The sequence below is a fragment of the Phoxinus phoxinus genome, assembly GCF_949152265.1.
Source record: "Phoxinus phoxinus genome assembly, chromosome: 8".
NCBI lineage: Eukaryota > Metazoa > Chordata > Actinopteri > Cypriniformes > Leuciscidae > Phoxinus > Phoxinus phoxinus.
Window position 1 is genome coordinate 34,669,136 of NC_136883.1, and position 143,835 is coordinate 34,812,970.

The window sequence follows — 143,835 nt, forward strand, 5'->3', positions numbered from 1 at the left end:
CAGCCCTAATGGTGAATGCATTCATGATTATTTGCTCTTAGGAAGAACGGCATAAATATTGTTTGTGTCCCGATTAATATTTCATCTTGGCATGTGGCTGATTAACAACTGTTGTTTCACCAATTGGTCCCTCTTTAACAATAGCTAGGCTAAGTATTAATTTACCACTACAGCAGAGAATATTTTATTCATTCAAGAGAGAAACTGAACTGAGCCTAATGTGACAGACAAAGATCCTTAAGGTAAAGATGGTGATAATTAGTATTGGAAGTTACATACCCAGCATTTCAAACAACAAAGTGTTGTCCTTGTAGGGTTCACTGCACAGCAGTTGCACACAATAGTGAACTTGTCAGCTCCTGTTGCCTTGGAAACAAAACAAACACTGCAAGGACTAAATCTGTCTTGAGGAGGTTAACTCAGGATATATGAAGCGGGGAAAACATGAGCATGTAGATCTTGCACAACGGATTATATTTTACGGTACACATTTCTTTACAAATATTACCTGTTTACTGTGTTCCCCCGCTATTAGTCACTGTCCACGCGGCTCTTTTATAAATGGTCAGGGTTGCTATAATCAGTGAAGTGGTCTAGTCTTTCCCAGAGTTATAATTTGTTTTCAGTCATACGTAGTTAAACTCATGCACATGCTCGTTCTCACCCAGATATGGGCCATTAGTCACCGCCACATGTGTCTCCCCTCATTGGGCGCAATAAGGTCACTTCGCCCTCTCTGGTTTTGCCTCTTATGTCCGAGTGTTACAGTCAGAAGACGCTGAGAAAAGCAGCAAGGCCGAACATGAGCACGGACGAGAATCGGCACGGACAGCTTCACACCACTCAGACTCAAACACACCTCAGACACAGCGTGCTGATTACACAGGACGAGAAATATCACAGATATCCCTTCCGCAACACACACGGGAACGGCTAACGCTAGCACAAGGGTCGGAAACCTTAAAAAACGAGTGCCACTGTTGACACACAAAAGGGCAAACATGGGCACAAGAGGGGGAAAGTGAGACATAGTTGAATGTATTCAATATTGTTCAAAAGTTTGGGGTCAGAAAGTTATTCTTACACTTTTGGGTCAAATATGGACAAACCCAAACGTTGGGTTAAAAATGTAATTTAAAAATTTAACCCAACGGCTGGGTTTGTCCATATTTGACCCAACATTGGGTTGAAACAACCCAGCATTTTTTAGAGTGTAGTTTTTTGAAAGAAGACTCTAATATTCACCAAGGCTGCATTTATTCAAAACCATAATATTGTAAAAACTTACAATTTAATTTTAATATTACAAGTTAAAACTAGATGAGTAAAGTTTGTGAACAAACTTTGATGTTGGCTTGACAAAGCCTGGAAAGTTTAAATAACTTAAAAGCATAAATTGGCTTAAAGCTAAAAGCAAAAATTGCTAGCATAAATTAGCACATTGCTTGCCTGTTTCTAACATGATTTAGCATGTTGGCATATTTTAACATGTATGTTGCTTGCATGAATAACACATTGTTAACATGAATTAACATGTTTAAAAATCTTGTTTGCATGATTAGTACGTTGCTAGCATGATTTACAACAAAGCTACCGTGAATTAGCATGATTCTGACATGAGTTAATCTTGCTAGCATGATTCAACAAGTGCTAGCTTAATTGGCACAAATTTGATAGCATGTTGCTAGCATGAATTAGCACATTGCTAGCATGTGTCTAACATGATTTAGCATATTGCTAGCAAATCTGAAGAAAAACCTAAATTCAATCTGTTCATCACATAAAGTGATCGAGTCTCATCAGAAAATTTGGACTAGCCTAAACCACTCAATTCATATGGATTAGTTTTATGATCTCTTTATGAACTTTTTGAAGCATCAAAGTGGTAGTTGCGTAGCTGTCAATGGAGGGACAGAAAACTCTCAGACATGAGGGTGAGTAATTAATGACAGAATTGTAATATTTTAATATAATAATACTATCCCTTTAACTGGCGGGAGGGAGTATAAACTTATGAAGTGAGGTAGAGAGCTGTTCAACTGACGGGTCTGTATGAATTACAAGGAGCTCAGTCTTTGCATAAAACATTACATGGTTAAATTGATTTTTTAGAATGATAATTTGACCCTTAATGATATAAATCACATGAGTTATTCAAATTAAAATGCATCTGATGCTTTTTCTCCATGTGGCAACACATGTGTGTGGAATATTCCTCACTTCATAAGCCACCAAACCATAAATCTGGCAAAAACTGACCTGTGTTGCAATGGCTCGCGCCAGTTAATGGATCCGGTGACCTGTGGGTCATGCTGTGCGGTTCAGATGGGTAGCGCTAAAGCACTTTGGTCTCTTTTTTGTAGCTTTTTGCTCTCCAAATAACACTGTGTATAAATGATGGGATGCCACTTCACGTCAAAAAGGTCGCTGGCATCTGCACTGCTACAAAGAGAGCGTCTTTTCTTTTGGAATTAGCTATGATATGAACAATTACGGAGTCACAGTTTGTGTTGGGGTATGTGAGTGTAAATAATCCAATTGCACAACAACACTGAGCTCAGTGCTGCAGTGAAAACAACAGCAACAGAAAATGCCACTGAAAGGACGAATGACCTGCAGAGATAAACATGGTGGCAATTAGCTCTGTAAACCGATGTCATTCATTGTATGTAATAAAAATTAAGGGTCTTTGTTAATGATCATGTTCTATAATGTTACTTTGGCAGTATTTTTTCCATAAGATCCATCAAGTCCCATCGAAACAGCTTAGTGAAGAAAGGAAATGTTTAAAAGGACAAATATTTCATATTTAAGTCTCTCAGGATTGATTCAGTCTGAATAGCAGATTCCAGTTATTGCAATTAGTCTGCTGGGAGAACGTCTGCCTAGTGAACAGTAAAAGCTCCATGCAATATTTCGACAAAAAGGCCAGTTGTTTTCAGAGAGAAATGTGATTTATGCTCATACGCCCAGCCTCGGTCAAGAAGCTGTTCTATTTTTAGTGTTAACCATAGTAACTCATCAGTATAAACAATCTGGCATCTTTTAAAAGCCCATGAAATCAAAATTTAGTTTCAGTTTTTTAGCTTTTAGTATGAATATGTTAGGCTTAAGGTTATGAATTAGCTGGTGTGTTCCAAACCAATGACAAAATTTGCTTTTAGGAGATATAAGCATTCAAAACGTACAGTCCCTCACCTCCGCTAAGATGGATCACGGATGTTTATGACGTCACCGCGGACGTCACCGACGTCAGCTTCTCGTCACATCTTCTGTCAAATCAAATTGATTGATTGATTGATTTTATTTGACCCCTGTTATAAACACGATACAAACAAAACAAAGTCAGGATAACACAATAAAGCCCTAGGGCTTATTTCCAGAGGGGACAGAGCAAGAGGCAGCAGATCAAGCATCAATCATCACAAATATATATTAAATAGATCCATCAAAACAAAACTGAGATTGGCTAAGATTGGCGTCTGAGCCATTTATTTAGTGCCTGCTTAAAACCTCCTAAACTTCTGATCATCTTTAGATTTCCTGGCAACCTGTTCCACAAGCTTGCTACAAACAAAAAGGACTCTTTACCTAAATTACTCTTAACTCTATGAGGTACGAAATCAGCCCCTGGTGGAGTAGCTATGCACATCTCTCACTCTATTAAAATAATGGGCTTTATGCACAGCTGCACTACTTCCTGAACTTTAGCCAGCTCCTTTGTTTCCTGTCTGCCATTATTGGACAAACTGATTAATCCAGGTGTGCCTGACCAACAACAATAATCAGACACACCTGGATTAATCAGTTTGTCCAATAATGGCAGACAGGAAACAAAGGAGCTGCAAGTTCAGGAAGTAGTGCAGCTGTGCATAAAGCCCATTGATCAAATATTTGTGGACAGCCCCATCATGCAGGTGAATCTGAGAGACTCGATCTTCTATTATTAACCACCCAATAGTCTCAAAATGAGAATTATCAAGATGAGATCTCATGGGGAGGTTCAAAATAAGCCTTATAACCTTATTTTGAGCAGTCCGAAGCCTATGTTTCAGGTGCTTTAAGACACCATTGTACCAAGAGCAACATGCGTAGTCAAAATAAGGCTCTCTAGAATCTAAAGCGTCCCGTCCCCCATGCTATAAATACCACCAGGCCAAAGCCAGTCATGTCACGGAGCAATATGGGTTTTTTCCCAGGGTTGATACTCTCCTCGCCACTTTTCGAAACAACGCAAATAAATAAAACATCTCCAGTTAACTAGCAGGGCATTCATTTTATTTGTTTGTCAAATAAGAAGCATTCTAGCGCTCACTGTGTTGTTTTTTAAAACAAGCTGCTGTGCTTGTTGCCGCTGCTATCAGTGGCATGGATACATTCATTGTTCTCTTGTGGCTCTTGTGGTCTTCACACGGACGCACGCTTTAATCTATCGCCGTTGTGGAGAGTAGACTTTCTATTCGTTCCGGTGAAATCACAAAACAAAATGCACACAAACGTGTCCCTGCGTGATATACAACCACTGATAAACATATTCGGTTTTGATGAGGGGAGAAAAAAAATACGAGTGCGGATTAGAATCTAGAACCTCTGACACGTCGGCAAAAGTTCTACCACTAGACTATGAAAATACACAAGCCACTTTAGTGGCTATCGTGAAAATTCTCGGCACTAACTATATATATTAGAAGATCTCATTAAATTACTAATTAAACTCAATGTGCTATTGAAATTGATTTCTGGACATCGAAATGTTATTTTTTTTCCGAAAAGTGTTATTGTACAAATATATTGTGTATATATATCTTAGCATTGTATAGCAACCTCCTCCCCCAGTTTTAACTGTACGTTGGTTAAGAATGAAATGGCTAGAATTTATTCACACCTCTACTATTGAATCCAACGTATCAGATTCACTTCAAGTACGACTTGCAGTCTATTAGGTAAACGAAATGCTATTGGCTATTTGAAAAGGGGGAGGAGCTATTGAATATATCCCGCCTTAGCTTCCTGTTTCAGTGGAAATAACGCCAACGCATCATACAAAGGCATCAAGGCACTTCAGTGGGCCTTTAAAAACAAAGTATCTAGACACTCATTGGCCGTCGAAGTGATATCCATCCATGAGATCTTAGAGTTTTAAGAATAAAAGGAAACACATCTGGTAAAGACAAGCAGCAGATTACCCTATAATTGTTTACTTACAAGTGCAAAATGTGATCGTACAAGAATAGAGCTTATAAAAATACATCTGCAGTATACCTATCAGAGTTGTGAAGAGACAGGGGAAGCTTTTCCGACTACTGAATTGGTGGAACAGATTGTACAAGGCTAGTGCTTTTTTCTTATGATGTTGTCTATTTCCAGCATCATTGTGGAGGATGATCACGCCTGTATCCTCAGCAGCAGGAGTTATCAAGATATGAAAGTTATATTTATTTATAACATGGTCTGTCTGAATACTTGACTCTGATCGGCTGAAAGATGTGCAATAAAACACAGGTAGTTCAGTGAGTTTAATCACTGTTATATTACAAATGTGCCGCTTTCATTGAAGCGCACACACACGTACATCATTCGTACACGGTGATGGCGCTGCGCACACACAGAAACTTAACGTTGCCCCGTGACATTTATTAATATATTAACTTTGCTACTGAATTGCTACATTATTTTACTCAGCAAGGAGTTTGTAACATCGCTGTTTGTGAAGTATTAAACTCACCGCTTCACACCTACGCTATCTCACGACCAATTCGTACGAGTGAGTAAAAGGTGGCTAAAAGTTAAGGAAAACGAGTGAGGTCATGAATTCGTACGATTTGTCTAAACCCCATGATGGGCAGGTTTAGGGGCGGGGTCAGGGGTAGATCATTCATACGAATAGGAAAACTCATAAATATGTACAATATAGCAAAAAAAAATACGAATTCGTACAAGTGAGGTCATATGAATTCGTACGAATTAGCCACCTCGTAAAATACGTACGAATTGCCGTGAGATCGGGTTGTTCACACACACACATATACTCTATACTATCTCTCTCTCTCTCTCTCTCTCTCTCTCTCTCTCTCTCTCTCTCTCTCTCTCTCTCTCTCTTCAATATATAGACTAACTCAATCAAATGTAAGCTTACCACACTACTTTATCTCTGTGTCTGATATAAAATGGTCAGAATGCTAGAACTAACTAGTGGTTGCTGGCGAAAATAGCCATAATTTTAACCCTTACAGTCAAATTTAGTACTGCAAACATCAATGCTGGCAAATGACTATGCAGGATAATCCAGCTGTGCAATAAACTATTTGAATGCATGGCATGGAGGCAAATTACCCCGTGCATTCATTTCCGTCAGCTACCAATAATTAGATCTAGCATTCTACATTCTACATTATTAACAAACAAATCTGCTGATCAAATTCTACTGTATAGTTATGGGTTGATGGAACATGTTTTACCTTTAAAATAAATACATAAATGCCCGTATTAACAACAAGCATGGCCTAAGATTGCGAAATGCACAATCCAGCCAGATGATGCATTAGCACTCCTAAGAGGTTTTTCGTACAATTTACTGTATTAGGCCACATAAATGATTATGGTGATAATAAGCTGAGAGCAGGAATTATTTGAAGGACACAGGCATGAAATGAAGAGTCTGTTGTGGCATATTGTGAAACGCACAGTTACCAGAGGGGAGATCAACATCCGGCAGACAAAGACGCCCGACTGACCGATTGACTAAAATGGAGCGTTTAAGCGAAACAGAGAGACAGCATTTGTCATTCATATTACTGAAGCTCTAACGTGTTTTTTAAACCAGAAAAGGAAGAAAATGATAGTAGCTAAACAGTGCAGGAATACATTTTGATCAAAATTACTGTGTGAAATGTGATTTTGGTTCTCAATCACATTTTTTGTGTATATTTTGTTCAATAATCATATTGAAAAGGCTGGGGCTAGTTTTACCAAAACAGTTTTTTTTAAGTTGGTTTTTGTGTTTCATTATTGTGTTTATTGTTTACATTTTGCTGAAATGTCTATGATGAGTCTATTGTGACAACTACCATATACAGTCTAAAGGTGCTGTCATATTAAAGAAACTGCAAGCAAAAAAAATATTCATATTGTCTATAGTGTAGAGATGTTTTATATGAGGTCACAAAATGTTAACACGTGTTCAGATGTATCTTTTAATTCCTGGGCATTAAAGGTAAAATGGTCAACAGGTTTTTTGTAGCTAAAAGTTTAAGTTTAAGGTGATTTCCGTTCTCGATCACACTTTTAACAGCATACACTATGAAACTAATGAATTCCAACCGTTGTGGGGTTTTGTTGGGTCAGTGTGTTAACCTTTTTGGTTTTTGTAGGGGGGGGAGTGAATCAGCCTATATACAGTGTCATAAAAGAATGATTCAATCAATACCTTTTACCTTGCCTGTAGGGTTGCCACCTTCAGTGTGGCAAAATAAGGGACACCCATTCACCCCCCCCCCCCCCCCCCCCAATGCTCAACTTTGACAAAGTCATTTTGTTATAATTGTGATTTCATAATATGTAGATATGAATCCAACTAAAAGCTATTGAAAATATGTATTTTAGTCAAATAGCAAATGGTGTAGCTCTGCAGCCATCTACTAAAGTGATAATTTCTTTACTTTTAAAACAGCATTTTCCAAAAGATGGGCAAAAATCTTACACTAAACCATGTCAAATTATCTATATCCATGAACGTTAGAAATGTGGGTCTTTTATAAAGTGAATTTAACTTCTTTTTTTTTTAACTGTTTTTGTTTAAAAAACATTTATTTATATAGCCTAAAGTAAAAAAAATATAATAAATCCTCCTAAAACTATAAATCCTAAAAAAAAAAACTATTATGTTTCAAAATGACATTTTGTTGAAACAACACAAGTGTGACTTTTTCCCCCCACACTAACATAAAAAACAGATATTATTCAAATTTATTTAATTTTTTTTCTAGATGTAGAAAGTGTTGTCAACCGTGCAAAGTCTCACATCATTTGGACAAATATAATGTTTTATTTATTTCAGCAAACGTCATTTGGGGTCGAAAAGACCCGAACAGCGCGCTACAAGGGGTTAAAAAACGTGCAGGTTCACAGCGCATGTTCACGAGACTCAGTCGCTATAGAAACAAAGACGCTAAAATGCAATCACGCAATGAGCTTCTCTACTAAGAAATTGATTTCTTTATATTTGCTATTAGTATTATCCATACTGCAAAATCCTTATGTTTTTATTCAACTATATGTGGGCCTAATGTAAAATACGGGACAAATCGCGTCCCTTATTGATTTGATACGGGACGCATCATCTTACTTGTAAATACGGGACGATTCCGTATTTTAAGGGACGGGTGGCAACCCTACTTGCCTGTAAAATCAACTCTGCTGGCTTTACAAAAAGTGATTCAGAGCGACTAGTCATAAAAATCTTTACAAACCTTATAACCCTTGTGCATTTACCACATTCCTCAAGTTCACAAACTAAACTAGAACCTGGACAAATATGTAAGGCAGTTGCAAGTAGACAGGTGTACAATCCCCGTCCACTACACCTGTTCATCTGCTCATTAACACAACTATCTAATCAGCCAATCACATGGCAGCAACTCAATCCATTTAGGCTAGACATTGACTGTGTCCGAAATTGCCCCCTGTACCCTTAAATAAGGCACTATTTGACTGGACAGCCATTTGGTGTCAGAAACCATAGTGGATGTTATCGAGTGCACTCATCCAATCCCACAATGGCTACAGAATACCCATAATGCACCCATAATCCCATCAGAGCTCTTGCATCTATCGCATAACGTGGAAACCAGAAGGGTACATTTTATTGAGTTTAGATTTGGTATAGTGTAAGCTATCAAACTGTATAAGTTGTAATCAATAGAGCAGGTATGAATTCACTTCAGTCCTTCTTCCCATATCTCATTTGAGATTATTAATTCAAGTATATTTTCCCCATGCTACTTTGAGGTGATCTGAAGACACTGCAAAATGAGAAACAAACAAAGAAACAAACCGTGTCACTAAAAGTTCATACATTTAATGATCCTGAGGCAGATCCTGAAACTCAGTCAAATAATATTTTATGTAGTGGCGCACCTGTAGATATCGGAAAAAGTGGGAAAGACCAAATGTTTTATACAAGTGTTGGAAAGTGGTAGATTTTCTGAAGGCAAAAAGAGGTCCAAACTGGTACCATCACGGTGTACCTAATAAAGTATGAGTGTATGAGGCCTTCAGGTTCTGCCGAAATTATTCTGCTTCTCCAGGCTTCTTCAGTTGATGACTTTGTAATGCTAATAAATGAAAGCTTTCAAAGATCAGGCCATTACTCTCTGTACAAAATGCAGAAAGTTTTCCTCACGGCAATGTGAAGTTTTGAAACTTTGACCAATATCATCGAGGGAAATTGCAGTGGGAGACTCATTATTACACCTCATCAGATTATCATATGCTGAAGCCCAGAAGGCAAATCTACTTTCCGTGAAACAGTGTGTACCAACCATGCAGTTATTCACCTTAAGCATTTCTGTAATTGGCTAATTAAAAGATGAGGTTTTGTAATGGTATTGTCTTTAAGAACCCACAATCAGATTAGACTTTAAATAACAAACCTATAAAAGAAAATGTTAATCTGAAGATGGGAAAATAATTTCTGTGGAGCTTTGCATGAAATTTCATAATGATCATTCCTTTGAGTACTATTTTAAAGGGATAGATCATCATTTGCTTGTGTCATTCCAAAGTTGTGTGACTGTGGAACACACACACACACACACACAAAAGTTTGTTTTTGTAGTTGTTGTTTTGTGCATAGTATACAATCAAAGTTGATGGGGTCCAATGTTGTTGCTTTTTTATTATATGGACAAAAACAGTTCTTCAAAATACCTTCTTTTGTATTCCACAGAAGAAATTAAAGGGGTGGTAAAATGCCCTTTTCATGAGATGTAAAATAAATCTCTGATGTCCTCAGAGTGTGTGTGTGAAGTCTTAGCACATAATACCCCACAGATATTTTTATATAGCATGTTAAAGTTGTCACTTTTTGAGGGTTTGCAAAAACGCACCGTTTTGTGCCTGGCCCTTTAAATGCAAATGAGCTGCTGCAGAGGGCGGGGTTTCAAGAGCTTGTTTGTGTTAGCAGCTGCGATTACCTCACGCTGACACACTAAAATGACAGAAACTGTTCTGTCTTTAATGTTAAAACGGAGTCAGACAAAGATGGAGAGACTCGAGAAGAAGTGACAACATGTAGAAGCAACAGGACGTCTCTGATTGGTTAGTTGATGAATTTATGTTGCTGATGTGGAGTTAACTATCTTCAATTAGCATATTCTGTCATGATAATCTATAATTCGCTCGTATAGGAACTGTTGTGAGATGCACACAGAGTGACTTTCTATTGCATGTGAAAAGACGGATGCTAAAGTTTGAGCTGACTCACAAATGTGCTCGACTACAACAACTCTTCCTCTTCTCAACATGGACTGTGTTCCCGGGGGCGGGGCTTATGTACATTTTAGGGTTGGTGATGTCACTAACCCGGAGGAATGTCGTGTAGTCCCTACCAGCCGTTTGTTGTAGTCCTTTTCTTTAAAAGCAAATATCTTCCTTTGCTTTGAACTTTGAGCGTTTTAACTTTGCAGATGTTGTTTATGCTCAAACAGCAACATTACACACTAACTAAAGTTAGAAAAGTGAAATCATACTCAACCACACCTTTAAGTCATACAGGTTTGGAATAGCGTGAGGGTGAGTAAAGGCTGATTTATACTTCTGCGTCGGACCTACGCCGGAGCCACTACGCTTTAGGCAACGCGTTGGTTTTTATTTATACTTCTGCGTCGTTGTCCGCGTTGACGCGCAATTACACATGCAGAGGGAGCGTGTGAAACCCGAGGGAGGGGTTCTAGCAGGCCAATCACAGCGCTTGCGTCCGCGTAGAATTGACGCGTTGTTACATTTTTGGAGAGGTGCACGTCAGGGTACGCCGGAGGGTACGCGTGCGCTACACAGCCTACGGCGTAGCTACGGCGTCAGTTCGACGCAGAAGTATAAATCAGCCTTAAATTATGACAAAATTTGGGTGAACTATCCCTTTTAATGAGTGATGGCTTTACATTTTTATCCTTTTATACTATTTTTATAAAGTTACCATGAAATCAAAATGGACAGCTCTTATTTCTCAATGTAATATTGCATTATTTATTTTAAATAATTTTTCCATGCACATAATTTTTTATTCAAGTGCCATCATAATTTTTAATAAAAGTACTTTTTTTTTCATTCTTCTCTGATGTTTTTCAGTGTGAGGGCGGGGCAACCTGTCACTCACATGAGATCCACCAATAGCAAACCACAACCATCCAAAATCATGTCCCACCCTACATTATTTCTTGTTCTATACGCCATTTTACTCGGATATACATCACAACAGGGAAGAAAAGACTGTCACAGCTTCAATTTCATGGTGACTTTAACGTACTGTATGTGTCTATTGTGTTCACTAAGACACTAATTTTGTGTGTTACCTTTTGTGTTCCGTTATTGTTTTACTATTTAAATTTTGCTATTTCAAGTCTTTTATTGTGACAACTTACCTCATATAGTCTAACAAATGTTGTCACTAAAGGTCAACGTGTATCTTTTTTCTTTTCTTCCTGAGCAATAATTATCAAAAATAAAGGGAAAAGAATGACAACTAGCCCCAGTCTGTACTATTTTCTTCCTGATTATTCCTTCTCAAAACATGGGGACAAATGCATCCTTTAAAAACACAGTCCATTCGAAACCTTGTGTTTTACTGAACCAAGAGAGGGCCAATCAATCCTAGACGATGCAGTTTGCTAGACACTTTTTGTGACACGTCAGCCGCCAGTCTGGGAGAAATGATCACTCGTGTTACCCTGAGGGCCACAATAAAAGGGAGGAAAGCTGGCTTTCACTGTCAGACTCTCTGTGCTATTGAAGCACTTTCCTTCTCAGATGAGAGTTCGACACAATTGTACTAGCAAAATATATCTGACCCCCATCTCTCCAGACAGACTCTCTTTCCCACACATACACACACACATTTACCCACCCACGATTTAGAACAAAAAAAGGGACACCAGCGCCCTCTAGAGCAGAAACACACATCCGTTAAGTGGCATCAACGGTGCATTAACGTCTCCTGCTGGAGGAAATGACACTTGCATAGATAACCCTGCAGTTCAGTTTCAGTTCAGTCTCTTGAGATGAAAGAGGGCCGCAGTATCTCAAGGGGTTTTGCCCGTTTTTGTAATGCGTTAATGTGTGTTAATATCAGGATTGTATAAGAGCTTTAATCCCCATGCGGTGTGGAAGAGCACTTCTGTGGCCGCATACATTTCACACCCTCAGTGTTTCATTGTGACTGTAAATCCGGATCAGAGAGGATGTCTCACAGTAACTGGATTACAGAGATCTGGATTACATTTGTCCTCCACATGCTTAGCCTGGGTTTATTATTTGCTTAGTACAAACAGAGGTTCTAGAGGGAAATAGAAGCAACAAGAACCTGGGAGCCATTAATTCATTTCAGATCTCTTGTAAACACCAGCTTAACTGTGGCAGCAAAACATATGGCTTATAAAAGATTGCTAGTGTAAGATCAAATATTGATTTTTGTTTTACTCTTTTGTTCTACTCAAAACTAATTCATACTACTTTATTTGTATATAGACTTATAAATATGTCATAATCTAATGGTAGACTAATTGTATAAAACATCCCCATATACAGTACTGTAAAGTTTGATTCTAAGCACTTTTTCAATTGAACTCTATAGGGGGCAAAAATCAATGTATGAAAACATAAAACATACGTGTTGTTGTGGTTTAAGCTAAAATGTATAGTAGTAGAAAAGTCCTTTACAAAAGTAATATACTAAATGAGCGAAGAAGTACTTATAGATTTTCTAAAGTTATATATATAACATTTTAATTGATTGTATATTTCTGTTTATAAATTATTATAGCACATTGGACAATTAAACAAAAAGATTCATATAGAAATACTTGCAGATGTTTTCAGTATTTTCATTTCAGTGACTCCTCTTATATTTATAACATAATACTTTTTCTATTTATTAATTTTGTGTTTATGTAATGTTTTTTAATTATTCACTCACTCATACTTTTTCCCTCTACTGTTGTGTTTTTGCCTGTGTGATGTTGCATTTTCACTCACTTATCCTTTTTGGACGTGTGAAGAGTGAATTTACAGATGCCGATGTCTGGACACAGATAAATCTCAAGCGTACAAGGGTCACTCACAGAAGGACAGCCGTGTACAGTTCCTTGACAGCTAGAGAGGCCATGGTTCAAAAGAGGCTATGTCATGCTGGAAGAACCGTACCTGAACAGGTCGACAAGGCTTGTCAGCTGCTTACATTCACAGCCTAACATCTCTAACCCAGCAGTTTCGCTTCAATTCACACTCTGCCACGGGTGTGAGAGGCAGGATCAATCCTGGGTGGACCCGCGATTCACAACTTCAGTTAAGAGCAGTTAATGTGTGAAATGTCCTCAATTAGGCCTACAAAAAAATGACTCTGAATTGACACTGCGGGTAAACGGTTGGAAAACTTAAAGGGATAGTTCACCCCAAAAAACTCTGTCATTAATTACTCACCCTCATGTCATTCCACAAACGCAAGACTTTTGTCTTCAGAACACAAATGAAGATATTTTTTATGAAATCTGAGAGCTTTCTGTCCCCCCATTGACAGCTAGGCAACTACCACTTTGACGCTTCAAAAAGTTCATAAAGAGATTGTAAAACTAATCCATATGAATTGAGCGGTTTAGTCCAAATTTTCTGAAGAGACTCGATCGTTTTATATGATGAACAGATTAAATTTAGGTATTTATTCACAAATAAACATCAACTCACACATCAGTTGTGGTAAACAGAAGCTCAATCATGTTAGTTTGACGTGTGAGAACCAATGAGGTTCATTCTCGTGTTACGCACGTTTAAGCTTCTGCAAGAACCTATGACTAGCCTAAAGTAAATCTGTTCATCATATAAAGTGATTGTGTCTCTTCAGAAAATTTGGAACCACTTAATTCACATGGATTAGTTTTATGATCTAACTTTTTGAAGCATCAAAGTGGTAGTTGCGTATTTGTCAATGGAGGGACAGAAAGCTCTCAGATTTAATCAAAAAGATCTTCATTTGTGCTCTAAAGATGAACAAAAGTCTGAAAAGTTTGGAACGACATGAGAGTGAGGATTTAATGACAGAATTTTCATTTTTGGGTGAACTAACACAACACTTCTGGACCTAGTGATATCCCATTAGTGAACCAATTGTTCTTTTGAATTGGATCTTTTCAATAAATCAGTTGTACCTGTTCACAAAACCGATGTGCACGATTTGTTTGTGAATTGAATTGAATCAGCAAGAGCGGTTCTCCAGCCAACAACTGACTGACTCAATCAGCCAAGAATATTAACATTATTTATGTTAATTCAATGCATTTATGTTCTAAATAAAAATGTTTTTATTAGCTAAATGTCTGTAGAAAACTGAAGTAGGACACCAGAAAGTGCAATAAACACAAATATTAATACAAAAACACAAACTATAATAAACATTATAATGTGCGTTTACCTGTATTGACTCAACGGCTCTGATTTTAGCATCCCACGCAGAAATACCAAGGACCGCGCCATGGCGTAATTGCGTAACGACGCAAAGAATCGATTCGCGTAAATGAGTCGATTCCATTCGCATCCAGCAGGTGTCAGCAGTGTAGAGAGTGATGAACATCAGTCGCTTCTGATAGACGTGTCACGTGACCGCGCCTCCACCGTGAGTTTGTGTCAGTTGCCAAGGAAGCGCGTCGATGGTTACCAAATACCGACATGGCGTAACTGTTTCCAGCGGCAGCGAACGACGATAAAGTCTTACCTTCGCCTGCTTTAATTTAAAACAATGTCAAGATAGCATACACTCGGGTTTGGTCTAGATGAATCAAGTATCAAACTACAGGAAGTTATAAAGCCATAGGTTTTGCGCTTTCTGTCTGTGTTTAGCTGTCGCACTGGCTGGGCAGTTTTCATCTAACATTACTCTCATTCTTTAGAGCACCAATCTTTTTTTACCAAAGTAGATAAATTCTGCTTTTGCCAGCTATGTTTTTGTGCGGTCGTTCCGACGTCAATAGGATGCAGCTTCTGTTGTATGGATGAGAAGTGTGGTGTTGAGACCTGTCATCAGCGATGCCAGTCCTGGAAGACACATTTTACTACTCGTATCCTTTTCCTTGTCTGAATTACCAGCGTCAATGTAAGGTGATGGTTCTCAGTTTTACTTGTGGTGTATAAACTACAATACTTACACAACAGGCTTTATTTATTAATCTTGGCATATAGATACCATAGCTAAGTAGGAATCCTCTGTGATACAAACTGAACTTTCATAAGCCATAGTTACTCCAATCTTCAGTGTCACATGATCCTCATAAATCATTCTAATATGCTGATTTATTATCAATGTTGGTATCAGTTGTGCTGCTGCTTAATATTTTTTTTATTACCTGTGATGCTAATTTCAGGATTCTTGGATGACTAAAAAGTTTTAAAAGAACAGCATTTATTTAAAATAGAAATACCTATTTTGTAACAACATAGACTAAGTTACCTTTCAAAAGTTTGGGGTCAGTACATTTTTTGAAATAAATTAATACTTTTATTCAGCAAGGATGTGTTACATTTATTAACAAACGTTGATAGTAAATATTTCTATTGTTAAAAAAAGATTTCAATTTTGAATAAATTCTGTTTTGTTTTTTTTACTTGTTAGCCTATTCTTCAATTAATCCTGAAAAAAAGTATCACAGGCCCCCAGAAAAATATTAAGCAGCACAACTTGTTTCCAACATTGATAATAACTGAGTATCAAATCATCATATTAGAATGATTTCTAAAGGATCATGTGTCACTGAAGACTTGAGTAATGATTATGAAAATTCAGTTTTGCATCACATATATAAATTATATTTTAAAGTATATCCGAATAAAAAACATTATGTTAAATTGTAATAATATTTCACAATATTACAGTTTTTTCTGTATTTTTAAATAAACGGAGGCTTGATGAGCATATAAGAGACTTCTTTCAAAAACAGTAAAAATAGTAGTTTCCAAACTTTTGACTGGTACTGTATTATATTTATATATATATATATATATATATATATATATATATATATATATATATTATATAAGCATTATATTATATTCCATTATGTCATCTTTGTTTAGATATTAGCTTGTTATTCTATTCGTATGTTCTTTGTTGTTGTGTCATTGTGTTTTTTTTATTATGTGCTGTGCATATCATCAGATGATGTTTTATTCTATAATAATAATTACACCTTCCTTGACTTTGCATCACATTAGGCACATTAGATCAGATTTACATGGAGAGACTGAAAATGAAAGGGAAGTACTGGTAAAAGAACAGAGGTACTGTCGGGCTCGGGCTCGCAAGCTTTCCCTGGAAACAAATCGCAGACGAAAGTAAGTGTATCAAAAATAAATCAGATTGTGTTGAAAACCTTATAATGATTATACTTTGGAGGTCGACCAATTTACATAAATGTTTTTCAGCATTTGTATGCTTTGAGATACTGTAAAAAAAGAAAAGAAAAAAGTGTTCTTTACATGTGTTCTAAAAATTTATGTTCTGCCACATAAATTTTAACATACAAATGCATACAAAAAAATTGTTTTAGATTTATATTTACAGAACATTTCATACTGCTTAATACCACAGTAACGTTAATCAAATTTTGATACATTAGCTCATCCGTGAACAGGATTTCTGCCTAAATCCCGTCGGTTTGCTTTCCATCGGCTGTAGAGGTGAAGACGACAACTCTAGTGATTCCACGCTCAATCACAGCGTCATCAAGCTACGCCTTTGTTGTTGTTTTGAAAAAGCGACCTCTAGCTGCGAAACTTACATAATGTGCCTTTAAAATAATGAAAACGTCTTATTTCTTCCTGTTGAGAGCCTGAAATAAGCAGTTAAATTGGTTGAGAAAAAAAAAATACTTTTAGGGAAATATGTAAATTCATAACCCTTTAACACAAATTAAATAGATTATTTTATATCTATGGAAAAAAAAATGTGCTGCCCATTTATATGATAACTTTATAACTGTCAACTGCCCATTTTTTCCCTAAAACATTTAATACATTGCGACATGAATATCAAACTGCACGGCTCTAGCCTGTTGGTCTCAGGAGACTTGTTTTTAGATGAGGTGGGAAAAACAAGAAAAAACTAGCGTCAGCGTATTCACCAAGGAGGCAACTATGCTAAAAGACTGCAGGGTAAGAGTAGCAGAGATCAGAAGCAATGCACAGCTGCTGAATTTGGTGTTGACAGTGAGTGTCAGATATGCTAAGAACGGTCTCCATGCTGTTAATGACTCAGTCTGGCTGTTTGACCAGGTCAGTCCGTGTGCACACTGAAAGTGAAGCTACCCTACAGGCCACGGATACTGATATTTAATCCTTTATTTGTCAGCCAGGATTTACCAGCTTGAAATAGAAGCTCTAAGAGCAAAGTTACGTTACTTTATAGAAGGCAGTGATGGTGAGGCATGATGAGTGCGTTCAGAGAAGGCTGAGACACAAATCCCCAGCTATTTTTGTTGTGATTAAATCATTCCTGAAAGATATAGAGTACATTAAAGGATGTATGAGTATGTGAGTGTCAATTCAATTCAATTCAATTCAAATTTATTTGTATAGCGCTTTTCACAATACATATTGTTTCAAAGCAGCTTTACAGAAAATGCATTTCAGAAATGTACATACAAAAATACAGTTAGTTAATCATAAATTTAGGGCAGGCGTCCCGACAGGCGTCCCGAGATAACAACAAAAGAGGGCAGATGGGAAATAATTAGCGTAGCTGCTGTTCATAATATGAATGCATTTGATCTGATTTAACTGTAGTATAAAAGGTACGCTAAAAGGTCAATGACAGGACATTTATTATTGTCTGATATTTTTGGGGAACCTAAAGACAAAAAAAAAAAAGATTAAAAGAATGAAAGAATGAAAACTACAGAGTCAAGGCAAAACTTCTGTTTAGGTTTCCTTGTGTCTCGTCCCAACACACACACACACACACACACAATTTATTCAGAAATACATTTAAAAAACATGCAGTACATGTAAGTGTACATGCTGTAAAATAAAGTGCAACCATTAATTTTTATATTTTAAAGTAAAAAATATCAGGGTTATATAACTGTCCTTATATCATAATGAGGAAAAAAAGCCTCATTAAAAGTAGTTCGGCATAATCTTTTATTATAAATAATTTTCTTCTTTTTTTTTTAAACTTATATCATAGATATGACTCCTGCAGACCCTCAGGACTGTGTCAAGGTCAATAAGTCATAAAAAATATTATTTTTAAATATATTTTTTTTTAAATGAAATAATTTGACCTTTTTATGTTAGTTCAGGTTGTTTAATTATGATGGTTAAATTATTCAGCATAATTTTAGTTTCTGCAGCATGCACTGGTTTCTGTGCCATTAACAAATGAATTTCGCTGAAATGCATCTGTTAGCGAAGGCTCGGGTTTCTGTTGACCCTGGAAAGTAAACGTCTGAGATAACGACAGCACGCGCGATCAGCTGATATTGCCAATTAGATTAAATTCTCATTTTTATTTTAAATCAAGTCATGCATTTGATATGCTGCTCGCCGTTGTCAAAGTTCTCATCCATTCGTCTTAAAACAACCGAATAAAGTCTTAAAGAGGACACTGTGTGCACAAACAAAGCATTGTCAAACTGTCAGACGTCACGAAAACAGAAAACATATTTTCTTCCAGTCTGACTGTTTGTCTCGCGGTCTCTCCAGGGCTCTAGAGGAGAGAAGGAAACAGTGGGATGTTCAGGAGAAGAGATTGAGGGAGAATGTTCTTCAGCAGCGCCATCAGAAGGTCCAGGATGCCACAGAAAACTTCCAGAGAGCTCATCTCTCTCCATCCCAAAGGAAAAGACCAGGTAAGTTCAGTGAAACAGACTCTTCCGTTCTGAGCGACTTCCAAATGTGATTTTAAAACAGATACATATCCGATATCTGGACATCTGACCAACGTATAAATGCGCATATCAGATTCAGCTTGGAATACCAAGCTACCGCAAGGCGAAGAACATGTTTGCCCACAATAAATAGCTTTGTAAAGTCACATTATGAAGCAGACATGTCTGTATGCGCTCGCACTAAAACATTTTTTTTTAGGTGAAAACTGGTCACAGATTGAGAGCATAGAAACTTGTTTTCAACCTCTGCCCTGTGAATTGTATAAATGAAACATCTTCGCTACTGAAAGCTACATTATATTTCTCAGCAATGAGGTAATGACTTACACACTGTTTTTGTAATTAAACTCACAGCTTCACTATTACATAGAGACGCTGTACAGACATCACACACTCACAATCTCTCTCGTTAATTCATTTGAAATACTGTGTAATCTTACTGTGCTACTTTATTTCACTTCTAAACAACCCGTAGATAAAATAACAAACAAAAATGACTGTTATTTCCCGGTTTATGCAAACATGACAGTTTTTAACTTATCCATGCTTGCAAGTAATCATGGCACCACCAGCCGGTATATAAATCATCGCATAGTAAAGCAATCACCAACAGAATCATTTAATGTAAACTCAGGTATCAGATACCAGTCGTATCAAATGTGAATGTAAAATATCGGACTTGTTCAATAGATCAGATCTGTGCATGAAGCCTTGCAGTGTAAACGCAGCCTAATTCATGTGTCTACAAGCACTCTTTATCTCTTGAACTATTATTAGGTCAGTATGTGCTCACATCTCATCCATCATTTAAATAAAGTGATTTGTGTTCTGCAGCAGGCTTTAAGAGAAGAACACCCAACCTTGATGAAGCGCTACATCATATTCAAGGCAGTCCACTCTTATATACTCATCAATCTCAATTTTTGCCGAGTGCCTCCACTACTAGCAGGTACGACATTGCTGCCATGACAATATATCTTTACTGCTTGAAGATACATTTTGGTAATGTTATGTAACAGCTATCTTGAACATTATTTCAATTATTTAAAAAATAAAACAGATTCAAGTACACTGAGATATAAATATTTCTGGCCATATATAAATCAACATTTCGTGAAATTTCAAACTATTTAAATGCATTTTAATAGTGTAACAAAAAAATTTAACCAAAATGTATTTTACCAAAAAAATTAATAAAAAAAAAAAAACGTTTTGTATAGTTATTTAAAATATGAATAATTTTGGCTGCATTTAGAATGTTTTTTTTTATCATAGAGCTCTGTACAATTATAGATATTAGTGATGCCAGCTTGCTTAATATTTTTTAAAAGAAAGCTAAACATGTAAGAGCCTATATATATATATATAATGTTTTTCATAGTAAAGCTGCATTTCTTACTTGTTAGAAAGATGCTATAGAAATAAGTGCATGATCATTATAAGGCCTGCATTGAACCACTTGTTTGTTTCAGGAGCTGCACTTCCTCCCCAAAGCCTTCCGGGGGCGCCCGTCACCTGCGTGCCTTATCTGCAGCTGAGGCCTACACCAAACTCCTGCAGGACAGCAGCCTGACTCACTTCAGGAACAACCAGCTGTTCTTCCTCAATCAGCAGCAGGAGACACACACTGTTCCCACCGTAAAAGAGCAGGCTGTTCCTCAGGTTAATATACATACGCTGGCTTTTCTTTCTTTACATTGGCAAGATTGCAATTGTGATCAACTACTTCGTGATTGTGTATGTTAAAAGCATATTTGAGTGTTTGCTTAAGGAGTATAGGGAAGGTTTTAAGATCCGAATCCAACATTGTACTTTTAGCCCAGGGCTCTTCCTGCCACAACACGCTGCAGCATCTTCTGAACAAACTGAGGTGTTTTAAAGAGATGAGCTCATCCTGAGGCTTTAATCACACAAACGCATATTGAAACCACAGATACACATTCCCCTATCTCTATAACTCAAACAGACATTCTTTCCCTCTCAGACAGTCAGTTTTGTCTTCTTACACACACCAGCTGGAATGTTACCTGCACTGGCTTGCAGCCAACACATCATTTAATACACTGAACTGAACAGAGCAGGACACAGAAGGTAATGACCCTATTTATAGGATAGGTTTTAGGCTTAGGTATTCTTGGAAAAGTGTTCCATTCGGTGCACAAATTTATGCAGACTTATGAAATGCCCTTCATAGGAATGTCTGTGAATATCATGCCTTTAGTAAGCTATTATATTTTTTTCATTTTTAGAAGATTTTAATGTTTGTATCCAGACGATCCTTAAAACTTCAATACTCTTAAGAATACTCTTAAGTAATTATTAAAAGTAAAATATTAACTCCAGTGGCACCTACAGCAATACGGCCGTGCACGCACTGTGCATACCATGAGAGGGCGCTAATTAATGGCGTTTTTATTTTTACATAATTTTTTAATTGTTTATTAGTGTACACTCATGACATACTAAGAAAGCAATAGAGAATGAGAATAAATAAAAGTGTGCGTTTGTGTGTTTTAAAGTCATGTGTGTACAGTATGTGCGTGTGTGGGTGGGGGATGGGTGAAAAGAAATCTGATTGGCTAATTTAGTTTAATTGACGCTTTTTCAACACACGAAAAATAATACTATAGATAGTTAATTTAAAACCAGACTCAAAATGAGTAAACGCTCTCTAAAACAGCTGAACTTGATTGAAAAAAATGCCTAAAACTATTGGGTAGGGATTGAGAAATGAAGCCTCTTAAATCTTTGAAACTTTTCTCTGATTGTTTCAGGAAAAGATTTAAACGTCAAGAGTGTGGCATCAAAACCGTGGCATCATGTGGCAAGTCAAAAGTAATTGTTTTGCTAGTTCTGTGCGTACCCTGACATAAAATCCTGCAGGCGACCCTGATTTAAACTACCGTTAAATTATACTTTTATTCAGCAAGGATGCAATACATTTATCAAAAGTGACATTTTCAATGTTACAAAGACATTTTCAATGTTACAAAAATCCTTTTATTCATCAAAGAATCCTGAAAAACAGAAACAGTTTCCACAAAAATATTAAGCAGCTCAACAGTTTTCAAAATTGGTTATAATAAGAAATGTTTCTTCAGCATATTAGAATGATTTATATGATTTATTTTCCATCCCTCTGCAGAATGCATGCAACATGATCTCCAAAAAGCACTTTGCCAGTATCAGTGCATAAGTGCTCTAATGTTTTTATATTGATTTTCAGGAGTATCTTGATACCCCACATAGTGAGACAGAGAGTCTGTCTAGTCTGGACAGCTTAGAGAACGGAGAACCTCAAAAGAGCCTTGACACTGCACCGGTTTGTGGCTCCCAGCAGAGCCTCACCTGTGCCCAGTCTTTCTACCTCCCTGTGGATCCTTATAAGCTCCAAGACCCCAAAAGTCCTCAATCACCGTTGAGACAGTCCAACAACCCATGTTCGCCATCTCACCCCTCCTCTTCTATAGCCAAGAGTTTCCTGGAGGAGATCTTAAACCAGGGAAGCAAACTCAATCCCAGCTCACTCTCACCAAAGGATCATGAGTCAGCAGAGGAAATCAGGAATCTCCGGAATCACACGCAAGAAAGATTTGATCATTGCAAGGACCAATCGCAGAACTTCAACGCCCAGTCTACTCTTGGTTGCCAAGAAGAGTTGTTGCTACAGAACTTAGCACATATAATAACTCATGATAATGACGGAAACCCTCAAGGGAATATTTGGAAAGACAAAGGATCTGTGGTTGCCCACTGCAGAACGCAAGCCGTGCCAGAAAACACACCTCTGGAATTCTCAAATCTGACTAAAGACTTCAAGTCAGAATCCAAACAGCAGACAAGAACCCCGGAGGAGAAATATGATAAACATTTATCAGAAACACAGGCGGCTCTTCCAGCCAGCAGATACAGACACAGCAACAGTTCGTTCAAAGCCTTTTCAAGCTCAGCTGCCCATCTTTGCATAAATTATCGGACTGACCCGAGTTCCCTGAACATGCAACCAATAGAAGCACTGAGTTCTTCACAGTCGCATAAACACAATCCAGATGTAGATGATGCCACAGCGCTCAAGAGAGAATCCAAACCGCTGAGCATAGAGGAGAGTATACGCATACACCCTTCAGATCCTGAAAATGAAACAGATGTCACCAAATTGGCAAAGGCTAATATGTTGAAAAGCACAGAGGAACCAAACAGAACATCTGCAAATCCCGTGACCCACTCAGCCCTTAACAACAATGTCAGATTCCTGAAAGGGATTCTTAAAAACCATTTAAAATCCAAATCGGGGAATGTCAAATTCACTTACACCCCTGGCCATGTGCTTTTCACCAAAGAAGTGGCCATTTTAATCCGGGACAGCGTGGAGCTGGCCAGGACAAAACTCAATGAGCCAGAGCAGAATAGAACCATTAAGAAGAAACTGCGTTGGTTTGATGAGGTGGATGGAGGTGAGGGGGTGGACCGAGTGTTTCGAGCTAACTTGCCCCAACAAACCCAGAAACAGCTCTCCGCAGATCACTTGGACCATGTGAATTTACTCACAGGGGTATCAAAAAACATTTCCAATAAGACCTCTGCTGTCCCCGCTGCGACCCAATCCACTAGACAGGCCTGGACAGAGGTAGGGCCCCAAGAAATCCGTACACAGGAGCGTATCAGAGAGCCCACCTCTCAAAGACGAGCCCTTTGCATTGGGGGCTCACGGATTCCCCGGAGAGCAGGCTCAGCCAGAGTCGGCTCGTGTCCCGTTACCTCCCGGGCCAGGAAGGGCACTATCATCAGACCGCAATCTGCCAGGGAAGCGCAACATGTGGCCAAGACCCAGGGGAAGATTTTGGTGCCTCGGCCCCCTCCAAAACCTGAAGTTGTGGAGAGCGGCATGGCTGAGTGTCCCGTGTACATCTCCAAGGCGTCCTGCTGTGATGATGGTGTGCAAAGCAGAGCAGGTCTGCAGCATCCGGTCCTGTGCAAAGATATGCCAGATAGCCAGACAATAGTTCATCGGCCTGCCCTCAGAACAGATCCAGCTCCACCTTACTGTACCTACACCCACGAGACAAGCATCTGTTCCCTCTCCCCTCCAGACAATCCCAGGCGCAGGTGTGGAGAAAACGGGATCTGTTTGGACCGGACTCCAACAGATGAGGAGATCTCAATGCTGTGGCATGGAGTCCGGAGTGCTCTCGCCAGCAAAGACGGTAAAGAAAACCCCAAACTTAGTAGTTATCACCTAACATGTTTATTTTATTTTATTTCAACCGAGTGGGTTTAAAATCCCACTATACATTGGTGGATATTATGTTAACCCTACAAAGCCTGACATATCAAATAATGAAAATCAATCTTTTTTAAACTATTGAAACCTGTTAAACTATTATAATATAAAAAAACAATTATAACTTAATAAACTATTATAGCCTCAGCCCATTCAGAAATGCTGGTACTTGGGTAGAAACCTATACATAGGAGCCTGATAAAAAATTTAATATTAAACAAAAAATGTTGACAGACTTAGAGGCTTTTGCATCTGAATCTTCATATATACTGTATATATATATATTAGAAATTATCATTTAAATGTAATAAATGGAAGAAAGGGCATTGTTATTGGTGAAGTATATATTAATTTTAACTATAGTGGGCAAAATATTTGAAATGCATTGCAATGATAATTAAAATTTATATTCCTCAAATACATGCAGTATCATATTGGATACATTTCCAACACAGTTTTTCTGTAAGTAATGTATGAAAGTATGCATAGAAAGGTTTGTATTCATCATGTTAATGAATATGGTTTCCATAAAAATAGCCATAAATAATAAAATATTAATTATGTTGTGATTGGTTGTAATGTGTCACATTGCGCAGCATTTTTTCTGATGAATGACTTGTCTTGTCATGCTTGGTTAGAACATGATGTTGCACGTTCCAGCCTAACTATTTATTGCTTCCCTATTTCTGTATTTTCCCGTTCTGCATTTCATCTTTCCTTTTTAAATTTTTGGGAATGGTTATTTACCTGCTGTGGAAAAAAGACACATTTTCAGTAGGTGTCTTTCAAATGACAAGAAACATTCCGGCAACATATTACAAAATCATCAGCTTCTCATGAACTTTCACTGCACCTTGTCATATAGTCAAACGAGAGTCGATTGAAAGAACTGAGCTCCCTTTGTTTGTCGGCGAGTCCCTCAGCTTTGTTTGAGATTCTTGAGGGATGTTTTTCTAGAGTCATTGGTAAAGACTCTTTTTTTGGTGTTGGTCAGTTTTCTTTGGCCCTCTGCACAGCAATGCACCACTTGGGATTACTACTCTGTTGAAACGGATCCATTTAATGATGGACTGTTGTTCCTCAGGGCTCAATTATTTTTATAACATCAGGAAACCTCTACACTTTGAGGACAGAGACCTCAAGAACAGGAGAAGTGATGTTCATACTTTGAGACCTTTCAGTTGAACTATCTTCTTTGATCTTTTTTGTCTCTTTCTCTCGCTCGCTCTCTTTTTCTCTCTCTCTCTCTTTCTCTGAATTGACTTAGGTGACCCTCAAAGTTTTCTTGCTCACAATGGCCCGTTGTCTTCTTTGCCTCAAGTCAGTGCCAGCCTGTCCCATGTTACCATCAATGGTGATAGTCTGATCAGCGGTGTCAAAGGAGCCACAAGAATGGGTGGCTTTTTCTTGTCTTCCGGTAAAGAGGCTATAGGTTTGTCAAACAAGCTCTAATAATACATTTTATTACGTACAAATTACTTATAATAGGCTACATACAAAAACCAGAGCATTTGCCCCAGCTGGCAAAATATGAGTAATAAAATGAATAAAGACATGTTTCACTAGAGTTGTTTAGGCATTAAATACATTATTTTTTAGTGATTTACTGATAATTATCTTTGGTCACTGATCACTGAAATGTGCTGCTCGGATATGAATGTGCTTTTTAATCTGTAAACAGTGAAAAGTCCAGTAAGGAGACAGGCTATGGAGAGTAGCATGGTGAAGAACAGCAGGAATCAAACTGCAGGAACCACACAGAGAAAGCCCAGCTTTCCTCATCAGGTAGAAATGCACTTATTCTCATACTATACCAAAGTATATTCGGTCCTAGAAACCAAGAACATTTTAAAATATAAATGAATACAAAATAATGGAAGTTTTACACTGATCTAGTTTATAGTGTAAGGGCAAATGTAATGTTGACAATATACTTGCATACTTTTTTGTTTATATTAACCATGTTGCTGTTGGCTTTTTGACATTTTTGAATTAAGTGTTTTGTTTTTTCAATAACTGTTGTGGTTTAACAGGTCACGGTGCCAAAAACTCAACACCCAAATAAAACTGGTCATCCAGCAGACAGTGAAGGTAATTTATGTGTAAAGCAATATCTGATATCATATGTAGATTTATGGGACTTCTCTAGAGAGAGCTTTACCCATGGGACACAGAAGTCGTTTTAGCGCACAGACACATTTATGATGTTTTCATTCATTTATTTTTGGAGCTCGACAGCCCCTGGAATATGAACATGAGGGAAACCTTTGATTTTGAAATATTATTACAATTTAAAATAACTGTTTTCTATTGTAATAGCTATATTTTAAAACATAATTGATAAAGCTGAATTTTCAGCATCATTACTCCAGTCTTCAGGGTCACGTGTCCTTCAGGAATCATTGTAATATGCTGATTTGCTGCTCAAGAAACATTTTTTATTATTCTCAATGTTGAAAACGTTTTTTGTTGCTTAATATTTTCTGTGGAGACCGGGATACTTTTCTTTAGGATTCTTTGATGAAATTAATGTTAAAAAATAACAGCATTTATTTGAAAGAGAAATCTTTTGTAACATTATAAACGTCTTTACTGTCACTTTTGATCAATTAAATTAACCTTGCTGAATGAAAGTAGTCATTTCTTCTTTATGACCCCAAACTTTTGAACGGCAGGATTTCCAATCAAACTTCTATATAAAGACAGATTGTAACACCCTAAAAGCCTAAAGTATACTTAGTTTTTTTAATGTGTAAGCTAGTGCATACATACTGTCGAACGCGTAGACTTTCAAAGTTTTCTCCATTTGATAGCATGCATGAATGCAGGTGGTCGACAAGTTTCATCTTTGTCCGGTGTCTGTGCTATTTTTCTCCAGAAGTTATGTCCGATAATAATGTCTTATCTAAAGTTGCGGGTATCTCATAACCCCCTCACACAAGCCCTTGTCAATGTTGTTGTTGACAGTCTCCAGTATTTTGTTGTTGTTTCTTCTTTAGTTTCGTTTTCTGCTGTGAAACAACAGCCAGTGTTGCCTCCTTGTGGAACAACCGATTAGTGCAAAACATATTCAATGCGTAAGTGCGATTACAAAAAACAGGCGGTGCGCGTACTATTCTGGTGCCGAAATTTGCGTCATGCAAGGGTACATATATATATAGGGCACACGGACCCTAATGTACGCTTAAAACCCGAAGTATACTTTGACAGAACTGATGAGTTCAAGCATTAACACTCTTTCCCCGTTACAGGCCCAGAGGTGTCAGACGATCATGAAGTTGTGGACTGTGCTCAGACCCATAAGTCCTGCAACGGTCCAGTTGGTCCCCAGAGAATGCAGTCGCTCGGCATCAGCGCTCTGTCACTAGAGGAGCAGAGGATCCTGCACTCACTCGAGAGACTTAATCAACGGCTGCAATGTCAGTTTCATTTCAGATACATTTAACCCACACAGTCAAAGCTTATACGTTTATCAGATTTGAGGTGAACCCAAATAGCTTTTAATTCGACCCTATGAATGTTTCTTGTTTTAGACAGCTGTGTTTGTTGGCATGTGCATTAGCTCATACCTCCTGATTACTTGGTTTCGCAGATGTGCAGGATACAGCTGGTGGCGTCCCAGCAGTGAGGGGCATCTTTGCTGTGGGTCCTGCACTTGTGAGTACTGGCCATGTGTTGAGATGAAGTGATCCGTTCCCCTGATCTAACGTGACCCGCTCACTGCTCTGTCCCCTCTCACTTTCTTCTCATCCCTGCAGAACCAGACCGGTGAGACTGTGGGTGTCACCATGCGTAGGCGAGGAGCTTCTGCTGACAATCGCTCTCGAACGCAACAGCGTTACTGACTACACCTCCCATGATCCACCCCTCCCTCAACCACCTTCTCTGAACTGCACTTGGAAACCCTTTAAACCTTACACACGTGTGCTTCATATTGCTGAGACATCAGATGCTGTATTTGAGTGGCATTTCATTGTTTTCTAATCAGTTGTAATATCTGTGTGAAATGATTCTGGCAATACACAATGCTGTTGTGTAATAAAATGTTATTTTTAAGAAAAGTTATTTTATGCATTCATAATGCCTTCTGATTGGTTGATATTTATTTTATAAATATATTTTCATAAGCATTGTATGTTATTAATGTACTGTGTTTTTATTCTAAACAATCTTGACTCTTGGAGAAAAATAAATGAATTTAAGAAAAATAATTAGCTTTTGTTCCTGAGTGCCAAAACAGGATAAAGGGCTTTTTGTGCAACTTGACCTCAGTCAAGTGTCAGTTAAGCATAAATGGATACAGATTTACGTTGTATGTGTGGCATAATCATGACAGGTTTTTCTGGGTGTGTGTTTTACATTTGAGCGTGTGTGTGTGTGTGTGTGTGTGTGTCAATGACCTATGTTTTGTGTTTGTGTAATCAGTGTAGGCATGGGAAATCTTATCTAGGCGTGTGACAGTGACATTTGAGTGACTATTAATTACTCCAGTGTGTTGGAGACTCGACGCACAGGCTCTGCAGGATAGTCAAACCACGCTGTACTCTGTCCTGATGCTCTTGTACCATCACCACCCTATAACTGTTGTCATGTCATGTAACCCCTCTGTACAAAGCTGTAGGGCCGGTTCACGCAGAACGTGTTTTTGCTGTTAAAACACGATACCCTGGTCAATGGAACGGGAAAAAAGCGCTAAGTCTAGAGACGCGTTTTAAAATGTTTTTAAAATATTAAAATAGCTTTATTACATGGCTTCGTTAAATTCTAATGTAGAATGCGGTCTGTTATTTCTTGATGCTAAGTATAACACACCGTTGCCATGGACACGGTGTTCTTCAACGGAAGCACAATCGCTTTTAAATCAATAAACTCCTTTTTAAATCAATATTTTGTGTCAAATTATTGATTTATTTGGTAGGTAGCCATGTAATAAGCGGGATAATGTATAGCGAGGCGGTTGTTATAGCGAATGCAACCCTTCAGGCTCCGCTTCGCGTCGGGGTCCTAATCAGCCTATCGGGGTTGTATTCGCTATAACAACCGCCTCGCTATACATTATCCCTTACATATTACTTATTGAACAAAGGTGTTCACATACTTGGCATCATACATTTGCATGTTTAATTATTTACAATTTTTTTTATATTTCATATTCTCTTGACATTTTTATCATAACATTTCTAATTTTTAATCCTAATTATTTAAAACTTGAAATTAGATTTTCAATTTTTCAATTTAATTCAGATGATTTCAGATGTTTGTACAGTATATACACTACTCTACTGTCCAAAAGTTTGGGTTCGGTATTCTTTAAATCTTTTTGAAAGAAGTCTCCTATGCTTACCATAGCTGCATTTATTTTTTTGTGGAAACTATTAAGCATTCTTTGATGAAAAAATAAGTTTTTAAAAAGCTTTTATTTTATATAAAAATCTTTTGTAACACTAAACGTCTTTACTGTCTGATAAATGTAATGTTTTTATTTAAAATAATAAAATATATATAATGGCTGCCTCCAAAAACTTAAAAATGCTGCCTTCAGAGGATGCATTCCAAGGTAGGAAGGAATCAAGGCACGTACAATATTGGCTTCACTTGCTGACTCCTGAGATACATTCATCTCATCGATTTCTGAAGGCAGCATATGTATCCCGCACTGCCTTTGATATCCCACAATCCTGTGCTTTCCATTCTGTGACAGTTGAGCTACAAAATAAAGATGGCGTCTGAAAGCTGTGGTTGGTCGTCAGTTTGTGTGAAAAGTTTTTGACCAACGTTTTCCACTTCTGATGTCTAGAGATAAATTATTATTGTAGTAATACAATTTTCACTTAGTTTTCACCAAAGCTCTATTTTGCTGTAGATCATTAAACCGTTACGCTGCCTAAATAAAGTGAGATTACCGTAAATACATAAATTATATTTGTGCAGTTAATATTCTGAGTTTGCATTTCACAGTTCTCTTACGTAGAGTTCTCTCCTACTGCGTCGAATCGACGCTGCGGGAAAGATATTTCTTTGTCGAGATTGAAGCCCAAAAATTAATCCTTAATTTTGTAATATGTAAAACGCTTTTCTGTAGCATACAACCCTAGGCGGAGCAATACCGCTCGCCCATTGGCTGCTCCGCCAGAAAAGCACAGCCTATGCGAGGCCAGTGACGCTGACCAATGAGGGCGCTTCGCGCCCTTCTGCGTCATCTCCCGCCGAAACAGGCGTGGCCTAGGTCTATAAATACCAAGCATAGCTGCTTCCACTCCGATTTTCTTTACTTCACGAAGCTACACGCATCGTAGGACCGAATTCGAGCCACCACAGCCGTCTGATACAGCACCTCAGCAGGACGAGCCCTTACCTGAAGCCGCTGGTCATCGCCGCCTTCAGCCGCCATTCCCTGCTGCGCTTCTCCGGCGTGGAATATCCTTTACATTATGTGTGTGTGTTTTGTGTGTGTGTTCGCCGTCGCGTCACACAGTTTTTCCACACTAAAAGAGCCGAGCGTCTTTTTCAAGATGTCTCGCACCTCCTGTGGCTCGTGTTGAGCCCCACTCAGCGTCGGGGACCACGTGCTTGTGTTTCCTGCCTGTGAGTATCACGCAGCTTCAGCTCTCGTCGATGGCGGCTGCCATCACTGTGATTTGATGCCTACGGTGACTCTGCGGACTCGCCTGGCGTTCAATTACTGAAGCTGCATCTTTTCCGCCCGCTGTAGTGCCGCGCCGTGAAAAGCGCCGTGCTTAGTGGAGCCCGGAACCTCCCCCCACCACGAGGTGCTCGCCGCTGCTGCCGCCAGCTTCTCCGCCCGCTTCGCTGGACTCTCTGATCGACGGACAAGGGCCGCTGTGTGCCGCCGCGTCCGTCATGAACGAGGAAGGTGAAGCCGCGTCTGTGGAGGACGACTGCTTTTCTCTCCCGCTTCGGATGGGCGAGCTCCGAGGATCTCCCCTCCCCCGCCGCTCATGAGCGTCGACGGAGAAAGACCAGCATCGATGCGCTTACCGGCTGGATGGCTGTTTTTCTGCAGAGGAACGTACGTTACCGTCCTCACGACCCGCGCCCTTTTCTTCCTAAATTAACGAAGAAATCGCGGAGTCCCGGAAAGCCCCGTCTTCAGCCAGGATGCGCACATCTGCTTCGAGGGAAGCTACAGTGTTAAAATCCCGCCGCGGCCGGATTTCACTAAAATGTCTCGCTCGCACAGTCCCAACATACGCGACCGTGCCAGTGTATTTTGCAGTCACCAAATCGGCATCAATGCTCGTTTGCCTGCACACAAACGCCGTTTTCACGACGCCCCAGGTAAATCTGAAAATGTATTTTCTGGTGTCCCGGCCACGGCCGATGGTGTGATGTGTGTATCCGTAATGCCCACGACCCTGTGCCCATTCGTACACACAAGCACAGCCCTACACAATACACTACTACACCGTTTATTCACAAGCATAACGAGCCCTACGGGACTCGTCCCGCGCGCTCTCTCTCGACACAGAGAGCCGAGCGCGCGCGGGATGCATACTGTGTTAAGCATGCCCCCCGCCTCACACGCCACGGCGTCCATGTCACAGCACACGGTTGCTCTCGTGTCGCCGCCATTTCGCGACCAGGGCCCAGATTACATTCAACCCCTAGTCACACGTGCAGATGCATGGGAAAGACTTCCCGGGGTCTCAGAATGGGTGCTAGAGACTATAAAAAGAGGCTATTCGCTACAGTTTCATCGACGCCCTCCCCGTTTCACGGAGAAAGTCGAAACCACGGTGAAAACAGAAGTAGCACATCTACTTCGAGCCGAAATAGCGAAGCTATTGAGCAAAGGGGCCATAGAGCCTTTATCTCAAGCTCAGAGCGAAGGGGGTCTGTACAGCAGATATTTTCTGGTACCGAAAAAAAACGGGGGTCTCAGACCCATTTTAGATCTCAGGCATCTGAACAAAGCGCTGACAAAGCGAAAGTTCAGAATGCTCACGACCAGAGCTATCCTCGCGCAGATTCGCCGAGGAGACTGGTTTATGGCAATAGATCTGAAAGACGCGTATTTTCACATACAAATTGCGTCACGTCACAGGCGATTTTTGAGATTCGCCTTCGAGGGCCAGGCATATCAGTACACAGTCCTGCCATTCGGCCTGTCTCTAGCACCTCGTACATTTACAGTGTGCATGGACGCGGCGCTGGCACCCCTGAGACTCCGCGGCATTCGAATTCTGAATTATTTGGACGATTGGCTGATTCTAGCTCAATCACCTTCAGAACTCATCCGCCACAAGACCCTAATTCTCGATCACCTCGAGTGCTTAGGTCTGAGAGTCAATTGGGAGAAAAGTTCACTGTTTCCCAGTCAAAGGATCTCCTTTTTAGGACTGGAGCTGAACTCGCTGTCTATGACAGCTCGACTGTCATCACAACGCAGGCGAAATTCCCTGCGGATGGCGAAATCCTTCCGCAGCGGCCACATAGTGCCGCTCAAGAGATTTCAGAAAATGCTAGGCCTCATGGCCGCAGCATCGACAGCTCTACAGTTGGGCCTGGTGCGCATGCGCCCACTACAGTTCTGGCTAAAAGCGCGTGTACCGCGCCGAGCATGGGTTCACGGTCGTTATCGCCTCAAGGTCAATCAGGAATGCGTTTCAGCCCTGACACCATGGAGAGCGTCAGACTGGTACCGGTCAGGTGTAAGCCTGGGGACTTCCTCGAGCCTGAAGGTGGTGTCCACGGACGCGCCCACCTCAGGCTGGGGAGCACTGCTCGAAGGCAGACCGTTCTTTGGCCAATGGCAGAACGAGTCGAACTACCGCACATAAACTGCCTAGAAATGATGGCAGTGGACTTAGCGCTGAGGCGCTTCTGTCCTCGGATAAAGGGACACCACGTCCTAGTCCGTTCGGACAACACGTCGGTAGTAGCCTATATAAACCGCCAGGGTGGGCCCAACGACTCTATAGTCGTGTTGAAACCGAAGCACGGGTATGTACCTAAGTCCTTCAACACACCGTTCAGGGCTCAGGTCATCTCCCTGTCGGCTCTGCCGGCCTCTGAGGACGGAAATAGCTTCCTTTGCCCGGTCAGGGCATTAAGAGCTTACGTGTCCCGCTCCGCTGTTTTTCGACAGACGGAGCAGCTCTTCGTTTCGTTCAGTGGGCGCTCTAAAGGACGTGCTGCGACGAAACAGAGCCTATCTCGATGGGTAGTGGATGCCATTGCGCTAGCCTACGCATCTAGAGGTTTGGAATGCCCCCTGGGCATCAGAGCACATTCTACGAGAGGCATGGCCTCGTCGTGGGCTTGGTATAGCGGAATCTCATTGCATGATATTTGTATGGCGGCAGGCTGGGCCTCCCCGTCTACATTTATAAGGTTCTATAACCTAGAGGTTCCTGCGTTGCAGGCTAAACTGCTCTCGGTCTAAGACCAGGTATAGTGTTCCTGCCCCGCACGGCGGCCCAGGTCACTAAATGTTTAAGCATCACTCACCGACAAATGTGTCCCATGAGCATGCTTTTACCCCCCCCATATATATCTATATTTACATATATATGTTATTATGCCCTTAGGGGCCCTATTATAAAGGGATGATGCTATCCTAGCCGCTCTCCCTGTATACTCTTGGTGTAGGCTCTGGCATGCCGGGGCGCGTGCGCGCGCCCTCGGGTGTCTGTGTCGGTCCAAGAGCACGCACGGCGTCTTACAGGGGTTCCCGCAGCGTCGATTCGACGCAGTAGGAGAGAACTCTACGTAAGAGAACGTACTCGGTTACTAACGTAACCTCGGTTCTCTCTAGGAGAGGGAACGAGTACTGCGTCTCATGCCGTGCGTGCCCACGCTGTGTCGCTTCTGTGACAAAAATCGGAGTGGAAGCAGCTATGCTTGGTATTTATAGACCTAGGCCACGCCTGTTTCGGCGGGAGATGACGCAGAAGGGCGCGAAGCGCCCTCATTGGTCAGCGTCACTGGCCTCGCATAGGCTGTGCTTTTCTGGCGGAGCAGCCAATGGGCGAGCGGTATTGCTCCGCCTAGGGTTGTATGCTACAGAAAAGCGTTTTACATATTACAAAATTAAGGATTAATTTTTGGGCTTCAATCTCGACAAAGAAATATCTTTCCCGCAGCGTCGATTCGACGCAGTACTCGTTCCCTCTCCTAGAGAGAACCGAGGTTACGTTAGTAACCGAGTACGTTTTTATTTATTTTGAGGAATACTAAATCAGATTTTTGTGATTGTGAGATGAGTAAATGCATGCTCACATGTATCTACCATATGTTCACACAACTCTGCAATCACTCCTGATTTCTCTCAACATAAAGACAGTAGAGCTGTCAGTCAATAGACTACATGGGAAAACAAAGTAACTTAGATATTTTGTTGTAAATAAAAGTAGTGCGTCTCTTTACTAGTTAGTTGGAAAGTAATCTGATTACGTTACTGGTAAGTAACCCCCAACACAGTAACAAATGTGACTTTTTTTGGAAGAACCACCATTTCCGGTTTCTTTCGACAGGTTGATGTGTTACGCTAACCACTGTCAATTTTCCAATTGAATTATTAACTTGGATACCAGGCTTACCGGATACCAATGCTCACTCAACCACTCATGCAAAAGAGAAAGAAAAACACCCAGATAACTTCAAGCTGCACGGTTTAAGATTCGCCTGCGTTCAGTGCCGTTCATCCTGTCAGTTCTCTCTGGGAAGGGCGCAGTCTCTTCTCCGGTCAGCTTGCCTTGGCTTGTTGCGGCGGGTGGAGGAGGTCCCAGCACCTTTGAAGAATTTGGCAGAGATTGCCTTCCCTCTTTGAAATGTGACAAATTGAAATGTATTGCAAGAACACACTTGCTGAACAGGTTTTCAACGCATTGTGCGTCTGTACTGTGGTGTCTAAAGGTAGTTTCTCACCTATATTTCTCTTGACAGGGGGAGGTTTTCTTTTCTGATGGATTTTATGTGTTTATGTTTCCATTTTCAGGGGTTGATGGAGGGGGAAAGTATTTGACAAGGCTTTTGCGTTCGCTCGCAAATGTTTTCTGTTCCCCTGAAAAACTTTGAGTTAGCTCGTAAAAACTTTGCGTTCCCTTGCAAAAACGTTTGCATTCGTTAGCAAAATGTTTGTGTTCTTTGCGAGGGAAGGCAAAGTTTTTCGGGGGAACGCATTTGCGAGCGAACGCAAAAGCATTGCCAAATAATTTTCTTCGCCCTTTTCATATTTTTTTTCTTCATTATGTCCCTTTAAGGGTTCAGTCCGTGAAACTTTGCATTCACGCAATGAACACAAAAGTTTTGCAAGGGAACGCAAAGTTTCTCGGAGTAACGCAAACCTTTTGAGAGCAAATGCAAATGTTTTAGCGAGAGAACGCAAAGGTTTTGCAAGTGAATGCGAAGTTTCTCGGGATAACGCAAAGGTTTTGCGAGCGAACGCAAAGTTTCTCAGGGGAACGCAAAACATTTGTGAGAAAACCAAACGCATTAACTTATTATTTTCCCTCCCATCTCATATTTTTTCCACTATTATGGTCCCTTAAGCACACTATGCCTAGATATTCGGTGCGATTTTGGAATTATTTCTCCCCTTCCAATCCTAGGAGAAACGCGCGAACGCTCTGGAGATTGTCACGTGAAACGAAACAATAGCCAATCAGAAAGCGATCTGACGGAAGATTATCTCATGCTCGCGCTGTGTAGCTAATGTAACGTTAACGTCAATGTTTACACCGTCTCCACCACTCCATCTAAACATTTTTCTTTATGACTTAATACATAATCTGCTTCGGGTTTTTGAAGCAAACATTCTAGGCCTAAGTAAGTGTAATATAGAGTTGCTCGGATATTGCTGCATGGCATATGAGCTCCATTATCATTCTGAACTCGTTTATTTCACATTTGTATGAAGTGAATACAAACAACAGAAAGGGCATGGCCATTTCCTTGTCTTTATTATAATAGGATCAGTCAGCAGTCAGTCAGCTCTTGAAAGATGTTCATGTTATGCAACAAAACATTGCAATTAAACCATAACAGACATAGGCTGGGATTAAGAGATAACTGCAGTTACCAGTCAGATGAATGGCAAACCGTAATAACTCTACATTTAGAAACAAATATATGAGTAATGTAGCTTATAAAAGAGATGTTAATTTTGCAACAATATGTAGCCAGCCAACTTATGCCTTAAATGGACACAAGTATAAATAATACACATTACAATTCAAAAAGATTAAAATGAATAATTTATCAAATTATGGTTGTTTAAGGTTTAATTATCCATGTAAAAGATGTCAGAGAGAACATTTTGTAATTTTGTTATTGTCACAATTATTGATTTCATTACTAAATAATACTAAACTTGATTAAGTTTATGATGACACGTTTTTTTATAATTTGTATTAATTTGATCATCTCAGCTGTCATTGGCCTATAGAGGGCGCACAAACGCTCCCATTTCTATCTATCTATCTATCAATATCTATCTATCTATCTATCTATCTATCTATCTATCTATCTATCTATCTGTCTATCTATCTATCTATCTATCTATCTGTCTATCTATCTATCTATCTATCTATCTATCTATCTATCTATCTATCTATCTATATATATATATATATATATATATATATATATATATATATATATATATATATTATATTATTATATTATATGTCTATATCTATTATATGTCTATTGTTAAGATATTTAGGCTAAGGGAGGAGAATTATCAAAAAAAATATTTTCAGTATAATTTATAGTTTTTGTCATCATGAGAGCCACGCTGGTCAAAATGTTTAGATGTTATTTTCTACCAAGGAAATATTTGTTATTTATAAATGTCATGTTTTTTTGTGGGGGGGGGGGGTTACTTTTTCTGTTGACGCTGACTGTACTATGCAAGAATGTACGTTTTATCTATCCAAATGAGATACAGATTTTAGGTCAAATTTACTGCGAAAATTCAATACATTTTATACAGTAATTTATTTTTTGTTGGAATGTGTTACATGTAAGCATTTTTACACCGTACCCTTACCAGCACACATTCTTACATCTTCAGTCTGCATGCAACACATTTCTACAAAGATAAATAACTGCAAATACAAATGTATTCATGCAGTCCTGCTGTATCTGCTGCTGTTTAGGTTTGTGATGTTTTCTCCATGTTCAAAAATTGTAAAGCAAACTCATATCCAAACTTGATTGGTTGATTGGTAGGATCGTGACAAACATTGCATGTCAGATATTTATGGAATATATTCATGATATTCAGAGATTTTGATAACTGAATGGATGGTTTTGCGCGTGATAGCTCACACAATGAAAACATTTTAAGACATTGTGAAGAGTTTATTTAAACAGCAAGTTATTGAGCAAATTGTACTTACTCTTTTGCACACATGCAATTTGCCCAAATCAATTAGAAATTAAAATCTGATCAGATCTAAACTTATTGTTTTGAGAAAAAATAGTTTGAACTTAAAAAAATTTAGTTAAAGCAATTGAGCCTGCAGTTTTACAATCCTAAAACCACTGACAAACTATTTTGTTCAATAACTTCTGTTTCTCGTGTAATACTCAACAATTGTCACAGGCTTGAAGATGTTGGGACATGTTGACTAAATGATGGAGTTCCCCTCAGGACAGCTCGGTGGGTGGTCTCCCCCAGGGCCGGGCCGGGTAGACCCCCGAACAAACCTCAAATACTGCATTTTAGGATATTTACCACTCTTTATCTTGTATGCACAGGATAATCAAATTGAGGCAGCAACATATTTTCATTAAACATAAATAAACAGCAACTAATTAGGAGTATCGTGTGTTACATGATGCAAAAGTTCAGACATAAAGAGACTGTAAAGCTTTACACTGAAACACAAGGGGAGACTGGAGAGAATTATGTTGAATTATCACTATCAATAAGTTATGAAAACATGTTTTTTACATTGCTTTAACTCATCAAAATAAGTTTAAACTTTTTTAGTTTTTAAGTTGTATAAGATTCAACTCATTTTTTAAGTCAGTTTAATATAATTTAAGTTGAAAATCAAAACATCCGAGTTTATTGTACTTAAATGTAAGGCAGCAACTTTTTTTTACAGTTTTGTGTACGTTTAAAAATTGTATATATTTTTTCATATCTGTCTGCTACAAATTAATGCAGATTATAAATATTTATCACAAAACTGTAAATTAATTTCAAGTACAAATAGTGTTTTACATATTTTAGAGAAAACATGACATTTTAATATGTTATGCTTTACTGTAAAAAAATATATGATCAATATGTTATGACAAATGTTTTTTACATTTCTTTAACTCATCAAAATAAATTAAGCAATTTTCTACTTTTTTTTATAAATTATACAAGATTCAACTCATTTTTTTCAAGTCAGTGTAATGTAATTTAAGTAGAAATGACTTAAAGTTGATTATACTTAAAAGTTTAAGGCAGCAACTTTTTTTTACAATGTTGAATTATTAATGAAAGTAATTTAATTGTTCAAATTGTTAGCCTTCCATCCCCACATCCACATTAATTTTTAAGTTTTAGAAATGTTTAAGTTTAAAAAAACTAAAACTAATACAGCCTTTAAAACAGAAGAAAAGCTTCTAATCTTGTCAGCTGCTGGGATCAATTAATTGTTTTTGTTTTAACTCATTTTCTTATTTTAATTCAATTTTATGACTTAAACAGCTCGTAAACATATTAATCAATAACAAAATGAAATAACCTTTTAAACATGAAAGTATTATGCAATCATTCAAGACATTTTTCTTTTATATAGCCGCATTAAGCGTTCTTTAAGATCGACTCAAGTCTAAGCTGAACCCCTCTGAACCTTTTTTTCTGTCACAGACTTATGACCACAATTCAAATGAAACTTTTTCCTCAATTTTTTTGTTTTTTCGTTCTGTAAATCCTCACTGAACACAGAGTCAGTCAGAAGGGTGGCGATCAAGTAGTGATTTCACAACACTCATAAATGATGGTGATTCAACCCATCACTTTATGATCATTAATATGGAGATAATTCAGAGCAGAATCTAAATGACAAGGGAATGACAAAAACCACACACATAATGTGGTTCATTATATATGGCTTGCAGAGACTGTTCATGTTAGGGCTGGATATTGGTTGGCTGGTTAAAAAAAAAGAGAGAAAAGTACAAAGTAACTTTTTTAATCCATTCATCATGCTCTTACAGTTCCCGCAGGGGATTAAAAGGGCTTCATAATCAGTCACTCAATGTTAAATGTATGGGAAAAGAGCTGGGCTCAGTCTTGACAAAATGATTTCTCAATGGAACGGGAAGGCTCATTTACATAACAATTATGGGAACTGCATGGAACTACTTTTCTGCGGCTTTCTACATAATGAAAGACAATTTATTTCTTTATTCATAAGGAAGCGAGTGCTTGAACTTCGCTGGTGTATTTTTTTGTATAAAGATATTTATTCCACGGTGTGTGACACTTCATCGCAAAGATTAAATATGAATAAAAAATTGTGAACCCACCCTAAAAACACACACAACACAACCTTGTATGACCACTTTATTATAAAAGAAAAGAAAAATTGCTGTGTCATGATGATTGTTTTATTATTGTTATTATTTTAAGACTATTTAGTGATGCACATTAAGATATGAAAATATTTATAAAAATGTATAAGCATAAAATAAACGATAGATATATAAGACAATAACCGATATATAAGAACTTTATACTTTATTTTTTTAAATACTTGTGCTTGGAATATAAATATGCATGGACTAAATGCATGGGCCCCCACACCGAAGGAACTCGTGTTGCTTTAAAGGCCCTTGCTCAAGCCCCGCCCCTCTGAGTCAGCGGTCACATGACTCATAAAGTTTGATGTCCTGCCCAAACTTTCAGAAGTTGAGAGAAGAAAAAAAGTTAGTTAGGTTAGTGAGAGGGCTGTGATTTTCAAAGCGCAGGACAGTCACTACCAATGTCTGCGTTGAAGAGCCGTAAACTTTTAGGGAAGTCACACGAGCAGCGCCTTTAAAGAGCTCAGACACTTTATAAAACGTTTAAAGGATAAAGTTCAGTAGATATGCTTGTTTCCACATATATTGGGGTGTTTTTGGGAAGAAGAAAAACATTGCGTTGCCTACTTTTTTTCGCAAGGCTTGGATAATTAATAAAGTGGACGGACAGAAAACGGCTGTTTGGATCTAATTTTTCGCCGTTTTATGGTTGCAGTCAACTTTTACACTATTTCAGTCGGATAGAAAGAAGAACTCTATTTTATTTGGAGTCATGGATCCGAGCCAGCACAACCCTCCTGTCGGCCATCAGATCGTCCATGTTCGGGGAGACTCCGAGACCGATCTGGAGGCTCTTTTTAACGCTGTGATGAACCCGAAAAACACCATCGTCCCCCCTTCCGTGCCGATGAGGATGAGAAAGCTGCCAGACTCATTCTTCAAGCCGCCAGAGCCAAAGTCCCACTCCAGACAAGTAAGACCACCCCACAGAAACCACAAACTATTTCCACAAACTTTTCCTGCGGCTGACACTGCAACTGGCGCGCGCACAGTTTCACGCGACTTTTCAGTCTGCAGTTCGACGCGTCAGATTATTATTTATCGGGCGTTTATTTTTTCGCGTGAAGATTTTTTTTTTTATTGCATGAACAAAGAAAAGTGAGGATTGCATTAAGGGGAAAATACAGGGAAAAGAAAGTATCTACTGATAATATATGACAGCAAGTTATGACCAAAGTAAAAAATAATAATATTAAAAATAAACAACAGAGTCTGTTAACGTTACTCAGTCAGAACATAAGTCTTAATGCGTTAGAAATGTAGCATAATATTGTCAAGTGTGAACGACTAAAGCAACCAACTCAATTGATAAAGTAGGCTGTTAACCTGAAGCATTGTTTATAATACATTTTTATTAAAAATCTAAATTGCAAAATAGGCTAATTCTCTAGCTCAATTTGAATTTGGTGCCATTTTTGGCTGTGCCATTGTACAGTGACGGTGAAACATAGGCTACTTTGTCAAATAATTGTGTAGCCTATTATTGGGCATGTCTTGACTTCTACTAACTTTAGTAATTCGCTACAAGTTAGGCTACTGTCAAACGATATAAGATACATTTCCAGGTTTTATTTCTGTAGATGGTAGGCCTAGGTAGGTAGCCGAAATATTCCAACTTTCTTTTAGTTGTTATATAAATCATTCCGTTACTGTTTTACAGAGGGAGACCTCCGTACATAAAACGATTCAGTGTATGAGTGAGCTTTTGGAATGATTCGGACTGAATCACAAAACGATTCAGACCAAATGCTAACCCGTTTGACCAGTTCATTGAAAAGAACCGACTCAAAAGAGCGATTCCTTTCGCTAGTTGTGATCTTGTGATTTCTAAGCAGTTCAGTGTTCTGTTCATTACAATTCCATCACTGACCTTTACATTTATCGCTTTGTCTTTAGATTAAACATTTTGCCCGATGAACACTTTTAATTTTCACAAGAATGGCGATATATAAACGGACCGTTTTATAGTTCATAGTTTAGTTTATAAACAATATGCGGATTATATAGTCTTTAGTTTCCAGCACTTGTGCCACGGCTCACGAGGGAAGATAGCCTACTGAAATCGTTCGGCTATTGTTTGAAGTTTAAAAAAAGCTTTACAACATCAACAACAAAAAAGGGTTAACTACAAAAGTAATCGAGTTTTCTCGATCTTGGTATCACATCTCGCGCATGCGCACTGTCACGGTGAGTTGTGCTGAAAAGTTGCTCCAGGACAGCCTGTTTCCTTCTTGGCTCCTCCTTATGTCTGCAGCGTAGGCCACATCCGTTTCTTAACCTTTTGTTATTGTAAAATAAGCTGATAAAACGAATGAAAGCAACACTCTGATATGATTCAAGAGGACAGCAGTGTCATTGTGTAAAAAAAATCTGTTATCATATTTGATATTTTTTCAAGTTGGAAATAAGTTTTCTTGTTATCCTAGTTCATATGCACTTTGACTTTCCCTTAGTTTATTCACTGGAAAAACTGACTAATTTCCTATACTTTTCCATAGTTAAACATAGTTTAAAAGTTTATTTTAAATACATTTACAGAAATGGCTTAACAAGTAAAATGCAAACTATGTTATTAATGTATTTGCATTATATTTTGTACTCTGTAAAAAAAAATTGTACTTGCAATACATCACTGAGCTCATTAATAATTTCACTGCAACAAACAACAGATTTTTTCCCCTCATGTTACCTTTAAAAAGTTATAGGCTAGTTGAGCAGAGTGATTAGTTCAAGTTACAAAGAATGTTCACAGTAACAAATTCTACACATGGAGGACTTTTATGGCATCAAGAAAACAGATGTGACACAAAATAATGCTTTAACGATTACCTTGTGATATTTATCAAGATTAATGAATGCATTTATGTACTGTATTGCATTGCAACCCTAATTTCTGCTATTTCAGTAAAAATATATTTAGTATAATGACCTTCGCAATGGTGCATATTGAAGTTAATTGTGTGGGTGTACTACATGTGTTCTTGGTGTTGTGTGACTTCAAAATTGGTGTTTTGAATATTTAGGTTTAGACATAAGCCTCTTCGCTTTTTAAGAGACTTATTGCTTGTAGCCGTTTTGCTTCCAATGTAATCCTAATCCTCTATCCCTCTACAGGCCAGCACAGATGCAGGTACTGCTGGCACCCTCGCGCCCCAGCACGTCAGGGCACACTCCTCACCGGCCTCCCTGCAGCTGGGTGCCATTTCCCCTGGCACGCTGAGCAGCATGGGTCCTGCCCCACCTCAGCACCTCCGCCAGTCCTCGTACGAGATCCCCGATGATGTGCCACTGCCCCCAGGTTGGGAGATGGCCAAGACCCCTTCGGGACAGAGATACTTCTTAAAGTAAGTTGTCATATGCTTGATGTGGCAACATTGTTTGGTTGTCTTTTGAATTGGTATGGCATTGTTGTCCTTTAGATTGGGATTACAGAGATCGTATAATGAAAATCCGTATGAATTGAGTGGTTTAATCCAAGTCAAAGAGAACGGGTTAAATTGAGGGTTTTATTCACATTTAAATATTGATCAGCAAACATGCATAGACCACATCAAATACGGAAACTGGAAACTCAACCACACTTGACTGACACGCAAGGGTACATTTGCAGTTTTGCGGAAGCTCAAACATGCTGGCGTGACATGAGAACGAACCTCATTGGTTCTTGCACGTCATGCACACATGCTTCTGTTTACCAAATTTGAGTGCTCTGTGTATGTTCACTAGCTGCCTTTACATGGACCCTAATAATCCGATTGTAATCGGTCTAGTAGCACAGTCGGAATGTATTGGCCAAATCAGATTAAAATTTAATTCGGATTATAAGGGGTGCTTTAAACCTTTCCTAATCCAAACGAGAGGACATGTAAGCACTTGATCGGAATGAAACCCGAAACTGGAAAGTACTGCGCATGTGCAATGACGTAGAAATGGCACATTGACGTGACGCGTGGAACGAGCTGATGTTGTTTCAAATATAGTGTCATGAATGAGTGTCGTGTCATTCTAAAATTCTCCTTCCACTCGTCGTCTTTGAAGTGGAGCAGGACGACGTCCCATCAGTCCTTGTTTCAGACTCGCATTCACAGGTGGGCGCTGGAAGGGGCGTTTTTATTGCTTGATAAATATAAGCAGCGCGGCACATGCGGTTCATGTGCTCGTCGTCTCCTAGTTAGGACCCGAAATGGATAAAGATAAAGTCTGCTGTTTAAAACAAAGAAATTAAGCAATATTGGAGAATGTTCAGTATGCGCGCAAACAGTGTGAAATTATATTTGTGCAGTGTGTGCATATCAAAAAATCAATTCCGATTTGAAGTTTTATGACATAAATGTGCACATCAACCTGATAACTTTATTTAGCGTTCATGTGTAACACTACGTTCGGATTCATCCTCTTGAAACTAAAGATGTCCATGTAAACGTAGCTACTGATCAATGTTTATATATTTTTGGGTGATCTAACCCTTTGAGTTTGCAGTGCTACCAGTCATTTTAGAAATGGAAGACTTGTTACATGTATTTTAGTTGACATCATTCAATGTTGTTTTGAACATTAGCTACATTAAGAAAATGTCTCCAGCTTTCATATGCAGATGAAAGTTCATTTTTGGTCAAAAATCCCAATAAGGAATCTTTTTTTCCAGCTGGTTTATAGTTTTTACTACATTGTGTTAGCTTGTGTGCCAAGATTTCCTTCTCTGTGTGTGTGTGTGTGGGTACTTAGAGCTTCTGCGGATTGGGTTTCAGAGGGGAACAAAGGCCCAGTGTAGCAGCGTAGAGCGAGTGGAGGACGGGCCGGCCTGGTAAACTCATCTGCCTAGCCACAGAAGCCTGTCCACAGGACACAGGAACAGATTTAAGGAGTACATTGTGTCTTTTTGATTTGTCCTATTCAAATTCGTATTTATTTAATAGCTGCTATATTAGGACCGAATTTTTAAATACAAAGTTTCTGGGATGTCTGGAACTGTGACCTTCTGACCAATAGCTTCTAGACAAACATGATTAGTCTCCAATTTACTATGATAAAACGGAGAGCTTTTAAAACCAGATGTTTAGAAGAGGAACATCTGGAGAACATCTGCTTCATTTGGACCAGATCTCCAGGAGTTGTGCAAAAGGGGGTTGAGGGACAGGAAGGGGGAAACGCCATTTGTGTAGACGGCTCACAAGACCAAGGCTAATGTTTTGGAAATATTGCAACTGTTAATGCATCCAACAATGAGGACGACTGATCCTTAAGACTCGCCTCCAAATTTAGTCTGGTGGTTCTCTCTCCTCAATGTGAAAATAAAGCTTTTTTTTTTTTTTTTTTTAGCAAAGATTGAGACATACTCGCACTGCTACCTTTTTGAGTGGACGGTGTACGAGCAGAGTTTGATCTTCACCCTGATGCCACTGCTCAAATGCACACATGAACGTCTCTTCTTGTCTGTACAACCCCCTCCTTCTTAACTTCTCTTTGTTTGGGGTTATAGAGAAATGCAGGCTCATTTTATTTATTATCTTATTGTTGTTGACTCCAGCTTTGTTTGTGGATCACTTTCCCACAGGAAGTTGACATGGTTTGTCAGCGATTCCTCATTTTTGTAGCGAGCATCTCACTGTCAGATGTCTTTGTGCGTCATGAGTGTTGTTTCTAAGACAGTGTGTCAGATTTTAAAAAGTCCAACTTAAAATGGTTCTTGAGACCCTGGCTGATTCAGGTCAGGTGAATCTGAAACCTATTTTTGAGCTTTATTCCTATGGGCCGGGCCACTGTTTTTGAGCTTCAGTCGGCTTAGTTTTTCTGTGTGTTCTGCATCCGTTGGCTCTAGTCGGACAGCGTCAGGTTTTTTTGGGAGGGAACTGATTGGCTGTTTAGCTTAGCGAACGAGTGTGTAGGTGAATAAAAGCGAAAGTGCTGAAAGTGAGCAAGTTCTAGTTTCGGTTTCCCTTTTTGAATGACGTAGATAGACTATTGACTCCTGCTGGTATAGTCAGATATTTACTTCCACGCGCTAGTTGACAGTCGCCTTTAGTCCTTCTGGTGTGTTCAAGCGCAGATTTTTGGAAATGCATTTACCAAACAAATCCCTTGATGTGCAACACATAACTCGTGTGATTTTCACCTCAACAGTGGATGTGATTGGATAACTGGACTAACCAGCAGACCAATCGCATCGCATCTCAAATGTTGGTTTGATCAATGAAACGCCTGAGCCAAAATCTGTCGTCAAAATGATTTGGTTTAATTCCCTACAGGAGCGTCTCACACGATTGCGTTCGTAAACACCAGCATCCGAACGCAAGATAACATGACAGTGTTTATTGAGTTTCGTCTGACGTTATGAGATGCAAATCATTTATGATATAGGGGGGTAAAAAACACAGTTGCTTCCCCGATTGCTGCAACTTCCATTTTTATTACAGATATTTTGCGACAATTTCCCAGGAAGTGATGATTTTGTTCGTTTTTGTTGAGTTGCACACTTTAAATTTGCAACTTTGGATTGAAACAAATCTGTTGTTGAGTGCTTTCAGCTTGATAAACAATGTCAATCTGGTCAGCGGTGAATTTTCTGGCAAATTATATATTAACATTTATGAAATTTACAGATTCATATTTTTACTTTTTTATTTTTTATTCTGCTATTCATTTAGCAAATGCATAGCATGTTGAATCATTCTGTTTCTTTGCGACTCTCATTGCTCATTGAAAGTGTTTGATTGAAGTGATTGAATCTCGAATCACTAGAGGCTTCTGGAAGCTTCTCCAGGAAAACAGAAACATGCTCCTATTTATAATCGGGACCTCTTCAGATGAGGGGTGGTGACAGGGCTGTGAGCCAACCTGTTTGAAACCATAACAAGCTCACATTACTTTCAGGTGACCACTACTGTTCTGCACATAAACGACCCTCACGTAAGGCCGGAGATTTCATTAGAGAGCATGTATTTTACCATTCATTTCGTTTGCAGATAAGCAGATGGCTGTGTGTGAAGTATCCCGATGGCTCTCTCATTCAGCCACATGTGAGTCACACAGTTCAGGGAAGTCTGACAACAGCCTGGTTTCCGTTTCACCATGAATGAAAGTGCAGTTTGTGAATCCGCTCAGTAGAGATAAAGGAGATAGAGAGAGCATGAGAGGTTTGCTTTATTCATCCAGTGACACTCATGTGACCCGGTCAGATGTAGACAAACAAAGATTGAGTGACTCTGAACATACAGTAAAAGATCTATCGCATTAAAGCTAGTTAGATTTTAGCCGTGAACGGTTACACTGTAACCTTTTTGTCCTTCTATATTTAGTTCGGCCTTTGCTCAGGCCTCAGTGGTGTCCCGTGACACTTTGATAGCGGGACGAAAATGACAGGAAGCACAAAGCTATCAAAGTCGTAATCAACCTGCAACACCCAGTCATTTGAAGACCGTTTCACTGCCGCCTCAAAAGCCCGGGATTATAGGGAACAAGTTCTGTGGCCCTTCCAGATGTTTGTTGTTGAGCTTCCTGAGAAGTCAAAAAAGGGTAGCACAATCTTAAAAATAAAGGTCGTAAGGTTTTTCACAGTTATGCCATTCAAGAACCATTTTAGGTTGAACCTTTAAATGAACAGTTTTTCTTAGTGTGAAGAACATTTTAATAATCTAAAGAACCTTTTTCCACTATAAAGAACCTTTTCTGGAATTGAAAGGTTCTTCATGGAACCATCAAGAACCTTTATTTTTAAGAGTGTACTTTATTTTCTGGAAAACAAGTTAAAACAAACATCAAATTATAGTTGCATTCACTATAAATAACATAAATTATAAACGCCAAGCCTAAACGCATTTATTTAAGGCAAAACGGAAACTATGCAATGCACGTTTTAACTGCATGACATTAATTGCATTATATTTCATTAATTTGTCGTTTTGTAATAAAGTCGCTGCCTGATTTAGATAATAAGAAATATTTCTGGGTAATATGGTACATTGTTCAGTGTTGTCAGCTCGATAACAATTGTCATTCCAGTCAGCAGTGCATTTTTATTTAATCTGGCAAATTATCATATTTGTGACCCTGGATCACAAAACAAGTCGCACGGCTATATTTTTGGCAATAGCCAACAATACATTGTATGGGTCAAAATTATCGATTTTTCTTTTATGCCAAAAATCATTAGGATATTAAGTAAAGATCATGATCCATTAAGATATTTTGTAAATTTTCAACCGTAAATATATAAAACATTTATTTTTGTGAGTGAATGCAGCACAATCGTGAACATAAATGCACAACTTTAAAGGAGATTTTCTCAATGTTTTGATTTTTTTGCACCCTCAGATTCCAGATTTTCAAATAGTCGTATCTCGGCCAAATATTGTCCTATCATAACAAACCATACATCAATGGAAAACTTGTTTATTCAGCTTTCATATACATGTGACTGGTTTTGTGGTCCAGGGTCACATTTATGATATTTACAGATCATTCACCCTGATTCTTTGCAACTCTTGTTTTACATTGAAAGTGTAATTTAATCTAGAATTGGTGGAGGTTAAAAAGTTATAGCCTAGTTTTGTTTAGTTTTTTTCCTTTGAGGTTCGTCTCCATCTCCTGTTTTTCCCTCTTGTCTTCCTGCTTTCATTATTAACCCTGTGGAAGACAGAAGTGGGAAAGGTCAACATGATGTGTTGACCTCTCCTCTCTTTCCCTTTTTCTCCAACAGTTTACTGTGAGCTTTCATTTATAATAGACTCGGACCGTGGGCAAGGGGGGGCTCAGGGCGGTTGAGGGTCATCTTGTTTAGTTCTCGCCTGCCTGTTTTTTGGGACCCCAGGAGGAGGGGGGGGTTAAGTTCACAGGGCACTAACACTGAGACCAGGGTCATAAACTAATGAAGGATTCTAATTTGGAGAATGTGGCCAAATAGAGGGGCTAATCAGTGTTTCCGTTGTCTTATTAAAGCCAGGAATCAGGGGGGGGGTTCAGCCCACGGGCGGGCGGCCCTAGCCGAGAAGGGCCCTCAGGGATGTGGACCCCTGCTATCATGGGGATTAGACCCTCTGATGGGAACCACTCTTACCCCTCCACCCGCTTTAAAACATGCTGCTTTCAATTACTATACAAAGGTGCGTCTCAGTCTTTCCTGAAGGCAAAAGTTGCGCATACATGCATTTAGACTTTAGCGATTGTTGCAAACGTCTTTCTTGTGTAGATATGTCGCGAAATATGCCTGATAAGGTGAATTTTGAAAAGATTTACCATTTGTTAGGAGTTAAAGGACGTGACCCGTCAGTAGAGTGTGAGGGGACCTGGTGGTGATGGTAAATGTGTGGTGTTAAGTGATTTAATGAGCGCTGTTTGGTTTTTGCAACTTACTCTACCACAGTGTGGCCTCAAGGTCTGTAAACTAAAAATGGCCCCCTTGTTTCCTTCCTGCTGTCTGCTCTCACCATGGTGGGGTTTTCCTCTTTTTTTTTTTTTTTTTTTTCGGGGGGAAGGAGGTGAGCATGATTTGACAAACTGGAAAAACACAAGAACACATGATCGCAGGGCTTCCCTTGAACGTATTTCATTAGGACTCTTTTATTACTTGTTGTAACTTGCAAAATCTCATGTAAACACAGTTAGAGATGCACAATATATCATTATTTTGGTTACTGGATGATTTTAGAGGTTGTTTTTAATATGTAGTTATTGAATATTTCATTGTGCACGCTCAGTACCTTTATTTTTACATTTGGTTTACCTTTGCTGTCATCTAACACTCAATGTTTAAAAGCACTAATAATGGAAAACACTTAAATTTAGTCTTTAGCTAATCTCAAAATTATTATGTATTTTGACACCTTGTAGTTTTGTAATGCCTAAATTCACTTAGTCTACTTTTATTCTGATGTAATGGTATGTAATTTTAATGTTGGCCATAACGTGAGAATACTAGTGCTGTCAAATCGCAACTAAAATAAAAGTGTGTGTTTTTAAAAGAAGTCTTCAAGCCTGCATTTATTTGATCAAAAATACAGAAAAAAAATTATATTGTGAAATGTTATTAAAATTTAAACGATGGTTTTCTATTTTAATATACCGGTACATTAAAATATAATTTATTTATGTGAAGCAATGGCACTATTTTCTGCTTTTCTCTATTAATAATGAACTCTGTTCGCATCATTGAATCGGTTTCCTTGTTATCACTGTAAAGCTGCTTTAGCAATCTGTATTGTATAAAGTGCTATATAAATAAAGGTGACAGGACTTGACTAGAATTTTAATATCAGTGCTTCAATGGAAACAAACAGCAAAGTTATTTTTTTAAGAAAGCATGTGTATTCTGAGCAGGCGACACGCACACAGGCTTTTGTCCTAGCTTCAGTACCGTAGTAAAATGTGTGCTCCTGGAAGCGTTACATGTCCAAACACACACTGCTAGCTTAGACAGTCTTTGTTATTGAGTGCTGCAGTCTTCTGGGGTGGCCTGTTTTCTTTTGGATTTTCCTCAGACACTCAAACTCCATTTTCTCTAGCCAGTTGGGAAAATATTTGCTTTTCTGCCTTTTCCCCCCTTCTCTGAAAGGATGTATAAGCTAAATTCACATCCGTCTCAATTTCGAAACGGTTCATCGGGGTGTTACGGGCGAAATATAGACGTGACGGGATTGTGAGGAGTTTTGTGTTCGTGTGATTTTAACTTTATCTTCCGCCACTCCTGTCTGCGTTTAAATCCGCTCAACGGGAGGCTCGGTGTGAATCACGCTGTGTTGACTTGCACCCTTGTATGTGTGAGTTTGTAGCAGGCATGTTATGTACTGCTTTTGGCCGTCTCTTTGATGGCTAACGGTTTAGCCATCTGGGACAGGCCTCTCTTCCTAGCTCCATTTGTAGCACATTTGTGTGGAGGACGGGTGAAGGGAGTGAAAGTTTGCTATTGCAAATGTGATCAACATCACAGGGAGAGGCTGGCCTTCCCACAAACCCAGACCACAATCATACTTTTGTTTCATGCATGATCGAGGCCTTTTTATAGGCCTATCTCCTAGAGTTGGCCGGTATAATGCTGGTAAATATTGTGTGACGGACGGGAGAAATTTTGTTATACTGTTAATATGTGTCGTACTGCAGTAGATATCAGTAGACAGGACTGCTTAATGTTGTTTAGATGTGAGAGCAACAAAGAGATACAATAGTGTCTCAAACGAGTCACAAATCCAGTGTTTTATATTTAACTTTATTTTATGTTTAACTATTTTACTAATAATAATTATATCTAACTATTTTAGACTCAGAATTCAGAGTCTGAACAATCCATTTGAAAAATTATAGTTTTATTATTTTGAGCCGTACAGCTGTTACATGTAGTAATAATTGGATACTTTTGGTTCGTGTCCATCAGGTTATAAATAAATGACAGTCTAAACTAATTAGATGAAGTATGCCCTCTAATTTTAGATATTCAAATCACAATATTACACATATAATTAACATTTGAGCCTAAATGGACTTCTGAACTAATTGTACTCCCAAGTCACATGAAGCGCAGACTCATTTAGATGCTGCTAGCCTTTAAGTCATTTGATAGATTACAGTGGCCTCGTTTTTGTAATGTTTAGTTTCCCAGGTCAGGGTGGATTCATTTCTCAGCTCATCTAGTGTGAAGCATTTACTCTGAGCAAATGTGTGTTTGTCAAGCTTGGGCCTTATTGACCACACACAAACAAGCCCCTTTCCTGTTGAAGTGTCATTCGTTCGTTCGTGTGCGTGTGCGTGTGTGTGTGTGTGTGTGTGTGTACATATAGATGGCAGAGTTAGCCAGACCAGTGTTTACCCAGTCCTGATGTAACACCTTTGCCCCAGACATCAATGCTCCTACTGTCACTGTGGAACAAACTGCCTCAAGAAGAACCCCTGCCTATGTATTCAGACCAGCGACTCGGTCAAACACTCTTTACATTTACCAAACAGCACAGCAAATGTTAAATGTCACATTCAGTTTTACGGTGTTTTGGTTCTTGGTTTCTCGTTAACAGTTAATGGTATATCATTTATTTAATGCACAAAAAGGACAAAGAATGTAAAATTATTTAAATGTTACAGGTGCAGTAAGTGATTTCTGGATCGGACCGAGTTGCACAACACACTTGTAGCCAATCAGCAGTAGGGGGCGTGTCCACTCATGATTGGGGAGGAGAGAGAGTGAGCCAATCAGCAGTAGGGGGCGTGTCCGCTCATGATTGGGGAGGAGAGAGAGTGAGCCAATCAGCAGTAGGGGGCGTATCCACTCATAATAAAGGAGAGAGTGAGCCAATCAGCAGTAGGGGGCGTGTCCACTCATGATGTTGGAGGAGAGAGAGTGAAAGCTTTCCCATTCTGGAGACCTAAGCGGGAAGGCCTGAAAGTGGACGGCATGGTTGCGTCGTTTCTGCTCCGTACGTGAGCAACATTGGTTTTGCTGTTTCACAAAACCCAAGATATGCAGTTTTTGTAATTTTATCTACAGTAACAGGACAGTTTTGAGTGCCATTGTTTGTCTGGAGCTGCTGGCGACTAACAACAAACTCGTGTTGTGTTCATTCTTTGTTCTTCCATGTCGATCGTTCGTCATCTTAGCTTTATTTTCCCCGAAGCTTTATTTTGCTTCGCTTCTGCTATGATAAGGAGACATCCACTTTTGCATTGGGTGTTCATGCATTTTGGGGGCGGAGCAATGAAGGGAAGGGTGTATTTGTTTGGGTTGACTTCAAAATATCAACAATGTTTCTCTGAAATCGCTTACTGCACCTTTAAAGTATAGCTTGCCTACAATAGTTTGAGAACTTCATAACCTTTACCCAAGTTTCTCTCTAGCATCTCTCTCTCGTTCTCGCTTTGACTCTGTTAACTCGCTGCTTTGTCCGCTGGTCTCTGTGATATGAGCCCTCCTTCAAAGAGGAACTTAAATCCGGCCAGAGGTCAGCAGGTCGCTCAATAATCTCTCCTGATGATGTCCTGCTGACGGAAGCCGAGTCACTCATCCACCCGTCCTGATGCACGCTTGCTCGCTCGGCCGCGAGGGAGAAGTGGAGAGTTGACTGAGGTCTGATGTCCTCTTTCTGTCCTGACTAGCAGCATTCAGTCATTCATAATGGCTGCCTCTCTGTGGCCTTATTAGAGACTGTGTATTATGCTAAGCTAATGTACAGAGTCTTTGTGAGGATCTGACACGAATGTAGTGTAGAAGTACTAAATTAATTTAGTGAGAAATTATGTATTGACACTACTCACAAAAAACAAATATTCATTGACCAATAGTTTAAAAGAATATTCAAGTAAAAAACAACGGACGGCAGCATCTGTGCAATCCTGTCGATTACAACTGTAGTGTATCTCGATATGATCCTCAAACTGAAATAATAAACAAAAATGTTGAACATCTACAATAGAAGAACATTTAGATTTTTTTTTTTAACAATAAATATTACACCGTTTTGCGAGTATAACCATTATACATCTTGCCCTAAGATAGATAATTGGATAAATGTTTTGTAGTTATTGTAAAAAACAAAACAATTTTTTTTTTACTCCTGGTCCACTTAGCGTTCACATTTGCATTTTAACACAGGACCTAAAGATACCATACCTAAAGGCATAGGGATGTGTTCACAACCTGATTGGTCAGCTTTTATTAGGTATATATCGCGACCGAACATCCAAACCAATGCTGTACTCTGAGCTAAATGCACTGGTTGTATGTGCGTAGCCTACATATGATGGTATTATGACCAGCTGAGAACTCGTGATGAGCTTATAAAATGTGTAAGGGATTCCCTCCGTCACACAAACAAACGAAGATCTACTGCGAGGAGACGCAGTTCTGATGCCTGAACTGAACTGTGATGGGCAACATCACGACTATAACAAGAAAAAATAGATATGCTTGAGCATTCTGTCCTTTTTAGGGTTGCATCTTGTCCTGTTTTTGATTCGTGTACATGTCGTGTTGTGTTCATATTTCATTCGAACCGCACCAGAGTTTGTTTGGAAGCGTTCGTACTTATTCAAATGAACCGCATTAACAGACCAATCACACCAGGGTTCGTTTTAATCGAACCAAACATGCCAAGTGTGAATATAAGTTGTGTTTTATCAGAAATGTGAATTCTCCTGTGAAAGTAAGCAGAATGAACATTTTGCATGCAGATGGAGAATAGGGAATGCAATCTTGGCACTTTTCACTATTGTGAAAACAGCTCATCTAGTATACGCTCTCATATTTTTAGGTCAATATTTGTTATTTCTTAGGCAAAGTGGAAAACATTCAGTGCTGGCGAAGTTGAGTGCAACTGAGAAGCATTCATCGCTGCACCTTAAGCTCTGCTGTGTTATAAATAACTGCAGCACAATAAACAGGGCCCTGATAATTGGGCCATCAATCATGTTGAGCGCTTGGGTGGGTCTATGCCCAGTGCCGTGAGTTCGCTAACCTCCCCTCTCCACCACCACCACCACCTCCTCCTCCAGCGCTCTCTGGTTTCATGAGCGCTGATAACAGCTGGAGAGGAAATTAGGAAGTGAGCTTCTATAGGGCACTGTCTCCTTTAGTGTCATGGAGTGATTCCTGTGTGGTCATGGCTCAATGTGATTTGAGTGCCAGAATCCCTCCTCCGCTCTCCTAGTCTTTTGGCTATAAAGCAAAAGCCTGGTCCCAGGGTTGCAGACCTCTCTTTGTCTGTTTGTCATTCCCCCAGTCTGTCTTTTCAGTGCTTAGTCTGTGATGGAAGTAGTGCTCCAGAAAGAAGGTTTGCAGTCGTCTGGCTGAAGCTGATGTTTGAAGCTCTGGAGGGTGTTTGTGGGGGTCTCTTGAGCGGTCGTCTATCCTGTCTATGCTTTTGTCTCCATCTCTAGCCCCATAATCCTCAATAACGCCTCTCAGCTGGTGGCCCAGAGCGATCTGTAATGGCCCAGAGCAGGAGCCGTGACAGCGATGATGCTTTCCTGTGGGAGTTCAGGATACCGTTGCCATTGGTGTTAGTTTGTTGGTGTGAATGTGCAGTCAGCCTCACTACACTGCACTGATCAGTTTTCTGAAGTGGTCATTTATTGATTGCTGTTAGCTAGGTAAAGTTGAGTTGAATGTACTGGCTTAATATATTATGATTGTCTCTAATGGTGCAGTTACAATAGCGAAATTTCAGGTCATTATAATTTCATTATAATGGGCCTTTTTTCAGATCATTAATTTCATTATATAGGACCTTTTTTCCCAGGTCATGATAATTACATTATAACATACCAAACTTTTGTGTGCAACAAAAAGCCCATTACCCATTGAGATTACACACTAAAAAATGCTGGGTTGTTTTAACCCAATTTTGGGTCAAATATGGACAAACCCAGCCATTGGGTTAAATTTTTAAATTGCATTTTTGATCCAACTTTTGGGTTTGTCCATATTTGACCCAAAATTGGGTTGAAACAACCCAGCATTTTTGACTGTCAAAAGTAGATGCTGGTAAACTTTTCACCCTCACACAAAACTTCCAGTTGTGTGGATTCCCATTGGAATGGCTGGATTCACTCGGAAATTTTGGTAAATGTGAACACACCTTCAATTCATTAACTGCAGGCATGTTGGCATTATGAATAAATGACAGTTGAAGTATTATATGCATATGGATTTCACCATTATTGTTACTTTTGGCTGCTTTTTGACTGTCCTCCCATTTTCCCGGTACTTTCCCGCTGAGAAAAGGGAAGTCAGTCTGGCTGATTTGTGGAGTGTGTTGGTGTGTCTGCTGGAAATGCAAAGAGAACATTGCATGAGCAGACGCTCAAAGAGTGACGCAATGGTAGGGCTCTGACCCAGACTGGATTGTGACTACAAAAACACATTTGCTCTGTTCAGAGAGCAGCATCACAGACCTGAAGTCTGTTCAGAAGGTAGGCAACTTACTGCTTTCTAAGAGATCCTTTCACTAAGAATGCAATCCTCTAATGAATACAAATAGGTATTTTTAATTGGACTATGCTGTTCAAAAGTGCAGTCACTTATGAGGTTCTTATGATGCTGCATATGTGACCCTGGACCACAAAACCAGTCACATGGGTCGATTTTTTGAAATTGAGATTTATACATCTTCTGAAAGCTGAATGAATAAGCTTTCAATTGATGTATGGTTTGTTAGGATTGGACAATATTTGGCCGAGATACAACTATTGAAAATCTGGAATCTGAGGGTGCAAAAAAATCTAAACATTGAGAAAATCGCCTTTAAAGTTGTGCATTTATGTTCACGATTGTGCTGCATTCACTCACAAAAATTAATGTTTTATATATTTATGGTAGGAAATTTACAAACTATCTTCATGGAACATGATCTTTACTTAATATCCTAATGATTTTTGGCATAAAAGAAAAATCGATAATTTTGACCCATACAATGTATTGTTGGCTATTGCCACAAATATACCCGTGCGACATGTGACTGGTTTTGTGGTCCAGGGTCACATGTGTTAAACTTTTAGCCTGAGTTCTGTTTGTCTGAAGTTTGTTTGCAGATTTCTTGCATATGAAGCATTGTCAGAAAACGAATCTGTCGTTAGTGTTGGTTGCGGTCGATAACTCTTGGTCTGGATCATTTTGCCACTGCATTAAACATAAGCGTCAGTGTTTTGCATTGAAAGGGCACCGTGTGGGCAGAGTGTTCGGGGCTAATAAAGCTCACCTGTGTGAGTGAGTGCGCCTGCGTCTGAAACCCAAGAGATCTTCATACTCCACATCCTGTGCTCCAATTAAAATTAACTCTCCCCGCCTCTCCCTCCCTCACTCCCCCTGTGTCTCTGTCATAGTTTCCAGCAGCAATAGGAGGGGGAGGATTGGGGTGACATAAAGTGTAACAGGACCACAGCAATCCACACAGCCAGTGGAGTTCTGAGGGATTGCTTCCGCGCTCGTTTTTTCCTCCTCTGTGGCCTTTTCTTTTTGTTTGACGGTCATTCGGCCCTCCCCTGTGACCCTCCTGAAGAGGCCCCTGTTCCTCGTCTGCTGCGGCCCGGGCTGTTTTCCTGGAGTGTGTGTGTGTGTGTGTGTGTGGGTTGGGGGTAGGGTGGCTTACTGGTAGGTGGGTGGGAGAGGGGCAGTTTTTGGCAGTTCCTTTGATCAGTAAAGCATAAACAAGAGGGAGCTTAGAGAAGAGGGGGTGGTGAAGTGCTGAGTCAGTCTCTCTCTTTCTCTCTCTCCTCTTTTTGTTATTCTTGCTCCCTCCCTTTCTCATAAGGCAGTGATGGCGGAATAGTGACTAATTAGTGGCGGAGAGAAAGTGACGGCAGGAAAAAATTGTCACAGGACTGTATGATGGGAAAGAAAGTGTCTTGCAAATTTTGTATTGCAAACAAAACTGGTTGGAAAGTTGCAAAATTAATTTATTTTTCTATGCGGTCTCTCTTCCAGTAGACTAGTGGTCAGCCGTCAATCTATCAAGAGTATTGGCCAAACAATATGGGTTTTTCAAAGGTTGATGCCAATGGCAATGGGTCAGAGTAGTCGATGGTCAATATAATGCAATATAATTTGCAATATTATAAATGTATTAATGCCTATACTGATGCCTATGTATTATAAATGTACATTACTTTTCAAAGGTTTGGGGAAAGTTGTTGTTTTTTTTGGGGGGGGGGGGGGGGGGGGGTTAGTAAATAAAAAAATTCAATGCAAAAGTCAAAGTAAAGATATTTTATAATGTTGCAAATTTTGAAATGTATCACAACATTGCAATTTAAAATAATGATTGACGACTCTATATTAGAATTGTATAAATCAATTATATTATGTCAGTGACGTGTACATTAATTTGCTTAAAATTAAACAAAAAAATTTTTCAGAATATGTAAAATTCACACAAAATTCTCGTTAAAACGACGTTGTTTTTCATTTATTGACAAGGCTGTCAGTAGATTTAGGAGGCAGCGAAACTTATTTATTGGCGAATCGAACATGTTTATCGGCTGATGCCAATAATCTTGAAATAGATTTATTCGTCTTTAGTCAAGTTCAATACATGCAAATCTCACGTTTTCAGCGACAAAACCTGTCTTAAATGGGGAAAGAGAGCAGAGCTGGGGGGAAAAGAGGAACAAGTGAATAGCATTTAGGGTTTTGGGTCGTAGCTTGGTCTCAGCTTTTGTCCAGCAGGTGAAAGCTTTGTAAAACTGGCGCCAGATTGTTAAAGAGCCTGACACTTCAGTGTGTTGGAACAGGCAGGGAGAGAAAGAAACCTCCTGGGAGGAGACCCATGACTGACCCTGCCTGAATGTACAGGCCTTCGCCTGAGAGAGAGAGAGAGAGAGAAAGAGTGGGAGCGGGAAAAAGAGGGGCCTTTTCCTGTGTTAGCTCTACATCTTAATCGAGCAACAAGCCCAAACAAAGCCGTCATTAGAAATGCCTCTAACACCAAGTGTTGCTGCCCGTTTTCATTAGTGTTCATTAGCGTTTCCCAACCGCCTGATTTGTCCTGAAGTTGCATAAAACTGCTTCTTTCAGTAGTGTTTAGCTACAGCAATATTTTGAGTTAAAAACTTAAGCGCATAATCCGCTCTGGCTGTAGTTTCGTAGACCTGACAGAACTTGCGTCACCTCAAGCGTGGGTCTTTTGAACAACCCACTCCATCCCAAACACTGCTCGTAAATTGCGTGCATGTGCCTTCAGGACACCAAAACTATTTTCTGGGAAGACTTCTTTTGTGTAGAAGAAAATGTAAAGATTAGGAGCTAGTGTTTAGGAAGGAAAAGGGTTGTCAGGTTTGATCTCAAGGAAAGCTGTAAGATTAGATCGTGTGAGGCCTCATCCACACTACTGCGTTTTAGTTTAGAAACGGAGAATTAAAATGAATACGATCTCCGTCCACACCAGCGTTTTAGCTGCGTATTAGACTTGATCTCCGTCCACATTAAAACGACTGAAAACGTGGATCACGTGACGATTCACCAACACTGGGCATGTGCGTGCCGGTGTAAACAGCCGCATGTAGGCAGTTATAAGATTGTAAAATGCATTATTTACTTGCACAACAGCTGCTAGCAAAGACATCAACGTCAGTAACGCTTGTAATTCGTTATCCATGTTGCAGTCACTAACGTTACCTAGTCCAGGCTGTTTTTGTATGTTTTCTTCCCGGGGACGGGTCATGTGATGGGTGGCTGACGAATCAGGGAAGGATACGCCATGACTGATGACACCCAATCATAGAGCCGAGCGTGAGCCTCTGCGTCATCGTTTGTAAAGTCCTCCGGTTTGACCGTCTTCACTACAACGCCCTCCGGAGATTCAAAACACAAAACGGGGTCGGCAGCGTTTCTAAACTTCTCCGTTTTAGGTCTTCATTTTTGCTGTTGTAGTCTGGACGGGAGGTGCAAACGTAGCAAAAGGTCTCCGTTTCTAAATGAAAACACAGTAGTGTGGATGGGGCCTGAAATGTACTGTGATCGTGCGCTAGAAGAGCACACCAATGTTGGATTTGTAGGCGAATAGTTTTTAAGACTGTTTCTTTTGGTCATTTCAATGAGTATTCAAGAAAGCCCCCCTGTTTTCCAGCATAGACTGCTTAACCTTTAAGTGATAAACTGCAGTGACAGAGAAAACAACTCTTCTCTCACTGCCACCCTGCTGTCTAAGATCTGAATAAACAGAAGGGTGTAAGTTTAGGCTCGGTCTCTCCTTTTAGACTCATTGATTTGTTTTCCAGTAACCGTGTTATTCATCACTAACCTTACACAGTAATCGGTGACTTCATTCACAGATGACACCGGTTCAGTCCACTGCACGCAGGCACATCATATGTAAACTGGGTCGAAGTTCACCGTCACCCACACCCCCTCCTGCACAGCAATACATCAGCAGATCTGACACAAGAGTGGGTGGCAATTGTAAAGTTTACGAAATGGACTTTCATAAGACCCTATTTTTAGCAGACGCGGCAGACGAAATGATTGGCTATTTCAGTGCTAACAGGACAGACCATCATTTACACTTGCTTGCAGGAGGCTTCGGAGATGTTTGGTTCTTGCTCGCTTTTGCTTATACAGATTAAAGGGCTGAGATGCTGTCCAAATGGATCGGTGTTCAGGTGTTTACAAAGATCTTTTAAAAGTTCCACTTGCCGGGAGTTTTATCTGAGCACTCGGTTTGGATCAAATAAACCAATGTGGGATATATAACAGTTGTTTATAGGGTAGTGCACTGCCCTTGACGCACCTTTTGTTAACATGCCTTATATTCTCATAAATCTATACATTGTTATCGGCTGTATTTGAAAACCTAGGGTGCTGCCTACCTAGACTACCAACATAAGAAAAGCAATGACATGAATAGAAACACATTTAATAAATAATCAGTCCATATGTTAAGTAATCTACTTTTAATTGTATTCAATGTAGCTAAACTTATTAAATTAATATATATTTACTGGTGGAAAAGGGGTCATAAATGTGTTTGTGTGTGTGTATATGTATAATATTAGCATTATATATATATATATATATATATATATATATATATATATATATATATATATATATATATATATATATATATATATATATATAATGATAATATTATAATTAAAATTGTAATATACATTTTATTAATATTAAGAATTATGATATATTGTATAATAGTATTTAGAATTTAATAATTGTATTTGTTTTACTTTTTTTATTGCGTAAAAAATAATACATTATACAGTATATTGGCAGAAAATGTTAAAAATGTGCATATCAAAAAAAGTATTTAAATATTATAGATGTATGCAGCCTAGAACAAGAGAAGCCTATAGAAGTATAATAATATTAGTTATTCATATTTAAATATATATATTTTTAAATTCTGTGGCCTTAATTTAAAATTGGCAGTTGTGTTTTGGCTCAGCCAAAGACGCAGCTCATTAGGATTCAGAACTCAGCCACCAGAGTTATGTTTAATAGTCCTTTTAATGTACATCTGTGTGTCCCCATAGCCATCATGACCAGACGACCACCTGGCAGGACCCACGCAAGGCCCTCCTTCAGATGAACCAGGCCGCCCCGCCCAGCCCAGTGCCTGTCCAGCAGCAGAACATCATGAACCCTGCCTCAGGTCAGCAGCTCCAGACACTCATTTCATATTAAAAACTACACTCTCAGTCCCAGCATTCTCATGCTAAATCTACGGGTGTAGCGGTCTCTGTTTACACCCAACCCCGCCTCTACCTCAGCAAACGGAGAAATCTTATCAGTGCAGACAAATGCAAATGAATGCATGTCAATGGCAGTTGACGGTAAGGTTGACATGTCTGGTTGGAGTGACAATAGTGAGCAGGGTCAGATCTGGAGTCAGCTTATGGGAGGTTCAACAGGAACTGAGACAAGACCGGCCCCTTTCAGTGTTTTAGGGCATTCCCCTCAGACTTTAATGTCATTCTTTGGATTACATTGTTTGGTCCTGGAAACTATGGAGTGCAAAAAATGTATTCCTCTATGGCGAAAATGAATGTGATTTTTACTTTCCTGAACCTGACTGTTGCACATAACATGGTAGTCTTGTCATTTCCTTATATCATGCTTGTATGTAATCCCTCCGGTTTGACTTGCACCGCTCTGAGTGGGATTCGAACTGGCATTTTGTGCTCCAATCAGGATACGACTACCGGTTTCTTGTCATCATGATTGGTCAATCCCGATCATTCAAGCTTTGTATAATTGATATGTAAACTCGCTGTTGACTGATAGAGTAATACCACAGATGTTGCCTTGGTTATATTATTTACAGTAATGTTGTAATCATTGTTTTAATTGAGAATCAAATAAATAAGCACAATAAATATTTATTTTACAATTACCATTTTAATAGGCCTTTAAAAACGGCGTTCACGCAAAACACTTTCCATTGGCTTATTAAGCATTTGGCAGGCTGTCAGTCAGTGCAGTTACGTTGTTACGCCAGCAGGCAAGGGACTGTCTTTTATGAGCGTGTCGATGTTAAACCATTCATTAAGATTAAGGCTCAATTGACGAGCAACGCATCACCTGGGTAACGCTGAAGCTGTTGTTTCACTTCATAGAGATCAATGGGATTGATTCAATGCATTGAACAGCATGGGAAATTCCCTTAAGTATTGAAATACTACGACAAAGATATCACTTTCATCTTCTGACAACTGATGGCAAACTGATTTTTTCACGAATATATGGCTTGATCTGAAGAAGGACAGATGCAGGTAATCACACATGCTCAGTTTCCCGGTCGCTGTCTGCTTTGTGTGTGTGTGTGTGTGTGTGTGTGTGTGTGTGTGTGTGAGAGAGAGAGGAGCTGCCTGAGCCCCGCCTTAGACACAGAGAGCAGATGACAGAGGCAGCGAATCAGGTTCGTTGTATTATTTAGACAATGTTCCTTCCTATGATATTTCTTTAGAACATGACCGGTGACTGCGGCGCTAAAGTTTGACATCATCATGTGTTAACGTCATTAAATTGGGATCGGTTTGTGAGATCAGCCAAGTTTAACGACTACCGATGGAGTCACAGAATGTGATTATTGGCCGATACCAATCTACGACCGATCCATAGTTTCCGGCATGGGACCGGCAGTCTCCAGCGTCTCTAGCCAGTGCACCTCTTTAGTCCAGGGGAGTGAGGTTTACTCGCATAGCTATAACTAGCTGGCCTCCGTTACACTTAGTGTACCCCCCTAAACCTTACTCCCATTCGGGTCACGGCACCAATGTACTCGCCCCGCTCCGAGCGGGATTCAAACCGGTGCTTTGGGCATGGGAGGCGGACGCACTAAAAAGTTCATAAAAGTCTGCTATTAGAAACTGAAACCACCAAATCAGACAAATAAGGGATGTGCAATCAAAGTCCAGGCAAGTCAGTTAACTCCGCAGCCATCTTGGCAACCGCTCCTTCATATTTTCTACAGTATGTAGGCAGTAGCTCATGTACTATTTTCTTGGATGAAGACGTTAACATTGGGGAAAATGTGGAATGAAAAATGTGGATTGTGGCCAAACAAATTACTAACATAAGAATTTCAGTTAGTACTGGATAATTCACTGTACCCTGACTGTTCTCTCTCAGGACCTCTTCCTGAAGGCTGGGAGCAAGCTATTACCTCAGAAGGAGAGATCTACTACATCAATCACAAAAACAAAACCACCTCTTGGCTGGACCCACGACTCGACCCGCGTTACGGTGAGCTTTAAATCCTAAAAGTTTATAATAATCAAAATTTATTAATTGTACTTTTGATTGAACATTGGTCTCTTATCATGCTGCTCTTGTCGCCATTTTATAAAAGAATAAGCCACCTGAGTAGTGAAGCATTGATGTTTCGGCAATCGAAAATATTCAGCTTAAACTGCAAAATTAAAAAATCAGTTTTGACTTAAATGGTTTTGCATTGACCAAAAACAGTTAGCACGTCCTCATGTTGTGCAAACAACTTAGATAAGCTACAACAGATAAACACGTCAGCAATATGGGATGCACGTAGCCAAAAATGAAACTAGCATAGCAAAATGTAAAATTTGTTCAGGTAAAATATCAAGAGGAACTATTGCAGTTTTATCAGCTGTAAACAAAACACCCTGAGCAGCATACTGAGTTTTAAAGTTAATTACTAAACTTAATTACTGAAACATAATTTTTTTAGTTTCGGTTTTCGGTTCAATGACAACTTTAATTTCGGTTTCGGTGTTTCTGTTAAAAAAAAAAAAACATCTATCACTATACCTGAGGTCGATCATTGCAGTGGTTTCATCATTGATAAGGGGTGTTAGGCGCTCAAAGTCCTGAGAACACACTTCCACCGTGGTAAAATCACTGTTTCTTATTGCTTTTATTATTATGCGGATTACAGACCGAGTGTAGATGACTGCTCTCTGACAATGTGTGTGTATGAAAGTGAGTGAGAGTGTGTATGTGTTTTTGTGGCACACTATTCACAGAGTATTCCTGCTTCCTGTGACTCATACTGAGGTTAGCCAAAACTGCTCCACACTCAAGAGTCTGCTATGTGATCCCTTTACTCGCACACAAACACACACACACACACTCGCAAACTAGTTCAAACTGCATCTGATTATGCCGTTCCCTAAACCCCCGTTCAGATATGCATCCATAATCCATACGCAGAGGCGATGAAACGTATCTAAGCAGTGGAATAGTCACATTAATCTAATCATCTGTTTTTGCTGTCAAGATAAATGGTTCACCGAAAGGTTGTCAGACTAAGATGTTTGTCCTTTTTCTACCCCTTTCAGTCCCTCTCTTTAATCTCTTTCTATGAGCACGTAAGGCTCACAAAGAGATGAAGGCTTCTACTTATGTCACTTTGAGTTACTCGCGCTTGAGGTGCTTTTGCTTCATCCCAAAGGAGTTTTCCCCTGGGACGCTATCTCACTATCTCCCTCATGTATGAACAAGCATGTTTTTGCCCCATTTTGGACTGAAATCCGCATCTACAAAATGGGTTTTTGTGTGCAAGCATACACCAAACATGCAAGTGGTCGTGGGTAAAGTGGTAAGAAGTCTGAGAAGGGCTGGGTCAGGCAGGAGAGAGCGAGAGAGAGAGAGAGAGAAAGACAAAAAGGGAGGGGGGTCGGCTCTGGTGGGTGAAGCCCTTTGAAGATTTATAAGTGTTCAGCGGACAAGCCTGGTGGGCCTCTGAATTACAGACGTAATGTGAGGGGGAGAACGGCGAGAGGGGTAGACGTGGTTAACTCATTCCTTGCCACAAGTTTAGAATGTTTTGGGCGTTCCCGTGCGGTTTTATGTAACTGCTTGCGTCGGCATATTTTTATAACCTTTGTGTTTGTGTTTTAATCCCTCGACTCCTCTCGTTGAGGTTGCTGAACTGCAGACGTTTGGACGAACTTTATCCCACCGGCTTCAAAAATGCAACTTTGAGTTAGAAGAACGTTGGCTCCTTCTTGCACCAATTTGAATATGAACGATTAAACATGTTGCTGACCTGACATGTCCCGTCTGGGTCTCCGCTCGCCATTGGAGACACTTGGGTAATTCGAGCAGGGAGTAGAGTAGGATTGTACTCCTTTAACTGAGAACTAAAGTCTGGCCATTCTCTCGTTCTGTCTAACCCCCCTTCCCAAGCCCGCGTGAGGCCCAGCGCAGGCAGAACTGTTCTCAGCTGCACATCTAGATGGACTTGAGACGGTGCCAGGCCTCTCGATGCTGCAGCTCTGCTCCTAATCTGTTCCAGACCTTTTCAGTCAAAGAGACCCAATGTTAGAGAGAGAGAGAGAGAGAGAGAGAGGGAGAGAGAGAGAGAGAGAGAGAGAGGGAGGGAGGAAGGGGGCAGGCGAAGGCAGGCCCTGAGAGAGGGAAAGGAAGAGGGAGAAGAAAGGGAGGAATAAGAGCCCACTGGATAAACTTGTGCCTCCTTCCTAAGAGGCGGTGAACGGGCCTTGAGGTCTGATCTGAGAGGCCAACGTGGGACTTTATGATGTATTTCACGCCTCATCTGGCCCGTCGACTCAAAAACACCACCATTTTTTGAGCACAAAGACCAACTGGAGCCTTCAGTTATCGGTCATGTGCTGCGGGCCGCTTGGATTATCATGGTCCTTCAGTGCAGGAGTTGGCACCTTGTTGGCAAGTGCAGAGTGATGTCACACTCTTGTGAAGCACTCATCTTTTCCAGAGCTTTGAGCTGACACACACACACACACACACACACTCATGCACGGTTGCATAAACACTTCACGACTCCCAAGGCGCTTGCCTTATTGGGAAACGGGATGACGAAAGTGCCATCAGTGCCATCAGAAATAAATGTGAGTGCTGGTTCCCTCTGTAAATACGACAAGCAACAGTCATTGAAATAATGCATTGCATTATAATAAGGCTTTGCAAATGCCTTATTATTAATAAACGTAGTTCATTTAGCAGGTCATTCAACTCTCGATACAATAAACTATTGTGTCTTTTTGTTCATTTTAAGATTATCCTTGTGTTATTAACAATAGTCTATTATCAGAATTATATAATTTTAGCGCTGAAGTCGTTGCCATTTATAAGGTTTCCGCATCATGTTGCAGCGGTCAGGTGGTACAAGTCAGAGCTTTCCTAAAATGAAATAGTTTTAATTAAGTTCTACGAGAACGTGAATGCTTTTTACAAGTCGGGATGTCACGATTACGGTAATTCCAACATGGCATGAACGTATCTTTAGTCTCCAGTGTGATCTAAGTTTTAAAGTGTTCTTTCTGGTGAAAGAAATGAGAGCAAAGGGATAATCTAATGGAATAACTGAATACATGATCATAAATGTGTGGTTAAATCGGGTGAGCGACGCGTATATATTGCGACAGAGCCGTGTCTGTAAAAAGAAAAAGCCAAGAACCTGCGATACGGCACTGACTCGATTATTTGCAAAAGTGCATTACATATCACTTGCATAGCTTAGTGTGAATAACGGAAGCACATTTGCATTTCTCACTGCAGTAATCACTAATAATAACTGTGAAAGTCTTGATGTATAAATATACCACCTGCTGTTTCCACTTGTAAGTGATACGGCTGCCATCTTGCTTTCAACTGGTTTCCTACTACACGCTAGTCACAGCTGAGTTTCCTCACGCTGGCTTCCGGCAGCTCACAGCTTGCTTTTGTGTGGCCCGCTGAGGTTTGTGTATGATAGGATATAGAGAGGCTTTTCTTCTGGACACAGATTGACTCTTTCCTTTTTCTCCTCAGCGCTACGCGCTTATCTCTTAACTCGAAACGCAACTTGAGCATGGCTTTTTATACAACAAACCTGTTAAATCGACAGCCAGCAAATATTTACAAAGGCTTCAAAGGTCCCGCCGCTGTGTTTCCTAATGTTTCCCAACACCCCGCCAGTCTCACCTGGAAAGGACAGGGGAGCTGCCATTGGCTCGGCTTTGCGAGACGGCCTGATAAACACTGTTATTGCTGGATGATCGTGTTTCAGAGCCAGCGTGGAAAAGACGGGGAACTACGTCAATCTGAGCTTTTATCTCGATCTCACTCTTTTTATTTGTGTTTCTCTGGCACGTTTCCTCCGCAAAGTGGCACGAACCTGCAGTTCTCCTGCGCTTATGCAACACTGAGTCATTCGGCCACATGGATAAAGCTTGTTTGTGTGTTCTTGTCATCTTCATGCTGTGGTATGGAGTTTCCCAAGTGAGATACCCACAGAAACAAGTATAGACTAGTCAGGGAAATCCAGAATCAAGAGTTTTTTTTGTGCAACAAATCTGCCACACATCAGCCTGTGTTAACTGGTCACTCCTGCCCTGAGATCAGCCATTACTTCTCCACCAGAACCGTCATTCGGCTTCAATAGACCCCTATCTATGCGAGATAAGAGTCTTAAAAGAGAAACAAACACACACACACACAGATACACACTCCCCCACTAGCACTCGTACACATTCCCACACACTCTTCCTCGCCTCGGGCAGTGTGGGGGATGGTGGTTGTGGTGTGTGTGAGGCGTGGTGAGTCTCTGATCTGATTCCCATGGTGAGAGGAGAGTGGAGACTCATTCAGGCCTGAGGTAGTGTAAACACACTGTGATTGAATGGCGATGAGGATAAGCGGGGAAGACGGGGCTCCCTCGCGCATAACAACGCCAGCACCATCACGGCTTTGTTGTCACTGGTGGCCCCAGTGCATAAGTAAACAGCCATTTTCATTGGTCCAATTACTGTAACACCCCACCTCCTATGGTCCAAAACATTTGTTTCTGTGTTTGCGTCTGTGGCGATACGCATTTCTCCATTCACTTACATTGATGGGACTTTTTTTATGCCCTGTGTTGTATACATAATCTCTTTTCTTAATATACAATGTATATAAATTGGCCAAACAGGAAATTATTATATGAAATCTGAATATTCTTAAATCCGAATAAATAATGACTATATAAACTATATAATGAAGATATAACTATGTAATGACTATAAATTCAAATATTTAGTTATATGTATAAATATATATATGCAAATCTGAATATACTGTGCACTGTAAAAAAAAATAATACATCCCCTAGTCAACATTTTCTAGTGACTGGTCACATATACATTTTTCAATTAGTCTGACATATTATTTCTAATTGAGCCAATGTTAACAGACTATTGCAACAATTAATTACATTTATTTTACAGAATTTCACTTGGGTCAATTAAAAAATTTGGAGAGGTAAATTTTTTTTTACAGAGTGTATGCAAATCTGAATATACAGATACAAATCTCAATATATAAATCGTAAGTTGTAATTATATAGATTGTAATTCGATATATTAATCTGAATATATGGTCATTAGTCTGAAAACGATAACTGACTCACTAGATGAATTCAGACTTATAACTGCATATTCAGATTTATAGATAAATATTCAGATTTACATTTATGAATTGAGAATTATAACTTTATATTAAAAAATGTATAAGTATATATTCAGATGTCATATAATTATTTCCTGTTTGGCCCTTCATAAGTGTGTAATGAAAGTCCTGGATGCTCATTCGTCAGTATGCGTTTCAGTAGTGCTTATATACACTATATAATAACACTATAATGCCAATTTTATTTACATGTTGTGTATATTTTCTTGTGGAAAATTAAGTCATCATTTACGCACCAAAATGACTAACGGCCAAGGTCAAAGATTTTTGTTAAATAATGCATTAAATGTAAGAGTGTTTTTCACCAAACCCTATGGTAAACCCCCAGCACATGAAATATACGACACGTCGCGTGGAACCATTCTGTAATACTTTTGTGTGTTTTTTGTTTTGTTTTGTTTTTAAGCTTGATGCTGTCGCTATTCACTAGGATGAGCACTTTTTTTTTTTATTCTCCTTTTGTGGTCCAAAATAGAAAGAAGGGCATACGGCATTAGAACAACACCAGGCTGAGTAAATGATGACTTAATTTTAATTTTAGAGTGAGCTATCCCTTTAATCCTTTTTTTTATTGCCAATAACAGAGCGAACAAAGCCTCTTAAAATAATTGATTTTGTGTCCTCAGCTATGAACCAGCAGCGAATTTCCCAGAGTGCTCCAGTGAAGCAAGGCTCCCAGTTGCCCTCCAGCCCGCAGAGTGGAGTAATGGGTGGAAACAACCAGATCAGACTGCAGCAGATCCAGATGGAGAAAGAGAGACTGCGGATCAAACAAGAGCTCCTCCGCCAGAGACCCCAGGTCAGACACACACCTGTCAGAACATTCTGTCCTCGCACGCGAGACGGGCACACGCCGTTCTGCTGTCCAAACGGGCCTGAGCTGTACTGTGTATTTTGGTTTGCAACGTACCGTGACGTTTAATCTTATGCTGGTTGTTTTGACAGACCTTGACTATTGGCATAAGGTCTGGTCCACTTTTCAACTTATGCATCTGATAAACGTACAACAACCCATTACACTTTGTTTCTTTACATATGTGACCCTGGACCACAAAACCAGTCACATGTCGCACGGGTATATTTGTGGAAATAGCCAACAATACATTGTATGGGTCAAAATTATAGATTTTTCTATAAATGCCAAAAATCATTAGGATATTAAGTAAAGATCATGTTCCATGAAGATGTTTTGTACATTTCCTTCCGTAAATATATCAAACGTTTATTTTTGTGCAACTTTAAAGGAGATTTTCTCAATGTTTCGATTTTTTGGCAGCCTCAGATTCCAGATTTTCAATAGTTGTATCTCAGCCGAATATTGTCCAGTCCTAACAAATCATACATCAATGGAAAGCTTATTTATTCAGCTTTCATGTGATGCATAAATCTCAATTTCAAAAAAATTTACCCATGTGACTGGTTTTGTGGTCCAGGCAGGGTCACGTATAGTGTAGGGAAGTCGGTGTATAGATGGCGTGTATGTTTTTTGAGGGAGTAAATGAGAGGTTGGAGGAGGAGGAGGTTTTGCTCAGCTGCCCCTGCTTTGGAATGTAAACACGGTGTTGACTCAGTTCTGCAAGACCCCCCTGCTGGAAAACTAAATAAACAGAGATCTTCAGGGATGATCTTACAGGCTGGAAGCAGCTCACTTTAAAGACTAATAAAGATAGGCCTTCAAAAACACTTAAAGACATTGATGTTATTGCTGGAAATCCCATAATGAATCGCTCACCCATGATATTGCATGTTATTGAAATCAAAGCAAACATAAAATTGTATTCAAAGTCTGTCCTACCTCTAAATTATGACACTTTTCTATTAAAAATATATTTAACAAGATAAAATATAGGGTGAGAATTTACTTTCATACTGAAATTTGGTTAAAAACTAATTTAACCCCCAAAAACTAGAATACTTTTGCATGATTTTAAAACTAAAACTTAAAAATAAAATTATACTCTCACTTTAGATTTAGATTTATTGTAATTGATTAAAATTTCATAACCCACCTGCATTGATTTTGAAAACCTCTATTTAAATTATAGCAGTTAACGCATTAACTCTGGCAGCATAAAACTATAATAATGTCAGTCAAAGAAGAAAGACATTTCTTTTAAATAATGTGATGAATGAATCACTCGAATGAGATAAGAAGAGTATAGTCAATAGGGTCAGTGCGGATGTCATGCACTGATAGCCAGTTGAGTTATCCTTTAATCAGCAAAAGTTGTGAAAGTATTTAAGTTTCAATTAGTCATAGGAAGTCTGTCATAAAAAACTGAGATCTGACCCTAAATGGTGTGCAATAAACACACACCTTCTCGTGAGACTCGTTTAGGCTGAGGCGGTAAAGAAAAAATGTTGCACAATCCATTGACAGATGATAACCAGATTTGTAACTCATGACTTGTTGGATGGGAATGGCTTTTATTTAACACAAGAGGGTGATACAGGAAACTAAGTGAAACTTGTAGGTTAAGTTTTTTTTTTTTTTTTTTTTCACACCTCACTGTTTTGTGTGTGGTTTGAAAGCAAAACCAGTATAGTTTGTTCTGTCCTTTCTCTTCAGTTGAAAAAATGCATCCACTCTCATCTCTGTACTTGAAGTGATTCCAAAGAAAATTAATTTTGTCTTCCGTTGAGCTTCCGTTCCTGCAAACCCAGTCTGCTCACTTTGTGAATTTCGCACCTTGACACGTATTTCTTTTGTCTGTGCGTGCGTACAGGAGCTCGCCCTGAGAAACCAGCTTCCAACCAGTATGGAGCAGGACGGCGGCACTCAAAACCCCGTGTCCTCACCCGGCATGGGCCAAGACGCCCGTAACATGACCACCAACAGCTCTGACCCTTTCTTGAACAGGTAAGGCACTTCGAACTCATGCGTGCACGACACATGAATGCAAGAGAAACTCGCTTTGAGTTTGCACATGGTGCAAAGGCACATAAATGCCATGAACCTTCCCACAAAAGATGTTTGGCTGCATCATGTGTGCTTTTGTTGCTGGAATGACGCTCATTGGTGACCCCTGGTGGAGAAGCTGTTGAAAGCGGTCATATTAAGCTGCTTCTGCAGAGAATTGCGCCCTCCAGTGGCAGTCAAGCACATCAGTCTCTCTTCCTACATGAGAGCAGATAAGGGATTTATGTGAATAGCAAGGCGGCCGTGAGAACATGTGGTCTCGGTCTTGGACAAGGCCACCCCCCCCACCACCACCTCGGCTGCGCTCACAAAGAGCTCATTCATCCAGCGACTCTCATGCACTGAAGCCACATTTCATTCTCTTAATTAGGAGAAACTTGCTGTATTTTCCTTCACTGTAGCATGTCCTCTGCCCTCTTTATTTGTGCCGAACTGCCTTGCCTGCTATTTATAGAGAGCTTTTCTCAGACCACCAGCAAAACAACACCTTTTACAATGACTCTCAAAGGCAGTTCAAAGCGGGCCGCTGTGAGGAATACAAGCAGAAAGTCCTGCAGCAGAATGAGCAGTCATTATTAGCAGTTCATCTGGGTAATTGTACAGAAGTTAAGAGGCAAAGCTTTGTTTATGTTAAGGTACCGTATATATGGCTGTACATAATTTACACAAAAGTCTGCAAAACTTTGGAGTAACACAAATGGAAGCAGATTCAACTTTCTTGTGTTTGTTAATGCAAAGACTCCAGCTGCTCTGCACACTCTCATGCTCGCAATAATAGTGTGATTCTCTGTGTACTGAGATTCAACAAACTTTCACTTAGAACATTTTTTGGCGAAAAGAGGCAACTTTTATTAAGTTATCTGCACTGGATGTCTGTGCTTTGCACGGTTATATTCTTAGCTTGTTTTGAGTTTGTGGTCAGACAGAAGTAGTCAGGAGTGTGTTGATCTAATGCCACCGTATATATTTGGCTTTTCATAGACGTTGTGTTTGTGGTCCTCAAATTATTTCCAACACAAAATATGTGACTATAAATATTTGAGATTATTTATACCGGTGCGTTACCATAAATCTCAAATTACCTTAAATTACAATAATAAAAAAATCATATGTGGAATTGAAATCATTTATGTACATGACCGTATAAAAATGTATTGTAAAAACTGTGATGCATTTTTAAAGGATTCTTTCTTTGATGAATAGCTCGTTCAAAAGGACAGCATTTGTTTGAAATATAAATATTTTATAACATTATAAATGTCTTATCCTTGCTGAATAAAAGTGTTCATTTCTTTCAAAAGAAATCGGTTACACTTTATTTGAAGTTGTCCTTGTTACAGTGTAATTATGCATTTAAGTACTGAGTAATAATAATTAACTATAAAGTGTACTTATGGTTAGGATTGAGGTTTGGTTTTGGGTTAGTTGCATGTAATTATGCATAATTTGGTTACACTTTATTTTACAGTACATGTACTTGGTGTACCAAGATAGTACTGGGTATTACAGGTGAAACTTGAAAAATTAGAATATCGTGCAAAAGTTAATTTATTTCAGTAATTCAACTTAAAAGGTTAAACTGATATATTATATAGACTCATTACATGCAAAGTGAGATATTTCAAGCCTTTATTTGTTATAATTTTGATGATTATGGCTTACAGCTGATTATGGTTTTCATAAGCTGTAAGCCATAATCATCAAAATTATAACAAATAAGCAACTTTGCATGTAATGAGACTATATAATATATTAGTTTAACCTTTTAAGTTGAATTACTGAACTAAATTAACTTTTTGCACGATATTTTAAAAAAAAGGTAACTAACTAAATGGGTTAAGGTTATGTTTATTGGTGGGTTCAGGGTTAGTACCTAGTTATAACCCAGTTATTGTAATTGCATAGTATGTACATGCGGAACAGGATTGTAAAATAAAGTGCCACATGTAACCACATGTAACGTGTAACAAGGACACTGAGCCCAAACTTTAGAACAGTAGAGTAACTGTATAATTGACATATGTACATGATTCATATTCGTCTAAGCAAGCTTTTAAATGTGTGTGTGCCGTTTTCCTGCGCAGTGGGACGTATCACTCCCGAGACGAGAGCACGGACAGTGGCCTGAGCATGAGCAGTTACAGCGTCCCTCGCACTCCAGACGACTTCCTCAACAGCGTGGACGAGATGGAGACAGGTACATCACAGGGACAATAATCACAATCACACCAAACACATGATATCAGCAGAGTTTTAAGTCAAATGTCTCGCTCCCAGGCGATACCCTCGGCCCCAGCTCCATGGCGACACAGCCCAGCCGTTTCCCCGACTACCTAGACGCCATCCCGGGCACAGACGTGGACCTGGGCACCCTGGAGGGGGAGAGCATGGCGGTGGAGGGCGAGGAGCTGATGCCCAGCCTGCAGGAGGCCTTGAGCTCTGACATACTCAATGACATGGAGTCAGTGCTGGCAGCGACCAAGATCGACAAGGAGAACTTTCTAACCTGGCTATAGAGCGCCACTACTACGCCTTCTCTTCCTACACGCTGAACTGCTGCCTAATCCAATCTGTGAAGGATGCGTAGATGCTTTGAGTTGAGAAAAGAAAAGACATTTCGCCCTCCTTGGACCGTTTTTCTCTTCCTATCTTCCATTCACTACGTTCGGCCGAATTGGTTTTAAAAGCTGAGGTATTTTAACCGTTGGTCCTTTTTTGTGCTTTTTTCTTACGTCTCTTTTTCACGTCTGCATCCTCAAGGCTGGCCCATGAACAGACAAGTATTCACACGTACCCGGTTCTCTTCCACGGCTGTACTGTACGATCAGCGCGCGAGTATGTGAATTTGTGCTTCCCCTCATGAACTCCTCGCTGGGCTCAGGTGTTCCTCGAGAGTGAGCGATAAAGACAGACGAAACCCTAAATCAACCTCTGCGACTCGAAACATCCCTGATCTCAGCTCAGCTACAAGTGACTGTGTTTCCCACATACAGTGAGCCTGAGAAACCAAAAAGCGACGAGGAGGTCGTCTGTACGTGTTTTTTGTTTTGTTTTTTTGATGATGATGATGATGGGATCGGGATTGAAAGGTTTCATCGCGTGGCTTTGGTTAAACGAATCTGCTGCTTGGCTGTGCCAGCAAATGTCACTCTAGAAACTGTGTAATCAAGTGCCTTCAGACAAAACAAATCCTGTCCTTTTTACACTAGAGATCATAGATTTTCATTTACTTACTCGCTTCATTAATCAAAGTATATTTCTTTTTCAAAGGTTTTATAAAAAAATATTATGTTGGGATTTAGGGTTGATTTTTTTTTTTTTTTTTTTTTGTCTTTCCTTAAAGAACCCTAGCCTCTTTGTGTGTTAGTTTTATTTAAGCCTGATTTTGTTTCTTGACTGTTAAGGCATTCATTTGTGATCAAAGAACAAATCGGATCTGTTTTTGCTCTCGTTTTAACCGATTTATACATTTATACGACTATTCCAAGAGTGCATGAAATGATTGACCGAGAACACTGACTAGATGGACGCTATCGTTCATGATCAATCTGAGGGGGGAATCGTTTGGTTTTGTTACCGATATCTCTTTTTATCTTACGATTTTAATATCTCAGTTGATATGTTCCCGCTTGCTTGCTTTGTTTTAGTGAAAAAAATCTCATCCAAAAGCAAGGAATAAAATCTCAAGGGCACTTTGATCAATAGACAGACATCTCTGATATGAGCTCCAGTAGAGTCTGTGCCAGTTATGTTGATGTTGTTCTGGTGCCGAGATGATATCGGCAGTAAGTGGAAGGTTCTGATAAGTTTAGATGGCTAGATGAGCATGTCTTGATGGTTAGCGCTGTAGATTAGCTGTTAGCTTGGATTTGACTTGGTAACTGTGGATATGAATGATAGAGTAGACTTTAATGGAAACAATCAGTTATCGTTTCTGTCAGGATTTCTTCGACGAGGCTTCCAAAGACTTTTTTTTTTCTTTTCTCTTAATGGATGACAAAAACAAATCTATCATGCTTTTATGTACACGTAAAACATAAGCTAATGAGAAAAGGTCTAATTGATTAGTGAGGAGATTTCTAATGAAGCGAGATTTGACAGGCCCTGTTCTGCTGGTTCTGATGTCCGTGCTAAAGACACATTATTAGGCAGGTTACCTTGGTTTACATTATTTCACTATAAAAGAACACTACAGGCAATTTGCTGCGGATTCTTTGCATTCAGTAATATACTCTGAATATCTCCTCTTGTTTACAATATGGTTATTTTTTACACTACATAACTATAGCTCAATAACTGGCCCGTACATTAAATGTGTTTTGTACTGTTTCGATTTCTAAAGGCGACATTTTATGAGTATAATATTCTGTGGTCTGGATGAATAATACCGCTAAGGTCTATAACTCAATTGCCTCAGTAAGCAAACATTTTTATGGTCGAATTTTATGATCAAAAACAGCAAGCTAGGCCATAGTAATGAATGTTAGAGGTGAGGAAAAAAAAGACAAGATAAGAGAAATATCTATTTTTGCAAACATAGTATTGATGGCAGACTCTAGTGGGGTAAAACAGTGTTGGAGAGAGCAATGCAACAAAATGTTTTATGAATTGTGGGTACAGTTATGGTATTGCACGTTTATAGAACATTGACTAAATGTGTATGTCACTTAAACATGATTTTATGCTTGCTTAGTGTGCAACTGTTCAGAATATATAGTAACTGTTTACTTTTTTTGTTGTTGTAGTGGTAGTACTAATCACACAAGTTAATGGATTGGTATTTAGATTTCTTTAAATGCACCCAGAATGAATTTATATCCATTTATTATGATCTAATGTTTTTTTTTTTTTTTTTTTTTTTTAAATCAATGTATGTGCATGTACCTTAGAACCTTAAGTTCTGTTACATTATATCTCTTTACATATTACTTTAAAATTGGCCTGGAATAAAGTATATACTTTGGTAGATACTGTCTTTAATCGTATTCTCATGCATTATGAGCGTACAATATTGTTAGACGTTCATTGTGAATTGTGTGTGAGGAAAATGTACAACATGCATTAGACTCAATCACTTTATTGGATCATTTTCTCTACCATACATGAAACTAATATACAAAAATACCATAAACCTAAAAAAAAAAAAATCCCTGAACACTAACCAAAATTGTCAATAATTTGTCTCATATCTCTTTAAAAAAATACTTTTACAGGTTCATATTTTGCACATTAGTAAAGAGTCTGGTTTAAGGACTAGATTAGACTAGACAGAACAATCACTGTAGACACAATTAAGGTCATATTCACAACTAAAATGTATAAACTGCTAAAACAGGGCAATCTGTTTCAGATTAAAATATATCCAATAAATCATACACTGCTTCATATGCATATTAACCATGGTAAAGTGAGAACTGTCTCTTCAGATCATGACTAGCGTGTGCTTCGGCCTGTATTTCCTCAGTGGCTCCATTTTAAATGATGGCATCATGTTCCTCACTGAATGACATGAAATATATATTAGCAAGGTTATATTACATATGATCACATAAAACATGGCTTGTGTAATGCATAATTGAGTAGAAAAAAGTACATGGTTCACAAACTCATCACATCATATATCTGGATATCCTTATGTTTTTTTTAAAACAAGCAATTATGTAAATGTAACAAACTCGACTTCGGCTCGCGCAGTTTGTGTATCAGAGATGACACTGAATAGATGCAATATTTGTCACATATACACACATTTCAGGCGTTTTCATGCATCAACCGAAACACACTTCATGCAATACTTTATGTACACCGTTTTTTGTACAAGAATAAAGTTCAATATACTATTGAAATACCAATAAAGTGAGGTTTATATTTTTTATCAGTTTTATTTTGATAAACGCTGATTGGATTTAAATAGGCAAATGCTTAAGAGTGTATGATTGGATAAATATTGCATTGATTATTATGTTTCTATCAGATTATATGTTTGGCAACAGTTCTTCTAACCCTGACTGATGGAGTGTGTAGCTTTTCATTTCTGAAACAACCATGTAGACACATCATGGCCATATTCCAGGATGACAATGACAAGATTCTTAAGGCTCAAATTATGAAAGAATGGTTGTGAGGAGCATGAAGAATCATTTTCACACATGAACCACCGGCTCCTCTGAATCCAGAACTTAACTTCATTGAAAGTGTTTGTGCTGGAGGAGACTTTACAGTGCTGGACTCTTGCATTGTCAATACAACATCTTGAGCAAAAAATTGATGGAAATAAATGTTGTGATGTTGCATTTATTTATTTTTGGCCGTGCAGTGTATAACATTATAAGATTACACTACAAGGGCAGTAATAAAAACACTGATTTGTGAGCTTGAGCGTGCAACTTATGGCGTCAGAATAAACACGAAACGCACATGACCGTGGTCAACAATGAATAAGACCAATCGTGACACGGCCGAGTTGTCATCAGAGCTTATGGAGAAATTACACAGAACGAGTCAGCTCTTGAATCACTCTCGCGTGACTGATGCCATACGTCACCGACGTGCAGAAGGTTAAAGTCACACACACCTGAAGAGAGAGCACTGAAGATACTCACATGGCTCTGTAGCGCACCTCCCGTTGAGAGCAGGCCAGCCTGTAGCCCAGAGTCACAGCCAGTGAGATGATAACGGCCAGCGCCATACCGCCAACAAAACTACCCGCATGGAACCGAGAACCTGCTGGTGGGATACTAGGAGGAACGCCTGTTAAATATAAACTTGACTAATGAAGGAAACCACATGTGATAACACAGTAGTGCAACAAATCAATGTAGGAAATCAGACTGTACCAGTAGATGCAGAAATCAGGTGTTTGCTCTTTGTTGTGATGAGCTCAGTGTTCAGAGACGGTTTAGTTGAGGCGATGGGTTCAGCTTTAGGGGCTATTGTTGTTTTGGACATGTTTGATCCAGTCACTGTCTCTCCTTCAGCTGGATGAGTCTGGACAGCTCTCATGACTGCATGTGGGAAATGTAATGGGGTTTAATGGCGATCAACATACAAATCAGCAGAAAAGCATTTTATTGGTTCTTATTGCAATAAAAGTCACTAGTAGTGTACTTTTAGTGTTGTGTAAGATGTTGCTGCAATAGCACAACTTTGTGGATGTTGCAATCTTTGTTTTCATAGAAAACTTGCGATTTAAGAGATTCAAATGGTGGACTTTTTTGAGAATATATAATAGTCAGCTGCCTGTTGACTACCCATAGTGAGCCGTCTATCTCGACCAGGGGCCTCCAGATTATTTAAAGGCTTGGTTTCACAAACAGTGATTTTATTAAGACAGGATTCGGCCTTAGTTTAAATAGGATATTTAAGTTGCTTTCATAAACATCCCTTGGAAAAAAAATACATTACTGGTGGTGTGCATCTTGAGACAAAACAACAGCACTGACATATTTTAAGATATCTCAGTGCAAGTTGCTTTTAGTTAAAACAACACAAACATGTGTTTTAGTCTGGGACGATCTTAAACCTTGTCCGTGAATCTAGGGGGAAATTAATTAAATAAGACAAAACAAGCATTAAAATAGGGCCAAAAAATGCAGATACTTATTTTTTCATTTACCCCCTCAACAACTGTTTTTATTTTATTTTTATGGAAGAAACGAGTACACACTGTCTTAAAAAGCCTAGATAAATAAGGCAGCCTAATTTTAAAAGTGTGATTTCTAGACTTGTTTTTTATTTTTTTATGGGCATTTATAGAATGAATATACATGTTTTTAATTATGCCGAGCTCTAAACTATTTTATCGGGTAGAAATTGTGTAAAAATTATCCTCAAAGAAAGCATAGAGATGATAGATCCCACGCAAAAATTTGCGAGAAAACGCGAAAAGCATTGACATTTCCATGTCCCCTTCAGGGCTCCGTACATTTTGGTTAAAGATGTGATTAAAAGGTTTTATTTTAAAAAATTGAACGGGTGAATCATTTATAATAAATAGCTTGCTGCAATATTCCATTAAAAAAAATAAGAATGGTCAATTCTGATATTCTTGTGACTTTAGGTTAGATCACAAAAGTATGAGCAGTACGTTAATTAAAGACGTTCTTTGCTATTACCAATAAATAAGACAGATTCACTTTAAACACTGCTTCGGAGCCTGCTGTCTAGGTCACTCGTTTTGAGACAGAACCAAAATGTTATGTACACGTGTACACAATGGAAGCTCTCGCAATTTCCGTAATATAGCGCCGTTTCCACGGAGTTCTTATGCAAGTTCTTATAAACAAAATAAACAATTGAGAAACTTACCCGACGACAAAACCAGACAGGATTTAATGAGGATTAAACACAAACAGCGGTTCATTTTCTTTGCCAATAAACTAAAGTCCTGCAGTCTCACACCAAACGACAGTCATGACGAGTGAGGAAAAAAAGAAAAAGAAAAAAAACTTAGTTCTCCTTGGCGACGAATTATCTCGTCGACGAATTATCAGACTGCTTCTGGTGTCAGTCAGAGAGACGCGTTATATATAAATCTGAACTTAATTTAGACTTTAATATTCAGTTTTAGTAAACACCGACACAGCTTGATGCTGACAGCAACAGCGACTGAAACTGTCAGCACGTGTGTGTGTGTGTGTGTGTGTGTGTGCTAACAGCCTACTTCTCGATAAGGTTTTTTTTTTTTTTTTTTAAGTAATGTGCAAGCAAGATTGACTGATTTGAAGCTCTTATTTTTGCAAACCATCACAATCTGGGGGTAAATAAAGTCAGACAGCACAAGTGCGTCTCTTAGATGTCTGCTAAAGAGCGCTTGATCTGGGAAACATCTGCGGTGTAAAAACATATTAGAAAAAAAGCAGAAAAGCATAGACATCTTAAGACAGTTTCTCAACATCTATTAATATCTTACAGGAAATGTCTGCGAGACACATATTGCAGATGAGCAAACACTCTTAAAAAAAAAAAAACATACATCTTGCAGATGTAAATGCAGACATCAAATAGACATCTCTGTGATGTATGTGTGCTATCAGGGAAGACTATGCTAAAAATAAGTACACTCAGACACGTTTAGATGAACCAGAAATTCCATGAATGAAAAATTCATGTCTATTTTTCTTACCCACTTTGATATTTAAAAAATAATATCTTAAATAATTTTGCTTCTCAAGTAAATGCATCTTGATAAGACCGTGTGGATATTTGGAAATCAAGACAAAAACATTGAGTGAATGGGAGGAAGAGATACCAGCATTTTTCTAGCATGTCTATCTCCAACAATCAATGTCTGTGTCTAGTCTAATGTCCAGCTTTTATACTTTTAACTCTACATTGATTTGTTAAAGAAGTGCAGCAACTGGCATTCATGTGAAACCAATTACTGCATGTGGACCAAAAACCAAAAATGTTAATTATGACCTACAAGCCATCAAGATGTTAAGGCTGTACTACACCAGTGTTTTGCAGTACAACGAGTCAAAGCGTTTCTGAAGAAAGACAATGAGCATATTTCTGCAGGTTGTTCAAAATTGGTATTGATTTATTTGAAACACAGATTTTGCTAAACACAGAATTCCATAAAAACAAGGCTTTTCTGTTAAATGTGAATTTGACATGCATCAAAAAGCTTACATGCCAATTTTCACAAAAAAAGGCAAGAATTCATCACATTTCAGTCATTTACACTGAAAATACAGAACCATGGAAAACGGAGGCCACAGGATTCTATATTATACAATTCATCTGTGAGCTAATCACTAAAGTGCCTAAGAGAATGAGGGACTAAGACCCTAAACACAGTCATGTTGACGTGTAAGAATGTAGTAGGCTGCAGAAAGAGGAGGAATGACTGTACAGAATTGCACAAAAAAAAAAAAAAAAAAAAAAACATTTTCTGTTGTGGTGAGTTGGTTTCGTTTGAAGTAAATGATTCAGCCTGGGCTCAAATTAGCTGCAGAACTTTGGAATTTAATAATGAACAATCCACATGCAAGTGAATGCTTTAAGAGCTCAACTAGATTTATTTTTTACTCTGACCTCGACTGATGTTCTCACTTTTGCCTTACTACTTCCAGTCGCCAGGGCACAGATGCATTTAAGATCATTTCTTGTGTTTGCCTGCAGGAAATTAAAGTAAAGTACGATTTTCACTGATCTCTTCCAGACCAGCCTAAAACAAAATGATCTGCATTGACGGCAGAAAACCTTCTACCGCCGCAGAAATGTCTCACTGCATGGAGTCAAACGACAAGAAGAAAGAGGATCTTCCTTCAGATGCTTCTGACTGCTCATCAAGCGAGTCTTACATCTCATCTAAGCCATAGTCCTCTTCAGGGAAGTCTCCCACCGTCACTGAGAGGGGCTTCACGAAGGCGCCGTATTTTGGTTCACATTCGAAGTAACGTTTGCCATTCACACTAAATCAAGACAAACAGGAAGCATCAGTTAGACTTTCTCATAAGGTTCAGGTAAGGGTCACATTAGAACTTTTCTGAGACATGCTGGTCTTCTTTATAAACATAAATAACTTGAGCGAGCACCAACCTGCCGTCATGCTTCCCAAGCGGCTCATCATATTTCACACCGACCCAGTGGCCAGGCTTGAAGTCTACCGTACCTGAAAACAAGCAATAAACAGGCATGTGATCAGCTAAGGACAAAACAGAAGGAAAACCATTCAATAGGACTACACAACGACAATAATAATTACTATTACTAGTTTTATTATTAAAAATGTTATCTTTTATTATTGAAATTATAAAAATGTATCAAATTAACTAAGAAATGCAAAACTATTGCCATACCACTATTGTAACATAAAATAAGCTATTTTTATGTTACATATTATTTAATAATAATAACATTTTATTTACAGGACAATAGTAAAATTACAAATATTTATGTCTGCCTTACTTTCTTTGCTTTCAAACATTAAACCATAGCGCTTTAATTTTCACCATAAAAATCAAAATGGACAATTCTTGTTTGTTTTTTTAATACAATTTTACAGTATTTATTATAAATAATTTGTCAGTACACTATTATTTTTTTTAATTCATGTGCCTTCATAATCTTTAAACATATGCCTCTGCCTCTTGCAGCGTGCCTCTTTTATACAAGACACTGAAAACACAGGTTCACGACTCAAACGCACAGCTTATAGACAATATAATTGACATTTATTAATAGATATTTACCCCATCACATGTAACAATTACATGGTAAATCAGAGCAGTAGGAGGTTTTAAATCAGGTCATGATTTAATAACCGACACTAGAAGAAAAAATCCGTAGTTGATCCCTGATCTGAGAGGTGTGATATGAAAATGATGGTGAGCTTACCCACAAACATGACGGTGCCAATCTTGGTGGGTTGCCCAGGAACTTCAACTTTACAGCGGTTTCCAGCAGCGATGGCTTCAGCCGCTGCCTTCTCTTCCTCTTCTTTCTTAGCAAGAGCCTCTTCTTGCTTGACCCGGCTCTCCTCATTAAAACGACCCAACTTCATATTCTTCTTGAAGCTCCGTATCGAATCTGACATGTATGAAAACTGAGAAGTTAGATATTTGCTTTTCTAACATATTTTTTAGAGAGAACAGACATTACATTAATGGTAAAGGCACTTTGAATATGTGTGATCCAAATTTCTATGTGGTTTTGGGCTACTTAATTTGATTGGAAATGTGTATTTCATGGGTTAAAGCAGTGAAACACTTGATAACAAAATGCAATCGGAAATGTATCACAGAATCTCATCACACGTAAATGCTAAAGACATTTTTAAAGGCAGCATGAGATGAAGAATTCACCCCATCTTTTAATAAATGCATGTTGAGGTAATTGTGAATGATTCATCCTAAATATATATTTATTTATTCTCATTTTTAATCAAAAATGTCAACTTGGTCTTCCGGTGAAATGACAGATTCGCTGGGTATTGACACAAATTTCACAATTCGATTCAGATTCACAAGCTTGCAATTAATTTCGATTCAATATTGATTATTTTGGATATCAGGTACAATACATGGCACATTTTCTCATTAGGAAAACAAATCTCTTGACTAATGCTGTACACTATGGGAACCCACTAGGCTTCATTAGCCTACTATAATATTGAAGGTAAAAATTAACTGATTTGTATACGAACACTTAAATTACACTTATTTATTTTTATAATAATAACTTATATGAAATAAAAACATTTAAATGGTGGCTGTCATAAAAACTTGAACATAATGAATATGCAATATGGTGCATATATTTAGCAAAATGCTCCTCTCTAGAGTTAATTTTGCTAGCTGACTAACTAGTTTATGGTCACTGTATATGGTTTTTCTGAGGTAAATGTGACGTTACATGACATCTGTTTTACTGACGTCTTTCCACGGTTGAAACACTGATTGAGTGATTCCATGTGACATGATACGGATTTCGATAAGTTGTACTCTATCTTCTAACACACACTTTCAGATGCTCATTCATGTTTATTTCGTGCTGTAACTGGTGTTAAGGCGGAAGAGAAGATCATGTGCTGCTGCTTCTCTTGGGCTGCGCCAGAGCAATCTCACACCACAGCGCCAAAACGCTATTTATGTTTTTGAATTTCGTAAGAAAATGGATGTAATTTTGAATTTCATATCAATAGTAACAAAGGACTAAGATTATTGCGATTTATTGGATGGGATGCGCGCTACACTGTTCCATTCATTCATCAACTGAAAACAGGATGACTAACCTAATCGATTCTTGGGATTTAATGAGAATCGATTAAAATCGAGAAATCCATATTTTTTACCCAGCCCTAACATATACAGAACTTCTCCAATCATTTAGTCTGCTTAAACCTGCCCCTTTCTTACAATCGACTGCAATCTCACATTTAGTCGATCTGCTTCAATCCTATCAGCAAATGACTGACAGAAGCCAGTGGCGCATTTCCGGTGCTTTTTGGCCGATACATCTAATACTTATTTTTTTCTGTCTTAACAGCCCATAAAACTCGTACATCGGAGGCCCGTTCGTTTTTATTTTATTTTTATTTATTGGCGATGATTTTTTCTGACATTAATAAACACCGTAGATCAGCGGCCCATTGGTTCTTTTCTTGATTGATCTTGATTACTTATTTTTCCCCTGAACCCCCCTAGAGGGACAGAGTTCAATTTTATTAATAAATGGCAATTTTGTACTTATTTCATCTGCTAACTCTCACTCGTTTCTCACTCATTACATTGGACACTTTTTTTTCTTTGTTTTTTGTTATTGTTTGTGTTTGTTTGTTTGTTTGGGGGGTGCTTAATTTGTTGCTCTCTGACACTGGGTAGTTGCGCCCCTGATAGAAGCAAAGGCACCGGTCTACATGTTTCACTGAGATGTGTCACAATGCAAAAAAAAAAAATTCACTTCACGACTGACTATTTGAGCAGTCACTGCAAGTTGCTATACAATTAAATCACTCATCAAATGTGTCGCTGGGAGAAATTTGATGCCATGTTTCGATTACCTGCCCTTTTTTCATAGGCATCATCAGAGATCTCGAATTTCTCCACCTTCGACAAATCAGTGAACTCTCCGCTCTGCGCACCGCTGCGGTCTGTCACCTGCACACAGTAGAAGAATTCCAGCTTTATTAATGCCAGCAAAACGGTTTCAAAATGTCCAGAACAGCACAGGTCTGAAGCTTTAAGAATCATCATCTCACATCATCTACACATTCCAATTTTGTAATGTCACTTGCTTTCCGAGTAGATGGGGTGTGTCAGAAAGGTAATTGATACCCACATGTATTCTGCAGTCATCATCCACGTGATAGGAGCCGAGCAGGGCTTCATTGTTGTCCAGCTTCTGTAAGAACTTGTCTGAAGCGCTGAATAGATCGAGGTCCATACAGGCAGCCGGGGTTCCCACAATCATCTCAAGTTTACTCTGTAAAACAAATGCACGTTCAGTTAGAGTTCGACTAAAGCAGCAATATAGGATTCAATAGACCCTTTTACTGTTTGTACACAATGATGACGTAGCAACGTATGCGTGCGCATATTGGCAACGGAAGCATGGCGAGAATCAGCAGCGTGTAAAGCTACGCAAGCATTTTTTATTATGTCCTCGCTCCAATCAACACGTTTAATCGCCTGCAGCCACAGGCGCCGCCGGTTCTTCTGAAGCGGCCGTGATCCTGTCGGAATCCTATAAAACTTAAAGCTACACTGTGTGATTTTTACCCCCATCTAGCGGTGAAAAGGTATATGACCATCCAGTGAATATTAGTTTCTGTTCCTCTCAATTCCGCTTTCGTTTTAACTCCTACGGTGGCCAATGAAGTCCAGGCTTCCAGTTCGACCTCGTCCATGAGTATTCCTTCAAGTGATGAGGTTACTTTAGAAAACTATTATAATTTGCAGTAATTTAATTTGTCAGTTAACATATAGGTTATGACATCTATGTAAAATGAATAATAGTTTTATGTTTTTGTTATTTTTTTACCATTTCATTGCTAACATCAGCTATCAGGTTCCCAGACGAATGCAAGCTAATCTTAGTAAAGTAACTTTTATCAGTGCTATCGTTATTCTGTATATTGTACGACATCACTAGCGTAAGGCAAAGTTTACATTGTAGGCAATATCTTTTTCTCCGTGAGCAGAGATCAGTTGATGTGACGGAGGTGTGAGGGAGAGGTAGAGGTAGAGGGAAAGGAAAAAATAAAAACAGGGCCGGTGCCAGTGAATTGCGTGTTTTTGAAGTGTTTTTAGCTAAGAATAAACTAAAAAAGTTACACAGTGTAGCTTTAAGCCCCTTGGTGGTATATCGATTAGTGCAAACGTAAACGCAACAACCAGACATTTTGATGCTGGGAAACCGTTTTGATAAACTTTCGGAGTTGCTAACATGTTAGAGCCAGTGGGGAACAACACCACTTCCATTGCCAAAATGCGCACGCAACTATTTGATCACATGGGCTGTAAAAGGGTCTATAGAACTATTTTCAGCTCTGCGCTCGTTGTCTTTTGTCTTCCGGTCTGTATTTTCATAGCGATCTTGCGTATTTATGAGTGAACGGCTTGTTTTAAAATCTTCCCGGTCTACTGACATTTAAGACATCTGCTTTAAACATTACAATCCTCATGATAACTTTTGTTAACTTTAAAGGAACACTCCGACTTTTTGGGACTTTATCCTATTCAACTTATCCCCCAGAGTTAGATAAGTCCATACATACCTTTTTCATCTCCGTGTGTGCTATGAGTCTGTTTGACGCACCCACCGCTAGCCTAGCTTAGCACAAAGACTGGATGTAAATGGTTGCAGCTAGCATACTAATCCAAATAAGTGACAAAATAAAGCAAACATTTTCCTATTTACATGTTGTGATTTGTATAGTCACAGAGTGTACAAAAAACAAAGTCAAATGAGAGACAGACATATTTTAACCGTATAAATACTGGGAACTATATTCTCTGAAGGCGAAGCACTGCTACTTGGGCGGAGTGATAACCGCAGCACCTGAGACGCGCCGTGGTGAGGAGCAGAGAGTTCGTTCAGAGCGCGTCTCAGGTGCGCTGCGGTTATCACTCCGCCCTATATTCAGGGCATATAGTTCCCAGTATTTATACGGTTAAAATATGTCTGTGTTTCATGTGACTTTGTTTTTTGCACACTCTGTGACTATATAAATCACAACATGTAAATAGGAAAATGTTTGCGTTATTTTGTCACTTATTTGGATTAGTATGCTAGCTGCAACCATTTACATCCAGTCTTTGTGCTAAGCTAGGCTAGCGGTGGGTGCGTCAAACAGACTTATAGCACGCACGGAGATGAAAAAGGTATGTATGGACTTATCTAACTCTGGGGGATAAGTTGAATAGGCTAAAGTCCCAAAAAGTCGGAGTGTTCCTTTAAGTAAATCCACTTCAAAAGCAAATTACTCCTGGACAGCAATGCCATAGAGATATACAGAGCGACCGCAAAAAAGTTCAAAGACTATATTCTAAAGATGGCTGCGCCTTTGTTTCTCTGGCGCATAAGTTAGTCTATAGAATAGAGACCTTTATTAACCCCCTGGAACCGTATGGATTACTTTTATGATGGATTTTTATGATGGATGGATTAACTTTTTGGGGGGGGGCTTCAAAATCTACCCTTAATTGTACAACATTTTCATTTTATCGGACTGTGTGCCATTCGTGGACAGTCTGCATGTTTTACACAATTGCTGCAGAGCCACTCAACCATACAAAAAAATATAATGCTAATAAAATCACACTCACAATCACAAATGCTGTTATGTTGAATATTAGCAATCAAGCAAGAGTGATGTTGTTGACTGTGCTTTGACAATGTTGTCACATTACATCCATAGCTTTAGAAAATACGTAGCAAATCTTTTTTTGAAAGATTTGACATTTTTAAGTCAAATATGGGCATTTTTAAGAAAGCAAAGCTTCACAGCACAACATACTGTAACTTAGTGTGACGTCTGACATATTTTTACTAAGTCATAATAAGACTGAGACATGACGCATATATCTGCACTGCCGCACCTTAAACTCTGCGATCGTTACTCCTCGGTTGAATCTCCGGTTGATCTCGAAGGAGCTGACGGTGCTGGTCACCCGCACGGACACGGTGGGGTTACTAATGACTGTCACAGTCCCGTCCATCTTCAGTTACGATACTGAGCAAAGTCTGGTGCTGGTGTGTGTGGTCGAGCTGAAAATCAAATGTGTGTTTAGTATTCACGCAGCAATGTCTGGACAGAACAGTTATCTTGTCATGTCTTCCACTGAAAACTCGGTTTTTGCTACGGCTAGCCAATATTTACATTCACTCACTCACGTGACAAGATCTTCGCTTTACTCACTGCTTCAGTCCGCTTCAGATATCACCAGTTAGACGCGATTCAATATTTTAAAGCCTGTATTCAGAACTTGAATCCCAAAAACTATTCTCTAACGTTACTTCTTTGTTTTAACTATTAGGAAAATATCTTCCGTGACCGTCACAGACCACACCGCTAGATTCTGGAAGGTTCTGCCCACCCATATTTAGCTCTGAGCCAATAGAAAAACGGTAATTGGGCGGGCTTTTGAATTCAGCCAATAGCAATCCGTTATGAGTCTTTCAGTGGGCGGGGCAATCGTACTCTGTCGAATCGGGCTGCTCAGTGAAACCTTTTTATTATCCAATCACTGTTTGTTTTGTTGAGGCAGACCGCTCCCAACTCTGCCAGAAAACACACACACCTCTGCAGTGCCGATGTGTTCCACACGGTGTTGCTAGAGTTTCAGAAACTCCTGAAAAGGACGACATCCGTCAGTAAATCAATTCTCCAGCCATTTTTAATCTTACTTGTAAGTTTTTTTTTACTGTGATATAAAGTAGCCATTCTGACTAGCTATAACATGACGACTAAAATGCTATTGTAACTGGTAAAATAAATGTTAGGCTACTGGTTTGGGATATTAATAGGTACTTGATAGATAGTAGTTGCCTAACTATTGTAGTAATAACGAAGAAATAAGGACTGGTACCAAATTAAAAGCTAATAGTAAAAGTAAAATAGGTGCTAGGAACATCTGGAATACAACAGTTCATGTGCACCACAGGTCACGTGATTTTGACAAGACATGTTCCTGGCTGGATCAACTATTTTGTTGATCCTGGAACAACATTTCTGTCCAAAAATGTAGTCCTCTAACCATAAGTTATCCCTAAAATCTGAGGGAAATAAGTGAACAACACTGATGTAGAAGCACCTAACCCTAGTTTGTAAGAATAAACTTGACATAAACTGTAAACTTGTCCCTCAGATCTGATTGGTTGATTGGAATGTTGTTCTAGGATCAACAAAGATGTTTATCCAGGAACATGTTGTACTTGGTGAAATCAGGTTTACCATTTTATGCAAGTAACAATACATTTTTTAAATAAAAATAAAAGTTAGTTTTCACTACTGGGATTGTGACTAGACAATGCAATGTTAAACTTTCTTTAAAAAGGTACCATTTGTTAACAACATTACTTAAACATGAACAGTGAAAAAAAATCTAAAGCATTTATAGATCTTTATGTTACTTTGGTATGTGATCTTAGTAAATATTATTTAATTGACCTGAACTAACATGAACTAACAATGAACAGTTGTATTTTTTATTAGGCTAACATTAACAAAGATTTATAAATACTGTAACAAATATATTTCTCATTGTTAGTTAATCCATTACTAATGTTAGTTAGACTTTATTTTAAATAACCAAACTTTCCATTTTGTTGAAATACTTTCAGAGCTGATATACAAAAGTACAAGAATATAAGACACGATACTCGGAAAACCAAGGCAAATGTAGTGACTCCACGGTGGCGAATAAAGTGATTTGGAAAACTGCTACTTATCTGCAGAGTTCTTTACTGCGAAACATGACTGGTTACGTTGAAAGGCAAGTGTGCACAGGCAGAAGATCAAAGGGTGAGGGGATTTGGGCTGAGAGGATAGACAGTTGTAGGATGGGGGTGACAGACTACAGCCTGATCTCCCGCCTTCCTGAAAACAAAGTTTACATTCTTGCAAAGGGATGATATGGAGGTACAGAGCTCTGCTTCATCTACTCCTGTCCCTCGGCTTCCAGGTGTGCGTGTCCTCTTTCACATTTCAACCCTTACTCTCCCTGTCCATCCAGCATGCAAAGTTTTAAAACACACACACACACACACACACACACACTGTTTTCATGTTCTATGGGGACTTTCCATATAATGATATTTATACTGTACACACTGTATATTCTCTCCCCTTACACTAACCCTACCCTTGCATTTTTACATTAAAAAAACTAAAAAAAAAACTTCACTTAGTATGATTTATAAGCTGTTTTCCTCATTGGCGCCAAAACATTTCCCCTCAAGGACAAGGATTTCGAATATTGCCGTCTTTGTGTGTGGACATTTTGTGAGGTTTACCAGGAACACACACACACGCACACACACACACACACACACACACACACACACACACACACACACACACACACACACACACACACACGTTGGTTGTTGCTGGACATCTGACAACATCTGTTGTCTCTGTGAATTTTCCTAGTGACACACTAAAGCAAAGTAGGCCTAATCCTGTTTTACTTAACATAAAAGTTTGGATTAATAAAAATACCTGATCAAACTTCTAAAGATCAATGGGTTCATTAAACAGACAATCTTCAGTATGTATGTAATGTAGGCCTATATGTATATAGTGTATATATGTATGTATGTATGTATGTGTATGTATATGTGTGTATCTATATGTATGTATGTATCTATAAGTATGTATGTATGTATGTATGGGTGTATCTATGTATGTATGTATGTATGTGTGTATGGGTGTATCTATGTATGTATGTATGTGTGTATATGTGTGTATCTATATGTATGTATGTATCTATAAGTATGTACGTACGTATGTATGGGTGTATCTATGTATGTATGTATGTGTGTATCTATATGTATGTATGTATGTATGTATGTATGTATGTATGTATGTATGTATGTATGTATGTATGTATGTATGTATGTATGTATGTATGTGTATGTATGTGTGTATCTATGTATGTATGTATGTATGTATGTGTGTATCTATGTATGTATGTATGTATGTATGTGTATGTGTCTGTATGTATGTATGTATGTATGTGTGTATCTGTATGTATGTATGTATGTATGTATGTATGTATGTATGTATGTATGTATGTACCCAGGTGAAAAAGACGTAGTATTAAATGTATTAAAAATATATTTGAAATTCAAATAGTATGTTTATAATACATTTGTATTTCCAACATGCTTATTTAAAGTGCATTTAAAATACATTGAATTGCATTTTAATATATTTATAAAAAATATACTAGTAGTATATTGGTAATAAATATATATTTAAGTATACTTTTAATAAATATACTAATTAAAAGCATACTTTAAATACATTTCTAAACAGTATACTAATAGTGCATTGGTAATAAATATATATTTAAGTATACTTTTAATAAATATGCTAATTAAAAGCATACTTTAAATATATTTCTAAACAGTATACTAATAGTGCATTGGTAATAAATATATATTTAAGTATACTTTTAATAAATATGCTAATTAAAAGCATACTTTAAATATATTTCTAAACAGTATACTAATAGTGCATTGGTAATAAATATATATTTAAGTATACTTTTAATAAATATGTTAATTAAAAACATACTTTAAATATATTTCTAAACAGTATATTAGTAGTACATTGGTAATAAATATATATTTAATTATACTTTTAATAAATATGCTAATTACAAGCATACTTTAAATATATTTATAAAAAGTATACTAGTAGTACATTGGTAATAAATATATATTTAAGTATACTTTTAATAAATATGCTAATTACAAGCATACTTTAAATATATTTATAAACAGTATACTAGTAGTACATTGGTAATAAATATATATTTAATTATACTTTTAATAAATATGCTAATTACAAGCATACTTTAAATATATTTCTTAAAAGTGTACTAGAAGTATTTGGTAATAAATATATGCTTAGTTACACTTTTAAGAAATATGCTAAATGCAACCATACTTTTAGTGAAGTTTTAGTGTACTTACAGAAAACATGCATATGTTGCTCTTACTTAAAGTAGCCTACATTTTATGTGTACTTTGTGTAAGAACAGCAAAATGATTAAGCTTTTAGTGTGTTTAAAATGTATGTACTTTATAAACACTTAGGCCTACTGCAATATAGTTTAATTATTTATGTTTTTATCATTTTAATATAAAAAAAAATACATTTACAATATATACCAACTTATAATGTATTAGAAACATTTGTCAACTATTATTAGCATTGCAATAAGCTTAAAATTATTATTTTTTCACTTTTACTTGTTTGTTGTAAAAGGCTAAAGGCTGTTGTCTATTACATGATATTTTGTACTACTGAAATTCCCACAATAATTTCAGCATCATATTTTTTTAAATGCATCATAGATACATTTTCCAAAGAAATGTTAATTTCCAAAAAGGTGTTGTTCTTGTTTAAATTTGAACAATGAGCATAACACATGTGACTAGTCCTGATTGGTTCCAGAGGCGTTGAACGGCTGTGATTGGTTCTTATGATAATGCGCTAGCATCTCACTCAGATCTTCAGTTGCTGTGCATGCGGTCCTTGAATGTGATTAGATTTAGACGTTTAAATTTAAACTGTTAAAATATTTATAGCGATCGTGTTTCTTTAGAGGACTTGGAGGAAACCACGCGATTAATATGGATTGGGTGATGTTTTTTGCGATTCACTTTTTGAAACGTGAACAGATCTGGTGAATCGTTCATCGGAGGGATATGAATCATGACAGTTTTTCTATCGAAGATTAACGAAAGTCTTAAATGGTTTGGAACTACTTAAGGGTGAGTGATCATGACACCATTTCGTATTTTTGGCACAAAGTGTAATATCACGTCTTTTTCAGTTCAGCTACATTCAATTTGCCCAATCAGAGCCAAGATTTTCAAGTCAAAGTCGAAGCAGACTCGAAGAGATGAAGATACTGCCTCAGAAGTTACTGGTAAGTTTTAGTTGCTGTTTGCATAAATAACTATCTCACTGTTTAGTTGTTTTCCTAGGTGGAAAGGTCTGCTATGCATTTGCTAATATGACTTGCACGTGGGTTACTGACTTTAACCGCTGTAACATGATGCTGACACTGAAGTCTAGCAACTTCTGCACTGTCAAAGTCTAAAGTCTTTGATAAATCTGTTTAAAATCTATGTGGAGACATTTATCTGTCTTAAAACAACTATAAAACATTGTCCAATGCATCTTCAAAAAAATTAATTAGTTATTATAATATGTACATCATTATATTAATATCATTTTTATTTGCTGAAGCTGTGTATTTATTTCTGATTTCCTGAAGAATTTGGCTTCATTGTTATGATGTAAATTATCTTTAAAAAGTTTGAAAAAACATGTTATGAATATAGCTACCTTTGTCTTGAGCTGACCAGCCAATAATGGTAGTGTGTGTTGATTGGTGTTTATATTTGTTCAAGCTTGACAACCTTATTTCCTTTTTGATTACTTTCTAATATATATTTCTAATTACAAATAAGTACAAAGATTAAATTGTTAAAAGGGATGCTTATAAGAGAGCGTATCTAAACTGCCGAGTCTGTGAAGGGTTTTGATTATATTACCCACCAAGTACATTGTACTCAGCATACTGTCATTCTTAAAAACAAAACAAATCATTCTTCATAATTTGCCTGCCTTATATATTTGTGTGTATGTATATATATATTTATAAATCTCTTTTTTTTTTATTTGTTGTTTTTCAGACTAGCTGCTATAGAAGAAAAACTGAGTGCAGAGACAAGCGAAGAAGAGAGTAGTAAGTAGTGATGCACCGATTGATCGGCTGGTGACCGAAATTGGCAGATTTTCACGTGATCGGCCATGACCTTGGGTGCCATATGATTAACATCGCACAACATCAGCAATCAGACATGCACACGGGCCGCACATGTAGGAAACCTCGTGAATTACAGCCGTTTCACACCGCAAGCGTGAGCAGCGGGTTTTATTTTTTGTGTGTGAATGCTCTCATTGATTGACATTCACGCCCGAAAAAATACGCGGAGCAGGAGTGCGTTAAAGTGAAAACACGCTTTTGATGGACAAAATAAATATGATTTCACACAAAAAATGCCCAAAATGCACAGATTGTGCATGTCTAGTGTGTTTAACAAGAACTGGAGTAGGCTAGAAAATGAACACAAAAATATTTGTAGAAAATGTACCCATTTAAACTTGTTTTAATTATTCAGTTTGGGTAAAAGTATATGGTGTTTTATTTAATAAAAAAAATTATAATAATAAATGAAGAGTTCAGATGCAATTTAAAGGGTTAGTTCACCCAAAAATGAAAATAATGTCATTAATGACTCACCCTCATGTCGTTCTAAGCCCGTAAGACCTCCGTTCATCTTCGGAACACAGTTTAAGATATTTTAGATTTAGTCCGAGAGATTTCTGTCCCTCCATTGAAGCTGTATATACAGTATACTGTCCATGTCCATAAAGGTAATAAAAAGATCATCAAAGTAGTCCATGTGACATCAGTGGGTTAGTTAGAAGTTTTTGAAGCATCGAAAATACTTTTTGGTCCAAAAATAAACACAAAATAAGACTTTATTCAGCATTGTATTCTCTCCCGGGTCTGTTGTGAATCTGCGTTCAGGACTCCGCAGTGACGCTGCTGACGTAAGACGCTGATGACGTGTTATCCGGTGCGCCCGAGCTTCGTTTACAGTCTGAGGGAGACGCACGCTATATTCAAGCTATTCTACATTGTTTGCGTGGATATCATTTTTTAATGGTGCGTAAATGTGCATGTCGCGGATGAGACACTTTTACAGCGTGCGTTTCCCTCAGTCTATAAATGAAGCTCGGGCGCACCGGATAACACGTCATCAGCGTCTTACGCCATCAGCGTAACTGTGAAGGATTGACAACAGACCCGGGAGAGAATACAATGCTGAATAAAGTCTTATTTTGTGTTATTTTTGGACCAAAAAGTATTTTCGATGCTTCAAAAACTTCTAACTAACCCACTGATGTCACATGGACTACTTTGATGATGTTTATATAACCTTTATGGACACGGACAGTATACTGTATATACAGCTTCAATGGAGGGACAGAAATCTCTCGGACTAAATCTAAAATATCTTAAACGGTGTTCCGAAGATGAACGGAGGTCTTACGGGCTTAGAACGACATGAGGGTGAGTCATTAATGACATTATTTTCATTTTTGGGTGAACTAACCCTTTAAGCCTCTAAGTGCCATCTGAAATTTTCTTCTAGAATGATCAATTTTATCAAGCTTGAATATTTAAGTTCAGTCATTTATCTTAAATGGCAATGAAAATGACCTATTTGTCATTTAAGTGAAATTACTGAACTTAAATATATGAGCTTGATAAAAATGATAATTTTAGAAGAAAATTTAATCGGAATCGGCTAAAATCGGTATCGGCAGGTCAAACTCAGTGAAAAATCGGAATCGGCCTGTAAAATTGTAATCGGTGCATCTCTAGTAGTAAGTATGGTTTAATCTCATATCACCTCTGTTATAGAGATTTTTGAATCCGGACTATTGAATGGTGATTCGGTCATGACGTATGTGTTTCTGTACATCACTTTGTTTTGCTCTCGAAGTCAAAGGGGGCTGACTAAAAACAAATGATAATGCTAAAAATAAAGATTAGCATTTGTTATACATTATAATTATTATACTTGTCTGTTTTTTTTTTTTGCTGTGATACAGTGTCATAACATGTAGACCTCACTGTTTTTCAGCAAGACTTAATGTTTGTTCTATTTGATGTAGATATTTTATTAACTCCTTTTTTTGCATTATATTAACATTTTATATTGAATGTCTTCTGTTAAAATATGAACTAAGCATTACATGCCATATTAAAAAATTGTGGTTACGACTGTTCCCTGAGAGCAGGGAATGAGCTTTGGGGAATGCCCTCCATGTGAACCGGTGTCTAAAAAGCTATAAAATCACGGCAAACGAATTTGGCGACAACCTAACTATTAGTGTGACCCAGAAGTATAAAAGGGGCGCCTAGATACGCAGTGCAAGTTCCCTTTCGAAAGGGAACAGTGACTTTTTTAACAGATGTTAATTTTGCATTAATATTTAAAATAATAATAATAATATTTTTCCCTTTTCATAGATACTGAGATCAAACCGTTTCCGACCACGACAGTGTCTGAGGTGCGAGCACTGATCAGAAGAAAATGCAACGAGGCAAACTCCAAGACCAATCATTTCAATTCGCTTGAAGGATGAAGGACTGTTTGCAGCTATTGTATTTCACTTTGTTTGACTTTGTTGAACTTATTCCTTTAAGTTCTTTTTTTTTTTGTTCTGTTTAATACTTCTGTAGATCAATGCATTTTATGTTAATGTATTTTGTTTAATTTTCATATGTTGCTGTACTAATGTAGTGCATTAAAGTTTACTATCTTTCAAAGAGTGTTTGTGTGTGTTTTATACAAATATTGTTTTTACTGTGTTTAACTGAATTATAATTTTTAACTGTATTTTTAATACATTAAAATATATTTTTTTCATACTGAATGGTTTTGTTCAAAAATATATTTTTAATATACTAATAGTGGGTCTTATAGTGTTCTACTAATACATTATTAATAACCTGATATTATATTTAAAATATACTGGGAACACATTAATATGATGTTAAAAATATATTTAAGTTGTATTTCGAAAGTACATTTAAAATGTATTAAAAATACAATTTAAAGAAGTGCTATTAAATTACACTAAATACTTAAAATAGTTCCATTTTAACACAATTAAGTATATTAAAATATATTACTATTACATTAAAATTGAACTTAAATACATATAAAAGTACATTTAGTATACTTGAAGTTGTTCCAAAATAACACATTTAATACATAATTAATACAATACACTTAAAATACATTAAGTATATCAAAATAAGCACACTTTAAATATATTTCCTTTTCACCTGGGTATGTATGTGTATGTATGTATATGTGTATCTGTATGTATGTATGTATGTATGTATGTATGTATGTATGTGTGTATCTATATGTATGTATGTATGTATGTATGTATGTGTGTATGTATGTATGTATGTATGTATGTATGTATATGTATGTATGTGTGTATCTATATGTATGTATGTATGTATGTATGTAGCCTATGTATGTATGTATGTATGTATGTATGTATGTATGTATGTATGTATGTATGTATGTCCACGTGTGAGTCTGAAAGGAGTTGTATACAAACACAAACTAAGAGTGAGGATTGCACAATGGTAAAGCAGCAGCAGGCCTGCGGAGGATGATGATGTCTGGATGGGGGAGGTTGACGAAACGCAGGGGCGTGACGCACGCACGCCTCGCTCTGAAGCGGCGTTCGCTCGCTCGCCTACGGGAGAATGGGAGAGAGACACACACAGAAGGGGAGAGAGAGACACACAGAAGGGGAGGGAGGAGGAACTTGAAGGAAAAAAGTTAAAATAAAAATGGCTTCCTTGTCTTTGGAGTCCTCAGAACAAACTGAAAACGGCCCAAAGGAGTCCACGCAAGACGAAGCTAAAGTGAAAGAGGAGACGGATCCAGATCCGGACCCGGACGAAGTTTCGGAACAACTGCTTCAAAGCTTCCAGAACTCGGCGCTCAGTTTTTCCACCGATCAAGTCGCGTGTCTGTGCGAAGCGCTCCTGCAAGCGGGCAATGTGGATCGCCTGTGGAGATTCCTCTCCACCATCCCTCCTTCGGCAGATCTGCTACGTGGCAACGAGACCCTGCTGAAGGCCCAGGCTCTGGTCGCTTTTCACCGGGAGGAATTCAAAGAATTGTACGCCATCCTAGACAGCCATGACTTCCACCCGAGTAACCATGGGTTCCTTCAAGACCTCTACTTGAAGGCGCGTTACAAGGAGGCTGAGAGGTCTCGGGGTCGCAGTCTGGGCGCCGTGGACAAATATCGACTGCGCAAAAAGTTTCCTTTGCCCAAAACCATTTGGGACGGAGAGGAGACGGTGTACTGCTTCAAGGAGAAGTCGCGCAACGCTCTGAAGGAATGTTACAAGATCAACAGGTATCCCACTCCGGCCGAGAAGAAGAATTTAGCCAAAGTTACCGGACTTTCTTTGACTCAAGTGAGCAACTGGTTCAAGAATCGCCGACAGAGGGACCGGACCCCGTCCGGCACCAACAGCAAAAGGTAAGTGCATTGCATTGTTTCGATTAACAGGGCTTTCTTTCCGGCCCAAGAGAGACATCCTTGAGCCAAACTGAGAGAAAAGAGCTGTAAACAAATCTCTATTGTGTGCGAGGTTTACACAAGGACGAGGGTGTGAGCTACAAATATTGGGTGCCCAGTCTTCTTACTTTCTTGCTTTACTGTATACTCTTCATGCAGGCCTGTTTTATGGTTTGGGTGATGCAGCTGTGGAAAAAGTTAAATATATATTTATTGCACTATCGCTGTTAACTGAAGTGTTTGACACGTGAAAATGACATGGAGATCTTAGAAAACAAGGCTGAAAGCATGTCGCTTTGTTGTGAAATGTGAGATAGGGGCGCCAGGAGTGGCTCGAGTTTCCTGAAACTCTGCACCACAATGACTTTCTGTCCATGGACTGTTAAATCTCAGGATGCAGAGCGGACATTGATATATATAGTCCTACATTGATATGCATGTCCTACATTAGGATTTAAGGCAGAAGTAATTATTGCAGAAGCCACACAAAGATAGTAGATAACAAAATGTCAGACAGTCTAGTTTTAGTGTTTATTATTATATTCGTTTTATCAACTAGGGCTAGAGAAACTATTTTCAATCTCTTTTTATAAACGGCTGCTTTGTTCCCTAAAACCACATGTATGTTGTGCAAATGCCTATATTTTCAAGATAGCATATAATGCAAAAATACACTAAATCTTCAACAACAACAACAAAGAAAATTCACATAAAAATACAAAAGTAATACATGAAAACCACACTCAAAACATACCAAGATCAAGAACTAAAAAAACCATGGAAATAATAATAATAACTAATATTAAATGCATTGTATTTAACTAATATAAAAAAAAAATTAAGTATTTTTTTTAACAGATCAAGAGATGGTACAGATTCCATGTTTAGTACCTTGAAGCTCATTCCACGCTTGCATAGTATGATTGGAAAAGACAGATCTATCAAGCTCTGTGCTGGAGAATGGTCTTAAGTAAACGTTTTCTGTTGATCTGGTTCTTTGCTAGCAATAGTAAGCAAAATAGATATGTACTACGGTAAACTTGCCCAGTAAAGCTTGTAAAATAAAATTTAACCTGATTTTTCCACTGTGTCCAGTGTCCACTGTCATTTCATATAAATTACATATATGTGTACAGAGAGTTGCACCAGTTACATTTTGTAAAGCAGCATGATAGATTGGATGCAGTAAAACAAAGGTGCAATGCATAATAAATTACATCACTATAGTCCAAAACTGACAACAAAGTACTCTGGACTAATCTATTTCTAGCAACAACAACAAAAAAAACTTTTTTTTAAAAATGAAAATAAAAACCTAACCTTGGTCTATCAATATGAAATTATGAATACTAAAAGTCAATATATCATCAAGCCAGATACCAAAGTATTTATAAGAGACATCCCTCTCAAGATACGTGTCATCAAATGTTTCAACCATAAAATCAATGGGTGATAATTAGTAGTTGACCGATATATATATATATTTTATTTTATTGCTGATGCCGATATTTAGTGAACATATAAGGCGGTTATATTTATCATTTATTTGACTTAATTCATAAATTAGAACTTTTTGATTCTGAAATACTTTTACAGTATTTTCACAAATAAATTGTTAAAAATATATGAATAAAAAGGAAGTAAGCACTAACCAATTTTTTCAAATAAAGACAAGGTAACTAATTTTACATACAGCAAAAATTACATGAATATGACAGTGGGCAACTGGATATAGCGCAGCATAGTTTTGAAATCAAAGGTTTAAAGTTTGGCGATTGTCCAGTGACAGCTGAACTCTCCTGTCCACATTCAGTTCACACGGACAGACTGTTACTCAGAGTACACGTTTTATGCCCTATAAAAGTCCCGCTTCCGACACATCTGCCAAAAAAGTAAGAAAAACGAATTGGCCGACGCAAATATATCAACCATGGCGATAGTTGACCACGGGTGATTATATGAATTATATGAATATATTTTTTGTGTGTGTTTGATGTCTGGAATAAATTAAAAGCGGTTGAGGGTAATCTAGAGTTTTTTTGTCAGACCACAAGCTTTACTGGGTCTGGTTTTTAATTCATTTGGGTTTCTCCTCCATTGATACAGATGTCAAAAAGTTTTTGAGGATTGGACATTGATTGGAACTACATTAAGACTGTTTGACTAAAGGTAATATTTCTGTCTCTTCTTTAGTGAATCTGATGGGAACCACAGCACAGAAGATGAAGCCAGCAAAGGAGATCTGGAGGATATTACTGACAAACCTGCTGCTCTAGAGACAGGCAGCTCCAACGCTTCTCTTATATCCCTCACTGGTGCTCCTTGCAGTACTGGTCAGCTTATTCTCAACAGCACTGGGGGATTCCTCACAAGCTCTCATCCACTGCTGCTCAATGGGAGCCCTATACTCTCAGGGGCAGGAACCGGGGTCATCATTAATGGGTTGACACTGAGCGATGGCCACACAGTCACTCTCAGTCCTGTTACATCTAATGCACCATTGCTACTTAATGGGGCTCAAGTAATCTCCAAAGATGAACGAGGCATCATTGATATGGAGGCCCAAGGCAGCCTTCCCACTCTGGTTCTGAATCCACAAGCCAATCTAACCAGCACAATACCTCTCTCTCTTAGCGAGGACGCCAAAACAGCCAGCAGCAACGTTTCTCCGCTGGATTTCATCAGTTTTCCAGAAGCCTTGAAGAATCCAGATACTAATCAGTCAGTGCCTACAAACTCTCTGTCCTCGTCCACCATCTCTACTTCTGTCATCTCTCCCACGTCTCTTCCTTCGGTGATACTGGCCCCAAATCGTATTTCTGCATCAACAACTGGCTGTGTGAGTTCAGTGATCTCTAGTCCCATGGTGCCATTACAGCCGACACATCCACCGGAAATTGTAGTATTAGGAAAGGCTGACCCTCACTCACCAACTTGCAGCTCTATCTCTAGCCCTCAGGTGCTGTCTTTACCCCAGGTGGTACCATCGATACAGGGCGTTCCAGTTTCTCAACTGATGCAGCCTACATCTGGAGCCACAGTGTCATCTTGCCCCCAGCTTGTTCCAGTCTCCCCGGTCAATCCACAGTTACCCCATGTCCCCATTTCTCAGTTTCAGACACAGACCTTGCACATTGGTCCAAGATTTGCTCAAGCTCAGCATCAAAATGGCTCCACCACACTAATCACAAGTAGCGCTTTATCACTCCCCCAGATGGCTGATGGACATGTTACACAAGTGCTTACACCTCAGCTAGGAGATGAATCTACTTCAGCCACCCTTCAACAGATACAGACCTCTATGGGGACGCAAGTCATTCCAATCTCCTCCCCGACTCAAGTTGTTCCCATATCCCAACCCAAAGACTTAGGCCAACCTCAGCTGGTCCCCCTGTCACTGCCTCAACTTATGCCTGTAACATCTATTGCGGGAACTCCAACTGGAACCCTTTCCTTCCCTCAGGTGGTCCCCGCAACACCGTCTCTTTCCATCCCGTCCGCAGGAGGTGCTTTCCAGATTTTGACATCTGGAGCTGGAACAGGATTGAGTGTTACCCAGGGACCGATACGCCTTAGCCCAATAGGGCCTCCTCAGAGTGTCCCTACTGGAACCATCCCGGGTGTTCAGCTTCTCAACTCTGGGGTGATTCAGCTTCCGTCTGCCTCTCCAGGTATGTCACATATGTTAATTTCACCAGCAGTGGAAAATAGATGTGTGTTTTTTTTTGTTCTGTAATGAGATGTCTTTACTCTGCTTTTGTATCCAGGCAACTTCCTCTTGGCAGGTGGGATCGGGGGCATCGGGGGCAGTCCCATCCTAAGTGTTCAAAATGGCAAACTCATCCTTACTATCCCAGCTGGCATCCAGTTTGCCAGCATGCCTGTCAAGTCCGTCCCAGACAATTTGGTTTCAAGCAACAGCACCTTTGATCCTCAGACCTCAGCTGTACATCCACTCGAGAATCAACCAGCACCTTTACTCACTGCTCAAACCTTAAATTCACTACAACCATCTCCTTTGGGATTTGTTGGGTCCTCTACACTTTACTGCAGCCCTGAGCCAGGGACCATTGCCAACCCAACCCCAGGAGCCTCTCCGAACACCCCAGACTCATCCAGCACTCCCACTCCTATAGGCATCCTACAATCCCAGCAGACCCTTAGCCCTGATAGCATGCTGCCACTCAGTCCAATCTGTAGCGGTGTGGCATCTGGGCCCCACTTTTCCCAGCTAGTCTATAGCCCTGTCCCACTGTCTTCCTCTGCTGGTCTGACATTATTTGACATGCGTGGGAAAGGGGATCTTCCAGAGGACCCTGCTTTGTTGGGCCTGCCAGGAGGAGAGTCCCTCCTGTTGGGCACTCCTCCTCCGGGTGAGGACGTAGAGAGAGATGAAGTGGAGGACATGGACGGGGACTCGAAAATTCTTACACAACTGCAGTCTGTCCCTGTGGATGATGACCTGGGCTTGTAATCACCAGTTCTGCTGACAACCTGCTATATACAGTTCATGTTAAATCTCAGCCACGCTAGAGTTGCATTCAACCATGTCCCTGAAGCGAGAAGAACTATGTTTTATGAGTCTTTCCTCACTTTTCCTTGTGTAGGTTAAGGCTTAAATAGTGGAAGTATTCAATCTAATATCTAAGCTGTTGAAAAGAAACTCTCTCATATATCTGGAATTCATTTGTGAAAACAATGTATTAAGCAAGGGCATGACTAGAGATTTAAATTTCTGTAGAGGTAAAGGCACTGCCGTTTTGTCAGAGATGACATTTGTATAACCAATATTCACCTCTAGACATTTAAGTTTGAGTAACATGTTAGCCCTGGTTTTAATGAGAAACAGAGCTTGTGGTTTGTTACAAGGGCTACCGTGGCTGGTAAAAAGGCACTAATGTGTACAAGGCAATCAAGATTGTTTTATCTGGGAGTGAAGAGCATGCAGGAATGCCTTCTATTGTGCCTTACATTTTTGTTACTTCTCATTATCATTTAAGCATAAAAGTCATATTAGGTTTCCCTCCTAGAGACAATGTAATAGAGGTAAATGCATGTTTATGGCTATCCTGGAGTGAAATGGGTCTGAACATGAGCTAGGCATTGGGAGCTTTTACTACACACCCCCTGTACAGGTGGCTCATAAAGATCCATAGATGCACTGGGAGAAGGAAATCCGATAGATCGGTTGATAAACGCACAGCACTGGGTGGAACACACTAACCTTTAAATGTGCCTGTCACAACTGCATTGGATAAACTACATGCAACCGCTTGGTTCAGGTGCTGTTTGAATTATTTTCTTTACCTTGGTGAGTGGATGGTGCATGTATCAGATTTGTGGATGTCAAGATGCTTGGACATACTTTGAACACGCAGTGAAGCACTCTTACCTTTTTTTTGTTGTTTTATATTCTTTGTATACAAAAAGTTCATGATGGTGCACTAAGCTGACCATGGAAATCCTGTACGTTTTGATAATTGACATTGGTTTCTGTAGATAAACCATTGAGCTTACTCAAGCATTCCAGCTCATTACCATGAAACTGTGTATAAACGCATGTAGGCTCTAGTGTTTGAAGGGAATTGAAGTACTGAATATTAGTCTATGCAACTGTTCTGCATGATAACTGAACCCTAAGATTTGTTTACTGTTAAAAACAGCCACTTCTTACACTACAGATCCACCATGTACATGTACAGTGAAATGTTTCTCTCTTTTTTTAATATAGTTTGAAATCAAATATTTTATTTCTAAGATTTCCACATAGCTACAGGAAATGTCTGATGTCATTTAATCCAATGCAGTTTTAGTCTAGGTGGTTCAAATCTACAAGTATGACTTTTTTTTAACACAACTGATTTGCTTAATGTAGAGCAGCTCTGTATGTTTTGCACATTTTAAAGTTTATTCGTGAAGCATTTACATTTTATTTCTGGCCCTACAAGAATTGGTGCTATTTTCGAACCATTCAACTGTACATTTAAGGCTTTTGTGGAATATTAGGCCTGTGAGATTTTGATGTTTTTCCCTTGGTGCACAGTAGGCAACCTGTGTTAACTCTAGCCCAAAGTATACATGTATTTTTCTCTGTTTTTGTTTTTAACAATATTTAATGCATTTAGCAATCATTTTGGGGTCATTTTATGATAACCTTAAAGCTGTTTCCCTCATTGTAGCTTAGGTATACACTCCATTTTGTGTGAGTTTTTGCTTTGTTTAGCATTTATTTCACATTTATGTTACATAGATTGATATTATATTGACTTGCCAAAGTTCCCCCCCAAGCACCTGGACAATGTTTCAACTTTTTTTGTAAAGTAAGGGAATGTGTGCGTGTGTATGTGTCAGTCCCTGAGTATTGCTATTACTCTTCCAGAATGTAATGATTATTATGGTAATGCACATGTATTTTAGTCAGTAGTTATATTTGTTTGTTCCGTTCACTTTTTAATACTTTCGTTTCACATTCATGTACAAACAGAAACATATGCAGCTGATCAAACCAAAGACTTTTTTTTTTTTTTTTGATCATTTCAAAGGGAGGTTTTGTCCTTATTGTAAACATCTCTTTTTACAGAGGTGTGTTTTGTATTGAATAGTTATTTTATTTTTTATATTCCATTTTATTGTGATATGTAATAAACATATATAATGCTACCTGAATGCTCTTTGTTTAAAATGAATCTAAAGTTACATGTTTTTAGAGGCACTTTTACTGAACGACATAAAAATATATTGTTTTCCCTCTAGAAGGTAACCAACACACACTTTCTTCATATCATTACTCGCATGCATGATAGATAGATAGATAGATAGATAGATAGATAGATAGATAGATAGATAGATAGATAGATAGATACTTATTTCTACAATGCAATATCTAACCAAATTGTCTAACAAATGCTGCCACCATGATTTGATTAGAAAATAAGATTGCCTTCACATTTAAATAAGCTCCATTGTGCACCTGACATTTTCCCCAGGTAATTGATACAAATACAAACAACACTTAGTCTGAGAGGTCTGTGCGTGTGTGTGTGTGTGTGTGTGTGTGTGTTGGTGCCCGTCTGTTTTTTTAACCCCTATGCTCTCCGGTTACCTGCATGTACAAAGTTGTCTGGGCGGGTCTTTGTGGCTGAATGTAAAACCTGCTAAAACAAAAAATCCGACACACTCATCAGCTGCACTTATTGGCAAACAATAAGTGCAGGCTTTTTATGTCGTTTTGTTCACACACCGGACAACAAAAGAGGACTATTGTGAGAACTCCTTCACCTGAGAGTTTCTACTCTGCATCCCCATCAGAAGGTACTTTGGTTTTGCACACTTCTTGTGAAGCTTGCTGTCGTGTAGATGTAATGTAGTGGGACATTTTACAACTTGTTTTGCAGAACAATTCCTCAGTATCCCTTGAGAGGATCCACCATCCTTGGCCGGATCATGGCGATGGGCTTCTCCCCAGAGCAGGTGGCATGTGTTTGTGAGGTTCTTCTCCAGAGCGGAAGCATGGATCGCTTGTCCTCTTTCTTATGCTCTTTACCTTCTGTTTCCACTCCGTCCCACATGTGTGTGTCCATGGCCCTGAGTCAGGAGAGCGTGCTGAAGGCGAGGGCTGCGGTGGCCTTCCACCACTGCCGTTTCTCTGAGCTGTACGCCCTGTTAGAGGGGAACGTGTTCTCGCCGCGCAGCCACCCTCTCCTCCAACAGCTCTGGCTCCGCGCTCACTACATGGAGGCTGAGCTTCAGCGGGGACGCCCTCTGGGAGCCGTGGGCAAGTACCGCATTCGTCGCAAGTTCCCTCTTCCACGTACCATCTGGGATGGAGAGGAGACCAGCTACTGCTTCAAGGTTTTCAAGTCTGGTGGTGTAGTAGCACACTGGTTTAACCCTCTGGTGCTATTTGGGTCTTTTTTTTTACCAAAAAATTACGTTACGTTTTTTTTTTTTTTTTGCAGAATTTTTTACTTCATTGGAATGCTATGAAACTTGGTAAAGGTTTTGGCACTGATATGATTCAAAAAGGTTAAATGGGCCTGAAAAAAAGTCACACTTGTATTGTTCGCGGTCAAAAATGACGGCACTGGAAATGATTGGGAATTAATTTCATCTAGTGGAAACGTTTGGTACTGTGGCCCAAACAACATCTTACTGGAAGCTCATTTTTTGAGATATCAACCTAAAATTTGGAACACGGCTTGTTTAGATTTATAGCTTTGATTTTTTTTTTTTAGTTTTAGAGTAAAGCGTGTTTTGGAAATATTTCATATAAAAACAATTATTGAAAAGGGTATTTTAGAGCATTTTTTTTATAACAATAAATGTAACATTTTATAACTTTGTTCAATCTCACTTTAGCGATAATCTGCCAAGTGTCTTCTTTAAAAAGAGACCAAAAGGGACAATATTTCATTTACGGGATGCATTTATAAAAAGTTAATACATGTATTTTACTGCAGATATAATTTAGTACCACAGAATCCCATAAAAATACAAAATATTGAATAACAAAACGTTATCAAATTGGAATAGGCTATAGTACAATCATTTCATTGGGGATTTTTTTTTTTTTTTTTCACCGACACGCAAACAGCAACTATTTAGCAGTTAAATAGTTTTTTTTTTTTTTTTTTTTTTTTTGCAAAATAATCTTGCTTCTGTTATTTGAAGAGGTTTTATTGCACCCTCTGCTCGCAGGAGAAGTCTCGTAGTGTGTTGAGAGAGTGGTACTGCAGAAAGCCTTACCCCTCGCCGAGAGAGAAACGAGATCTGGCTGCGGTCACTGGACTCACCGCTACACAAGTCAGCAACTGGTTCAAGAACCGTCGACAGCGGGACAGAGCTGCGACCAGCCGGCAAGAGTAAGAGAAACTCCCTCACTTTAAACACACGAGGAGATCGTGGATCCCTGCTGACATACTCTTACTTTCCTATGTTTGGCTTTAGACCAGTGGTTCTCAACTAGGGGATCTCAAGATGGACTTAAAGGGATAGTTCATCCAAAAATGTAAATTCTGTCATCATTTACTCAACTTCAAGTTCCAACCTGCATGGATTTCTTTCTTCTGTTGAACACTAAAGAATATATTTTGAAGAATATGGTTAACTAGTTGATGAACCACATTGACTTCCATAAAAAATTAATAAATAAAAAAAACACCTTGTGGGTCCCATCACTTGTTTAGTTACCAATATTCTTCAAAATATCGTTTTTGTTGAGCAGAAGAAATTCATACAGGTTTGGAATAACTTGAAGGTGAGTACATGATGACAGAATTTTAATTTTTAAGGGAATATCCCTTTTTAAAAAAAAAAAAAAAGACAAAACAAGCATTACATTGAGCTAAAACAACTGAAAACTAATGTATTTCTTAATTTAATTAAACAACAATTTCAGGGTTTCCACTGGATATGAATTAGCCTAATTGTAAAAGTATGATTTCTAGGTCTGGAAAAGTATTCAATCTTATAACTCTAGTGGCATTTTAAAACTTTTGTATAGATTTTTCTTTTTAAAAACCTTTCTCGAAAACTGGAAAAGTCATGGGGCCTTTGAGTTCAAATGGTTGAGAAGCTCTGCTTTAAATGATTAAAGAGCCTATAAAGAAAAGCAGTTTTTCCTCTAACACCGGCTCCATGCCGCCCTCTGCTGGTAGGGTCAGAAAAAGAAAAATTCAGCACAGATTTCTAACTCCAAAAATGCATTTACATATTGATATTTGATCTCAGTTTGACATATTTCCGATCGTGCATCCTGTGCTCCAGCAGAACATCCTCCGGAGTGTTCCCGAGCTCTGATGAGGATCTCTCTCCTCCAGGAAGCCCCAGCTCACTCTTCTCCTGCTCCCAGCAGCTCTCTGCCCCCCCGCCTCCTCTCAGACACCTGGGACCAGCACACTACTGAACACATGCAGTGGACCACAGGGGCAAACTTATGGCACTTAAAGGGGCTGTAAGTGTGTTTGCACACATACACAAATTGAAAACGGGTGTCTTTATAAATCCCAGCCGTCTCTGTTAAACTGCAGTGCGGTTGAGTTTCTGAAGTGGGTTTGGCTGACAGTCTGGCAGAAATCACTTACAGCACCTTTAACAAAACAGAGCATCGACTGTCAGCATAGGCCATTTTTTTATTTGACTATTTTTGTAACTTTTTTGAAACCTTGGTAACACTTTATTTTATAGTGTCCTTGTCGCACGTTACATGTATTTACAATAGTAATAACTATAAATTATGCATAATTACATGCCAAACCTTAATCCTACTCTAACCCTATAGTAAGAACATGTAGATTATTATTATTACTCACTACTTAAATTTATAAACTGTAACAGGGACACATTCAAATAAAGCGTAACTAAAAACTTTTGTAAAGTTGCTAGTACACATTGAGAATGAGAAAAGTAAGCTTTGTGTTCCAGTGCATACTGTAGTTCAGGAAAACAAGTAAATTTCACTTGTGAAATTTACTTTTTCCATATTTTTACATTACTACGCAAACTAAAATGTCATCCTCTGAAACGAAAATGCACCCTATTTTTTTTTTTTAATTGATGCCATTGATCTTATTGTAAAATATTAATCTGTGCATGTTGTAAAGAAAACAACATTTTGGTCTCATATTTTTTTTATCAAAATGTTAACTCCAACTTCCAGTGCAACAACAAAGTTGAATCTCCTCCGATGAATTTGTCCTCATAAACCCCGCCCCTTTCTTACATTTGACTGCAAGCTCACATTCAGATCTGCCAACTTTCAATTAAAGACCAATGTATTGAACCAAGTCCCGCCCGACGTTTTTTTCTTTTTCTGCTTCACTCGGATATACAGTACGTTACACTACAGAACAAAAGATCTGTTGCTACTTCAGTTTCATTGCATATCAATACAGCAGCAGTCTTTGCTTAAAGGATAATTCCGGTATTTAACACCTTGAGTCTATATTGTAGTTTGTTTTGGATGAACAAGAGTGGTGGACAACATCTTTTTGACAATGGTTCCTCTCTCGAGTTTTTGACTATAATAGAATTGGCCATGGACCCATTTAACATTGGAGTCAATGGGCATGTCCGAAAATGTCATTAAAACAGCCAATAATGTTCGTTTACAAAACTGTTAAACTCACAGAGTGGTTAGTGGTGTTCGTTGATGATTATAAACAATATATCGTCGCAATATATGATTCCAATCCGTTTATTTTGCTATAGTGGAACTATTTTTTCAGACACTTCACAACCGTGTAACTTACAAAATGACGAATAAAACAAGACAGAAACTGTATTTCGCAACACTTTTTGGTTCTGGAACATCAACTAACATCACTAATCACTCGGTGAGTTGCACAGTTTTGTAAACGAACATTATTGGCTGTTTTAATGACATTTTCGGACATGCCCATTGACTCCAATGTTAAATGGGTCCATGGCCAATTCTTTTATAGTCAAAAACTCGAGAGAGGAACCATTGTCAAAAAAATGTTGTCCACCACTCTTGTTCATCCAAAACAAACTACAATGTAGAGTCAAGGTGTTAAATACCGGAATTATCCTTTAATCTGCTGTAACTCCGCACAGGGTTAATCTCAGTGTAACAACAACAACATTGAAGAGACTCCGTTCCAGTGTTTCCTTAAGTTTATTACAAATGTCCATCAGACTCTTCGTTTGGTCTTTTGGTTGATAATGGTAACAGCTCAATGACTAAGGAATATAAAAACTGTGATCTCTCTATCAGGCCTCATGAAATTCTCCTCAGGTTCTTCACACAAGTGTCTCTCAATGTCTTGTGTTCTGACAGTCTTGTAAAGTGCACCGCCACTGGTTTCCCCAACACAGCTAGAATGCAACAGCATTTAACATGTAGTTCATCAGCACATACTGTGCAAATAATGCTTGTTTAATAAAGACATTATTCTCAGTCTTTTACCACAGAGGTAATGTCTAATGTCTAACATGTGTGTCTCTTTGGTCGTTCTGATATTATTATCATTATTAGATTCAACTGTGCTGAACACGTGGTCATGTGAGTAAGCGTCTGCGGTGCGATGATCATTGTAGCATGTTTACAGGCTCAGGTACTCGGCCACAAAGATGGCCAGGATTCTGGTGAGGTTTTCCACCGTGGGCCTGTGCATCCTCTCCTCCACGTCATCCAGTGTGTGCCAGAAAACAGGAAACGGTGTGGGGATCAAGTGCAGCACAGGCACGCCTGGTTCAGGGGTACACACAGGACAGAATGAACTCCTGTGATCCATGTTGTTTGGTACACACAAACCCTTAACTGTGATTATGTGTATCACTTATTATACATGCACTACCATTCAAACTTTTGGGGTCAGGAAGATTTTTAAATGTTTTTGAGTGAAGTCTCACAACAAAAGCTGTATTTATGTGATCAAAACAGGAAGAATTGTCAAATTTAAAATAACTTTTCTATTTAAATATATTCTAAAACAATTTATTCTTGTGATGCAAAGCTGAAGCATCATTACCCCAGTCTTCACTGTCACATGATCCTTCAGAAATCATTCTAATATGATAATTTGTTGCTCACGAAACATTTCTGATTATTATCAATGTTGAAAACAGCTGTACTGCCTAATATTTTTGTTAAAACCATTATATTTTCATGATTCTTTGATGAAAAGAAATAATTTTGCATTATTATAAATGTTTTTACGGTCACGTTTGATCAATTTAAAGGGGGTCATGATTTTTTTTTTTTATGTTCCTTGAGGTTCACTTGTAATGTTATTAATAAAGTTTTTTTGCACAAATAGCAGAAATATTATTTTAAACCTTCATTCTGTCCTTCTGTCTGAGATGATCAGTTAAGGCGGCTCCTTTATTTGCTTTTGACGTGATGCTCAGTGTAGGAATGTCCGCCATCAAGCGCCTGAACGCCAGTGGGCGGGGCCTATGGAGTGATGACGTATAACTATTCACCAATTTCTTGCTCTGGAGGCAGTCATATGCAATGCAAATATGTTTGCCCATGTGACGTCACAGATCTCGCAATATCAATGAGGATCAAATAATAATTGATAATATCAAATAATGAGGATGTTTTAAGCTCTGAAACTTGCAGGATGTTTTAATGGTACAAAGACCTCTAATATGTCATAAGATAAAGGCAAAAATGTATTTCTCATGCCATGACCCCTTTAATGCATCCTCGCTGAAATAAAAAATATTAATTTCTTAAATGAAAAAAAAAAAAAAAAAAATCTTCCTGACCCCAGACTTTGAACATTAGTGTATCTGGTTTCCATACCTCTGTTTAAGAATGGGACGTGGTCATCCTGCACTGGGCCAAGATAAAAATCCTTCCTGAAGTAACTCTGCTCTGATGGATGAGATGTCAACAAGCCCTGTTTGTGGAGTCTCTTCTCTGAAAGAGAAACAGAGGATTGCTGACTGGAGGTCATGTGTCTGTAGGTGGAAACCCAACCGGTGCTGTTTTTATACCTGCAGCGATGAGTCGGTCAAACCATCTTGCTGTGTTATCAAAGTGATTGACAATCAGTGGTTCTGGGCCACCGAGCAGATCCAGCAGGACTAACAGATCCTGCAAGAAAAATAGAGTTTTAACATAAAAAACCTGCATATGCACAGGACATTAATAACACTAAAAAGAAAATAAATTAATTTACCAGGGTATTTTTTTTGTTTAACGTTTCCCTCCTTGGGTCTAGGGTTTAACTAGTAAACACTTTAACTAAAATATAACATCTACTGTAAAGTAAAATAAATAAAAAACTATACAATTAAATACAAATTATTATTATCGTTAAATATTAGATTTTCATTTTTATCCTGTTAAAACGTAATAATAAAATAATATTTGTTTTAAATTATAAATCAATTTAACAAGGTATTTTTGGTTGTCTTAACATTTCCCTCTTCAGGTAATATTACTATTGTACTGTAAGGTAGGCTTTTATGTGATTTAATGTTTGTTGCTGTACTGGTTTGATTGTTTAATGTATTTTTTATGAATTTTGTAAGGTGTCCTTGAATGCCATGAAAGGCGCCTTTAAATAAAATGTATTATTACTGTAAAATAATAATAATAATAAATGTTAATATTCTTAAATAATAGGTTATTTACTTTCAGCAAAAACATTTCTATACTGTCGCGCAGAGTGATTTTAAGTGTTTGCGTAGAACAAATTGGAATCATGTTCTAATTTATCATATATGTTTGAAAACTATTTATATTTTATGTAGCTGATGTATCCAATGTACTGAAACTGAATGACTTTTTAAAGTTATGAGCAGGTCTTTAAATATAAAAAGGGTATTTAAAAGTATTGTAACTCTAAACTAAAAACCTCTCATCCGTTAACATTCTTTACCATTAATCATACACCGGGCTCTCACACCTCGGTTAACTTCAAATGCAAGAACCTTTCAAGGACTTTCCAGGTCCATTACCCTCAAAGGACTTCATGTGGGGACACTGTTGTGTTCAACAACATCCGTTGAGGTAGCTTCGTAGTAGTTTCGTGCACGCGTGAACGTCATGGCAACGTACAACACAAAGTACCTTACTTGGGAAACACTTAACGTAACGTGCGTAACTAACGTAAATCAAGCAAGCTAGTATTCATAGGCCACCAAGTGTTGGCGAAATAACACTTTCATTCGACCGGACCGGACGGAATAATTTGGATTTTTTCCCAGAAAACTTTTTGCACAAAATAAATTCAAGCACTTTCAAGGACCTGTATCTATATGTTTACTTTCCAAACCTTTCCAGGGCCTTGATTTTTTTTTTTCAGATTCACAAACTTTTTCAAGGATTTCAAGGACCCGTGGGAACCCTGCATACGGCTATATATATATATATATTAGGGGTGTAACGGTTCACAAAATTCACGGTTTGCTATGATACGATACACTTGTGTCACGGTTCGGTACGTTTTCGATACAGCAAAAAGAAAGAAATGCTAGAGAAATTTCCTTGATTTACATTTTTTTTATTAAAACTAACATCATAAAGTATGACCATTTTTTACTTTGAGCAATGATGGAGCTATACTTGACATAAAAAACAAAAACAGCTCCTTATAAAAAAATGAAATGTAGGCCTAATATTATAGTAGTTATAAACAAAGGTTTATTTTATTTCAGATTAACATTTGAGGGCAGCAATTTTATTCATAATGTCAAAATAAAACCGACGTAACGTTACTTGAAAGTAGGCCTACAATGTTTCTTTCTGGTTTCCACGTCAGCGCTGTTTGATCCGTTAATAACGGAGAAATGTGAATGCTTCTCACTAGATCTCGCAGGGATGTTATTACTTCAGTAACAAACACAGTAACAGTGTCGTTTGATCAAGATCGGCTCGCGCTGCATTGGTCCAAACTGATAAATGGTCCATGAAGCACAAATAACGAGTAGCGCAGTTTCCCTATATTTGAAATAACTAAATTTTGGTCGGCAGGACAAATGGTCCAACGAACCGTTCGGTTTGTAATGTGTACCGAACCGAAAGCCTCGTACTGAACGGTTCAATACGAATACGTGTATCGTTACCCCCCTAATATATATATATACATATAAAAAGGTAGACTGAGTCTGGCACACACAGCCTCACCACAGCTTGCAGTAGAGAGGTTTTGGCGGCTCCAGAAGGGTGAGGGGAACGAGCCATCAGTTCAGCCAGATGACGAGAACCGTAGAGAGAGTCTGTGTCTGTCCATTCCTCAAAGGCCTCCTCTCCATCAAAAAACACCAGCTGCAATGTCAGCGCAGACCTCTGGAGAGAAGAAGAGGCAGAGACACACACAGCATCTCATTCTCTGTCGGACACACACTTTAGGCTAGACTCAACACAATCTGCTCGGTGGTGCAGCTCTTTCCTGTTCAAACGGCCAAATGTTTCTTAAGCCCTATTCAGACGGGACTAGTTTTCCCGGAGGACGTGTTTCACAGGCGGATTTTGTGGTTTCAATCCTGTCCAAATGGGCCATGTCCGTGTTTATTACATACAATGGCCCTCGGAGAAATCTAATCCCGTCCGAATGCGAATGTCTGTGATTGCTGGAATTACTTCTCCTTGTGTTTTTTGAGCCCTGAGCTATCGTTTGCGCACCAATCTTCTGCATTCGTTTGTTTCATTTCTATATGTCTAGTATCCGACAAAAAATAATAATAATAATAATAAATAGAGCCAAATCCTAGAAATTTACATATTAGTGTCAGGTAAGATTACTTACAGTACGTGGGATTATTATAAACAGCCACTAACATTAATGCATGGGAAGTTTTATTTAAATATTTTTATAGTAAATGAAAATTAAATCAATAAATAATTAATTAATTAAAAGACGTATACAGGTGAAACTCAAAAAATGTGAATATGGTGCAAAGGTGAAACTAATATATTATATAGACCCATTACATGCAAAGTGAGATTTTTCAAGCCTTTATTTGTTATAATTTTGATGATTAGGAAACCTTTTCACAATATTCTAATTTTGAATTTGGGGTTTTCATAAGCTGTAAGCCATAATAATCAAAATTATAACAAATAAAGCCTTGAAATATCTCACTTTGCATGTAATGAGTCGATATAATATATTAGCTTCACCTTTTAAGTTGAATTACTAAAATAAATGGACTTTTGCACCATATTCAAATTTTCTACGTGATGCACGCAAGCCCAGCACAAGACCTTCTGTAACACCCACATCTAGAAAACACACCGCTGTAATAAACACAGAGATGTTAGTCCCACTCCCAGCTGAATCGGTACATTAAATCACAGACAAACGAGTCCCGTCCGAATCTGGCTTTAGTCTGAGGTCTAGTTGGATCTACCTGTTGTTTGAGGGCTTTAAGCTGTGTGTCCAGAGACGCAGCCAGCTCCAGGATCATGGCACAGGGAATGGCTGAATCACTGGCTCCCACAAACACCCGCCTGGGGTTTTTCGGGTCAGTGGGAAAGATCTTCGAGTCGTGGTGGCATGCTAGGATCAGCCGGCGAGGAGCCGCGGGGTCCAGCACCGCGAGCACATTGGTGAAGGTCACGGCACCCTTCGGGGTGGAAGAAGCGAAGGAATCCTCCTCCAGCGTCCATCCTGCCGACAGCGAACCCAGCTGGGACGAGATATGCTGGACAAGAGGCCAGAGAACTTTAGTGAACTTCACTGCATGCTTATCCGCAGAAGATACTTTAAGAAGAGAGCAATGATGCTAGTTACTGGCTACAAATAATACAACCAACAGGAAACAACGTACAGTATCAACATTTGAAGAGGATCAAAACCTTTCATCAAAGTTATACAGGTGAAGCTCGAAACGTTTGAATATCGGGAATACACATTTTTATAGAATAAAAATTATTTAGATGATTATGGCTTACAGCTTATGAAAACTTCAAATTCAAAATTAGATTATTGTGAAAAGGTTTTAGCTGTAAGCCAAAATTATAACAAATAAAGGCTTGAAATATCTCACTTTGCATGTAATGAGTCTATATAATATATTAGTTTCACCTTTTAAGTTGAATTACTGAAATAAATGACCTTTTGCACCATATTCAAATTTTTCGAGTTTCACCTGTACATTTTGAACAATACCCGTTCTTGTCTTAGGACAACTTTGATGAACTTTTTTGATCCACTTTGTAAGGTTGGAAATAATCCAAGATTATTTCAAAGGAACAGACATTTTCAGCACACCAGTGCTGATAGTGATTTAGGCCTGTAGGCCAAAGCTTTTGGACAATGGGGGAAATTGTGATGGTCTGATTGGTTAATTTGAATATCTCACACCTAGGTGTTAGTCACATGGTCGGAGGAGATGACTAAACAAGATTGTAAATGTTCTTCTGTCTCTTTTCTTGGGATGCTGAGCTGGTCTTGAGACAGAGGCTCTGCCTCTCTCTCTCTCTCTCTCTCTCTCTCAGGTAACATTTTACATTTATGCTGGGTACAAATGGTTTAAATTATCATTACATTACATCCATGTTGTAACTATTTTAAGTGTAAACATAACCTTATGGCACATTGAACCTTTTTAATTCATAGTCAGATTAAAACAAGATAATTGCATATGAGAACATGTGTCTTATTTAACTAAATTACTTTGAGACGCTGGAAAGAATTGAACACGCTCTCAAAGCGAACACGCCTTCACCGGCTGTTCGGAAACCGGAAGTTGGGCCAAATAGCCGGATTTTACAACTTCAATGACTACTGTATATTATCAACTGTGGCCCAGAAATGTGTGTTGTTCCGGCTGTGGCATTACCTGTCGTATGGTCTGACTTCCTGCAGTCCCAGGCACTCGCTGGATCAGGAGAGGCCGCAGGTGAGTCTCCCAGAGCCGATGCCCATCCACCTGTGCTGCAAACTTCTTTATTTGTGCCACTGAGTATTTACCTGGCTTATGGGAAAGCTGCAGAAAGAATAAGGCAGAGGTAGACATATGACTTTATGACCCTGGACCACAAAACCAGTCACATGGGTCAATTTTTTTAAATTGAGATGTATATCTGAAATCTGAATAAATAAGCTTCCCATTGATGTATGCTTTGTTATATGGCAATATTTGGCCGAGATACAACTATTTGAATATCTGACATTTATTAAGATGATTGTGTTAGATAAATCTACGTAACATGTCGTTAAAATGCATTGCCATACTTCAGCTCGATGTGAACTCACCCTGTCCCTGCTGAGATCTGCAGTGTGGTGTTGTGTTGTGCTGCTGGTACTGGACTCCGCAGAGAAATACAGCACCAGAATCACGGCCAGCGGGAGCGCGCCGCAGACACACAGCAGCAGCACGCGTACGCGCACACGCACGCGCGCCGCTCTCAGCGGATCGCATCCGGCCAGCCCGTGCCCGTTACTGGCGTGCAAAGCTTTGGACCTTCGACTGGTTCTTGACATTTTGACGTGGCTTTGAGTGCTGACTCCCAGTTAAAGGTGCTGGGATGTGCTGGGACAGCCGTGTCCCTCCAGCTGCGGCACTGGCCGCTCGCCAAACGACACGTCAGCACTTTAAACGGCCAACTTTGTCCGTCAACCGCTATTGTCACCGTGCAGCGCGCGCTGATGCTGTATAAAACACTAATCTATACGACATTTTAGAGCTCAACAAAACGAGTAATGCTTGAGGTGTGTCACGTCTTTTTGATTTGCCTCGTAAACAAGAACCAGAGATGACCTTTACTCTACTCGAATTACTTATCCGTTTAAAACATCACATGACATAAAGCGATTTTACCTTGTAAATGAACTTAAGATATTGCCAGGAACTTCCTTAATAGCTCCGCACCCCCAAATAGTACAAATACGTAAAGTATATCCTTGCGTCTGGAGCCAGTATAAGTTGTGTCTATTAATAATGCAGTCACTGACTGAAGTCTCTCTGTGAACACTTGAGCTGGACTTCAGTCACTCTGCTCTAGAAAGTCAGTCACCGCCTAACGTTACATCAGCAACATCATTTATTATGATGGAAGTCGCTAACGTTAGATGTTTGAACCCGTATGCATGGCGAACTAACTAACAATATACGGCTTTTCCTTGTCTGCTTCTGATGTGTGTACAGTGCTGCAGCTTCTATTAACTGCGCTTCCGCCATGGTGATGTCATGTGGCTGAGGTATCGCGTCATCTTAAAGGTACAGGCCACAAATACCACCCACTTTACCTTTGCCCACCAGCTTTGGACCCTAAGTTGACCTCAGTTGGTGATGTATGTTTCGCAACCACAACGAGGAATAACAATCGTAATATTCGCTCTTTATTCCAGAGAGATGTCACTACCATCCCTAATGTTGTTCCCTATTGGTCTAACTTTGTTGACAACCTGAATTGGGGGGAACCTTCCTTACGAATAAAGTTAGAGAAATATCTTTCAAAATTATACATAGGTATTATCCTGCTAAGCAATAACTCCTTAGGTTTAAGCTTAACATGTGTTAACTGTTCTTTATGTGTAATATGTCCAGAAACAATAATGGTAGTTCTGGCAATGTCCCATCACTTTCTGGAAATGATCTGTCCCGATATATTACTGTTAATCTTATCGCTGATTTTTCTTTAATTTTGAAAGATGTACTGTTTGGTTTCCATGATAACAAAAGTAAAAAAACAGAAAGAAGTATACCGAATTAATTTATTGATAATTTTAGGGAAATTTTATATTCACAAAGCCAAATTTAGTAATTCTAAACCCTCTTTTGTTGCTTTTGGCAAGGAGACGGAGTACATCAAATCCATCTATGATTCAAAAAAAAAGAAGGCTGCTAAAACCATTCAGTTATGCTCTATTTCTAATGTATTTATTTGAATTTTCCCCTGGTTCTGCTCTTGTATAATATTTTGTACTTTTTTGACTCTATTTGTGTTCTTATTGTTGTATCGCAAAGAGACTTAATAAAGATTTATAAAAAAAAAAATCACTTTACCACATTTTACAGCACTTTTACAGCGTTTTCCCACGGTGCAGCAGGACGGACGTTTGCATACTTTATCACAGCTGAAGTTAAATATATGCAATATGTGTCAAATACACCAAGTATTAAACTGAAACGTCTATGTACTGCCTTATACAGCAGCGTCTGCTTGTACAAGATCAACATAAGCCTATATAGCCTACTATTTAAATACCAATGTAGTGGGGTATACGTTTTTTATCAGTTTTATTTTTATAAATATGACAATAGGTAACAAATAATAACATCGCGACTACATTAAAAAAAGCTTTCGCTGCTATAAAAAAGTGATTTGTGAGCATTAGTGGGACTGAATGTGAATTCTTTCTTTCTTAGTTACTGTCTTTCTGTTTTTGTTTTGTGCTATGGTGTTGGTGAAGTGTTTTCTTGAACTATTCTTAATATTTCTGTTATTCTTAATAGCCTAGTTATTGTTGTGTTCTAATGTTGTTGTTTCACACTGTATACTGAATGCTCAAATAAAGCATTAAAAAAAGGGGAGAAAAAAAGAGAAGTTGTGCAGAATGACCCAGCCGGCTGCTCTGGTACTTTGATGCCATATATACATCACAGTTACGTGTCGTTGGCACTGCCAGGGTGTGGCGTGACAGCAAAACAGTAACAAAGTAAATAAACTATAAACTGAAGCTATATTTCTTTGTGTTGTTGCCTTGCTTTAAACACTTAATTTTGATGAAATTGAACAGATCACTGATTTTTCATTGGTTCTCTAATTAATTTAAAGTCCTTGTGAACCGGAAGTTGCAACCGACTTTATCTCAGTGTTGTGACGTATTTCCGAGAGAAACGGAATAGGCTGCGTCCGAAATCGCGGACTGTTTTTCGCATACTATATACCGGTAGTATGGAAGTATTCGATTTCGGACGCAGCTAAAATGAGGAAAAATAGTGGGCGTGGCTTTTCTTTCCAACTAGCACCTGATTGGATCTAGAAAAGTAGGTGTTTCATTCAGCCTGTCTACTGTCAGTTGGAGGGGCGTGGTTACAGATATATGTTGGATAAATGATTATAGAGCATTAAACGCATTTATTACACCAACACTGTTGAAGCCTTATATATACAGTATATATTTGTTTTTAAACTAGAAAAGTAAAAAAAAAAATATATATATTATTTTGATTTTCCCTCCTTAATTCAATGATGCCTTTATTGATGACCGGCAGAAGAAGCCAATGTCGCTTTCAACCCGATTATTATTTTTTTTCATTCATTACCTACCCATTTTTTGTCTGATTTTATTTTTATTTAGTTAATCTGGTTTTTAGGAATGACAGCATCTGTCCTACTTTCACCATCTTTCTAACTAGGAATGGTTAGACCAAGTTTCTGAATATTGAATAGCTGAAGATGTCCAAGGTTTTTCAGAATGAGATGTTTTTGCAGTTTAGTTGCAACAGATCCACATTTTAAACTTCAGATTCCTCACAGTATGACGACGACCCCTTCAAGGATTAACAGACTTAATGTCAATCACCAAGCGTTTCTCTCCCAGTATATCATAAAATATTAGTCAAATAAAATAACAGTCAATACTGGTATCATTATGAAATATTTTAATATATTTTTTATAAAATAATGAAAACATAATTTACACTTATTAAATGTACACTCATTGATACAACATCCCTAAAAGAAACTGAAAGATTGATCAGTTATCAATAGTTAAATCAAGGCATCGGAGCCGCTGTTTCATGCATGAAGCTAATGGAAACAGAGACAAAATATGAATTACAATAAAGTTTAAAAATAAGAAACAAAAAAAAGGATAAAATCAGCTTTGTACAAAAGATCATGAATCAAACATAATATAAAGGGAAAAACTAAAAAAATACATACATAGACTCAGTACCCTCCAATAATGTTACCAAATCTGTAATGTCATTTTCACCTTGAATTTGTCTTTTCGTATTTATAAAAACAAAACAAAAAAAGAATCAAAATAAATAGTCAAAATATTACACATAAAAATAAACCTTCAAATATTACAGCTGGACTATATAATTTGCCATGATTTAAGAATGCGCAACACAGATGCACATAGATGTTTTCACAAGTATATTACTCATATTTACCCTCAAAAACAAACTTAATTAAAACACCTCCACCCGACTATCAAACAAGCATACAAACAAACAGAAATCATAAGACAATCCATGGTGTAGATATGACACCCAGGAACCGAGTGAGACACCAAGAGTCTGAGAAACCTCCCACTTCACGGACAGAAAAAACACGGCGGGTGAATTTCTCGTAGTCACAGCAATGAGATGAGAAAAACTGATCTAAAAGAGCTTATCATAATATGTCCAGGGCGACGATGTGTAACTAAAAGCTTCCAACATGTATACAGACTTTAAAGGCGAAACTCTGTCATTATTTACTCGCCTCGTGTTGTTTCAAACCCACTGACTTGCTTTAGATGGACAAAAAATACAGGTCAATGGGAACCCAATTCTTCAAATGATATTCTAGGGCTTTAAACGATTAATCGCGATTAATCGAATCCAAAATAAAAGTTTGTGTTTACATAATATATGCGTGTATTGTGTATAATTATTTTGTATATATAAATACACACACATGCATGTATATATTTGAGAAATATTTGCATTTATATACTGCATATATATTTTTATATAATTTATATTATATATAAATACAACTATTTTATATATAAATAAAAAAAAATCTTAAATAAATACATGCGTGTGTGTATTTATATATACAAAATACACACACATATATTATGTAAACACAAACTTTTATTTTGGATGCGATTAATCGCGATTAATCGTTTACATCCCTATGATATTCCACAGAAAAAAGAAAGTCATACAGGTTTGGAACGACACTAGGGTGAGAAAATGACATAATTTTCATTCTTGTCCCTTTAAATTGATTTTTATAGTGGGGAGAACATGTAACGTTAGCTATCAGCAGTTTAAAGCTTTGTATAAAATCACTGTATGTACAATTACACTACTAACCAGCTGCAATGAATGATGCCAGGGTTGTATCTCTCACCCCATAAATAAAAACCTTTGCGTTTTACAGTGCTAGTTACTGTCATAGGGATGTATATGTTGTTCGTGTGTCGGAGACATCATATGTTCACTTATAGCTAGCGAAGCTATGATGACTAATGCGGTAAAGTCGACTGACTGTTGCAGTGCTTTTGCTTGGATGGGAATAAATAGGGCAGAGGAATAGAGATCAGGTCGTCGAGAGGGCAGCTTACGGGTCCTGAGAGAGGAGGACATATTCTTCCAGTCGCTTCAGGTTAAAGGGATGGAGAGCGCTGATATGGGTCGTAAATCACAACACGTCACTGGTCGCAGATGACCACTTTTAAGGCAGACATGTACAGAGTAACATGGGGTACATGTTAAACCATATTGGATCTGTTTTTCCAGTTAGGATTTTCCAGAGCTCGTAACCAACTGCAGTCCGGATCGTCTTGGTATGTAAACACGATGATCTGTCTAGAAGTTGAAAACAGCCATCTATTGCCAACAGTCGTTTCACCTGAAAAACCTGAACTAAATACAAATAGAAAAATAGAGTCTGTATGGAACACAGCTGACTAGGGTTTCTTAAGAGTCGGCTTTGCATATACATATACAGTGTCGCAATCTGACAGAACAGCCCAAGTTTACACACAGTGCTATGCCAAAACTATACATAAAAGAGCAAGTGGCACTTCCTGTCACATGACACTGTCGCTTAAAGACTGACCGATGTCCATGCACAGGGGAAACGATCAAAGAACATCACAGTTTTAGTAGCGGTTGCGTTTCCGTCAGAAAGTGGTGATTCTCCGTCTACAGAGCTGTTATTGCAGAGGGCTTTCAGTCACTATGAAGTCTGCGTTGAAGATTTATGGATGATAAATCAGTTGAGATGAGGATGGTTTGTACAATCGCCTCTCCGTCGAGTATAAATATGAATGCAACAGCGTCTAATGTACCTGCACATGAGATTATGTGGTTTATAATTAGACTTTCCCAGAGCACTGTACCTCTTCTCACACTTACAGTACCGTGATTTCTCTCGACATGCTGGGAAAAGGATGTCTCGCGTGGCTCAAGTGTTTATTTTCTGATTTGTTTATTCTCATTTTTTTGGCTGTTGAGCTGACTGTGCAGTAAATAGGCCTCTCAGTTTCACTGGCTCAAGCTTAGTGTCGACTCCTCGAGTACAAAAATAAATCTACAATGAGAAAATAGTTCCGAAAGTAGTTCGATCAGATAAAGAGCTCGCTTGTTTCAAGGTAGGACTCGTGTGTGTGTATGTGTGTGTGTGTGTGTGTGTTTAAAAATATACGTTTGTACTTCTGTACCGGCTTTAATTTAAAGCTTTAAAGTCTCAAGTCATCAGGCAGACCCGCATAAACTCTCGGTTTCCCCCGTCACACTTTCATAAAGCTCACAGGTTTGTGTGTGGGGAGGGCGAGCTGGCAGACTTGCCTTATATGAGGGCGAGCGGGACAGTGGATGAACTGGGCGATAAGAGACTTTGAATTAAATAAGCTAAACATGCCATATTAGGCACAGTACAGGTACGTGAAGATCCCCTCTCATCTTCTCAAAGGAAAGGAAGCACTCATTTCCTCTCAGGCATGGTGGAGGATAAGAGTTTACTGAACTTGCGGAGCTGTTCACTGGCTGAGTGTGATTCCTCCTGCAGACGCTGGTTGTTGTGCCTCAGATTAGCCATCTCTGATAACAACACGGCCTTGTCCAGTTTCTCCTGAGAGGAAGGAACACGAGAAAAGGAGGAGAGAAAGAGAGAAGCATGATTAGAGGATGTCATCAAAAACGGCCAAGTTACTATTTTTTTTCAGCGCGGGTTTATTTTCTTTCATTTTTAACATTTATTGTTTTATTTAACTTTTACAATTAAAGGGGTCATGAATTGAGAAAATCATTTTCTAAGAAAGGTCATTATACTATAAAAACATCCTGTACGTTTCAGACCTCATTTGTCCAAAAACGGTCTTTATCAAAACTAAGCTCTGAAAACGTTATGACGTAATCGTGCGACGATTTGATCTGCAAAATCAGATCAACGCCCACTTCTACATCATCACATCTTTGGCCCCTAAACTGGATCACTGGACTCAAAATAAATGACCTTGCAAAGGATCCGAATGTTAGGAAAGTGCTCATTTATTTTCAACTATGTGAATGTCTCAGGGCATTTTTAGTTTGTACGGAACATCTCACTCTGTATTCTTTGGTAAATCAGTCGCAATTTCGGCAGAGGCTTTGCAAACTGAATTTTATTACAAAATATGAACCCAATAGTAATGGCACAATATGCAAGTAACCTGGTTAATTCTTAAACCTGTTCTGCGATCAGTGATTTCTGATATGTAATGATTGACATACAGTCAGACGTTCCTCTTTTATTGCTGTTTATGCGTCAGTAAATCAAGCCAGTGACTAAACACTCAACCTCATATTGTTTCTCTTACTAGCATGAAAATAATCTGTTATTTAAAATATGATTCAATCATATACAGAAAGCGAAAAAAAAAAAGAAAAGAAGAAGAACGCTCCCTTTATAATCGCTAGCGCTGCCAATCACACAGCAAGGTGATCAGAGTCCATTATAATCAATGACGCTGTCTACACTGCACAATGAATCTCTTATTCACATCGTGTTTGCACTGCTAGTTATGATGAAAGCATTCGTGAAAGTGCAGGAATCGAGTTGCGGAGATGCTCATCGCTGCAACCTTTCATGCAACGGGAGTAGATCTCAATTTAATGCTGTAATCGACGGTTTCACGATTAGTTCATCTCGACAGCTGTAATAGTAGAAACGTAGTAAGAGATTTCGAGAGAGTTTCACATGTAATACTTGCAGGATGTTAGCCAATCACAGCAGTGGGCGTTTACACGTCTCACAGCAGCAGACACGCCCCTTCCAACGGAGCGCTCAAATCAGAGGGCTAAAATCAGGGTAGAAAATGGCCTTTTATTTCTAAATTATGACAATTTTTTTATGTAAAAAATCATACTAACATTATAAGTGCACCTCAGGAAACGTTATAAAAAATGCAGTTCATGACCCCTTTAACTGTCCAGGGTGAAGTACAGATGTGCACAGGTAATCAGCTAGTCGAGTACTTTTTTAAGTAAGTAAAACTACACAAATGGATTTTATTTGCATCACGTACTGAATCCTTCACCTAAATCTCGCTTTCAAGAGTGAATGTGTGACGTTGTGTTCAGAGATCCAAGTGTGCCATTTTTTTTAATTCTTTATAGTTCTTAAACCTTTATAGGTCTTAAAACTCGGAAACTAGTATAAGCAACTCTTACTAACCCTAACCCTGAAGTCAACAGGTTTTTTTTAATGGATTTTTGGTTAAATGCTTGAAATAAAGCCTGTGGTTCACACAATATATTTTCATGTTTTATTCTACAACATAAAATACATCAGCAAAACCCCAGTGCAATCTTGAAAGTTTTTACGTGTCTTTAAAAAGGCGGTTGCTAAGAAGTGGCTAAATGGGACTACAGCAGAGGTTGTCTGGGAAATTAAACATCCTCACGATGAAACCGGAAACTCCACTGACTAATCCGCGTTCAGAGTCATTGTGTTTACACAATGGCTGGTCAGATCCCGCCGATGTAACTCACTTTTTCCAGATCCGTGTTCAGCTGTTTCAACATGACTTCCAGATGATACAGACGCCCAGACAGGTCATTAGGAACCTCTTCACTGCAACACACAAATTAAAAACAAGTTAAAACAAGTATCCTAGCATTTCAATTCTTATTTGAATACCCATCCAAAACTTTATGGAGAATTGCAGAGCCAATGTTGTCCCCTTGGTATAAATACAAGCCCTAAAGTGCATCTACTCAGAGAAAGAGCGAGTGTAGATCCAGTACCTGCTGAAAGTAGGAGTGGTGCGGGGAGTCTGTGGCGTGTGGAAAGGCACCGGACTGATGACGGGTCTCAGCTCATTGCTGCCCGCGTGAGACTCAGACAATGAGAATAAAGAAACCGCTCTTTGCACTGTAAAAAAATAATATATGCAGTCATAATTAATCATTAAGATCACCAGTGTGATGAATGAGTCTTTAATACATTTCCGACTATATGGGAATCTTGCAGACACAAAACAAACTCAAAGGTAAAGTATGTAAACCACAGAGAGCCATGCATTTACACTCTTCTGTGGATTCATCCTACAAATTACATCACCTTTATATGGAAGTCCATTTCCACCACATAAGGAAAAAATCATGCTTTGGTAATTCATAGTTATTATTAGGTTGAAATTATGGAATAAAGTGTCAAAAATCTGAGAGGAAAAAAACTACATTATGACAAAAAGTGAAACTAGAGAAGAACAAAAAATGACATAAGTAGTCATAATTATGAGGGAAAAAAGTCAAATATATGAGTTGTAATTATGAGATTTAAAAAAACAAATTACAACAGTGGAAATTATTAAATAAGACATAATTAAGAGTCATAATTATGAGATAAAAGTCAAAATGACGACAGTCGTAATTATAAGATAAACTAAATTATGACAGTTATTATGAAATAATAATATATAATTATGAGATAGGAAAAAAATTAAATAATGACAATGACATTGAAATTATGAAATAAGTCGTCAATTATTAGATAAAGTCAAAATGATCACAGTTATTATGAGATAAAAAGTCAAAATGATCACAGTTATTATAAGATAAAAAGTCAAAAATTACAAAAACCTGAAATTAAATGTTATAAAATCTCATCTCATGATTGAGATATTTTTTAAAATAAAAATAATCATGACTTTTTACAAAAACATGATTTGTTTTCTTATGTGGTGGAAATTGGCTTCCATACCTTCAAGCATCTTAGTTTGATGTAGAAACTCATACCTTCATATGCTTTGGCTGCATTGACGAGGCTGGACCACTCCAGTCCACAGGCAGTGTCAGGAAGAGGCATGAGTCCAGGGTCCAGTCTTCTGAGAGGAGGAACCTTATCCCTCACCTCAGTCAATGACAACTCTGATGCAGACAACGGCACTGGAGGAACAACAAACGGACAGTTTATCCCAATGCTAGTAGCAGATAACAGATGCCAACTGACTATAGGTGCATGCACTATTCTATGACATTTTAAAGTATAAATAGTGCAAGTAGTGTGTTCACACGGAAAATTGCACTTTAAATATCTGGATAATGCACTAAATTAACGGAAAATAACAGAGTGGAATATTGGACATGTCATGCACTCAACTGTCACAACTTTAATTACATAACGGAGGGGGAAGGGCATAAGACTCCGATGTTGAATGACAAAATAACCTTATAAAATTCATACACTACACAGATGAGTACATACAGTAAGTACATAGTGTATAGTGCGTCATTTGGGATGCAACTTATGATTAGCAAATGACACCCACCTTTCTTACTGGGAACGAGGGCTCCAAGGTTGTTGTTGTGAACGTGGCGACGAGTAGGCAGCGTGCAGGTGAAGAGAAGGTCACTGGGCGGCACTTGTCCTTCAAAAAGAGGCGTGCTTGCATAACTGGAATCTCTCCGTCCACTGCACAGACTCTCATCTGAGAAAGTACGTTGCAGGGTCCGATGAGGAGACTGCAGAGGAGAAAGAACACACAATGCTCAAATCATTGTTGCGTTTACAAGCAGAGTTTTGTAGCCTTTTCAGTGTTTGTGTGTGCTCACCGCATCCCGTGATGGTGTATCCGCAGGGTTGTCCATAATGATGAGCTTTTTCAAGTCGTCTTCAATGGTGCTCTTGTGAGATCTGCGTGGTGAGCGCAGGTCCCTCAGAGAGGCACGTAACCGAGGCTGTCCGAACACGTTCTTACTGTTCATATCCACCTGCCTGAAAGCACACAATAACAGGGACATTGCAATATGCACAATTGAGTGACATTGCAATATGTGATGCATCCATTTCATAACCCAACACAAATATGAAAATGCGTTTTTATAAACGTATGTACTTGTTGCTGTTGCTGTCAGTGGAGGTGGTGCTTGTTGCTGTGATGGTCTCCTCCTGTTGCCATGCACTCTTGCTTTTACTAAATGACTTGGGGGCGGAGCTTGACAGCTGGGCGGATCCTGGCGAGGGTGTGACTGTTGAAGATCTGAAAGGCCGGGGTTTATCGGCCGCAGCAGGGGTCTTAAACCCTTGAGGGGTATAGCAGGCCCTAAATACACACAATTCAGATGTTTGGGGTCATTAAGATTTCTCTTCTGCTCACCAAGGCTGCATTTATTTGATCAAAAATACATTTAAAACCGTAATCTTGTGAAATATTATTACAATTTAAAATAACGGTTTCTTATTTATTTCAAATTACTCCTGTGATCAAAGCTGAATTTTCAGCATCATTACTCAAGTCATCAGTGTCACATGATCTTTCAAAAAACATTCTTGTATGATGATTTGCTGCTAAGGAAACATTTCTTAATATCAATGTTGAAAACAGTTGTGCAGCTTAATAGGTTTATAGAAACTAATACTTTATTTTTATTTTGTTAGGATTCTTTGACAAATAGAATGTTGAAAAGAACAGCATTTTTTAACTATGCAAGAGTGCTAAGAGTGCTCTGATTGGCCAGCTGACCAGTGCGTTGTGATTGCGTGTCGGAAATGTAACACCCCTTACCATAAGCCCAAGCTTCAGCTTCCAAGGCTTTAAGCCATTTTAAACACAAAGTTTTTAATAACATCGTCAGTTCGAGCCGAGTCGGATTTTGAAAATGTGGATGATCGATCTGATTGGCCTATTGATCAAAAACCAACTTTGCAAGCATGACTTGAGCAGAATGTTTCCTAGCTGTAAAATGCACTGTGCACAAACAAACTTAGGTTGCACTGCTCAAGAACAACTTCATAAATAAATCTTTGCCTCTGATTCCTAATTTTATGAATTTTCGGAAGGCCAAACAAAGGAGTTTTGCTTTTGCATCCAAAACACAGCGTCTCTACGACACGATGACAACACTACAAGTCATTGAAGCCTCTTCTTCTTCTCTTGTATGCCTTTGGATGGCCATTATGCTAATATTTCACATTGTTTGAGGAAGTTATATCTCGACTTGATCGAGGTGTTTTAGGCGGGTCTGGATCAGTGTTCTCTGTTAGATAGAATAAATCCCTTTGTGTGAGACTGAGCTTTGTAACTTTGCAGATCGTATTCAAGCACAAACAGATACATTACACACTAAAGGAAAACATCAAAAAGCATCATATCATATAACCCCTTTAATTTTTTGAATGACTCAAACTTTTAAATAATGGTCTTTACATTTCAGAATAAACACAATACCTTGCTTTGAGGTTGTCAGCATTGGCCGATCCCGGAGGGGGGAATGTGCGTGTGCGGTAGTTCTTGCTTTGACTGGCTGATGCAGCGATGACGGGTGACGACTCCCTGCGCCGCCCCTCTCCGGCTCCTGACAGATCCTGCAGGCCGCTGTAGGTAGCGGAGCCATGCAGGGGTTTGTGGGGCGTTCCTGCAAGACTGCGGCTAGGTTTGGCTCCTTTAGTGTTGGGACTTGGTGTGTAGAGAGATGCATCGATGCCACTGTCACTGGACCCTCCCTTGCCCATTAGGTCCGGGTCGGGGTCTGAGGGGTCAATCAGGACACCGGACACCCCACCTCCCATCCCGTCAAACCAGCGCTCATCGCTGTGACTGCTGGAAGCATTGCTGGAGAGTGTGTTACTGCTGGAGTGACTGGAATAGTGTGCCTCACCCTGAGAGAGAGCCGAGAGATTATTACATGAGAGACAAATCAAATCAAATTTTATTTATAAAGCACATTTGAAATCACCCTTGGTTAGCCAAAGTTACGGTAGATTAAAAGCACAAGAGAAAAAATTTGTTTTTAGCAAGGATTTAAATGTTTTAACATGTAGTGGTAGGTTGTTCCACAGCTTAGGGCCGACCACTGCGAAAGCTTGATCATTCCTGCATTGTAAGCGAGATTGTGGGACAGACAAGAGATGTAGATCTCTTGATCTAAGTGATCTGGATGGATTGTGAGTGACAATTAAAGGAACACGCCACCATTTTTTGAAATTGGGGTTAATCACCATCTCCCCTACATTTAGATAGGTGGGCAATATCTCTGCGCCCAAGTAGCAGTGCTTCGACCGCGCTTCACCCCAATATAGTTCCAAGTCAATATCTGCCTAGGAAATCGCCTAGTCTTAATCTGCATTGCTATTTGTACTCGTTGTGAATACGCAGACCACAATAATTAATTTTTTTATTTTATTTTTTTATTACTTTTACTCACAACATGCTATCCGGCAACAAAGGATTTCATTCATTATGCTAAGCTAAGCTAGCGGCTGCGCTGCCAGACTAAGACAACTCATGCACTGAGACAAAAATGCGTTTGCCCACCTATCTAAATGTAGGGGAGACGGTGAATAACCCCCATTTAAAAAAAACAGTGGCATGTTCCTTTAAGTCAGAAAGGTATTTGGGGGCTTGGTTGCTAAATGAAACTGCTTCCTTGTTATCATGATGATGAGGACGACTGCTCACCTTAGAGTGCCGGTTTGGAGAGTCTTTCCCTGCAATGTCCTGTCGGGTCTGTCTTCTCTGAGCGGAGGCGACTGACACACCTCGTGATGATGCAGGAACATGCCACATGGGCTCTGTCCAACACACAAACACAAACAGGTGAGGCCCAGTTCACTCTGACAGAATCAGTCACGCATTGAAAATTAATACCCGGGTGGCAGTGTGAACGCCCCCTTAAGGGTGTTTGCCACTCTTTATTGTGCTTGATAATTAGATGTTTGTTGCGTTTCGTTCAGGCCCTGTTTACACCTGGTATTAAGATGGGTTTTGGTCAACTGGATCACAATTTCGGACCAATTTCGAGCAATCCAGAGAAAGTTAAAAACGCATTGGGATGTCCTTCAAAAAAGAGTAGGGGTATGACCCCGGCATCCAGGCCAAATTTGCCTTTTGGCCTTTGTCCATCATGGCCTCCTAATCATCCCCATATACTTCATCACTGTCTCCTCTCCACCAGTAAGCTGGTGTTCTGGCGCAATATGGCTGCCGTTGCATCATCCAGGTGATGCTGCACATTGGTGGTGGTTGAGGAGATTCCCCCCTCCATGTGAAGTGTTTTGAGTACCCAGAAAAGCGCTATATAAATGTAACAAATTATTAAATACTTATTTTATATATTTTTCTTGATGGCAATAAAATATTAATATTACATGAAATAAGTCAACTTAAATGTTATAAAAAGTTGACCAGTCAACTAAAAGAAATTGAAGTGCTCATCCTTTTAATGACCACAGAGAGTCAGGACCCGAATGACGGTGCTCATGAGCCGCGTTTCCACCGCGGGAACTTTCCCCAGGAACTAGGAACTTTGGGGTGGTACTCGGTGTGTTTACACCGCAGGAACCAGGGTCTAAATGAAGTTCCGGGTAAATATTTTCCCCTCCGAAAGTCCCTGCTCGCGAGGTAGTACTTTTTCAAAGTTCAGGAACTTTCGGGGGTGGGACTTATGCGCTGAACATGCTGATTGGTTGTGTTCACTCCGCATTTTGACTGGAGGACTCCACGCAGCATTCTATTTTAACCAGCATTTTTAAAAATCTATTGCGGTTCGTGGCTTCATGCATTAGTTGTCTGTCTGCAAATATGGAATTTAATAAAAATAAAATAAAATAAAAAATAGCTGGAACGATGACGAGGTTCAGGCTTTATTAAGCGTATTTGTGTAACAGGAAATGTTCTGCGCGTTCGTCCCACCCGTCTTACATTCAATGTCCGCAATACATCACAAATACAACTACAGCACAGTTTGAATCTCCTCCATACTTATTATAAATTTGGCGCTCAAAACTGTTTACTGTGCGTCGCAGACTGGGAGGAGCAGTCGCGCGCAGTTTATAATCTTCCCGGTACTTTGGACCGCGGTGTAAACGCAGAAAGCAACCGGTCTGGGGCAAAAAAAGTTCCTGGGACAAATTGTTCCAGGTAATTTCGGTGGAAACGCGGCTTTTGACAGTATAGTGTCCCCGTCACAACACTGGGGCGTTAGGACCCAGACAGACCAAAGGGTGAGCGCCCCCTGCTGGCCTCACTCACACCTCTTCCAGCAGAAACCTGGTTTTCTCAGGAGGTCTCCCATGCAGGTACTAACCAGGCTCAGCCCTGCTTAGCTTCAGTGGGACACCTTGGGATTCCTACACGGTGATATGGCTGCTGGCTATAATAGTTGAAGGTTTAGTTAAAAATAACTTTAATCAGAGTCAATCCATCACTCTGCTAACACCTGAATATCAGCATACTTCTCACAGCCTCTGATCACAATAATAAAGAAGCCTTTATTCTGAGTTTATCCAGCAGATGGCAGAGTTCACACAGTGACGGGGCGGTACACACAAAACATTTACAGCAGTTTTTGTTTAAGGACTGGAGCTCTATAAATGTCTTTGTTGTGTTTGTTTACCTGATTTGTTGCGTTCCATCGTGCTTTCTTGGCTAGTGAAACCAGATGATGATTCTCCACTGGAGCCGTCAGCAGAAACATGTGGGTCAAATGGCTGGAGAGACCGCTGGACTGACCCAAACCTACACACACACACAACAAATATTACTAAATATATTCTTATTTGGCTTACTTGAGCATGTTAACCAGTTCAGGTTGGCTGACATGTCATGGGAGAGCAGGGTTTTGGAGAAAGGACATGTGGTGGAATTAGCAAAACTAATTGAAATAATGTTTGCAGAGAACAAGGGACGTGACTTTAGTCATCAGACTTTATTGGATTGTGGAAAGGGTTTGTATGATGGGTGGAGGAGAGTTTGGTCATATCAGCCGAAAAAGAAAGCGGTCTAAGAGGCAGATAAAGATATTACATTTTAAAGTCGCAATGAAACTGAAGTACTGTCAGATTCCTTCTTTCATGACATAAATGAAGTATGCTATGCACAGATGAACTGTTCACAATAAGGATTTAACTTAATTTAACACAAGAATGCAATAACATGCATTCAGAAAACAGACAGGATTAATATTTATTTCAAGCTGACTTTAAAAAAAGATAATGAAGACAAACATTTTATTTGGTAGTCTATAACACGCACCAATGACTAAAGCACATTATGTGCATTAAGGAACCAAACAGGGTCAATTTTGACACCGCACCACTAAGTTTGCATCATACACATGCCACATTCAATCCCGAGTCTGTTGCAACCCAAGTGTTCTGTCACTTGTCACCCTGTGGGTTTGAGTGATGTATGGCTGGATCTGATGGGACTATTAATAGCACTCATTAGCACATCTCGCTGAATCACCACCATAAACACAGTCAGTGTGAAATGTTTAACAGACTCACAGTTCCCCAATATCTCTATAATTCTCTAACACACTTTAAACTGCTGACGTGACCAGGCAAACTTTAGAAAAAAACACTTAAAAGTCTACGTGAGCTAAAAGTTGCAACCAACTTTAAATTATTATTGTGACGTATTTTCAAGTGAAAATAAATGTTGCATATGAGCGGCTTCACTGATGGTTAGAAGGGATTGGTGAAGCATGATCTGCCCCAGGCCGTCAAACTGACATCATCAGAGAAAGAACACCATTTCAGGATGGACATTTTCAGATTTTGACCAAAGATTAGAATTTTTATTTATTTCTGTGGGTATCTTAGACAGATAAGTTGTTCACCACAAGACTAGTAATTGCACTAACAAAGTAAAAAAATATATATTTTTGATTTCATGCAAACTTTAAAATATGGGTCAAAAACACAATCAGCAGAATTATCCTCCTCATTAAGCTCTTTGTAAACTCTATAAATATTTAAGGTTTGTCATGGGAATGGTGTTTGGAAGGGACAAGCTCTAATTAGATACATAACAACCAGGATATGCTAATCAATGACACACTTTTTATAATTACATTAAATATGAATGCATGTGAACACTGAAAAGGGGGAAAAATAAGAAAGAAGTCGACATGATTTTGTTGTTCTCTCTCTGTGAACAATTCAGTGTATGTTAACTCGCATTCAAAAAAGAAACGTTCACAACAAGTTCCTCTGGTTGAACAGGGTAGCCAACCATCAAGCACATAATAGAGCGCCATGACTGTCTATACATGCCATGATCTCGGTTTTAAACATGTATACAATCATACACAAACACACAATAGCACTGTAGGTCTAGCTGATACATGCCTCAACCACAGCCTCTCATAAACCATCAGACACACCCACCGATGACGTTAAACAGCGCCTGAAGATGTTCATTTCTACCCTCACTAACAGTTATAGCATTCTGTTGTATCAGTTTCCAATAGTGCTGGGCAAAATAATGAATATTTAGACACTTCAGATATATTAATAATGTCTCTGACAGCAAACATGCTATAGAGTTGGGTTAACTTCATTAGATAAGTTCTTTTGAATTGAGACCAAACTGTTAGTAGTCGTTCACACAGAATAAGTTTTGGCATTCCACTTGTTTTTCTATGTAAACATGCTAGATCGACGTGTTTGAACATTGCATTAAAATTCATGTCTATCATCAAGCATACATGATGGGGTATAAAACGTTTTGAGATCGTCCACTTTCAATGTAATTTCAGGTTAAATCAATTTTATCAATCCATTCATTTAATCAGGTGTCTTGTACAATTATCTTGTCATTATCACAAAATAAAACCTTTCAAAATGAACACCCTGACAGGCGATAATAACTGGCTGAGTTTATGTTATCCCTATATGGACAAAATGCTTGGAAACATCAGCACAAATTTCCAATGAATGCCATATCTATGAATTTTAGATATGCCATTCTTTGGGAACTTAAAGGGATAGTTCACTTTAAAATGAAAATTCTGCCATCATTTACTCACCCTCAAGTTGTTTCAAACCTGTATTAATTTCTTTCTTCTGCTGTACACAAAGGAAGATATTTTGAAAAATGTCAGTAACCAAACAGTTACCAGGTCGCATTGACTTCCATAGTAGGAAAAAAATAATACTATGGAAGTCCTGGTAAGACCTGGTAACTGTTTTGTTACTGACATTTTTCAAAGTATCTTCCTTTGTGTTCAGCAGAAGAAAGAAATTCATACAGGTTTGAAACAACTTGAGGGTGAGTAAATGATGACAGAATTTTCATTTTAAAGTGAACTATCCCTTTAATAAATTCTCTGTGAAATCCTCATATTCTGAACTAAAATAACAGACAATAGACAGCACAGGCACGGGAAAGTATGGCAATGTACTGATGCCACATGCTTCAAAAAACAAACCAAAAGAAACATGAGCAGCACTGACCCGTCTCGGGAGGGTTTATAGCGGATGAAGGGTCCGCTGAGTCCCGGCACTCCCAGTGCAGTAGAGTTAAACACAGAGGCTGGACTGGAGAAACTAGCCAAAGGGTTTCTGTACGCCATCCCTCTGTCCCCGCCAAGAGGAGACACACTGTAATGGTTCTCTGGGTAACTGACAGGCCTGTGGGAGGAGACGGAAATAGCTAGTGAGAAGAAAAACAAAGCCAAAATATGTGCCCAATAGTTGGTTTTCCTGAGATTTTAACCATATGCCGAAATGTCTCGCCTTTTAGCAGAGATGTGTTGGGGCTCTCTGTATGGAATGGGGACCAGAGCTTTGTGGGCACGGCTGGGGACTGGTGGGGGTCCGCTGGGGGTCCAGCGCTGGGCAGAGGTGTGTGTACCCGGGGGACTGTCCCAACGCCATACCGGGGTCCGCTGCCCCCCACGATACCCTGCAGCCACCGGCTCCGCTTCTCCCTTCTGCTCCATCATCTTCATCTCGTACTCCTCCGTACAGCCCCTACAAACATTACATAAACCATTCAAATTTAAATATGCAAATAACTTCAGTACTCCAAAATCGTTCATCCGTTCATAACTCAACATATATATTAATACTAATTATATTTATTTGATATAACTATACTGTAATTTCTATAAATATACTGTTTAATTTATACACGATTGTCCAAAAGTTTGAGGACAGCTATATTTATTTTTTCCAGTAAGAGTCCCTTCTTTAAAATGCTCACCAAGATTAAATTAATAAAAAAATGGTAATATCATTAAATATTATGAAAATTTTAAATTATTGTTTTGTAATTTATTCCTGTGATGCAAAGTTGAGTTTTCAGCATAATGACTCCAGCCTTCAGTGTCACATGATCCTTCAGAAATGATTCTAATATGCTGATTTGCTGTTCAAGAAACATTTATTATTCGAAGTTTATGGTTTATGATTTAGGAATAGAAGAACATTTATTTGAAACATAAATCTTTTGTAATATTATAAACGTCTTTCTGGTCACTTGATAAAATGAATGCACCTTGCTGAATAAAAGTATTATTATAAAAGTATTTCTTAAAATCATACTGACTCCATACTTTCGAACGGTAGTAATTATAAATGCATTATACTCATTAATTTTTTTTTATTAAACTTCTGGGAACAACACATCTACAAACAGCCACCGAAACCGTCTGATTCGGTCACGCCCTCATTTGAAACAATATTTCCATAGAAGTCTATTTTTGCCGTTTTACATTTCAGATAAACCCAACCCTAAGCAACACGTGAATACAAAAACTGTAGTTGGACTTTTATCAAGTCAGTTTCTTCCAGTCTAAATGAGTGGTTATTGGTCAGAATAATCTGCAATGAGGATCCGATTGCTAAGCGCGACTAGGGTGATCATGACCATTTTAAAGCAGATGAAAACTCTTCATCCCGTGTTAAAGGTCAGAGATTTTAAGGGATGGTTGAGCGAATGGTTCTGTAGTAATTTGAGTGTGTGCTTAAGCACATCGGGTCTGGTTTACTGGCAGATTAGTCCTAAATCCCTGTTGACCAGTACAGTAACCTCTACTGAATGCCAAACAGCATGAGGATGAGATGCTCTCATCAGCGCCAGAATCCCTCTGGGTCTCTCTGCTTTCTGATGATGATGAGAAACTGAAACCCACTCTGAACCCCTCACACTGTCAGCACTTTACCACAAGGACTCAAGACAACTGTCCTTTGAGCTTTATCACTCTCATCTACCCTCATTTAGATTGTCAGTACCTTTTCCTGTTTCACAAAAAAAACTTTTTTTTAAGAAATGAATAATTTATTCATCAAGGACGCATTAAATTGATAAAAAGTGACAGCAAAGAGTAAAGCCATTTATAATATGGCCACGTTCACAGCAGCAGAATACAGTTGTCAGTCCTGTTTTTGAGTCCTTAATACGGTTACGTTCACACACACAGTTCAGTTATTTATGGGAGTGACAACCGAGTTATAGCCAAACTCACACCGTAAATTTTCAGGACTCACAACTGCGTTTTCAGAAACCCTGCAATGTGTGAAGCAAGCTGGACAATATATATCGATTGGACTCTTGCCATGTCAAAATGACAAGACTTCAGTTTTATGGACGTCACCATCTTTGATATTACTGTTCACCTGATATTCCAGCCCTTAACCTAGTAGCACATTCTGCTCCCTGACATCTATATTTCATACATCATCTTTATTGTGTGCTGCTACCTATTATCATCCTCCATCCACAGGGAGGGAGAAAAAGACAGTCAAACCGAGAGTCAGAAAGCCCAAAATGAGACAAAAGAAAGCAAGGAGGAGAGGGAGAGAAGGAGGGGGAGAGAAAGCACACCAGGACCCACATGGTTTCTGTCTAATATACCAAAAAAACACTCTTCTGAAGACCACAAGGACATATAAACTAGCCCTGACTGACTACAGACACGCATAGAGAGCGGATGGAGGCTGAATACTAACTATATTGGTAAAACTCATGTTTATTTAAACCTGCCAGCTACCGTACAAAGAGGCCCAAAAGTCTGAGAGCTAATGAAAATACTTCCATTTAACATTTCTTTTGTGTTATTTTCATTTTTCATTAAAAGATATATATTATGAACATAGTGAAATGAGTGAAAATTTACATTAAATTGAACAAAAATGTATTAGTATTTGCTTTTTCCCTTTTGCTTTAATGACAGCAGTAGTTTGTGTAAAAGCTGATGATCTTCTGACTTTCTGTATAAAGATTCACATGATCAATGTCACAAATTTCCTTATTTAATCAGTGACCTAGTATGGAGCCCCACACATGACATGCGGGGAGGGAAAAAAGCAAGATATTGTGTCCACAACTTCAGAATCTGCTCCCACGACTTTATTCACTCCCTCTTTGAAGTTAAATCACGGCCACTATTTAAAGTCGCAATAAAACGGAAATAACAGTGGAAGTATTGGCAGATACGGCACGATAACAAACGTTCTCAGCACGGTTGTCTAACCGTATAACCGCACTTGGTGTAATGTGTGTAGTGACTACGCCACTCAGGATTGGTCACTGGCTATAATTTTCTCTGTAGCTGGCCAATCGCGCTATTTGTTTAAAGTAAACAAGTTAATAATAAAATTAAAAGAAATATCTGATCATCCTCCATAATTTGTTTCTGCCGCATGTCATGTGTGGGGCTCCAAAACATACAAATATTAAAACACATATTGGTAACACTTTATTTTACAGTGTCCCTGTTACATGTACTTACTAGTAATACCAGAAATTAAGCATAATTACATTGAACTAACCCTTAACCAAAACCTAAAGTAAGTATATGTAGGTAATTAATATTACATATTAGTACTACTTAAATGTATAATTACACTGTAACAAGGTCACCTTAAAATAAAGTGTTATTTGTAACATTTAAATAACAAAATGTTACAGAAATATTTAAGATTTGGGTTACACTTTACTACACTACAGTAGTTAACATGAACTAACAATGAAAAATACTTCCAAATCAGTTATTAATCTTAGATAATGTTAATTTCAACATTTACTAATACATTATAAAAACCAAATGTCATATCAAATGTTAATATTTAATGGACCTGAGCTAACATGAACTGACAATGACAATTTTATTAACTAACATTAACAAAGATGAATAAATGCTGTAAAAAATGTAATGCTCATTGTTAATATTAGTTTATGTATTTACTGGCATATAAAGTGTTACCAATATTTCTTATTTTACATCATACCGTTTCTTTGTTCAAAATTAAGACTGCCATCTTTAAAGAAAAAACAACAACAACAAATAAATAAAAAACACACACCATATTTTCAATGTGGTCTCCGACTTTTGGACCCTACTGTACATTATGCTTAACTTAGAGAAAATGACAAATTCTCAGACAATTATCAGCACATGCAGTTTCTTGTTAAAGACACATAATTCTTCAGCACACAATAATGCTTCATAATCAAACAGACTGAAGCCACGGGTGGACAAAGACTAGAAAAACCCCGAGCGTGAAATTACAGCCTCGTGTTGCTACACTGGAGATCTTCCTCCTCAGCACTGAAAGAGTGCTGTCAGCTCCAACACTCCTCTTTTACTGCCATCCATCCATCTACCCATCCAACACCAACACCGTGTCCAAGTATTTTCATTCCTTTGTCATTCACAGCTGTAATATAACTGAGTTCCAGCGTTTCACGTCCATCCTCTCTTTGTCTCCAAGCCCATCACTAACCTCTGCGTGTAGACCAGATTGTTGTATCGGATGTCCGCAGCAGCGCCATGAGGCTCTGACTGACAGCTGAAGTACAAACCAACCCTGACAACCGGGGACACACACACACACACACACAGACTTCTGCTCTCCCCACCCCTCCAATCCGCTCTTTCACTATGATAACAAGAGGAAAGAGAGAGAGGGAGGGAGAAATGGAGGGAGAAAGAGGAGGAGGGGTGTTTCTTTCCTCTGTATGTAACACCCTCCCACTTTGTTTCCCAGCGAGGAGACGCTCAGACATGCCTCAGCATCTACGGTCTAAATATCCTCTCCCTGCATGCTAAACACGCTGTCAGTTCCCTCTCGGTGTCACGCCGAACACATTTCTTAATTAAAACCCCTTATTTCTTTATTTTTAGCCCTTTTTTTCTCATGCAATCTGCTCCCCTGGCTCTCCTTGACAAACAGAGACTGGACCAGTGAGAGGGGAAAAAGAAACAAACAGAGGAGGGAAAGCGAAAGAGATAGAATGACAAAAAGACAAGCATGTTGAAGCATGCAATTAGCACGCTCTTTCGTTCCTCTGCACAGTGTGGGTGGGGGTGTTGGGATGCATGTGTGCGCGAGAGAGAACGTTTCAAATACAGTTTACTTGTGTAATTAACCACAACGGCGAACACATGTCCCTCTAGCATGCAATCAAACACACTGCTGCTGAGTAATTAGTCCCTTACAGGAGCCACTCAGCAGAAAGTTCAGAGACATGTGACGCTAAACTATGCAATATAATACACAATGTGCATTTCAAATGTAAAAAATAAAATAAAAAATACTTTAGATTTTTAAGACCAAAACACAGGGTTTTGAAGTTTTGCATACGTACCTTTTCGATGCAGCAAAACTGAGGCTTCACATAATCACTGTTTTCATTTGTAAACCGTTCCATCCCTCTCTCCTCTCCTCTTCTAACACTCTCTTTCTCTCTGTCCTTCTCTCTCTCTAACACTCCCACTCACTGTTCCCCTGAGAACTGAGGCGTCTGCCAACGTTCTCAAAATCTGGTGAGTGTGTGTGTGTGCGTGTGTGTGTGTGTGTGTGTGCGCGCCTGTTTGTGCACCAGACAAGGAGGAGGTACGAGCGAGAGAAACAAAAGCTTTCCCCCTCTCGTTTGAAGATACGTTATGTTTTTTTGTATCACCGATAAAAACAGTGAACCCTCAGTGCAATCTTTGAGTTGTATCAGAGGGGTTCCAGCTGGAGGGCATCAGCAACAAGCACGAGGCTCGTCATTAATCTTTCCAAAACGAGAATGTGTCTCCAGAGGGGTGCAAAGTGCAAAAAACCAATAACAGCAGCCCAGTCAGAACTGAAATGTGCTGCTTCCCAGATTTTAGGCTTAAAGTTGCTGTTTTCAGTACAGAATGACTTGATGAATTGAGGTTCATACCTTTATCTGTCAGAGAACGTCTATTTTGTTCTGACTGCATTTATACGTGTCTTATTCAAAGAAAAGGATTGCAGGATTTCAGCTGTGCTGCAGTCTAATTGTATATCTGGCATTCTTTAAAACATCCACACAAACAGGCGTAATGAAGGGATTTGATGCTCTCTCTAGATCTCTGGAACATCACAGGCAACGAGACACTGAATGAAGGAAGCAGTCGACAGTCTATATGAGACCGGCTGGAGTCCGACAGTCTTTAATGGTGTTCTCCATTAATGATTTATCAAAGAAGAATGAATTTAATGGAGTCACAAGAGCTATCTAACGCTCTGATAAAAAATTTGGGGTAATGGCTCTTTGCTATCCTCTGCAGGGATATTCAATTAAAGTTCTAAGAGTTCCGACTTGTACATTTTCTTCCCAGCAAATGGCCAAACAATCAAAGCTTAAACGGATTCAGGAGTGAATTTCTAGTATGTAGTATGAAATCAAATAACCCAAATTAGTGCAAGAGCAATTATATGGCATTATGGCTCTCTCATCTGATTTTTAAATGCACCAATTAAAATAGTTTGTCTGGGTATGTACGGGAGCAGGTTGCAAAAAAAAAACACACATATATAAGTCAATAGTTACTGAAGCTTAATTCAGCTTCAAACATGTCGTTTTTAAAATCTTCGTATATGCCACACCAGAATTCCTCAAATCTGGCTGTAGATCCTCAAAGCCTCATCAAACCACCTGTGATTTTCTAGTAAAGCCGGGTTCACACTGTATGATTTATAATAGTTCTTTATGACTGCCATTCAGACTGTACGAACATGATTCTCGCTGTAGGCCATGTCACACTGTGGGATCTCAGTTGTCAATGTCAGACTGTACGACAGTCAAGACGCATTAAAAATGGACACACAAGAAGACTTGTCCAGAGTTTTACATCGTCAATCCGTGACACGTTTAAGTGATGCGAGCTGCATTTACATGCGGGATAGAAATGGTGGCTAGCAAACACACAAACAAAATCTCTAGCGTTAATTTTGATCATGGCTTTTCTTGAAAAGACAACTGGAAAAATGAAGATGATGTGTGTGGAGCAAGTGGTGGTTTGTTGTGGTCTCACTAATTGCATCATCAGCTTCGGCGCTCATATTGATTTTTGATTTGATGGTTGTTGTAGGATAAGTCACACTACAGGACTGTGCGTCAAATCTTCTGACACTGGCAGAATTTTGTAGGAGGTCAAATTTGATAGCAATTGTACTGGCTGTCGGTAAACATGTCAAACTAACGATCGAAGACTTCAGATTTTAGCCTAGGATCAGAGGAATCTTTTAGGATTCATAAAATTTGTATCTGATGGCCAAATCGTGGCTAAAATTGCACAGTGAATCCGGCTTAACTCTGATTTGAGGAACCCTGTGATATACATTGTATATAAATACCAGAACATCATTGGATAAGAACCAACAGTATGAATGTGTAATGTATTGTTCACAACAACTGTCATTCCTCTCTGCCACATCAAAGTGTGTGTATATATATATATACATATATCATGCATGCTGCTTCAGATGTGGCTTCTGTGGTCTAATAAATCATTATATCTTGTGATATTTACCGTTTTGCGAGGTAGTTGACTGACACACAACAGACAGCATTTGATTTCTCAAACAGCACCCACCTACACCATCAAACTCAAAGAATAAGTGCAAATTCCCAAAGGCTCACCTGCGTGCCCCACCCTCTTCATAAGGTGGAATAATGACCACTTTTACAGTGACCGACGTCCGCAGTAAGTCGATCATCTGATCGTGGGAGAGCGTCACCGCTGCAACCTTGCAGATTTCCACCAATCGGCTACCCTGCCGGAGTCCCGCCTGCCAAGCGAAACCGTATTCCTCCACCTCGGACACCGTTCCATCCAAACGCACATGGAAACCAAGCTGGCCTAAACCATTACGTCGCAATGTCATATCAACCGTCTCACAACCTATAGTCAATGCCTGCAAGGGGAAAAAAGAGACTTTAGAGGAGTTTAGAGACTATAAGGATGTGTTCACATTTGTAGTTTGGTCCGCTTAGCGTTCACATTGGCATTTTAACACCGAACCTAAAGGCATTTGGATATATTCACAACCTGATTGGTCGGCTTTTATTAGATATATTTTGCAACGAATCTTACAGAACATCCAAAAACGATGCTGTGTTCTGGGCTAAATGCGTATGCGCAAACTGCATGTGATGGTATTTTGACCAGCTGAGAACTCGTGAAGAGCTTATAAAATGTGTAAAGGAGTCAAAACAGCGTCAGCAATCCCTCCGTCACACACAAATGCAGATCTGCTGCGCGGTTCTCATTAACTGTGATGGGCAATATCACGACTGTCATGAGAAAAAACGGGTATGCTTGAGCATTCTGTCCTTTTTAGGGTCGCATCTTGTGGTTCGTTTAGATGTCTTTGGTCGGTGTTGCATTCATATTTCATACGAACCGCACCAAAGTTTGTTTGGAAGTGGACCGAGATCTTTACAGCGTCTCTGTCCACTTCAGAAGGCAGCGTTCACACTTATTCAAATGAAACGCACTAACAGAGCAATCACACCAGCGTTCGTTTTAATCGAACCAAAATGCCAAGTGTGAACACACCCTAAAAGGCACATCCCATAATGCAAACCAATAACTTAGCCATCTATGCATGTTGTATCAGTACCTTAAGTCTCTGCAGCACCTCTCTGATATCGTGTGCGCTGCCCTCGGGTACCCGTAAGGCCACATGGTCTCCTCTGCCATAGAAAATCTTCAGCGCAAGTCTTTCTGCCGTCCAGCCAATCACATCAGTACAGAAACAGTTAAACACCACCTCTTTGGACGAGCAGTCCGCCAGCACTATATACTCAGTGGAGATGGCAAGAGCACAAGGAAGCTCGGCGCCTCCGCCACTGTAGTCCTGCGCAAGTACGCGCCAAATCAGCGCCCCGACGGCACCCATTTCCGCTGCTTCGCGAGCCCGGACGCGTTCTTTGCGTTTGGAGGCCAGAGAGATGAGATTGTTCAGTTTGCCAGCAGTGTCGAGCGGTGTAGTGGAAACACAGTTCTCCGCCAGGTCCCGCAGATATCCTTGGCGTGTGCGGGTTGCCATGGCGTGAAACT

The 143,835-nt window shown here is 38.8% G+C and overlaps 8 protein-coding genes and 1 long non-coding RNA gene across 17 annotated transcripts in view; 5 read left to right on the forward strand and 4 right to left on the reverse strand.

Annotated features, from left to right (window-relative positions):
- The first annotated feature begins 14,219 nt into the window (after nucleotides 1-14,219).
- cep126 (centrosomal protein 126) lies at nucleotides 14,220-28,803 on the forward strand. Of its 3 annotated transcripts, none has more exons than XM_079621362.1 (12): nucleotides 14,220-15,320; nucleotides 16,471-16,590; nucleotides 18,961-19,106; nucleotides 19,980-20,094; nucleotides 20,618-20,807; nucleotides 22,372-24,349; nucleotides 25,694-25,858; nucleotides 26,108-26,211; nucleotides 26,460-26,517; nucleotides 27,678-27,845; nucleotides 28,019-28,083; nucleotides 28,185-28,803. In XM_079621362.1, exons 1-12 carry the CDS (start codon nucleotides 15,289-15,291, stop codon nucleotides 28,269-28,271), a joined length of 3,228 nt encoding a protein of 1,075 aa, XP_079477488.1. In that variant the 5' UTR covers nucleotides 14,220-15,288; the 3' UTR covers nucleotides 28,272-28,803. The 3 variants fall into 3 exon arrangements, with proteins under 3 accessions (XP_079477488.1, XP_079477489.1, XP_079477490.1); XM_079621363.1 differs by having other exon boundaries at nucleotides 25,748-25,858; XM_079621364.1 differs by lacking the exon at nucleotides 28,185-28,803 and having other exon boundaries at nucleotides 27,960-28,074.
- An 11,450-nt stretch (nucleotides 28,804-40,253) lies between these two features.
- yap1 (Yes1 associated transcriptional regulator) lies at nucleotides 40,254-76,245 on the forward strand. 2 transcript variants are annotated; one of them, XM_079621584.1, is made up of 8 exons: nucleotides 40,254-40,894; nucleotides 43,096-43,325; nucleotides 60,937-61,055; nucleotides 63,035-63,148; nucleotides 68,977-69,149; nucleotides 71,077-71,210; nucleotides 73,355-73,467; nucleotides 73,548-76,245. In XM_079621584.1, the coding sequence occupies exons 1-8, from the start codon at nucleotides 40,694-40,696 to the stop codon at nucleotides 73,784-73,786; spliced, it is 1,323 nt and encodes a 440-aa protein (XP_079477710.1). In that variant the 5' UTR covers nucleotides 40,254-40,693; the 3' UTR covers nucleotides 73,787-76,245. The 2 variants fall into 2 exon arrangements, with proteins under 2 accessions (XP_079477710.1, XP_079477711.1); XM_079621585.1 differs by lacking the exon at nucleotides 63,035-63,148 and having other exon boundaries at nucleotides 40,305-40,894.
- Nucleotides 76,237-80,105, reverse strand: tmem123 (transmembrane protein 123). Its single transcript, XM_079621586.1, has 4 exons — nucleotides 79,578-80,105; nucleotides 78,107-78,274; nucleotides 77,873-78,020; nucleotides 76,237-76,769 (listed from the first exon to the last, which is right to left on the reverse strand). The coding sequence occupies exons 1-4, from the start codon at nucleotides 79,630-79,632 to the stop codon at nucleotides 76,745-76,747; spliced, it is 396 nt and encodes a 131-aa protein (XP_079477712.1). The 5' UTR covers nucleotides 79,633-80,105; the 3' UTR covers nucleotides 76,237-76,744.
- Nucleotides 80,106-80,788: 683 nt separating this feature from the next.
- On the reverse strand, nucleotides 80,789-88,337 carry tbcb (tubulin folding cofactor B). 4 transcript variants are annotated; one of them, XM_079620468.1, is made up of 7 exons: nucleotides 88,113-88,337; nucleotides 87,818-87,986; nucleotides 85,056-85,199; nucleotides 84,778-84,874; nucleotides 82,614-82,805; nucleotides 81,816-81,888; nucleotides 80,789-81,688 (listed from the first exon to the last, which is right to left on the reverse strand). In XM_079620468.1, the coding sequence occupies exons 2-7, from the start codon at nucleotides 87,935-87,937 to the stop codon at nucleotides 81,574-81,576; spliced, it is 741 nt and encodes a 246-aa protein (XP_079476594.1). In that variant the 5' UTR covers nucleotides 87,938-87,986; nucleotides 88,113-88,337; the 3' UTR covers nucleotides 80,789-81,573. The 4 variants fall into 4 exon arrangements, with proteins under 4 accessions (XP_079476594.1, XP_079476596.1, XP_079476595.1 ...); XM_079620470.1 differs by having other exon boundaries at nucleotides 88,138-88,334; XM_079620469.1 differs by having other exon boundaries at nucleotides 88,109-88,313.
- Nucleotides 88,338-92,746: 4,409 nt separating this feature from the next.
- On the forward strand, nucleotides 92,747-96,156 carry LOC307003459. Its single transcript, XR_013798714.1, has 3 exons — nucleotides 92,747-92,884; nucleotides 93,657-93,709; nucleotides 96,071-96,156. It is a non-coding gene; the product is annotated as an uncharacterized lncRNA (long non-coding RNA).
- Nucleotides 96,157-96,276: 120 nt separating this feature from the next.
- six5 (SIX homeobox 5) lies at nucleotides 96,277-104,826 on the forward strand. Its single transcript, XM_079621871.1, has 3 exons — nucleotides 96,277-98,121; nucleotides 100,354-101,831; nucleotides 101,928-104,826. The coding sequence occupies exons 1-3, from the start codon at nucleotides 97,418-97,420 to the stop codon at nucleotides 102,632-102,634; spliced, it is 2,889 nt and encodes a 962-aa protein (XP_079477997.1). The 5' UTR covers nucleotides 96,277-97,417; the 3' UTR covers nucleotides 102,635-104,826.
- A 507-nt stretch (nucleotides 104,827-105,333) lies between these two features.
- Nucleotides 105,334-108,940, forward strand: six9 (SIX homeobox 9). Of its 2 annotated transcripts, none has more exons than XM_079621588.1 (4): nucleotides 105,334-105,471; nucleotides 105,555-106,011; nucleotides 106,858-107,021; nucleotides 107,929-108,940. In XM_079621588.1, exons 2-4 carry the CDS (start codon nucleotides 105,604-105,606, stop codon nucleotides 108,062-108,064), a joined length of 708 nt encoding a protein of 235 aa, XP_079477714.1. In that variant the 5' UTR covers nucleotides 105,334-105,471; nucleotides 105,555-105,603; the 3' UTR covers nucleotides 108,065-108,940. The 2 variants fall into 2 exon arrangements, with proteins under 2 accessions (XP_079477714.1, XP_079477713.1); XM_079621587.1 differs by having other exon boundaries at nucleotides 105,344-105,471; nucleotides 107,926-108,940.
- Nucleotides 108,941-109,339: 399 nt separating this feature from the next.
- Nucleotides 109,340-117,933, reverse strand: qpctla (glutaminyl-peptide cyclotransferase-like a). The gene is made up of 7 exons (XM_079621592.1): nucleotides 116,841-117,933; nucleotides 116,425-116,571; nucleotides 114,991-115,284; nucleotides 113,765-113,926; nucleotides 111,628-111,727; nucleotides 111,434-111,550; nucleotides 109,340-110,368 (listed from the first exon to the last, which is right to left on the reverse strand). The coding sequence occupies exons 1-7, from the start codon at nucleotides 117,066-117,068 to the stop codon at nucleotides 110,223-110,225; spliced, it is 1,194 nt and encodes a 397-aa protein (XP_079477718.1). The 5' UTR covers nucleotides 117,069-117,933; the 3' UTR covers nucleotides 109,340-110,222.
- A 4,832-nt stretch (nucleotides 117,934-122,765) lies between these two features.
- sipa1l3 (signal-induced proliferation-associated 1 like 3) overlaps nucleotides 122,766-143,835 on the reverse strand; it is a 77,726-nt gene continuing 56,656 nt past the window's right edge. For both annotated transcript variants that reach the window (XM_079621589.1, XM_079621590.1), the window contains 14 exons: nucleotides 143,396-143,835; nucleotides 142,413-142,687; nucleotides 135,266-135,502; nucleotides 134,984-135,160; nucleotides 132,139-132,260; nucleotides 130,203-130,315; nucleotides 128,973-129,403; nucleotides 127,641-127,847; nucleotides 127,357-127,519; nucleotides 127,074-127,266; nucleotides 126,541-126,690; nucleotides 125,548-125,674; nucleotides 125,293-125,374; nucleotides 122,766-123,391 (listed from right to left, as the gene is read on the reverse strand). The exon at nucleotides 143,396-143,835 is cut by the window's right edge and continues 146 nt beyond it. In XM_079621589.1, coding sequence (XP_079477715.1) covers nucleotides 123,245-123,391; nucleotides 125,293-125,374; nucleotides 125,548-125,674; nucleotides 126,541-126,690; nucleotides 127,074-127,266; nucleotides 127,357-127,519; nucleotides 127,641-127,847; nucleotides 128,973-129,403; nucleotides 130,203-130,315; nucleotides 132,139-132,260; nucleotides 134,984-135,160; nucleotides 135,266-135,502; nucleotides 142,413-142,687; nucleotides 143,396-143,835 — 2,864 coding nt within the window. In that variant the 3' untranslated portion in view covers nucleotides 122,766-123,244. The remainder of the gene's footprint in view (nucleotides 123,392-125,292; nucleotides 125,375-125,547; nucleotides 125,675-126,540; nucleotides 126,691-127,073; nucleotides 127,267-127,356; nucleotides 127,520-127,640; nucleotides 127,848-128,972; nucleotides 129,404-130,202; nucleotides 130,316-132,138; nucleotides 132,261-134,983; nucleotides 135,161-135,265; nucleotides 135,503-142,412; nucleotides 142,688-143,395) is intronic.

What these genes read in the sequence shown, in the direction of transcription:
- yap1 (XM_079621584.1), top strand. Translation starts at nt 40,694, where the DNA reads ATGGATCCGAGCCAGCACAACCCTCCTGTCGGCCATCAGATCGTCCAT. An exon ending in CATCATGAACCCTGCCTCAG is followed by an intron (nt 61,056 to 63,034) that starts GTCAGCAGCTCC and finishes GTTCTCTCTCAG; the next exon opens with GACCTCTTCCTGAAGGCTGG. An exon ending in TCTGACCCTTTCTTGAACAG is followed by an intron (nt 71,211 to 73,354) that starts GTAAGGCACTTC and finishes TTTCCTGCGCAG; the next exon opens with TGGGACGTATCACTCCCGAG.
- six9 (XM_079621587.1), top strand. Translation starts at nt 105,604, where the DNA reads ATGGCGATGGGCTTCTCCCCAGAGCAGGTGGCATGTGTTTGTGAGGTT. An exon ending in AGACCAGCTACTGCTTCAAG is followed by an intron (nt 106,012 to 106,857) that starts GTTTTCAAGTCT and finishes CTCTGCTCGCAG; the next exon opens with GAGAAGTCTCGTAGTGTGTT. An exon ending in GCTGCGACCAGCCGGCAAGA is followed by an intron (nt 107,022 to 107,925) that starts GTAAGAGAAACT and finishes CCTGTGCTCCAG; the next exon opens with CAGAACATCCTCCGGAGTGT.
- cep126 (XM_079621362.1), top strand. Translation starts at nt 15,289, where the DNA reads ATGCCAGTCCTGGAAGACACATTTTACTACTC. An exon ending in ATCCCAAAGGAAAAGACCAG is followed by an intron (nt 19,107 to 19,979) that starts GTAAGTTCAGTG and finishes TGTGTTCTGCAG; the next exon opens with CAGGCTTTAAGAGAAGAACA. An exon ending in TGCTCTCGCCAGCAAAGACG is followed by an intron (nt 24,350 to 25,693) that starts GTAAAGAAAACC and finishes GAATTGACTTAG; the next exon opens with GTGACCCTCAAAGTTTTCTT.
- tmem123 (XM_079621586.1), bottom strand. Translation starts at nt 79,632, where the DNA reads ATGAACCGCTGTTTGTGTTTAATCCTCATTAAATCCTGTCTGGTTTTG. An exon ending in CTGTCTGGTTTTGTCGTCGG is followed by an intron (nt 78,275 to 79,577) that starts GTAAGTTTCTCA and finishes TCCCACATGCAG; the next exon opens with TCATGAGAGCTGTCCAGACT. An exon ending in CCTGATTTCTGCATCTACTG is followed by an intron (nt 78,021 to 78,106) that starts GTACAGTCTGAT and finishes TATATTTAACAG; the next exon opens with GCGTTCCTCCTAGTATCCCA.
- qpctla (XM_079621592.1), bottom strand. Translation starts at nt 117,068, where the DNA reads ATGTCAAGAACCAGTCGAAGGTCCAAAGCTTTGCACGCCAGTAACGGG. An exon ending in CAGATCTCAGCAGGGACAGG is followed by an intron (nt 116,572 to 116,840) that starts GTGAGTTCACAT and finishes TTCTTTCTGCAG; the next exon opens with CTTTCCCATAAGCCAGGTAA. An exon ending in CGTCCCATTCTTAAACAGAG is followed by an intron (nt 110,369 to 111,433) that starts GTATGGAAACCA and finishes CCCCTGAACCAG; the next exon opens with GCGTGCCTGTGCTGCACTTG.
- tbcb (XM_079620468.1), bottom strand. Translation starts at nt 87,937, where the DNA reads ATGGACGGGACTGTGACAGTCATTAGTAACCCCACCGTGTCCGTGCGG. An exon ending in TGCCTATGAAAAAAGGGCAG is followed by an intron (nt 82,806 to 84,777) that starts GTAATCGAAACA and finishes CATACATGTCAG; the next exon opens with ATTCGATACGGAGCTTCAAG. An exon ending in TGGCACCGTCATGTTTGTGG is followed by an intron (nt 81,889 to 82,613) that starts GTAAGCTCACCA and finishes GCTTGTTTTCAG; the next exon opens with GTACGGTAGACTTCAAGCCT.
- six5 (XM_079621871.1), top strand. Translation starts at nt 97,418, where the DNA reads ATGGCTTCCTTGTCTTTGGAGTCCTCAGAACAAACTGAAAACGGCCCA. An exon ending in TCCGGCACCAACAGCAAAAG is followed by an intron (nt 98,122 to 100,353) that starts GTAAGTGCATTG and finishes TCTCTTCTTTAG; the next exon opens with TGAATCTGATGGGAACCACA. An exon ending in GCTTCCGTCTGCCTCTCCAG is followed by an intron (nt 101,832 to 101,927) that starts GTATGTCACATA and finishes TTTTGTATCCAG; the next exon opens with GCAACTTCCTCTTGGCAGGT.